We start from the raw sequence: 144,179 nt of genomic DNA, 5'->3' as shown, positions 1-144,179 counted from the left end.
ATGTTGTATTATCCAAAAATTTGTTTTCACTATTGGATCAACAAATCTTGCACCATTAGTTTTGTTATTCAAAAAAGTTAGCGGTGCAGTTTATTGCTATTTTTCTTTTATATTTATGTGTAATTATCCTATAATATATATATATATATTTCTTGGGCTAGGGTTACCTTGACAAAAAAAATTGTGGAACTTATTGATTAAATAGTAAAATAAATTGTGCATGATGCAACCCTATTATATTTCTGAACTATAGAATTAACGGGGATTTACATTATCAAATTATTTTTCCCTTTATTCCATTAAATTTTTTGGAATTATCAATTACCCTCTCTAGTTCGAAATATATAAGAAACAAATAGATCAATAAAAATTGATGTATTTAGCCTAAATTTTTGGATTAAATGCATAAACATTAATTAAACATTTTGAGAGTTTCTTTTCACGCACCCTATCTTTCCAATTTTACCCACTCCTCCACGGGTTAAGTAGTGAGTGTGTAAAAATGTAAAATCTAGAAGAGAAAAAAAACAATTCACTACTTAAAGTGAAAATTAGTTAGCACTTTAACCAGCAAACCTTATAAAAAATGTAATTTTTTGTTCCCCTCGATCACGTGTACACTCTTCTCTCACCCCCACGAAAATATTTCAAATGAAACACCGTTCGCAAGTTAAAATGTGAACCATCCATTCATCCCTGTGAAAATATTTTAAATGAAACATTGTGTATGAGTCTGTGATTGAAAAATGAAAAAAGTGTTTTTTATTCATATAATTTTTTGGTGCGTGTGATTGGGGATACTATGTCACAGCCACTCCAGTGGCCAATCAAAATATGGTTTTAAACGGTGGCAAATTTTGATTGGCCACCAGAGCAGTTGTAACATAACATTGACCAATCACATGCACCCTAGCATTCTATAAATTGAAACATCTATTTTTCATTTTTCAATCACTTACTCATCTATATATATAATTCCTAGATAGTTGTCCAATTGTCTATCTAAACCCTAATCCACAAACCAATCAAAACCTTTCATTTAGCCACATCACTTACATCCATTTAATGTGTGGTACTAATTATAATTATAATAATAATTATTATTATTATTTTTTTGGGTTTTTATCCATTTTAATTTTTTTTTAATTTTATTATTTTGTGTATTTTATTATTTTTTGTTCAAAATAGTTAATGTTCAAAATTTGTCTATTCTTTGTGTATATAAAGAGTTGGTCGATTGTTATGACTACTTCCTAATGTTAGTAAAAAAAATATTACTAATGGTTGGTATGCACCGCATGATTTTTATCATATTCGATTTTGAGTATGAGTTAAGTTGGTTTATCTTTGCTCCAATGAGTTTCAAATTAATATAAATGACAAATTCAATAATAAAATAGTTTATCCAACTCATAATCATGCCTTATTCAACGTCAATTGTTTTTCATGGTCAATTATATGTTGTCATTTCCAAAGTTATTTTAAAGAATGAGTTAAAGATATTGCTAACCAATGTTAACGAAGAAAATACCAAAGTAACTTCAAATGTGATGTATAAATAAATAAATTTTTTAAATGTATAAACACATATTTAACATCTATATCACATTTAGATAACTTTTATTGTTACTATTATTTTGATAATACCAATTATTTCAATTTTAAATTACTACTTATACAAATAATTTTTTAACGTTATAATATAAAATAGAGCATAAGACCTGTGCATCGCACGGGTAAGCGTCTAGTACAATATTTCATTCAAAATATTTTCATGGGGAGTGGGGAAGGGTGAGGAGGACAAAATGATTGGAATTTTGTTTTTATAATGTTCACTAGTTAAAGTGTAAACTGAGTTTACTCTTTAAGTAGTGAATTGTGTTTTTCCAGAATATTTTCATGGGGTGTGTGACAGGTGCAAAGGTTGATGTGTTGAGATAAATAAAAAAAAACTTGCGCTCACTACTTAAGTTGCGAACCATGAGTATGTAACTTAAATAGCGAGTAGAATATTTGGGAAATTTGCTTGCCGCGCGGGTACTTATAGTGGCGCAAAAAAAAATCTCAAGCTTTTTTATCTCTTATATTTAGGGTGGAAGGGTGTATTTGTTTAAACACATTTTATTAAAGTAGGCTTGATCACTCAAGACCTGCTTAATACAAAGAAAATTGCTCTGCTAGTCCCGTATTGCTTCCACGACACTAAAAATCGAATTTTGTCCTATTACATCTATTAAAGATGTAATAGGATAGATATTAAAGATGTTGTTATCCCCATCATTACTATTCTCCTTGTGTTTTCATTTTCCTTTGCTTAACTGTCGATGTCAATTGCAAACTATGCACATAAACAACCTACTACCAAACTCAATTTAATTAAAATGGTTTTCTATACTAAAACCGATAAAATTGAATTTTTATACCCATATATACCATGATTGATGATTCATATATGTACTTGCTTTCAATGATTTATAACATATATGTCCAATAGATTCCAAAACTCAATTCATACACCATGGGAATAAAAACACAAAGGGGAATAGTAATGTTTGGGGAGATTGAATAACAATAAATCAATTTGTTTTCTAGAGCAACAAATTTTATTTTATTTTATTTGAACAATATTTTTTTTTTTGGTAGAACAACAAATCAAATTTTTATGCAACCTAAAAATAAAGAATCTCCTAAATAGATACACACATGAGTTAATATAGGAAACTATTATTAACCTTTGATTAAAAAAAATAGACGGTTGAGATTTGGTGTCAAATTAAAGTTTGACACCTGGTGTCAACGGATCCTAACTCATATATATATATATATATATATATATATAGAGTCAGGATCCGTTGACACCAACTAGACCCTTACCCGTGCGATGCACGGATGTGATGCGTTGTTTTATATTATAACATGGAAAATACAATAGTAACAAAATACAATAGTAACAATTTTATAAATAATTTTACCTTTCTTTACATGGCATGTGCACCGACTTATCCACCAAATCATTAAAATTCCTTCATAAAGAAATGATAAACTAAAGTGTTAAAAACCAATTTCCAAATAAAAGAAAACTACTAAAGTAAAATAGATATAAAATTGCGGCTCACAATAAAAATGAAAATACTTCACATTATCTTTATATGAATCTCTCAAAATAATCTATTCAAAAGTTTGTATAAAATAATCTTAAAATCACTTAAAAAGATGACAAAATATACTTACATGAGCTACCATTTTTCATAAGTAAGGATGTAACAAAAGTGAAAATAGAAGCGTTTATCCTCTTCTCCTAAGTCATATATATATATATATATATATATATAAATATAAGACAATACGTTAAGAATTCACATGAATTTTTATTTTTATATCAGCCTTTAGAGGAACATTGTCGTAGCTACCCGAACCAAAAAGACGGCAATACTTATACGACAAAAATTAAAATAAAGTATTTGTTAGATCAACCAATCTAAATTGGTATATCTACAAAACAAAAGATTTTATAGATATTCAAAGCATATGAATTAAAACCACTGCTATAATATCTTGAATGCAAGTAATTATGGGAGGAAACAAAAATTGTTAAAATGACGAACTATTACCTAATACCATGAGCAAGCACATTAAAAAGGAACAACATGAAAAAATAATAAGGATGAAGAGGTGAATGTGAAAGGAAGATAAAAAAACACATAGGTAAAGAAGAAAATCAATTAATTCCAAATGACTAAGGTGGTGGAAAGAATTGAAAAACAAACAAAGAAATAAAAACGTATTTATAATGTCCACCGAAAAGATAAGTGCTTATATGAAATTAAATTTTTACAACTTTTCATTGCTTAAAAAAACTTTTCATTGGAAACCATTAGATTTCTTGGTAATTAAAATGGGCATATGAAAAGGATAATGGTGTATGAATAGAAATGAAATGAAAAGACATATGAATGCTTCAAATTAAATGTATGTTTCTATATATATAAATCCTAGATAGTTGTGGAATTGTCTATCTAAACCCTAATTCACAAACCAATGAAAACTTTTCATTTAGCCATATCATCCACTTACATTCATTTAATGTGGGGTACTAATTGTAATTATTATTATTATTATTATTATTTTGGGTTATTATTCATTTACATTTTTTTGTTCATTTTATTATTTTTTGTATTTTATTGTTTTTTTTTCAAAAAGGTTAATGTTTTTGCTAATAATCTTTTGTCCAATCTTTGTAAATATAAGGAGTTGGTCGATTGTCAGAACTACTTTCTAATGTTAGTAAAAAAAATAGATAAAATAAAGTTTATTAATGGTTGTTATGTCCTGTATGATTTTTATCATATTCGATATTTGAGTATGAGTTAAGTTGGTTTATTTTTGCTCAAATAAGTTTCAAATTAATATAAATGTCAAATTCGATAATACAGTAGTTTTTTTGTAAGAGATAATAAAGTAGTTTATCCAACTCGGAATCCTCCAATGAGATTTATAATATAAATAAAAACTTATGTTTCAACATCGATTGTTTTCCATGGTCAATTATATTTCCATAGTTATTTTGAAGAATGAGTTAAAGATATTACTAATCAATGTTAATGAAGAAGATACCAAAGTAACTTCAAATCTGTTGTATAAATAAGTTTTTTAAATGTATAAGCATCGATATATATAATTCCTAGATAGTTGTGCAACCACTAATCTAACTACAGTGTATGAGTATGACCATAAATCGTTTTCATAGTGACATGATAATTTATGGATTACCAACTTATTTTGGTAGATGTAATAGGATCCATTGTAATCTTTTCGAAATGTATAAACACATCTTTAATATCTAGTGAACATTATAAAAAAAAAATTCCAATCATTTTGTCCTCCTCACCCTTCCCCACTCCCCATGAAAATATTTTGAATGAAATATTGTACTAGACGCTTACCCGTGCGATGCACAGGTCTTATGCTCTATTTTATATTATAACGTTAAAAAATTATTTGTATAAGTAGTAATTTAAAATTGAAATAATTGGTATTATCAAAATAATAGTAACAATAAAAGTTATCTAAATGTGATATAGATGTTAAATATGTGTTTATACATTTAAAAAATTTATTTATTTATACATCACATTTGAAGTTACTTTGGTATTTTCTTCGTTAACATTGGTTAGCAATATCTTTAACTCATTCTTTAAAATAACTTTGGAAATGACAACATATAATTGACCATGAAAAACAATTGACGTTGAATAAGGCATGATTATGAGTTGGATAAACTATTTTATTATTGAATTTGTCATTTATATTAATTTGAAACTCGTTGGAGCAAAGATAAACCAACTTAACTCATACTCAAAATCGAATATGATAAAAATCATGCGGTGCATACCAACCATTAGTAATATTTTTTTTACTAACATTAGGAAGTAGTCATAACAATCGACCAACTCTTTATATACACAAAGAATAGACAAATTTTGAACATTAACTATTTTGAACAAAAAATAATAAAATACACAAAATAATAAAATTAAAAAAAAATTAAAATGGATAAAAACCCAAAAAAATAATAATAATAATTATTATTATAATTATAATTAGTACCACACATTAAATGGATGTAAGTGATGTGGCTAAATGAAAGGTTTTGATTGGTTTGTGGATTAGGGTTTAGATAGACAATTGGACAACTATCTAGGAATTATATATATAGATCCCGTATTGCTTCCACGACACTAAAAATCGAATTTTACCCTCAGAATGCTTCAGAAGGTAACTTCCGAAATCATTAAGTTTCGGATCCTATCTTCCGAAATGCACCATATGGATAACACATCAACTATTAGGAAAATTTCAGGAAATTCAAGTACCGGTCTGGTTCAAAAATTATTGTCCAATAAACAATATCTTTTTAGAAGTTACATTCCGAGTTTCTTCCGAATTTCTCCTTGATCCGTAACTTCCAAAATCCATAAAAAAATGTGTTTCTCAAAATTTGGTACACTCAATGAGTCAAACACATATTAAAGGGCTAATATATGAAGAGTTTAAAGATGGTAAGCAGTCAGTGTAATGAAAGTTTACACAAACATCCAATGAAAACCCATCACTCTTCCATGTCATATTAGTAGTTTCAAAATAACAATACATGAGTGGGGTGATGTGAAAGAAAGGTAAAACATTATTGGTTGTTTGTGTAACATTATTTTACTCTGTCTGCTTATATACTTTAATCTCGTATATGAATGTAATTTCAAACCCTCATAACGATCAAAGATTATGTGCAATACTTGAAACCTTAGAAGAAGTTATAGTTAATTACTAAGGCTTAAATATCATTTTTATCCCTGCAAATATGTTTCGTTTTGATTTTGATCCCTGTAAAATAAAAAATTTGATTTTAGTTCCTGTAAAATTTCAAAACTTTTAAAACGGTCTATGAACTTGATTTTTTGCAAGTCAAATTTTTGATAATTTGACAGATGCCGAGTAGACTTCAATTGTTGACGTGTATATTTTAATAACATTTTTATTTAAATTCTCTTTTTTAAATTAAATTTTCATTTTTTTCATAAAAATAAAATTAATTAAAAACAATTGAATTTGGTCCGTTTAAAATAGAAAAGGTTAAATAAAAAATTATGGTTTATTGTTTGTTGAAGAAAGAAGTGTGAAGGAAAGCAAATGGAGTCTAATCAGAATCTGTCAAATCATCAAAAATTTGACATGTCAGTAAAAAATTCAGCACAAGGACCATTTTAAAAGTTTTGAGATTTTGAGAAGATTAAAATCAAATTTATTTGTTTACAAGGACCAAAATCAAAACGATCAAGGCATATTTGCAGAGATAAAAATCATATTTAAGTCTAGTTACTAATTATGGCTCCTAGTCAACAATTCAATTATCAATATATATAAAGCTCAATCTAATTTAGATATTTAAATTATTTAATTAATTATAACTTAACTCCCTATCACCTAGTGTCATAATTCATATATTTTTATCAGTTTTTTTTCTTCTAAATAAACAAATAGGGTCCGTTTGACCCGGCTTTTTTTTATAGCTTATGCAATATAAATTAGGTTTTATGTTATTTTATAAGTTCACACTAGTGAAAATTGTAATTTTATAAACTATTTTTATCATAAACTACCTGACAAAGTTATAATAATATATAAAAATTGCATAACCTGTTTGCATAAGCTTTAAAAAAAGTTGGGCCAAACGAGTCCTAAATAAATTTCTTAACTTGTGATCCAAGGCATATAGTATAGACTAAAGAAAAATTCCAATTGATTTTTTTTCTTCTAAAAGCTGCTAATTGCATTGCTTCTCAATTATCACATAGATCAAGAAATACTAGAACAAGGTTAAACATGGAAGTGGCGCAGGGTTCCATAAACAGATTAATCTATTGAACCAATAAAATATTATGCACTGCTTTTCTAAGACTAATGGAAGATGCGGTTGCTTCTGCGGTGTTGCACTTTCTTGTACATAAAATGTAGGTAGATAGTGGGAGGATTTGGGCTTAAAGTTGTCATCTAATTCAAACAATAGAGTAAAAAAAAAAGGTTTAATGTGTTAAAAAATGGGGAATGGTCACGGGCTCGGGTTTGGAGTTTAAATAGGTTATTGGGCGGTTTGATTTGGTTAGAAATAAAATAAAAATCAAAAAATAAAATAAAAATAAAAATAGTAAAAACTCAATCTTTGGAGTTTAGATCTAGAAAATATGCAACAAGAGATGAGAGAATCATGAAACAAATACAAAATGAAAGTGTTAGAAATCCTAAATCAACATAAAAAGTAAGGAAAAAAACAAAAATCTCAAATAAAATTAAAAATATAACTTTTGATTTCAACGAAGTTAGACAAACAAGATGAAAAATGATCAAGTTCTGAGTTTCAAAATGTTCCATGATTGTTTTAGTCTCCATGGATTTGAGGTGAAGTCGTGTGAAGAGGAGGCGGGAGAAGAGCTTAGAGTGTGTTTATCGCAAACCCTAATGCAAAACGCGGCGTTTTGATTTACTCATGCGTACGGATTTCGGGCACCGTTGGTCTAGTTCACTCTACCTGGACTCGCCCATACTAGCTCAGTCCAAACCGAATTTTTCAACCCGTGGCCAATTATAAACCGCCCCAATCTTCTTCTTTTTTTCTAGATTTTTTTGGGTTGAAACGTGCCTCGGTTTTTTGTCCAGCCCTAATCAAATGCGTGTCACAAATTTCACATTAGATGAAAAAGTAAATGTTAAACAATATATGCCAAAATCCTAGAACTTTTGAAACAGAGGAACCGGAATATTCTTGAATTAAGAAATGGGAAACTAAAATCCTGACGTTTTAAGTCTAATATGCGTGTATAACCTCATACCCTTCACCAGGACCCCGATCCTTTTACTCCTTAAATCATTTAGCTCTTAGTTGAGTTAGGTCAAATTAATTGGGCTACCCAAACCCACGAAATTATTGATCATTAAACAAATTAATAATGAATTTCTCTTTTAAGCAATTATATTATTTCACTTAATTTCTACTAAACCTTAGAACTATTTATTTATTCAAATTGTAATCATTAGATTTTCTTGCTCCCTACATAGTGAATATGAAAAAACATGTCTAACTTACAAATGATTGTAGTAATTTGTTCATAGGAAGTGCAGTCTACCTACCCTGAACCAGAAAACAGAACATGTTCAAGGAGCATCACTTTGCATCATGGAGCATTTTACAAGTTTAATTAACTTCACATGTTATATTATGGTCACTTGTAAAATATAATAACCACTATTCAACAAACAACACTATATATAACAATGCCATGCTTAAATGCTATTATGTTGGGTTGGTCTCTTCAACATAAATAAAATAAAATTTTACTTTTTTTCACTAACTTTGAGACACTCAAAAATTGTTTTACTATTCAATAATCTTTAAGGTGAAGAAATTATCTTTATCACAAAACTTATTAGGAAAGCAAAGTATTTAATAGCATTGACTTTGAGCAACTAATTCAACTCATGGTTTATCTTTATCTCAAGACTAATAAATAATTACTAATGTTCATATTGCATAAAATAGTTTTTTTTTTTTTACACTATTGCATAAAATAGTTGTGATTATAAATTATATTATATTTGTGATTTTATAATGATGAATGAAACATTGCATTGCTTCCATAAGATTATGTTAGTTATAATGATTGAATTACTTAATCATATAACATCACCAATGCTAGAAGGAAAAAAAATTAAACTTCAACAACAATAAAAATCATTAAAAATATTTGAAATGACCAAGATTGGAAGAAATAAATTATCTCATAATCTTCATATATAAGTATAAGTAGCACTATTATTGGAGTTTTCAACCCATGCTAGCTTGTTTTGGAGACAATTTTTGCTTATAAACATACCTTTCATGACAAATGCAAGTTGCTAAAGGAACATGTTCAAAATTCAGTGTATTTAGATTATTCTAGGGGACCATAGAAAACACACGAGAAAAAAAACCTAATCCATACTTAGACAAGTTAAGAACAAGCGATGTTTTTTGTATTACTTTTGTATCTTTGCTCAAAAAGAGTACTAGATTACCTATATATATGTTGACAATATATGTACATATATAGACATTCATCCTTAGATTGTTTTCCTTTTTATTGCAAATATGTTGATGAATTATGTAACAAGGCAACTTGGGAAGTCAATTTTAAGTTAGGGTGTCTTTGATAAGCCCAATAAGCTAGCTTATAGCTTATTGGACTAGCTTATAAGCTTGTTTAAAAAAATAAAAGTGTTTGGTAAAAAGTTTTTCTCACGAGCTTATAGTTTTTTTTAGATGCTATTTCAAGTAGCGTTTGAACTTATAGTTTTTTTACAGTTTTTTCCATTTTTAACCTTTAATTTAATTTAATTTTTTTTTATAAAATAAAAAACTACCCACTAAAAAACTAACCACTACATATAAAAAGCTAATTTTACCAAACACTTTAATTTCAATCAGCTAGCTTTTCAGCTATCAGCTATAAGCTAGCTTATAGTTTATTTTTACCAAACAGAACAATTTAAAAATAGCCTATTTTTCTAGTTGAGTCAAAGGGGAAAATGTTTTTCTCTAGGCCATATTGTTTTCTTCTGTTTTTATGTGCATCACAGTAAAAAAATAAATTATATTTGTGATAACCCTCCATAGGTTTACAAGACCACAAAAACTCCAAATTATATTAATGATGATGATAATGATGATTTCAAGCATACGTGATGCTTTTTCCTTTTCTTGTTTGCATTACATTAAGTATCACATGCCTCCATGTGAACAAGATTGTTTTTTCGTCCACACAAATAAAATGTGTAAAACATTGATAGGAAAGAAATTGGATTTTGGGTATATGGATCACTTAATTAATATGAGATAAATGTAGACTATATTTTTATTTTTTAGTGGTCATAACTAATATGTACTGAACACATAATTGACTTCATTATATACATATAACAAAGAAAGGCAACTTGTCCACATGCAACTTTGCCATTTTGACTGAAATTTTCTTTTTTTTCTTACTAAAAATAATGCATAGCAACTTTCATTCACCAAAAAGTATCACATTTATAATGAGACTTTCACTTGCAGATAGTGTTGGGAAAAACTAGAGAAATTAACAATGATATTAAACTCAAGTGATTAATGAATTCTTTCTAAAGTATAATTATTTTAAAAAAAAATTGATCTCTAATAGAAATAATTTTTAATTAGATTTTACTTACCTTGTAACCAAAATCTCTCACCGATATTCCTTTATTTGAGAATCACAGAGTTAATTAAAAAACAAGAAGAATTGGTCTATTAAGTGGAAATTTTTCTCCACCTATTCAATTAAAGGCCCAATTATATTAATTTTTTTAAAAAATAAATTTTAAAGTATACTTTTTTTAAAAAAATATCTTTTACATGTATCAAATGTTTTTTATTTACAATGAGCTGGAAATCGAACCAAAAACCTATAGTATATTACTCAAACCCCTCACCACTTGACCGTGGCTTACATTTATCAAATTTTTGTTTAGTTAGTTTTCAATTCCATCAAGGGCGGCCACTATGGGTGTGCAACATGAGCCACCGCATAAGGTGTAACAGCCCGGACCCCTTTTCTACGTAGTTAGTAGGCAATCCCGGCTGTCACCTCACGATCTTCTCCACCCCCCTCTCTAGTGGAGTTTTTGCCTTCCGTGGGAATCGAACCACGTACCCTGGGTTCAAATACGTGTTCAATCCATTTCCACTACCAATTGAGCTAGTAGTGGGAATGGATTGAACACGTACTTGAACCCCAGGGTACGTGGTTCGATTCCCACGGAAGGCAAAAACTCTACTAGTGAGGGGGGTAGAGAAGATCGTGAGGTGGCAGCTCCGGGATCGCCATGATGGGGCCCGGGGGCTGTTACAAACAAATGCGCCTTTTTTTGTAACAGCCCGGACCCCTTTTCTACGTATTTAGTAGGCAATCCCGGCTTTCACCTCACGATCTTCTCCACCCCCCTCTCTAGTGGAGTTTTTGTCTTCCGTGGGAATCAAACCACGTACCCTGGGGTTCAAATACGTGTTCAATCCATTTCCACGGAAGGCAAAAACTCCACTAGAGAGGGGGGTGGAGAAGATCGTGAGGTGACAGCCAGGATTGGCTACTAAATACGTAGAAAAGGGGCCCATGCTGTTACATAGGGCCTCTAAAATTTGGAAATTTTGGAGGCCTCCAAACTCCAAATTTTCATAGATGAAAGTTGGGATTTTGAAGAAGAAAAATAGAATTTTGTCTCTGTTATTGATCAAATATGTAGTTTTCGTATATAAAGATATGCTTTTTCAGTTAGATTGGCTTATTGCAGTCTCAATATGTCTGAGTTTTAAGCCATCCCTTATGTTTTAGTTCAACTGCAGCAGCGACACTTTAATCATCGGATAGAAGACTATATTTAATCTAGGTTAAATGAAAGGCTATATGGGCCTTATGGCCCAAATTACATAAATAAAAGACACAATACTAAAAAAAAAACACGACACTTTCATTATATTGTACCTACCATACCAGAGTAGTAATAATAATCATAAGGAAAGACTAATACTCATAGAAATATTATTATTACTACTACTACTTCTTAGTAATAGATGACAGAAAATTACTTAGTAATAAAATGAACATAATATTATTTTTTTTATTTTTATAATATACAATATGTAGACTTAGTGAAACTGTACTTGGATCTTATTGATTAAAATACATCTCTTTTTTATGTTATTTATAAGAATGATTTTTTTAATGTTATTTACGATTTAAATACATAATAGTTTTTTTATTTATTATTAGGGCCCATTTTTAATAGTTGAGCGGGTCTCTAAAAAGTCGGAGCCGCCACTAAATTCCATTGAAACAGTCTTCCGGCCTAACTCCACCGCCACCTAAAATCTAACAAAAAGCCTAGCTCCACTGTTCTCCTCCTTCATTTTTCCTCTCTCGTTGTCGCCTAACACTCTCCTCACTCTCCTCCCTTCTTGCTCCTTTTCGCTGGCTTATGATGTAGCTTTGGTGGTGGTGTAAGGAGTGGTGCTCGCCCTCTGCACCATCCGTGTTTCAGAACTCCTGTTGTTTGTTGCTGGTGGTTTTCTGGGCCAGGTTCCTAATCGCCCCCGTGTCATCGTGGGTTGTTTTTTGGGATCCAGTTTCACTTTTGGATCGGATCTTCCGAGTGGTATGTTTGTTTGTTGCAGCTTTTGGGTTGGCTATGTTACAAGCTCGAAAGTGTCTTTAGCCTATTGTGATTCGTTGTAGGGGGTTGCGGGTATGTGAATCGGTCTAATTGGTGGTCAATTCATTCGCCATTTTGAAAGGGACAAGTTTCGGCAGCTTGCTGTTTTACAGGGAGTTGATCGCTCTTGGTTCGCTTCTGTGTTGGTAGATGCTTCTATGGGTTTGGAGGACATTCTCATTTTGTAATTCTCTGACTATTTTTAAATCAGTTGAGATTTGCAGTTTTCGAGTTTTAGGATTGCCTCCAATGTGTATATGGTGCCACTGAATATCTGTATTAATACTTAGGATTAATTTTGGACTGTTTATGATATCCTCGTCATCGCTATCTTTGACGCTAGACATGTTATGATCTAAATAAACTTTTGAAGCATAGAAAGAATACCCAAATTTTTAAATCCGAACAAAAACAAAAAATTATGTATCAATCCACAAATTCAAGTGTCAGTCTAATCCTAAGAACTCCTCCTGTTTGTTTATCTATTCTTAACATATTTTGTGGTATGATCGTATGACTTTATATATGAATGCAATTCTTGAGGTTTTAATAAAAAACAAATTCCACTCAAACTTGAGTTATACTCCAATACTATTAGTAATTTTTTTCAACTTGTAATCCTTAGATTTTCTTGCTCCCTACATAGTGAATATGAAGAAACTTGTTTCACTAACAAATGATTAGTGTAATTGTTAATTGGAAGTGCAGTCTACCTACTCAGAACTACTGTACAAAACAGAACATGTTCAAGAATCCATTAACCTCTTTTTTCTCAATGGTGCATTTATTAGCAACTTTACTTTGCATCATGCATGGAGCATTTTACATCTTCACATGTTATGTTAGGGTCACTTGTGAAATACAACCGCGCTAGTATTAAACAAACAGCACAATTAGGATTATGGCAATATGTTTAAATGTGAAAATTTCATATTTTCACAAACTTTTAGGCACTCATAAATTGTTTTACTACTAACTGAAGAAACGATTTTCATCCCATAACTTATTAGGAAAGCTAAGTATTTAGTAGCGTTGACTTTGAACAAAAAATTCAAATCATGGTTATCTTTTATTTTTAATCAACTCTCTGATTCCAGAGAAAAGGATCAGATAATTCAGAGTTCGTTCACAAGATAATTAAATTCTGATAAAGAATTGATCTTATAAAAAATAGAACTCAAATTCGCTGGAACAATTCATCATAGAGGAGTTCATTAACCACTTGAACTCAATGTTTTGATTTCAATTCATGGTATCTTGTGACTAATTAATATTAATACATGGTTAATAAGTTTGAGTTAAATTCTTGTCACACTTTAGGCTAGAGTATGAGATTATTATAATTAATTAAATAATTTAGATATTTTAATTAGATGTAGAATTTATTTTAATTAGTCATATTTAGTTGAATTTTAGTTGGGCTTTTTTCGCCTTTAGACCCATTTAAGTTATTATACATTTAGTAGTATAAATGTAGTGCCTTGGATACATTTTAACCAAAATGAATGAAATAAAGAATTTATCTTTTCTTTTGTAGAATAGTTTTTATTGTCTTTCCATAATCTTAGTGTAGAAACCCTAGTTCATAGACTTGTGGGATTATAGCCTATCAATTTGGTAAAAAGCTCAATTAGAATTCAAATAAACTAGTCCAATTAAAATAAATTCTACTTCTAATTAAAATATTTAAATTATTTAACTAATTCAAATAATCTCATTATCACTTTACGTACCATTGACCGAACTCTGCATACCACTTCCACAAGAATCAAAGATTAAAACAAAAGAAATGTTCATCTTGGATATACAAATGAAAGATTATAAATTATACTTCCTTCGTTCCCAAAATGATCTACTTGTTCAATTTTTAATACAACATTAATTTAAAATATTCAATTGTGTACCATCTAATTAATACCACCTGCATTACTCTTAATTTAATATTTTCCACTTTGTATATATCGTCACTATCAGAAATCTGCTTATTTCCTGCGGAATTTGCATACACCAATATATGATATAAGGGTATTTTAATAAAAGTAATTATCTCTTTCATTTATAACATATTTTTTAATCGGTATGAATTGATCAACAAGACCGCTCATTTAATTTAGAACAGAGGGAGTATTATATTGTCGTTTCCTAATGATGAATGAAGCACTATATATATGCAGCTAGCCCATGCATCAATTTAAGATTTTGTTATTGTTAAATATTATCCAAATCGAGCATAATTTTATGATATAATGATTGATTATATATGATGATGATTGTAGAAGAATGTGTGTGATCAGCCTTGTTCATTAATAATGTTGATTTGATCACAGCCTATAACCTCTTTGCTTAATCATGAAACATCACCAAGGCTAGAAGATTAACTACAAAAAAATAATTACAATGGCCTAGAAAACATATATTATATATCACCTAGTCTTCTTATGTACTATAAGCAGCAATGTCATTGAAGTTGGTAACCCATGCTAACTTGTGTTGGTGAAATATATAATTTGCATATATGAAAATTCAAGTTGCTAAAGGAACTTGTTCAAAATTCAGTGTATTTAGACTATTCTAGGGGACCATAGAAAACACAGGAGGAAAAAACTTGATCCAGGCTTAGACAAGTTAAGAACAACCCATGTATTTTTTAGTACTAGAGTACCTATATATATGTTGACAATATATGTACATAGACATTCATCTTTAGATTGTTTTCTTTTTTACTGCTAATATATGTTGATGAATTATGTAACATGGCAACAATTTGGGAGTCGATTTTAAGTTAAATGACATAATTTAAAAATAGCTTAATTTCCTAGTTGAGTTAGGCCTCACTACTTATAAATCTGGTTTTTTTTTTTAAATAATTTACTGCCTAGAAATTCCACCCTTAGGTGAATTAGTGGGATGAACGGGATTCGAACTCCAACCCTCTGCATATATTTTAAGACACAATACTTTCTGTCGCCATTGAAATCATATTGAATTTTTTTCCTTTTTATAAAACATTAGCATGCACAGACATCACATGATAACTATGACATCCCAACTATGTTGGCACCCCATAATCATCACCTATCATTTGCAGCACCCTAATAAATTTATTAAAAAGAAAGAAAAAAGAGACAAACTTGGGGGGACTAGACCAAAACCCAAGGAAACAAAAATACAAGGAACCTGTCACTGCCTCATTAAAAACCTTTCCCAGAAAACCTCGAGGGATAAAACCAAGGATAAGGGAAAAAGAGTGCAATGGATTTAATGAAATCTAAACGACGGAAGATCCATTAAATTACTAATATAATCTCCTTGAACACTAGGTGGAACATTATCCCACCAATAAAAACCATCAACATTGATGCCTAAAGCAGCCATTTTATATGCACAACAGTTCCCTTCTCGATAAATGTGAGTCACTCTAAAATGCATGATTTTAGTCAACTCCAAGCAATTGAACCATCTATTACGGAGCTTCCAAGGGACAATGAGGGATGACTTAAAAGCTAAATTAACCAATTGTGAATCGGATTCAAGCCAAAGATAATTCCACCATTTTGAATGAGCGATCTCAATAACATTCATAACACCTATAAGCTCAGCATGGAGGGCGTAAGAATTTCCAATATTAATAGAAAAACCTCCAAGAAAAGTAGCAGTATAGTCTCTAAAAAGACCCCCACAAGAAGCAATATCGGGGTTACCCAGCGCTGAACCATCTGTGTTGCATTTAACTCAATTATAAAGCGGAGGATGCCACCATACTTCTTTGATGACAGGTGCATTGGGATGATGAACATTGACATTAAAAGCTTTCAAAATGTCGAATTCCTACATAAAAATGAAAGAAACTTTTTTAGATAAATTGCCGGATAAAGAAACATTGGAGATAATTGTGTTGACTGCAGATCTCCGATGGATAGATTTTTCCCTCAAACATGTGTTGATTCCTGCACCACCATATAATATTAAAAATATTAATAATTGCAGCAATAACAACAATTTTACATTGAGAGTTCCAATTTTTGTTACAAATATCAAAAATAGAACTAACGGTACTCGTGTCAATTTGCAAAGAAATAACATAGGCAAACCAATGCCAAATAGTCTTAGAAAAAGAACAATCACAAAAAATATACACTAGTGGAAAATACACATTTTAAATCAGGGATTTTAAATCAGGTACAGAAAAGCCGATTTAAACACAAAACGCGGTGGCAGTTTTGTAAATAAGGGACCAATTCTCAATTGATGTAGTCAATTTAAATCGGCCTAAACGATTTAAACTTTAGTTATTAATTTATAATATTTTTTTAATATAATAAAAGAAAAAAACTGTATTGAAATTTGAAACCCTAGCGTGCCTCTTTTCCTTCACACTCCCTCCTCACGATGCTCTACAGCGCCTCCCTCTTCATCTCCGCCACCATAAGCCTCCATCTTCTCCTCCTTGATTAGGCATCAAGACTCTATTTTCCCCTATAGCCTCTTACCATTCATGACCTTTTTCCCTTTTTGCAACAGCCCCGGCGTTCGTTTTTCACATCACAAGTGAGAACCAGTCACCACACACAATCTCTATATCGTCCCTCACCGTTATCTTCTTACAGCCTTCTCTTCCGTTGTGGCATCTCACTTTTCAGGTTCGCTATTTTATCCTCGAACCCTACGAAATTGTGTTATGCTATTTTCTTTTGTTTTTTCCTAAGATCTAAAGTCGATTTTCATCCTTGAAACCTATAATTGCTTCTGTTGTGTTCGGATCTATGGTTTATTTCCCCTTTCTTTCTTGTTAATTTGACAGTTGAAGTTCATTCAGAGAACCTCTAATTCATGTTAAACTGATGCTAATTTGAAAATATGTCTAATGCTTAGTTCAGATTTATTGTTGATTGCTCTCTAATCAAATGATTCAATCTTAAGATTGTATGTGTGAAGAAAAAATGAAACTTGAGAGGTGATTTTATCCAATTTTTGTTGATTCGGGTGGATACTTATTTGACAATTCTTATTGTTTTGTTTATGTTGTTTTGTAGCTACTGAACAAATAAAGGGGACAACAAATGAATGAGGTTTTAACCATTAACAATAGTTATATCCTTTAAGTTGTATGATAAGGTAATTTTCTGCTGAATTGGAACTGGATTTTTCGATAATTTACAGTGTTTTAAGGTTTGCTTAGACCTATTTTGGGTTTAGCTGATGTTGTAGTTCAAGTTTGTTGAACTGGTGCAGGTTTGTGTTTTGTTTTGGTTTGTGGGTTGCTGTTCTGTAGTAGAATTTTCTGGTTTTGGGGTACGGCAGCTGCAGATGAGTCGGATTACTAGCCTCGTATCAGGTGTTTCTCTCATTCCTCCCGATTCATTACTTCGGAGTGGTAGTATTTTAGCTCAAAGTACTGGTTTTTAACTTTTATTATAATTCTTTTGCTCACATATTTTGATTGAACTAGCATCAGAAAACTACTATTTTTTATTTGAGATATGGAATATTGGTTAAGAATGAATCTTTTATGTTCTAATGTTAAATGGTAATCAGTGCATAATTCTTGTTATTTTATACCTTAGGTTGGTTTCAATTCTTTGCTTTTGATCCATACCTTCAACCTCTTCTATGACATCTTTGTCATTGACACACAATCAGACACTACTCAGTTATAATGCTATTGTTTATTTACGATTTATGAAGAACTTGAAAGTACATGAGTATATAGGACAATTGTTTTAGTCCACTTTTTCTAAGGATTCTGCAAAACCTTTCATCTGTCAATGTCCATTAACTGCTATAAAATTGGCTGGCTAGTACTTCCAATTCCTCTATACCTCCATGGGCTATAGGGTAAGTAAGTTATGTTCTTTTTCTTGTGTTGATTTTAATGTTAGAGGTTTTAGTTAAGCATATGTGATAACTTGAATCACTTTAAATTAACGTTAAGAAGCTACATCTAGAGGGAAGATTAAATCAAATAGTAGATAAAGATCTAATTTGAAAGTGACTTAGTTGAATTGGAAGAAATGGTACACGTTGCATTCTTGTGTACACATTTTAGGTGACTTTGTTGATTATGTGGAATTGCATATCCCTGACTCTTAAGCATCAATTGTAAATATTATAGTATGTGACCAAACCTTCTAAATTAGTAATTGTCCTTTTTACCTCTTTTTTTCCCTACAATGTTGAACTGTGTGTTTGATTTTGATGAAGGGTGGTGGAAAGGTACAGTGGTCCTATGAAAACTTCCTAATTTTTCTTATCGTTTATCTTTTGTTTGGTTTGTGGTGTATTATAGGCATGCTTATGCAACAACTTTTCTTCTTTTGTTTAAATGAGAATAGGTTGCAGGTGACAGCATAAACTTACTGAGGATTCAATTGATGTACTTCATGGGATATTTGGTTGGTAGAGGAGTGGAGTTAAAGCCATTACTTTATTATTTATTATTTTCCTCTGCAGGAGTAACTGGACTGATTACCTTTGGTATTTAATTTAGATTTGAATCCCTTGAATAGAGTTGATGCATGTAGAAGTTTATTATCAAATTATACCAACTAATGCTGCTTTATCGATTTGATTAAAATTATGAAATTGAAACAGATCTATGTGAACAGAACTGCAATGTGAAATTAATGGATTAGTTTTTAATGTGTTCATAATTAAAACCTTTACTAGAAAAAACCAGCATAATTTGTATTGGTTAATACACCAATCTACTAAGGATGCTAATAGATTTAACCAACAAAATCAGTTTGGTTAATACACAATCTACTAAGCATAATTCACCAAAATCTGTTTGTTAGTTCACATGCTAATAGATTAATTTTGTGCATACCATTCACATGGTATTAGAATAAAAATCACATGCTTTCACTTGTTATTAGAACTATGTGCTTTTAATTTGTATTACTTGCAGTTTGGTAATAGAATAGAAATCATTTGGTTTCACTTGTTCTTTAAATTATGTGTTTTCACTTGGTATAGTCTGTACTTTGACACGTGCAATGTATGGGCTAGTTAATTGTGTTCTTTAATGATGATACAATATTCTAATATTATTTAATATTTATTTAGGTATTTGGAGATTCAACACCATTTCACGAGGACGAAGTTTCGAATGTTCAAGAAAGTTTAGCAAATTTGATTCTTGAATTTATATGAAGTAGCCTAAGATTGTTTAGATTTAATTTGGTTAGGCGTGTTTTGGTAGTAGTCTAAGATTGTGTAGCTTTGCTTAGGCTTGTTTGTGCTTTTGTTTGGAGCATAAGATTGTTTAGTTTTAGTAGGAGATATTTAGATCCGATGGTACTTTCGGAATAGTATTTCATGAATATTTTGTAACTTAATTTAAGTACAATTTGGTGGTATGATATTTGGTTTTATGATATTTTTTATTGAAGGTAGTGATGAAGTTTCGATTTATTTATAATTTGGTGGTGTGTATATATATATATATATATATATATATATATATATATATGTGTGTGTGTGTGTGTGTGTGCGGGCGCGCAATATTGTAGGAGAATCTGGGATTAAAAAAGAAAGAAATAGTATATGCTTTTAAATCGGTTGAACTGACTTAAAATAAGTTACTGAGTCGGTTAAACCGATTTAAATTTGATATTTTAAATCGGGTACACCCGATTTAAAAAGGTAACAGATTTTTTGAATTTTTTTAAATTGGTCTAACCGATTTAAATAAAACTAAATAAATCGTGCTACCCGATTTAAAAACTTTTTTTAAATCGGATTGACAACTGATTTAAAACAAAAAAACTTACTAAATCGATCGATTTTAAATCGGTTGTTGAACCGATTTAAAAAGCCTCCAGGAACCGATTTAAAAAGTGTTTTTTCCACTAGTGATAATGTATGCAGGTTTCATCATCCTTCCCACAAAGAAATCATATTGAATTAAAAACCAAATTTCTAAACTTCATTATCAATATTTTTTATTTGGCAAACTTTGTGTTGAAGGTACTAATTAGTTTATTATTATTATTATTATTATTATTATTATATATATATATATATATATTTCATTTTGACTCGTCAAAGAAAATGTTTTTTTTTTTGGTACATGTCAAAGAAAATGTTTTTATGTCACTATTTGTCTAATATTGTCTCCTTAATTTTATACATCAAGTGCGAGTGATTTAATATTATTATAAAATACTATAAAAGGTGACCGCATAATTTAATGTATTATGGATATACTTTTTTTTCATTTTCCGTAGACGAGCAGGTGACAAAGAGCACTACAACTCACACATTATCGCAAGGTCTTAAATTTGGGCACGAGTAAAAATATTTCGTCTAACAATTGAGCTAGGTCTTACTACTAACACCCACCAACCACCATCCAGACTTCATCTGTGATGTAACTTGATAATCCAGATTTTATATACCAGAGGTAAGTAAAGTCTTATCAAGAATTATTTTAAATAAAAATTAAACTTGAATTCTTTTAAACAATTTATCCTAGAGAAAATTCATTAATCACTTGATAGTTCTAAAATGTAGAAAGTTGAGATATATCAGTAATGAAGATATATTGGAGGGTCGTAATGGAACTTCAATGCATGTGTTAATTAAGGGAAAGGATCACCTCCCATGACAATTTCACAGGATGGAGTCCAATGGGCTAATCCACCCTTCATTCTTTGTCTTTTTAAATTTTAATATTAAATTTTTCAAATTGAATGGACAGGATCTCACTGGACCTATCTTTTCATGGGAGAAGGGAAAAGAAAAACTAGATTGTGCTTATTCCTTGTGATAATCCCTCAATCGGTTCATAACAACGAAGAAAAATATATATTAATGATTTCGAATATACGTGATTCTTGTCCTTTTCTTTGCTTGTGTTAAATATCACATGCCTCCATGTGAACAAGATTTTATTTTCCTCCTCACAAATAAAATGTGCAAACATTGATAGGAAAGAAGTTGGATTTTGTGTATGAATCAGTGAATTAAATATAAATAGTGTAAGTTATATAGTAAATATGATTCCAAGCAATTTTATATACCCAATCCTGAAGTGGTCAAATGTTTTTTTGTTTACAATAAGTAGTCAAATGTATTAAACAAATAACTTCATTCATATATAAAAAACATATATTGAACAAAAAATACAACTTGGATTAGTCAAAACAAAAACAACAAAAAAAAAGGCAACTTAGTCACATGCTACTTTGCAAATTGAATAGAAATAAAAATTAATTAAAGTAAAAAACCAACCTTTACAAAAATATAGAAAGAAAGAATTATATATAGGCAATTTTTTAAAAAAAAGTAAAATTTATTGGTCATCCGAGTTTACAAAAATTGTGTATTTTGTCAGATTCCTTGCATACGGTTACAAGGGGATGTTTCTATTTTATCACTATGATAATGAGCTAAAAATCATTTGAGATTTTATGCAGAAAAATTGGACAATAATTGTGCGGATGTTCTAAGAAAAATGGGGTTATTAATTTAGATTCTCTAATTGTGCTTTAGGAACTTCCTGCTATAATTTATCATCAGTTTCATTACTTGATACTCTTGTTTATGTTTTGTTTTGTAAAGAAGAATTCCTCTTTTTTATTTTATTTTACTTTATCTTTTTTCTTCTCTTTTTTTCAAGCAACAAAAAAAAAAACCCAGTTTGGTGGGTTTATTGTTTTTAAGTAAATGGACCCTAAGTCTCTTAAAATAGTTGAAAGACTAACGATCATAACTATAAAAAATCTTCATTGAAAGGTGCAACTTTCTTGGTGTTGAAGTCGTTAGAGTTTGTGTTGTGGTGAACCTCGGTCTTTATGGTAATCATGGAGTTGGGGTCTGTTTCTTGCCTCCTTTTATTGGTTTTATTCTCTTTCTCTCCTTTTTGTTGGTGCTTATTTTCTTGGGAGCCTCTTTAGGTGTTTTCTATTTCGGAGCTTTTTATACCCTTTTATTTATTTTGTTTGGGGTTAGTATTTATTGTACCTACCACCCCTTTTTGTAGACTCGTTTGTATCTCGTTTCCGTTCTTTATTATATATATTATATATATATATATATTGCCATTCTAAAAAAAAAATTGCCCTACCTACTTCTCGCGCGTTCTACGCATTTTCATTTTTACCTTTCCGCTACTTAGGTAGCAGACGTTATAAAAATGAAAAAAATTTAAAAAATGTCGTCTGCTACTTAAATAGCAAGCATTATAAAAAATAAATCTTGTAGGACATTTTTATAGATCCATAAGACGTGCGATAAAATGAATAGAATGACCAGAGAAAATCTCTAACTATAATTGTCTTAGCTAAACTATCAAATAAAGGGCTTACCTATATTGTCTTACTATTTGTTCCTTGCTCTCTCAGAGTGCCCATCACAAAAAGTCTTAGCAACACATTTTTGATATTCTTCATTCTATACTGTTTATGATTAGGTGATATGGTCCTACAAAAACATTGAATCTCATGCCAATTTAGTAGGATCAATATATATGTCCAAAATGGTGCGTAGATATAAGTTTTACCTAAGTAAATGTTTACAATATAGCACTAACCTATTTGTCAAAAGAAGATTTAGGTTCTAGTTATTTCTTAATAATTGGTGGCCCCCTATATTCCCATATTCCTTCCTTTTTTTTTCAACCTGTGTCAAAGGTTGGTTCAAAACAAAAAAAAAAACTTGTGTCAAAGGTTAAAAAGAGTGTTGATTTAGCATTAATATAGTGTGACATAAGTGATGAATTCTGTAATTATGTGGTCTAAAATTTAACCTATAAAAATAATTATTGAGAGATGTTAATCGTTTCAACTTTCAACAGATATCAGTAAAGTGATTTATCTTTAGAGTTGCGCACGAAGATAACTTGATATATCCATGTAATAAAAGAAATAAGAATATATTGATTTTCTTGACAAAAAAAAAAAGAATATATTGATTTTATTTTTTTTGCTTTTGTAATTAATTATAGGACTTAACATTTTGGTTTTTTTTTATCAAGTAGCCTAATGGCTAAAAAATTCACCTGAATAAATGGAGTGTCCAAAATTCAAACCCCCTGTTAATTGAGTTATGCTCACATGACTTAACATTTTGGTTTTGCTCATAAGGGTTGGGTTTGAAACGTCCGAAACAATAGCCCACTAGTTGAACCGAAACTGGGCCTCAAGTGTATAAAGTTACTCCTATTATGTTTTCTTTTAACACTTGTTACTTTTTTTTTTTTTACTAAAACACTTGAAGTTGTTACTTAAAGTTACTTAAAACACTCTTTTTATATTCAATAAAAAAATATCATTTTTTATTATGTTTTTTATATATCTGATTTAATTTATATATATTGACAGTGTAATTTTTTAGGAAATACGTTAACAACTAACAAATAAAATTGACACTGTAATGCAGGTGATCTATTTGATTAAATGAATATTTAAAAATATGTGCACTGTTAATTCGTAGTAATATGTAATTGTTTGTTTTAGTAAATATTGAATTGTACGATCTAATCCAAATTGCACTTAATCAGATCATATTGGATTGGATTTTTTAAAAGATAATGTTCAAACAGAACAAATACATGCACACTTTTTTTCTTTTTACTAAGAATACATGCACACTTTTAATTTATGAATCCAGCAAAATTAAATGTTAGAACTCATGAACCTCAATTATATAAGAGAAATGATAGGTGGGAACTATGATGTCCAACTCATTTGTATTGTTGTTTTTAAGTTAAAAAAAAAAAGTTTAATATAGACGATTCTTCAGACCGCCCCCTCATTTGACCCAACAGTGATATCAAAGTCGATGGTTCGACAAAAGGGTTTGACCGGCTCATTGTATCAAAAGTCTTCCTAATAAAGGTGGCCAGACGGCGTATTTTGTTGACTGCGTCCAACGGCGGTGCAAGTGTATGACTAAAAAAAAACTTCTGCTTGAGGGGGTGCTGGTGCATAATGGATTAAATGGCTTACACTTTAGGGAGATATTGTTGTGGCAAGTGTGAGGTGAGTTAAGTAGAAATATTGCTTCAAAAAGTGGAAATTGAATTAATACTTCATAAATGAGAGAACCCATAAATCTAATTGCGTAAGACTTTGGGAAAATATGTAGTGTACTCACTTGTATATATGAATTCTCTTGGCCCAATATGGATGATCCCTAAAACTCCCCTCATGACCCAACAGTGGTATCAGAGTATACGATTCGATTGGCTCTTTGTATCAAAAATCTTCCTAAAAAAGCGCTTTAGCTAGCTAAGTTAAAAGATGTGTCTCGTTGAGCACAGCCACAACGGTACAAGTGTATGGATGGAAGAAAAAAAATCCTCTTGAGGGAGAGAATAATGAATTGTGATGTGAGTTAAATCACACATTGCTTGAAAAGATGGAGGTTTACTACTTTATAACGGAGAGGACCCGTATACCTAATACATTAAGGTTTTGGGTAAAGATGTGGTGTCCAACTAACTTGTGTATGGTTACTCTATGCCCAGTGTGGATGATGCTCCGACTGCACCCTTATGACCTAACAATGGTATCAGAATCGATGGTTAGACAAAAAGTTCAACTAGCTCCTTATATCAAAAGTGTATGGATAAAAAATTGCTTCCGCTTGAACTTGAAACTAGTGAATTAAACGACTCATACCATGAGAAGGAGATTGTTGTGACAAATGTTAGGTGAGTTAAATTTTATATTGTTTGAAAATATGAAGATTAAGTACTTTATAAATATGCATAAAAAAAAAAAGTACTTTATAAATAAGAAAGCTCATAAATCTAATCTGTTAAAAGTTTTGGGTATATTTATATTTATTCATCGTTTTGGAGGGTTACATTACATGAACTAGGTTGATTAATATTCCATATTTGCATTGGTACGTGAAATAAGTTTTTATCCACGTGATTTGTTATTTGTAAGCATATAAATATATTTTAATTTATTTAATTTTGAACGTAATCTAAAATTAATAATTTTATTTTTAATTTATAAATTTAAGTTTTATGAATAATAATAATAATTAAAAAAATGATAAAATTAATATATTATTAATTTTAAATATTAGATAATTAATTCACACTTATTTTCTCATTTTCATTAACAAATTAATATAATATAGTTAGTCATGCATTTCAATAACAAATAACCCAACAATTATATGTTCATCAATATATCTTGTAAAGAAATAATATCTCTCTCATTTTTGTCATTATTAAATATGACTCTTTGAATCATGCATTTTATGTGACATTTAATATTATATATGATTGAAATATAAAGTGATTGCATATTTAACCCCTATTAATTGTTTTATTTTATTTTTACGAGAACCCTATTATATTATGTATCATTGTTTTTTTAAAATATTTATGTATCTATTATTTAATTATCAAATTACTTATTATATTTAAATGTCCACAAATCTTAGCTCAACTAGTAGAAATGTCGAAATTGTTAGGTCGGACGTCATTTCATCTATCTACAAAAAAAAAATTATATTTAAATAATTGCATAGAATTTTGAAATATTATACTCCCTCCGGTCCTTTTTATAAGGAACAATTTGGAAAAAAAAATTGGTCATTTTTATAAGAAACAATCATTAAATTTATTCTTACAATTCCATTTTTACCCTTATTAAATTGTATCCATTCCAAAGTTATGCATTAATTAGAGTGATATATTCCCTAAGGATAAATTAATACACCAAGGTTAGTTTTGGAATAGATTGTAAAATTTTAGAATTTTTATTAAGAAAGATAAGGTTTCTTGGTATGTGTATTTTTTCCAAATTGTTCCTTATAATAAGGACCGGAGGGAGTATTATTTTATCAAAATATAATTACTTATTTTCGGGGGAAAAAAGTTCCAATGTTTTTCCGAAAGAAAAAAAAAATTATTTGTTTTGTCTCTGATAACACCGAAAAATGCACTATTTATTTTATAATATTAGTTTAATATTTTATTATTTTCTTTGCATTTTAGTAGTATTATTATCATTTTTTATTGTGTATTACAGGTATTTCCGGAACTTCTCGAAATAAAAAAAAAGGGTCACAAATTTAATGTCAAAGTGGATCAAAAAACATTGGATCAGATGGAAGAGAAGCCCAAAAGAAATTGGACGAACAAGCCAAGCCCACATGCACTTGGCATGTGCCATGCACATGTGGTTCAAACAAACACATGGCGTTGGTCATGCTTGTGGCACTCACCACACAACAAGCCATGGCGCCGGCCATATGCCTTATGGCACCCGCCACAGGCTTTGTACACATGGCGCCCGCCATGTGCTTTGTAACACCCCGAACTAACTACCCTTAAAAACGTGATCTTAAAAACTTTTTAAAGATAAGTAGCCGGAGCGCTACGGAAAAACATTTTATAAAAAAACGATCGTGCACACGACACGAAACGTCGCAGCGGAAAACATAACATAAAGGATTTTCAAAGCAATGAACAAAATAGTTCAAAAGATAAATCATTTACATAAAACATAAGTTAAGATGTTCGCATCGATATACGACGGAATACAAACGATCCCCGACTCGATGTTACAACATACCAGAGCACTAATATACATCACAACCAAACTAACTTAACAAAACTATACAAAGGTAGCCTACACTAGCTCCTCACCAAAAGTGCTTCACACCAAAACGATCTACAGCTAAAGCTCGATCGAAACCTCGACCTGAATACCTGAACCCCCAAAGGTCCAGCACATAACAAATAGGTAGAGAGTTAGTAAACATAATCACATACATACGAATATAGAAACGCACCTATATTCAACCTATCACGTATTACTAACTCACACACATGCCTCAATAAGCAATACACCAAATAACACATACTCACAAATACACAACCAGATAGTTTCACGTCGTTTCGGACAACACAAAGAACTCACATAACACATAACACATAATTGCACATTTACTCAAATGCGACTAATGCCAAACATTCAATGTCATGCCAACCTAGACACGACTAATGCATGTGGTACCATCTTCTTTATCAAGGAACTTACCATTGATATCCTTCTTTATTGGACAAGTCCAATATCCTTCTTTATCAGACAAGTCTGATATCCCTAAGTAATGCATGAATTTATGAATGCCATGCATTTACCAAACATATGATAATCACTTAGCACGAAGCTACAGCTCACTACATGGATAACATAATCCATTAAACTTCTTTATCAGACAAACTGATATTCTTCTTTATCGGACAACCCGATATACAAAAATACATATACTTCTTTGACATTTTATATAAATGCCATTACACAACACAATTATTAAACATATAATAATTCCAAACCAAAACGAAACCAAATACATGGATACACACACTTTACAAACATTAACAAAATTGCTGTCACAGAGATGTTCGCTAAGCGAATCCGTAGCGAACACGTAGCGAACCCGTAGCGAACCCGTAGCGAACCCGTAGCGAACATGTTCGCTGTAGCGAACAGGTAGCGAACTACATCAGAGGGTTACAGGTACATGGCGAACATGTAGCGAACTCGTAGCGAACTTATTCGCTAAGCGAATCCGTAGCGAATCCGTAGCGAACTTATTCGCTAAGCGAATCCGTAGCGAATCCGTAGCGAACTACACCAGAAAATATCTGTTCTTGAGTTTCTAAGGCGGTTTAACATTGATTCCACTCAAAAATACATCTAAACATGTTATAAATGCATAACAAGTGATCAATCATGTATATACCATACATATATACATGTATTAACATTCACAAACACCAAAACACATCACACATACAAAATCATGTCAATTTCTTGCAAAATAAGCAAAGTTGCATAAACATGCAAAACCATCATCAAACATATACATATTCCCTCCTAGATGTTCATTAAGCATACTAAGATGAAAAGACATGTTTATGATAAAGAAACTTCACCCAAAACCCAAAGAAATTGGATGAGAGAGTTCAGGAATGGAGGCTAGACACCTCCCCTCTCTTGGATCACCCAAGCTTATGCTTAACCACTCTCACCTTAGATTGAACGATGATTCTTGGCCTCTAAACTCTTCTCTTGCTCGAGTTCTTCTCCTTGCTCTCCTAGCCAAAACCCTAGCTTAGCTTTCTCTCTTGCTAACTTCTAACTTCTCATGAAAAGTGAATTGTGATACTATTCCTTAGTTTTGACTTGCTACTTATACTACTCTCCAATGGTCATGAACCAAGCCCAATAGCCTAAGCCCATAAAGCTTCTATCACACGCCCAAGCCCACTAACACGGCAAAGGTTTCGCTCACAACTTATGTTCGCGATAAATAATAATAGGTCGCGTAAATAAATATTTAACACTAACCCAAAATATATGCGAATATATAAAATATCGATTTACTAAAAATCGGGTCGTTACAACTCTACCCCCCCTTAAAAGAATTTCGCCCTCGAAATTTCCTAAGAGATAAAACAGAGAACGAACCCTCAACGCAGCATCTTTGGTTTCTTGCAAACCGGACTCTTGTGACCTTCCTCGCCACAATTGAAACAAAACACTTTCACCCGACAAGCATCGGCCTTGTGCCCAAACTGCCCACAATTGAAACACTTGTCGCTTTTCCTCGGGCAATCATATGACATATGACCCCGCTCTCCACATTTGTAACAACTTCCACTTCCTTGCTTCTTCTTTCCATTTCCATTGCCCTTGTTCTCATACGGCTTACCACGATCCAAACCTTTTCCTTTCCTATCATTCAGAACCTTATAGTAGTTGGTCTTAGCTTTGCTATCTTCATCACAAATCCTTGCCTTGGTCATAAGGGTCGGAAAATCCCTGATTTCAGAAAATCCAATCAAAAGCTTGATATCCGGACGAAGTCCACTCTCAAACTTGACACACTTATCCTCTTCGGCTTCCACCGTATTGTAGTGTGGACTAAACACACACAAAGCTTCAAACTTAGCCGAATACTCGGCGACTGATAAATTTCCTTGCTTGAGCTCCATGAACTCGATCACTTTCTTATTCTTCACATCAGCCGGAAAGTACTTCCTTAAAAATTCCCTTTTGAAAGTTTCCCAAACGATAGCAACACCGTCCACTCCTATCCTGAGTCTCACATTCCTCCACCAAACGATTGCCTCCTCTCTAAGGGCATAAGTTCCCAAAGTAGTCTTGTTCTCCTCAGAACAACCCATTGCTTCAAAGATGATCTCAACCTCATCTAACCACTTGATAGCCCCCTCCGGGTTATAGCCACCGGTAAACAGAGTTGGTTTATGCGACATAAACCTTTCCAATCTTTTCTCACTATCCCTTCCTGGGTCATTATCCCTTACCACCAATGTAGTCAAAGCAGTCAAAGCTTGTGCAATCTGAGCGTTGGTCCTAGCAGCAGCCATGATTCCTGAACGAATCACAACTCGACGTTAGAATGCATTAACAGTGTACCCAACACATGCTTCATACAAGAGAAAGAAAATCCTAATGGCTCACATGAACCGACCTGCTCTGATACCACTATTGTAACACCCTCAGCTAACTACCCTTAAAAACGTGATCTTAAAAACTTTTTAAAGATAAGTAGCCGGAGCGCTACGGAAAAACATTTTATAAAAAAACGATCGTGCACACGACACGAAACGTCGCAGCGGAAAACATAACATAAAGGATTTTCAAAGCAATGAACAAAATAGTTCAAAAGATAAATCATTTACATAAAACATAAGTTAAGATGTTCGCATCGATATACGACGGAATACAAACGATCCCCGACTCGATGTTACAACATACCAGAGCACTAATATACATCACAACCAAACTAACTTAACAAAACTATACAAAGGTAGCCTACACTAGCTCCTCACCAAAAGTGCTTCACACCAAAACGATCTACAGCTAAAGCTCGATCGAAACCTCGACCTGAATACCTGAACCCCCAAAGGTCCAGCACATAACAAATAGGTAGAGAGTTAGTAAACATAATCACATACATACGAATATAGAAACGCACCTATATTCAACCTATCACGTATTACTAACTCACACACATGCCTCAATAAGCAATACACCAAATAACACATACTCACAAATACACAACCAGATAGTTTCACGTCGTTTCGGACAACACAAAGAACTCACATAACACATAACACATAATTGCACATTTACTCAAATGCGACTAATGCCAAACATTCAATGTCATGCCAACCTAGACACGACTAATGCATGTGGTACCATCTTCTTTATCAAGGAACTTACCATTGATATCCTTCTTTATTGGACAAGTCCAATATCCTTCTTTATCAGACAAGTCTGATATCCCTAAGTAATGCATGAATTTATGAATGCCATGCATTTACCAAACATATGATAATCACTTAGCACGAAGCTACAGCTCACTACATGGATAACATAATCCATTAAACTTCTTTATCAGACAAACTGATATTCTTCTTTATCGGACAACCCGATATACAAAAATACATATACTTCTTTGACATTTTATATAAATGCCATTACACAACACAATTATTAAACATATAATAATTCCAAACCAAAACGAAACCAAATACATGGATACACACACTTTACAAACATTAACAAAATTGCTGTCACAGAGATGTTCGCTAAGCGAATCCGTAGCGAACACGTAGCGAACCCGTAGCGAACCCGTAGCGAACCCGTAGCGAACATGTTCGCTGTAGCGAACAGGTAGCGAACTACATCAGAGGGTTACAGGTACATGGCGAACATGTAGCGAACTCGTAGCGAACTTATTCGCTAAGCGAATCCGTAGCGAATCCGTAGCGAACTTATTCGCTAAGCGAATCCGTAGCGAATCCGTAGCGAACTACACCAGAAAATATCTGTTCTTGAGTTTCTAAGGCGGTTTAACATTGATTCCACTCAAAAATACATCTAAACATGTTATAAATGCATAACAAGTGATCAATCATGTATATACCATACATATATACATGTATTAACATTCACAAACACCAAAACACATCACACATACAAAATCATGTCAATTTCTTGCAAAATAAGCAAAGTTGCATAAACATGCAAAACCATCATCAAACATATACATATTCCCTCCTAGATGTTCATTAAGCATACTAAGATGAAAAGACATGTTTATGATAAAGAAACTTCACCCAAAACCCAAAGAAATTGGATGAGAGAGTTCAGGAATGGAGGCTAGACACCTCCCCTCTCTTGGATCACCCAAGCTTATGCTTAACCACTCTCACCTTAGATTGAACGATGATTCTTGGCCTCTAAACTCTTCTCTTGCTCGAGTTCTTCTCCTTGCTCTCCTAGCCAAAACCCTAGCTTAGCTTTCTCTCTTGCTAACTTCTAACTTCTCATGAAAAGTGAATTGTGATACTATTCCTTAGTTTTGACTTGCTACTTATACTACTCTCCAATGGTCATGAACCAAGCCCAATAGCCTAAGCCCATAAAGCTTCTATCACACGCCCAAGCCCACTAACACGGCAAAGGTTTCGCTCACAACTTATGTTCGCGATAAATAATAATAGGTCGCGTAAATAAATATTTAACACTAACCCAAAATATATGCGAATATATAAAATATCGATTTACTAAAAATCGGGTCGTTACATGCTTTATGGCACCCGCCACGTAGTGTTTGTTTTCTATTTTCACGCGCACGTTTCACACCGCTTTATCCTCAACTGCTCCTCAGATTTCGGTGGAAGTTACTACGATTGCGATGCAAGTTTCTTGTAACGGAACAACGAATTCGAAGGAGATATTTTTATCTCATAAAGCTTATAAATAGAGAACACTAGTCAGTGTTTCTCAGCACCTTTTCTACGCAGACTTAGATTTTTAAGAGAAAAATTCAGTTCAAATTTTAGTTGTTAAGTGTTTTAGTTTACGGAATAAAAAGGTGTGGTGTTGCTGCTTACACTTCCCGTTCCAGTTTCAATCAGTTTGCCTTTGATTTCTTTCGTTCCTGTGTACCTGTACTAGTTTCACTAGTATTTGTAAGTTTTAATACAGTACTTTTATCCAGTTTCAATATTCAGATTTATGCTTTAATATAATTACAGATTCAAGTTTAATTTTATTGTATTCCAGTTTGATACTCGTACCGTTTATTCATATGCTCTGTTTAATTTATGATTACTCTGTTTAAATGTTTCGTTTAACTAATAATTATTTAATCAGTATCTTGTCAAATAAAATCATGCGCAACTAAATCTATTTAACTGGAATGTGAACTAGGAAGCTAATCTGGATTTGGTAATTAATTTGTGACTTACGTTTTTTTTCAATCTAGTTTTCTGTTCAGTTTTTATTAATGAAATTAAAGATTTTGCACGAGAGTGAAAATTAATTAAGGTATAAATTAATAGCGCGACAGTGTGAGATTTATATCGGATAGTAAAAACTGAACATTATTTTTAAACACCGCGACAGCTCTTTAAAAATTAATTAAACTACTTTAGTTTTCAGAAAAATATTTTTTTATAAATACGAGAACGAGAGTGAAGTATTTATTTATATTTTATGATATAGTTCAACAGCACGAACTGTGTGAGACGATATCCTTTAAACTAATACTGTTTTGAGAAAACTAGATCTTTTTTAATTAAATTGAATTGATTTTCAAAAAGTATTTTTATAAGTAAGTGCGAGAGCGAAAGTGAAACATTTATTTTATATCTATACGATATTACTGAATAGCGCGAGAGTGTGAGACGCGTATCTTTTAATCAATTTCAGTTTGTTAAAAAGTAACATTATTTCAAAACCCAGTTTAATTACCGAATCCATTGAGGCGACTAAAATCACATTCCGGTTTAGTTTTATCCTTTTAACTAAAAAAGTCAAATTTATTTTAGTTATTAATTAGAATTCCTCTTTTGATTAAAGCCTTGACCTTACGATTATTAAAAACAAGCGAATTATTGAGAAAATAGTCCCTGTGGGATCGATATCTTTTAAAACTACACGATAGATCTGTGCACTTGCAGAGTTTTCGCATCAGTCTCTCATTTGTTTTTATCTATTTTCTTTTTTATATTGTTTTATTTCTTTTTTCTTTTTTTGCACACGTGCATAAAAATATGAGACATTGTTAGGAAGAAAAGAGTACTAAAAATTATTATTTATCTAACTATTAATGTACTCCATCCCCGTTACTTTTTTTAAGCAAAAATTCTCTTATTAGGATCAATTAAAAATTGATGTATTTGGTCTATAATATACATCATATGATCAATTATTCAACAATGAATTTTTGCTTATAAAAAAGAATAGACATAGTATACTATTATAAAAAATAATCACATGTGTAAATAATTGTTACTCCTATAATTATTAACATATACTTATTATAAAACAAATTAAGAGTCTCTCTATATATGATATTGTATTTATTACTAATATATATGATAAAATTGAACTTTTGAATTGACTAAAAAATTAAGTTTTTGAATCGTTAGGTGATGTGATTTTATTGATTTTATAGGAAGTTAAATCGTTTAAAATCGTTTTGAATTTGGATTTTACTCAAAATGATTTAGTTTCGACTTAATACGAAAATCATACCTAACGTAGAATTCATAGAGTTTAATTACGATTTAAAACGAGTTTTTAATAACCTTGGTGCCAAGCCCTCACCAACACCACTTTCAACCATAGCTACCCTATACAACAACATGATTGAACTCCATCAATAGATGATACTGAATATAGAAAGTATTCTTGGAGCCCTTCAATACTTAAACCTCACAAGACCTGACATATCCTTCTCTGTCAAGAAACTCTCACAATTTATGAACAAACCCACCACTCTTTTATCTCCAACATGTTGAGATTAATTCATATTGCCTATGTCATGATTACTTGTACACTAAGATATAAGTGTTTTTTACTAGTTTTAAGTGTTGTAATTGTTTTGTTAAGTTCGTTATGACAGTTACTGATTGGTTAACAGTTTGTTAGTGATGCAGTTACTTGGTTGTTAAGTAATCTAGCATATAGGAACAGTAGTATAAATAAGCTAAGTATTGTAATTGTAACTATTTTACAAGTTTGTGATTAATAAATTACTCTCTGCCTTCTCATTTTCTTCATTCTCTCATAGAAAAGTGTGTGTGTGTGTGTGTGTGAGAGATAGCTGTGTTAGGCGCGCCTTGAGCTTAACCACAGTGTGTGTGCCTGTGTTTGTTCAAGTGGAGTTACGCCAACAATTGGTATCCAGAGCTTCTGGTTCTGATCTTGGGGTGATTCTTGAGTGTATAGTGAAGATGAGTTCTAACCCAAATGGTCATTTTCCGATGAATCTCCCAATCTTGAGTAACAACAACTATGATAATTGGTGCAAGCAGATGAAGGTTGTGTTTCGGTTTCAAGAAATGTGGAATCTTGTGACTGAAGATGTACCAACAATCGACGCACGTGCAACTGATGAAGAAAAGACAACAAATAAGGAATTGAAGAAGAGAGATTTCAAAGCTTTGTTCATAATTCACCAATGTGTGGATGCGACAATTTTGAGAAGGTTGGTGATTAATTGTGAAACCAAATTTATATTCGTTTTCTTTTGTTTATATCCATTCATCAATAACAATTAAAGTTCATCAAAATAAAATGAAATAATTAGGTCTCTCTCAACCATAAAAAACACAAATGACCTAAATTTAAATTTGGAGCAATTTACACTATACTAGACCACACATGTATTTTTTGGTTACAGACCACACATGTATATTTTTGAAGAAAAAAAAAGGATTACACATTTATATATATTTTTGATGTAGGATTTTGGACGGAAATAAATGACCTTTCTTAAAAAAAAAAATACATGACCTTTTTTTTTAAAAAATAATTAATTAAGAAGTTATAAATATTTTTTTAAAAAAATTAAGTGTGATTAAAATATTAATTTGTAAGAACATTATCTATTTTTATTTTTTAAAATTTGTCTGATTCTTTTTTATATTTAACCCTATAGGTTCTTAGGGGAATTGGGGACCTCAAGTAAAGTTTGACCAAAAAATTCGTGTGAATTTTATTTACTAATAATGAGATTTCAAAGCTTTGTTCACAATTCACCAGTGAAATATGTGGGGTACATAAGGTGTGTTCCCTCCTTTCAACCGAATTTTTTTCATATGCATGAGTCACGAATCGAACCCCTGGCCACATGCTTAAAGTGACCAAGACTCTTACCACTTGCACCAATTATTTTAATAAATAAAAATTAAAAATATTTTTACAAAATAAATGGACCCAATATTTGCCTCAAATCATGAAGATGGTGTGATTTCTTTTGGCATGAACACGACTACCTAAAAATTCTTATTCATAGCGTCTGGAACTCAAAATCCTGTTTGAAGAATATATATTTTGTCATGAACAACATCCATAATATGTTTCACATTTTTTAGGCAAAATCAGTTTGCCTTTCAAACTTGATTGAAGTAACGTTTGTTTGCTTTTAAAACCAGTAGAATAATTTACACTAATATCAACTATAAATTGGTTCAAGTGATAAGGGTATTGATTCCTTTCAATATATGGTCAGAGTTTGATTTCTGACTTATGTATATGAAAAAAATTAGATTGAAATGAAAACCCATCTTACATGTCCATAAATTTCCCGACAAACATTAATCATCGTTAATAACGGTTAAAACTTTATACTAATATCATAGTAATATTTACAATAACAAATAATTTCAATGACTCCACCGTCCTCTCTAAACCTAGCAGTCGGGTTCCTCTATTAGTTTTATTTTTGAATTTTTTTTTTTTTAATAAGAGATTATGTTGTCTTATTACAACATTGTTTTGTCAATTGTCATGGTGCGGAGGCGTTTCTTTTATGTCCATATTGTAGTTTTATTTAATTCAGATTGTCATATTAACTTCAATTAAGTCCCATATAAATTCAATCAATAAATTATGCAATAAATTATATCTGAGCATAGTTTAGTTGGTTGAGACATTGCATGTAAAATGTAGGGATCCTGGTATTCCCACTATTTCAACTTAAAAAGTAATATTTTAGCCATTAGATTACTTGTTCAAAAAAAATATTCAATCAATGAATTTTATGTCGTCAATGTTACCAAATATGGAAGCACGAATATTAGTATTTTTTTTCTTTACAAACTTGGCTAAGAATTATGCATAATGGTTTCTCTTTGAGAGTGTGGCAAAGAGTAATGTTGCTTTGAGAAATCAGCTCTTTCATGTCTTGTATCAACATGACATAGACATGAAATTTGATATTTGGACCCTTTATAAGGTTGACACGGTGGAGAGAATGAGAATCAACTCATCAATAACCATATTTTTCGCTAAAATGAGACTCTGGTAGACAGGTGACAACAAATAACTCTGTGAGTAATATGTTCGAGGACCTCGGAATGAAACCTGAGAAACTTGATAAATAGTAGCTTGAGTTATTTCGATTTCTTTCTTTATAATTATTTGTCATCTATAACAATATATAAAAAGGATAAGTGAGTTTGGGATGGACTTTTCAATATACCTATTTTACCCTTGACTTAGTTTCACAACTTCTATTAACTAATCAATTTAAAAAAAATAATAATAATTCAAATCATAAGAATGTGATTAAGTGGCAAATGGGTTGCCTATACATGAATGATTACCAACTTAATACTACATCTATACTATATAAAAAGATAATACAAATATTTTTGGTGTCGATTTTTCATAATACCAACAATATTCTTATTTTTTTAGGATTAAAAATATTTTATTAACAAATTCATCATAACATGCCCGCCAGTTAAAAAATACTCAGAAATAAGAGTTGAGAGAAAAGTAAAAATAGAAGGGTAAAGTAGTAAACTACTAAACCAACCAATCAAAACAAAGTTAGAATTGTTGAAACCCTAGTTGGATGTCGCAGGCCTGTCTGTCAGTACCCTTTGAAAATACTTATATTGAGAACACAAAATACATCATCCAATCCTAAACGCCAACCGCCATCTTCCTCAAAATAGGTATAACTTTTGTTTTTCCAAATCTCACACATCATGTGGTACTATTATTCTCTTCCATCTATGGAATCAGATCTTGCTCAGACAGGTTTTAAGTTTAAGGTTGTTTTTGGTACCTAGGATTACGATGTTTAACTACTAGATCTTAAATCACCAACCAACCAATATCTTCACTTATTACTAACTTCAAAAACACACTCTTTTTTATCTATGTATACACACACACCATTCAACCTTCTTCTCTCATCAACCCCTTCTTCTTTGATTTAAGATTTTCTCATAATTTTTGTTTAGTTTTTTTCCTTTCTAATTACCCTTTGAAGTTTTATGCGATTATTTTCTATCTTTACATGCTTTAGCTTTTAAATTTCTTTGGTAGATTTGAATTAATTATAGAGCTACTAGGGTTAGGGTTCTTGAGTTCTTCTTCTACCTTATCTTTTTCTCTTCAATATTTCCTCTTTTTTTTGTTGATCTTCCTTGATCTTGTATATGTAGCATGGATGGTGTGATTGAACATGAAAATCACAAAGAGATCTGATGAAATGAAACCAGTTGTTATTTGCCGGCGCAACATTATCAAGATTCACATGTTTTTTAGGGGTTTAATTTGTTTAGACCTTTGATATATTTGAGAATCCTGATGATGCTGCATCTGCAATTAATGACTAATAATACCACCAAGATCTTGATATAAGGATTTCCTATACACAGTGATACTATGCTGGCAGCTTGGAGAAAGAAGAAAAGAAAAAAAAAAAAAAAAGGTTAAATCAATTATGTTAAACTTAATTTGTTTTCATAAATATGAATGTTTGGATTTAGGTGAATTCGACAAAATACAACGTGATTTTGGTAACAAAAAAAAATCTACCCTTTAGATCACAACAAAATCATAGTGTTATCATTTTGTCAAATTCACTATAAATCCAAACATTCCACTATATATGGAGAGTGGAATTTGCAAGTTGCAACCTTTTAAACCGTGGTTGCGGTAATGATCATGATTTTTTCATGATCATTCATATTGTGGAGAGTTTATTTGCTTTTATTTTAAAAAAACTCTTTTGTGATAATTTGCATATACATATACATTTGCGATCTGATTGTGTGGTTGCCAGAGAAAACTCGGCAAATAAAACATGAGTAGAGTTTTGACGGAGAGATAAATCTTCTAGAACTGCAACAACCACTTGGAGAGATGAATAATATCTGGAGATTAATAATCTATCTGGAAATGAACTGTAATTCCTGACCTTATGGCATTTGTATGTACTGCAGGACACACACCCTAGTGTGAATCTAATCAGGTATGAGTATGATTGTACCATGGTGGAACTTTTTTGTACTATAATAAATCATTGAAAATGATATGCTTTTTTTTTTTTGGTACAAAAAATGATATCCTTTTACTTCTTGGATATATGAGTTGGACTCACATTATTATTTCTTCTTTATGTTTGTATATTTAGATGGTCATTTGATTCTTGAGTACTGAAGAAAATCTCTATCAGATCATTTTGGACATGACCCTTTTTTAACTTTTTTAACTTTTACATGATGTATGTATTCTGTCATGGTTATGTCACTCACATTGATCATACTGATACTTCTGTGCTGGAAAATATAATATCAACTACTCTTAATTAATCCTTATTCCTTAGAACACATGAAATTGTCTATTAATTAATTTAATGGTGTATGAAGAATATCACTGTTTTATTTTGTGTTATAAACTGAGTAACCCAACTCTCTCTCTCATATGACCACATGGACAGCTTTTTCTCAAGAATTTTATCTGTTGATGCACTTTCAATTTTTTTCTTATACATTCATTTTTTTTAAACGGTAAATTATAGTGTTAAAAAAGAAGGAAAATTACAAAACTATACATACATGCTAGGCCACAATTATTCAGCATTTTGGCATCATACCATGGACATACAATGGACATGCCCTATTTACATATGACCACCACTTAACAGGGACATGTGGATCGTCTGACACTGTTACTCTGTCATCAGATAACACCTGTCACAATCACAGGAAAGCGGAAGAATATTTTAGGTCTTTTCTGACCTAATTCCTTCCTTATATAAAGTTTGCAAAAGGCTACATCATCTATGCAATATGTAACCCTAAATACCTCCTACTTACAACGTTTATGACTTGATCGTCGGAGGATATATAGGTACTCTCCCTCGTTCACGACAGGGTCCAACCACCAACTATAACCAGCTAATCACCAGCACGCCAAAGTCCTTACTCCTGACACAACAAATTCCACCGCGGTATTATAGTATCATTTGTACTTTTTTTACTATATCAACTAATTAGCCATTTAAAAAAATGTATTCTTAATAGTCTTTTTTTTTCCTTTTCTATTTTTTTTACAAAGCTAAGATAAAAAGGAAAAAAAAAACAAAAAGCAAAAGAAAACACTAAATCCTAAGGAACCAGGCTCTGATACCAATTGTAACCGGTAAATAGATTCTAGGGACGAACTGAAAAATCTAATTCTCAAGAGTAGGGATTCTAAGGATTTAGAATAGAATCCGGTACACAAAAGAGAGATTATGCAAAGCATAATATTGAATGAGAGAGTTTTTATAGAGAAGATAATTTGTTGAATATTGATTGATTTTTTCAAAAGAGGGACACAAGGCCTTTAAATACAATGGTCAAGCAGGCTAAAAGAGTAAAATAACATAAAATAAACTATTAAAATATACTAAAATCTTGTCACTAGAAGTTCCGGTAGAGTCTGCAAAAAGAAGATCCTTGATACCCGAAGGTGAGTTAATGTGGATAAGTAGCTCATCATTAGAAGAAGCGTCTAATTTAGCCAAATAATCTGCAGAATTGTTGTCTTCCCGAAGGGTATGAGAAAAATTGAACAAATTTTGGTTGATTAAATCTTTTATATCTTGAATCAACAATACATACTTATCGAACTTAAGAGTTAGCTGATAAAGGATTTTAATAGTTAATGATCTTAACTGTTGATCAGAACAGGTAGAAGGCCAGCTGGAAGTCCGTTGAGCAGGTGGTAGGCGGCAATCCGAGCAGATGATCCACGGAGGGGGGGGGTTGTACCTGCAGGTGCTCCGATGCCAAAGTCAGACAAGGAATAGAGAGCAAAAGAGATACTAGAGAGAAGTTAGAGAGAGAGAGAGAGTAATTGTGATAATGAATAGTGTTCTACCGGCCTTGGCTAGTCCAGCCCACTATGAGGACCTTTGGCCCAGAGCTGGGGGCTATAAATACTCTCCCTCATGGGAGAGCAAGGTAGAACACTATTCATTATCACAATTACTCTCTCTCTCTAACTTCTCTCTAGTATCTCTTTTGCTCTATATTCCTTGTCTGACTTTGGCATCGGAGCACCTGCAGGTACAACCCCCCCCTCCGTGGATCATCTGCTCGGATTGCTGCCTACCACCTGCTCAACGGACTTACAGCTGGCCTTCTACCTGTTCTGATCAACAGTTAAGATCAGTTAACAAAGAGAAGAGAATCTGAAATGAAAAAACAATTGATAGGAGTGCAATTTCTTTTGGGTACACAGGTGTGTAAATTAGTGTACGGATAACATTATTTGAATGCAAAAAATGTACGGGTAACATTATTGGAATGCTAAAGTTTTCCTTTATATTTTTGGCTTCTGTACATCATATTGTTTTTCTATTGAAGCACCATTCAATAATTTCGGTTTTACGAAGATCGTACACAAGAACTTATTTGAAAGGAACAATTAACACATATGTTAGTGTTTTTTAATATTATAATTGTAATTTGATTTAAAAACCTAGGTTGGTTATAATTTTTTATGTTCACATCGCACTTATTCATAAAAAGTCATGATAAGCTCGTGTTTATGCTCTTGTTGATCAAAGTGAATATCCATTTTTCCTAGATTCTAACATGTGATTAATCTCAAGGTTGTCGATCGTTTGTAAGGTTTAAATTTCATAATACCCTTGTGGTTGCATCACTCATTCTCTTGTCATTCTTAGGTGCACATAAGACCATTTACAATGGTGTTGAGCAGTGTTTTAAAAATCGGATCGAACATCGAACCGATGAAGGTATTGGTTTATTGGTTCATTAGTCGAACCACTTAGTCACTGGTCGAACCGCATGATAAACCGGATTAAACCGGATTAAATTGGTGGAATGAACCGGTCTCTATATAGTTATTGAACTGGTCGCTATATAGTTAAAAAAAAATCATTGTTATTTTTTTTTCTTAGATCTTTCATTGTTACTTAGGCCCCGTTTGACCTTACTTATTTTCTACTTTTCTACTTCTTTACTTTATTTCGCTAATTCTTTTAAAGAGAAATATGGCCAAATACAATTTTATACTTCTCTATTTCTTTTAAGGAGAAGTAGAAAAGTAGAAAATAAGTAGGCCAAACGAAGAGTATTATTATTAGAAAGACACACTTTTGTAGATAATAAATAAAATAAAACCAGTGACCTAATATTAAATGAAGTTTTGTGGTGAGAGGTTTAGATATACTCTGTATGAATGAAGTCTTGAGTTCGATCATTAACTTCATTGTAAACAAAAAGTGAGAGTTGAAAAATTAAATCAACACAAGACAAACAATAAACAAAATATGAAGTTTATCTAAAAAATATAAAAATCAAAAAATCAAAAGTAATTGTGTAATTAGAAAAGATCAAAATTTATGTGGAAAGTTGTTTTCATACAATAAGTAGAAGACTATATGTAGTAATATATATAATAAAATATAAACTTAATAACAAGTAACATTTGTAGCATAGTGGCAACCACTTTTTCAATATTTTAACACATTAAATGAAAACACATGTTGTGCCAAAAAAATGGAATAACTTGATTTTTTTTTTAAAAAAACGCGTTCCAAAACAAAAAACATAAAAAAAAAACGAATTTAAAAAAAAATCCAAACGTGAGTTGAACCGGCCGGTTTGAATAAACCGCCGATTCACCAGTTTTCTGCGGTTTATTCCGGTTCATACCGGTTCACTGCGGTTCAATAACTTGGACAATCTGATTGTCGAACCAGACCGGTTAACCTCCGGTCCGACCGGCCGGGCCTGTCCGGTTTTTAAAACACTAGTGTTGAGTTTGGGTGTTGAATGATTAGAGAGGTACGTTGAAAATATGTGTTGAATGATGTGGAGGAGAGATGTGTTGAAAAAATTTAACATAGTTGAATGTTGAAAGGAGGGACATGTGGCGCGTTTTGATTGGCTGTATGAATTTTTATCACATTAATACTTTGTACTCAATTATTTTATTGCAAATTAATTTTTTATTTTTTTTACCAAAATTCATGATTTTTTTTTTGTCTATAAATAGAGACTTTGTTCATTTGATTTGGACACAGAAAAAAAAAAAAAGTTTTTCACTATCTTAATCTTATTACTTATCCTTCTATTAGTGTTTATTTTGAAGTTTTAGTTTTTTTTAGTGAAATGGATCCCAATAATAATTTCAATAACCAAAATTCTTCTAATTATCCCAATAATTATTTAAATAAATTTTGTTTTTATTACAAAAGCTAAAAAATAAATTGTTAAGTGTTTATTATTTTAATTTAATTTTAATCGATAATTGTAATTTTATGTAATCATAAAAACAAAAATTTAAATTTAAATAAAAATATAAAATAAAACTGCTGGGGTAGAGTGTTGAATGAAAAACCATTGGAGAGAATAAATTTTGAATGAGTATTGAATTATTAGGTGGAAGAAAGAGGAAATGATGTGGAGTGTTGAGAATTGAAAAAGTTGGTGTTAAATGTTGAAACCATTGTAAATGGTCTAAGTGGAGAACTACAAATATTCGAACAAACTCACACTTCAAAATGTTAAATGTAGAATTTAAAAAACCTCGGGTAATTTGTGAGGGTAAATGATGTCATTTTAAATTTATTAGCAATTGATATCATTTTTATAGATTTACTGCTTAAGATAGAGAATAAAAAGTGTAAAATAATAAAAAATATACACTAGTAAAGAAATAATTTATGCTTTGCTGTTACAGTAAATCTATAACAATATATAAAGGGGATAAGGGAGTTTGGGCTGGATTTTTTTTGGTCCATTTTGCCCTTAACTTTCTTTATGGTTTTTTAATTATTCCATAATTGCTCTTAACTTCCTCTTTTTTTTTTTATGGTTTTTTCATCTATATCTATTCTATACTATATCTATAACAATATATAAAGGGGATAAGGGAGTTTGGGCTGGATTTTTTTGGTCCATTTTGCCCTTAACTTCCTTTATGGTTTTTAAATTATTCCATAATTGCCCTTAACTTCCTCTCTTTTTTTTTATGGTTTTTTCATCTATATCTATTCTATACTATCTATATCTATACATAATATAAAGGGGATGTCTCAATTTGGTGTGGATTTTTATTATTTCCAATTTTACCCTTCATTTACAATTAACTGATTTTAATTAATTAATCTATACATAATATAAAGGGGATGTCTCAATTTGGTGTGAATTTTTATTATTTCCAATTTTACCCTTCATTTACAATTAACTGATTTTAATTAATTAAAAATAAAAATTGAAACTGCATTATATTGTTACGTGTGTCACCCTCAACTTCACTCCGTTTCTAAAAAAAATTACCAAAACCATTGCATACCAATGATATGCATAATGTTAGCGGTGGAATTTAACCGCATCAAATGTATCTGAGAACAAATACTCCATGCGACCATCTATATTTCTTATCATTTCCTTTTTCTCTAATGTTTTCTACTGCACTGATTCTATTTTTTTTATTTTCTTTTTTGCAGTTTCATTTTTTATTTTTCATTCTTCCACAATAATTGATGGTAGTTTTCTTTCGATCCATTTTTTGTTATGGTTATGGTTTTATTAGGGAGGAAAGAGGAAAACAATAGGCAAAAACATATACCGAATTATATAATTAACCATTACTAATCACAAAAAGAATTAACAAGGAGTGGGGATAAGCCATTCACCAATATTTGAATTCATTTATGAGAGATACATGAGTTTGGTGTGAACTTTTCTATTAACCAAGTTCTATTTTTCAGGTTGGGGTGGTTAAAGGATTAAGCATTAGAGTTTTAAGTTTGGATTTAGCTAATTGTTATAATTAACATATGTTTTACCAAAATAGTTTTTCACCGCAATGATCTTCAATTTTGTAATAAGCTTTTTATAAGTACTATCTGATTAATTTCATTTTCATATGCTCTTGCATGAAATTAACACAAAAGGGTATGTGCTATTTGCCATCAAAAGTAAGTCATAGAATTATAAAGATCATTTCTCTTCATTACTGAAAAATGTCTTAACACTCAATTTACAAAGCATGACTTATTGTATTTCGTATTACTGGTAGATGTGAAACCAAAAGAGTACCATCACAATTCTAAGCATAATGATAAAAAATGTGGAGAGACAGATATGAGATATTCTTCTAATGTATATATCTTAGTTAATAATATGCAAAATAGTCCGTCTGATGAAATGTCCACATTTTCCCTTAATATAAATATATGAAAAATTTAGAATAATCTTCAACATAAGTTTGCATAATAGAAAATATGGATCACACAGACAGGCGCGGAACGCGCCCTGTCTGGCCGCTAGTAATATATAAAAAGAATACATGAGTTTTTGGGTAGAATTTTCATAATACCAACATTACCCTTGCTTTTTTTTAGTAGCAACAAAAATCTTTTATTAACAAACTCACCATAACATAAGGCGTATCTTTTTTTTTGGTACATAAGTTAGACACAGGCAGGCGCGGAACGCGCCTGCCTGGCCCGCTAGTAATAATAATAATAATAATAATAATAATTGATGTCCTCGATGATAAGTGATATCCTCATAATCAAAAATTATGGGTTAGAAAACAACCCATTAATACAGCTCGATAAATTAATCTCTACAACTATACGCAAATAATATATGCTCGATTCAAATAAAAAATAAATCAATCCAATTGAAAAAATAGATGATGATCTATAAAAGGGACAAGAAATGATGTGGATGGTGGAGTGTATTGGCACTATCACTTGAGGTCAAAATGAATAGATTGGAACGAATTTAGATTTAGATGATAATGATGTGTAATATAAAATTTTTAGTGGACAATATAATACTCCTGGTTCTTAATATAAGAAAAAGAGTTCAATTTTTAGATACATTGAAAGATTGATGTATCTAGTCTATAATATGGTATAGATACATCAATCATTCAATGTATCTAAAAAATGAACTTTTTTTCTTATATTAAGGACCGGAGGGAGTATTAACAAACCAAAATTTTAGTCTTAATAAGCAGATTAAATTCTTCAATGTAAGAAATAACTCACTTTTTAATTCATTAAATAGCTTACTTATCCAGTCTATAATATAAGTCAAATACATCAATTATTCAATAAAAATAAAAAGTTAATTGTTTCTCATAAAAAGGATCCAATCAATTTATAAAAACATATTAAAATAAAATTAAATAAAAGATTACTAATTTAATTAAAAGTTAAAAAGTTTCAAAAAGAAACCAGTTTTCTTTATCATAGAGTTCCTTTTAAAAAACTACAGTATTATTTATTTGGCCTAAATAAATTTATATTAATAATGTACCAAAAACATTTATATTAATAACATTCATTAAACATTGAGTCAAAAAAAAAAACATTCATTAAACATTTTGACCAAAAACAAAACCATTTATTAAACATTTATGGTAGTCAACATTAATTATTATTTTGGTCAAAACACATTAAATAAATGTAAATTAATGGCAGAGGCAGTCAACTAACGGTCAACGTTGAAGATCCATCGACCCCATGAGACTCATGACGGAGCTCTTGTGAGCCACAATGGTGTATTACAAATCTTCGGAGGTCAGTGATGTTATTTTGACACATTGTTTTGACACAATACAAACACAAGGGTAAATCTATATTATTGTTTATATAACATACTCTGTGGCTTCAAAATTGGTGGATGAATATATTTTTTCATGAATATTTACATTGATGCTTCTAATGCCGGTGTGTATGGTACTATGGTGCGAATATTACACGCCCACAAGGAAGTGAATTTGCCACAATTACAGTAGAGTGTTGTAACGAATGTGGACCGTCCGATCTATGTTGAATGGTTGAGATTGTTTTCCTTATAAAATTTTATTCAAAATCTGAATCGTTCAATCTTAAATTAACGGCCGAAAATTATATTAACAACTGCGTGCTTATTTCACGACAATGAATCTAGATTCCACGCACAATAGTTCAAATATAATACAACAAAAAATAAATATACATAAGTAATAAATTTCACCAACGTTTCCCACCAGCCTTTTATATTATCAATCAAAAAGAAAATTACAACACAAAATATGAACTATGAACACCAATTTCATACATGGATTACATGAGAGCAACTAAATGATGAGTTAAATTTTGTAAAGTTCTCAAAGCTACAAATTTAAAAATAAAAAGAAAAACATATTTCACAAGTATATGCGTTAGAACAAATTAGAAGAACTAATTAACGCTTTCCCTTGTAGGCACAACTCTAAAAATCAGCTCCAAATCAGGGTGTTTGAAGTAACCATTCTTAGGTGGAGCCCTCTTAGTTGAATTAACCCGCGGCTTCTTTTTCAGTGCCGGAGGACATGCCATCACCGGTATCCGACAACCGCTGTGTTTTGGTGTCCGGCAACCTTCTTCAATGTCCAATCTCATAACCATTTTTGAGAGTGTATTTTCTCTTCTGTGTCTTAAAAAAATGTGATGATAATTGGGTTTTATAGTTACAATTACACGGTTGGTGGGAACTTTTTAATTTACTTGCTGAGGAAGTTTTTTTTTTATTTTTTCTCTTTTGGAAAAAACAAAACGCGTAAGCTTGTGTTGGAATCTAAGCTAAGGAGAATCCACGTGGCAAAAAGACAGTGTGTTTTGAAATTTTGTGGAGTGTGGGACCCAAAGGGTAAAAGACATTGGATTCTATCTGATCTGATTCTAGTTTTTTCCAAATTGAAAGTGTACTAGGAAAGTCTTTGTGTTGTGTTTCAAATTTAGGCCATATGTTTGGTTTTGGCGGGAGTAATTTATATTAATGGCCTTGGGCCCATGGTTGTGTAAAATTGACTCGTGTTGAAATTTGGGTGGTGGAAGTGGAAGGACGATGTACTGGTGTGGATAGTTTTCTTGTGTTTTTTTTTTTTTACAAGAGTTTTCTTGTGTTTTAAAAAGAGATTAGTTTAATTTTTTAATTTCCATTGCGTCTCTTTATCTTTCTTGTTTTATCTTGTGAGGGTGTAAAATTTAGGCTAATTTTTTTGGGTTTTATGTGTAACTATACTCTGTATTTAGTCGACTGACTGACTATTAATCAATGTTGACTTTTCATATTGAAATGTTATCTCTTTCGATCAAAATGAAAAAGACAATGAATTGTTTCAACAAAAAAAAATGATGATTTATTGTAAAATGATAGTTGCTCCTTGTTAAACTAGATTGTTCACACTAAAAAACAAACTATCAAAAAAAAAAAAAATTTAAGTTTACACTACCATAAGATCTCTCTCGATGCAGCCTGTGATCTTGTTCAGACAACTCGTTCTTTTGCTAGTCCCCTGATCTTTGATCATTATCCGCCTTGTATTAAAACTATTATTATGAATGAAATTCACTAAGTTTGTTTTTGTGAAGAAAAAAAAAATCTCTTGATAAGATTTATACTACCAAAAAATATCTTCTCATAAATGAGAGGATATGAAAGATTCTTGATAAAATTTGGGGAGAAGATCATATCATCTTATAAAATTATGTTGTTTTCCTTATGTTTTTGTAATGGATTGGTATCACCGCGGAAATAACCTTAGCTGTGGATGTTCCACCGTCATTTAATAATAGAATTAGAGAAGGAAAAAAAAATATTTGATCTAAATTTGAGTTAAATACATTTTAACTTTTGTTTATATTTAAATATAGAATAGTATTTTAAAATTTGAGTAGGTTTTATGGAATAATAATCATTATTAATATCGGACTTTTAAGAAAAGTGATTTTCTACGTCAAAAAATAGGAGGGATTTTCATTATGGTAAAGAGACATATTATAGCTTACTTTTTAAATAAATAAATCTAAAATATAATCTCTAAATTGTTAAATATTAAAAACACTTTTCCATAAGAATTTTATTTATATACACCGTCAATGTTAAGTTGTTTTACACATGCATTCAATAATATATTGATACATCATGTAATGTGTTTTAAAACACATGATATGTCACATTTATTAAATGATGTGACAACATATTATTAAATGAATGTATAAAATAATTTTACACTGACAGTGCACAATAATTAAACTCTTTTCATAATTCATAACAAAATTATCAAAATTTGAAGTTAAATAGATAAAGGAAAATCATTTTATAAGATGATCATCCTCTCATTTAAAATGATCATCCCCATTCTAAATGATCTAACTTTTTTTTAACATGTGTTCTAAGGATACTTGTTAGTGTACTATAAATAGCAATTTTATATTAAAAATTGTGAATTTCTTTCATTTTAAAGTCAACAATTATTTTTTTTAGGTATAATTATTATTTGAAGAATTCTCTACCCCTACATATTGAGTTATGATCATTTCTTAACATATGTAATATCTATCTCTACCTCTGAATGTGACAGAATGAGTTCGTTGCTTTGTGTGGTTGTTATTATATGACAGGTTACTTAAGAACCGTCGTAAGAGTAGAATGGGTCTTGGACATGCTATGTGTAATCATTGCGGGAATATAGAGGAAACTAGCTTACATGCCTTACGAGATTGTTCCTTAGTGATTCAGTTTTTGGCTACAATTAGTTGTTCCTTTGGAGGAGCGAAACACTTTCTTTATGGAGGACCTTTAACATTGGATTTATTCGAATATGAGTAAAGGTAGAAGAGGAAGAAAGGGTAGTGCTTGTAGTGCTTTAGTGGCAGCTCTGGGGAGTGGCTGAAGGGTTGAGCTATGCTAGAAGTCTGGGTTTTACGGCCTTAGAGCTTAGCGTTGACTCTGTTGTAGTGGTTCAGGTGCTTAAGACCGGTAGATTTAGTAGCCCAGTTGGACTACCATTGGTGAATCACATTCGGCGAATATTAGAATTTGACTGGGAGGTCAAAATAGTGCATGCTTACATAGAATCAAACAAGTGTGCAGACGCGTTAGCAAGTATTGGTTGTCAACTGGACCGTGAAACCATTTTTTATTATTCGTGTCCCTCTCAAATTACGGAGTTATTATTAGCTGATGAATTGGGGATAACCACCCCTCGAATGATTTCCTCGATTCCGGAGAGGGAGCCTGAGAAACGGCTACCACATCCAAGGCACTACAACGTTGAGCAACAGATGAACATCGACAAAATACAACGGGGGCACATTCCATCAACATACCACCGGCCATCTTGTCGACGTCCCGTCATATTGACAACATTGTATCAATTGCAAAAAGATGACGACTTGACTGCTCATTTGAAATCAAATAATTGTGACAACTATTGTTGTTTTTCAATGAAAAAAGGTGCGATAGTTCATGATGGATGATGGTGCATTTCATCGACCTACCACCAACCATCTCGCCGACGTCCCACCATTGATAGTGTTTTGTCAATTGCAAAAAGATGATGACATAACTAGTCATTTAAAGCTGATATTTGTAGCTTCACACTCAATGTGGGCTGTTGCCATGATTCCTTTGATCACCACACACACTGAAATAACCACAAAAAGTATAACTTGGAATATACTTCTCAATGTAATAATTCAGTGACAAGTGACCTGAGCTTGTTATTTTGGCTTTAACACATTCACTTTATGCTTTAAATGAACAAAATTAAGAGCAGCGCCACAAGAAGAAGGAAGAAGCAATGAATGAGGTGATACCTGAATAAGAAATCACGTTAAAATGCAAAAACGAGCTTGAATCGAGAAGCTTAAATGAGATAAGAAACGGTAAAAACAATGTTCCTAAAATTTATAAAGGCAAAAAGAAACAACAATTTCAAGTCATTGTTAACTTAAACTAGCTCAAAGAGCAAAAATTAACAACTTGTAAGTTGTTGACCAATCAGTTTCAAGCACAAATGCAGCAAAAATATAAGCAAGAACACTTGAATCGCAGAGACAAAGGACGATTCGGATTTGATATGCTTTGGAAATGGGACTATGAACTCTAGCTTGTAGAAAAACTATAAGAGAACCACAAATTCACAAGAAACATGCATCATTGTTATTTTCCATCTCATCAGATTTTGAATGAGCAAGAGCAATAAACAATAAAATGTTATTTTCCAACATAAATAAAATAAATAATCTCTTACAGCCCTTAACAAATAAGAAGGCATTGAAGAGTTAAAGTTCAAGAATAATGTTAGCATCAAAACTTGGATATATAAACTCGGGAATTTTCCAATTTCACATTACAGCTGTGTTGTCAATCCTGGATTGCAGAAAATTGTGGTCTATTCAAATTTGTCTACGCTACAGGTGCTATAGCCGCTACACTATAGCACTATAACGCTGTTATATCCACTATTTGACAGCACTGTATTACAGAATAAAAAACCATCGAACTTTGGTTGCAACTTACAGGATTTGTATTCTGCTCACGCCGAACATTCACCAGGACAAGCCTCATGAAACAACTTATATCTTTATTTCTGGCTTTAATCCTTGACATATCAAATAGATCTCTCTCGACGAAGGTCTTGTGGCTTTAGGTCTCAGCCACGACGACTTTGCAAACAATGGTTTACAAATCTGGCTGATTTCTGCAGCAACAATATTCAAATAAAATTCATCAAGTAAAATGCACACAAACAAATTAACCGACATAAGTTTGGTTTGAGAAACAAAATGAATCCACCTTTGGCATCTTCACTCTCCAATAGCTTGATAACAATATGACCTCCAACTCGCAACACTCCCCCATCATCTGAACCTGGCAGATCATTACATTGCTCCTCATCCTGATTATCACCATCAGAATTGCAGACAGAAGCAACCCTGCCAACAGCCAAATCTAATGCTCGCATCCCTAGCTCAAAAGACAAAGCAGCATCTTTAGTTGTGATTCCAGAAACCAAGGGACACATGTCTGAAAGTATTACAGAATATCCTTTTTGCTGCAGAAAGGAAAATCAAAGACACAATGTAATTATCTATTGAGCATTGGGATTTGAGCATTCTTAATGAAAGGAAGAGATAAAACTCGTTAACATTAAGTGAGAAGAAATAATGCATTTGCATTACTGTTTACATGCATATGTTCTACTTATAACATTTGACTATTCTAAAATGGGAATTGACTCTTAGACTAGATGATAAAGTAATCTTTGATGAATAAATCAACCATTTATGTTAAATATACATGAATAATATAACCAAAGATATTAAGGGGTATGTATTGTCGGTGTAAAGTTATTTTAAACTGAAAACCAATCATAACATGCCAAAACATCAAACAAATGCATAACTTATTTTTGGGGGTTTTATTTAAAAAATGTATAATATGAAGTGGCAAATTATAGAGTTATGATTAGATGTCAGTGTAAAAACTGTACACTCGCCAGTGCATATCCTTAATTTAATCTCATAAAAGTAATATATTGAAAAATCAACCTTTGACTTATTCATCAACAACTAAGAACTCACGATTACTACATTTACTCTCTAAAGTGAATTGCTCACTTTCAATAAGTCAAATTTGAGGATTTGGATCCTCTAAAATAAGTATATAGTAACGTGAAAAAATTATGAGTTAATAATATTCATGCTTAGTCATATAGTTATAGTTATTCAACACAATTATGCTTAGTTATGCATCAAAATATAAGACCAATCATTAGTTCATCAATAGTTGATCTTACTCATTTTACACTACAATAAAACGAGTCGCTCACTACAGAAGAGCTTGATTGATTGTCAGATATAATAATGTAATCTATGTAACACCGACACTTCAGGTTGAATGTGTGTTCAATGTTCGACATGTATCAATATCAGATGCCGACATAATACCAAGACAACACATGTTATTACATTTCAATTTCTTCCATTTTCACAAATTATTACCAGCGTCAATATGTCATTGTCATGTCTAACTAACTAACTAACTAACTAACTAATAGCATACAAACCAGATAACTAACTAACTAATAGCTAACAGAACCGGTTAACTAACTAACTAAATTCACTTGCGACCTTGGAGTGTGCTCCTCTCAAGGTCACGGGTTCAATCCTCCCTGGTATCAATTTCAGTGGACTAGTCCATACAAAACTTTAACTGAGGCCCGCAAGTGGACAGTGGACCCATCAGATTAATCCGTTCTTGGGCCGGATACCGAGTGTTAAAAAAAACACTAACTAACCAACTAACTAATAGCTAACAGAACCGGATAACTAACTAACTAACTAAGTGTGACAGTAATAGTAATGAATATAGAATTAACCTTTGGAGAAAGGTCTCTGAGTTGGCGTTTAGGAAGGGTCATAACATCAGCAGAAACAGTTTGAACCCTGGAATCACAGTGCATAGAAGGAACCTTAACTTTCTTGTGATCAATACCGATAACGGAACCACCGTTGTGGAATGGACCCAAACTCTGACAAGCAACTTGAAGCCATGAACCGGGAGCACATCCCAAGTCGAGAATGGAAGAACCGGGTTTGATTAATTTGTGTTGTTTTTGTATCTGAACCAATTTGAACGCCGACCGAGCCACGTAGCCGAGCCGTTGAGCTTCTTTGTAGAAGAAATCAGGCGCTCCTTTCCCGGCCATCTCTCCATTCACTTCTTTCTTTCCACCGCTCCTCCGCCGTGGGCTGTGTCTGCTGTGCTGGGGTTTAAGGTTTTAGAAATGGGAAAAGGAAAAATAAAAAATTGCTTATTCACCAATTTGGTTGGAGCCTTTATAAATAAATAAATTTTTAGTTTATTTATAAGTTTTTAATGACGAAAATTGTATCTTTACGAGACGCTTTTTATAAATTATTTTGACAAACTTATAATAAAATTAATCTATAAAAAATTATTTATGTATCAGTTTTTTTTTTAACAAGTACTTGTGTGTATAAGTTATTTTACATAAATATTTTACAAAAACTTAAAAATAAGTTAATTCAATTATAAAAATAAATAAAATAAGTAAATTCAAATGGATAATAGTATGGTTATGTGATACAATTATTTTTTTTTTTAAGGAAGCTAAAGAAAAAACAATTAAAGAAAAACTATTCATGGAGGAAGAAGGTTCTCATTGCGTCGTTTCTAAGAAAATCACGAACGCCTTCTAGAGGAAAAACATGAGTCAAGAAGTCGGTATTTGAGGAGGCTCCAAGTTTAGCGAAAAAATCTGCACATTGAGAAAGTAGCGCTTTTGTATCTTAGATCAACACAGCATGAATATGATACTTGACATGAAGACATTTGATGAGGTTAACACAATGTAAAGAATCAGAGTAGTAAACAAGTTCATCAATACTCATATCTTTGACCAGCAACATATACTTCGAGCAAAATGTGACACAATTATTTCTAGAGTTTAATTGATATGCACTGACGGTGTAAAATAGTTTTACACCATCGTCCAATAAACAACCATTATTTTGCCATGTCATATCAGGAAAGTGGGGTGAAGTGGGGTGATGTGGCGGAAAACATGGTTGGTATTGGTTGATAGTGTAAAAAAATTTTACACCGTCGGTGCATATCAATTAAATCCTTATTTCTAACATAATAAATTGACATGTTTGTAAAAAATAGTGTAAAATATTTAAGGCTTTCAGTTTTTAGTTTTTTTTTTTTTTTTATCAACAAGACTTTTTTCAAATTTAAATATAATATTAATTAAACTTTCTTTTTTATAATAATTAAACTTTTTTAATTGTGCCATCTAATAAATATTATATACATCACTCTCAAATATATTTTACTTTGTATTTACATTGAAGATAAATACATCAATATATTTTTTACATCTAAATATTTAACTGTGCGTTCATAATAGAAGACTCTTCCAATGAATATGTGTGTGATCGTATTGTGATGGTGAAACATTGGCATAAGAATATGACAAGTGAGCTGTGTCTTCATAGTTTTAGGTAGGCATGACAATAAAAATCATATCTGCGGGTACCCGCCCAAACCATACTCGTTTTGACGGGGAAAACTCGAGTTGATTGAATTTGAGTTCGGGTTTGGGTTTTTCCCGATTTCAAAAGTTGATGTTGGGGCGGGTAATGGGTACATTGATACCCACCCGAACCCGCCTCACTTATACTAAAAATTAGATTTTACCTCTTTTAAATTAGAAACACTTAAACAATCTCTTAAATTACATTCATATATTTATTTTTTATTTTTAATTTGAGTATTAAACAAACTATTTTCTCTATTTTTTTCTTTATTTAAAAAATTTTGTTGAGAGAAAATAATTTTGGACATTTTAAAAAAATTAATAAAAAAAAAATACTAAAATACAATATAAATTCATGTGGAAAGAGGCGTAATCGGGATACCCGATCCCCGTTGGAAATGGGTTTGGGGTTATCCTTTTTATCCCCGCTCGAATTTGGGATGAGTTTGGGAAAATCCGAACTTTATGGGTTTGGGTTTGGCAAAATCCATCCCCGCCCCGCCCCATTGTTATGCCTAGTGTTAGGGAAATATGAATTTTTTCTCAATCATTTTGGCTATAACCTATTTTTTTTCTTCATCTTCTCAACCTATTCCCTTTATTTGTTCCATATTTCCCCATTTTCATTTGCTACTTTAATTCCTAAAATCACTTGGATGTAACCTTATCCCTTATAAAATTAACTAAACCCTTTATAGGGGTTGCCTTGCCCCTTTGTTAATAAAAAGTGAGCTTCTCTTTCACCCTGGTAATCTGAAAAAACCACTCATTTTCACCCCCGTAATTCTTAAAAACCACTCATGCATGAATAAAATAGGCAAAATTACACTGCAAGTCCTTTATCTTATTTTTTTGTAACAGTTTGGTCCTTTATCTTTTTTTTGTAACAATTTGGTCCTTTATCTTTTTTTTTTGTAACACTTTGGTCCTTATCTTATTTATTTATAAAAAATAAAGGACCAACGTGTTACAAATAACAAAAGATAAAGGATCAAACTGTTACAAAAAAGGGGACTAAAGTGTTACAAATTAAAAACATAAAGGACTAAAGTGTTACAAATAAAAGATAAAGGACCAAAGTGTTACAAAAAAAAAGATAAAGGACCAAAATGTTACAAAAAAATAAGATAAAGGACCTGTAGTGTAATTTTGCCAATAAAATACTGTTTGACCAAATTTACCATCTAGACGCGAGAAATATATTTCTCCGTCCGAATTGATAAATTCGGAGGGGTGTGATTTTTAAGAAATTAGTGGAGGTAAAAGTAGTTTTTTGATTTTCCTACTAAAAATGTATGGAGCATGAGAATATTATCCATTTTCTTCATTATGCTGTCATGATATTTTGAAAATTCTACTTACATACATGAAATTGAATGAAAATCACAACAAAACAAAACATAAAAAACAAAAGAACACAAGTTCCTTGTACAACAATCTTATTCCTTATTTAATGTACAAATTGCCACCCTGTTTAAATTTAAGGCCTAGCAAAGAATTTGGTAAGGAAGAATATTACATGAATTTGAACAAAATGTACAAGTTTGTTTTCCACAGTTACACAAGTCAATTACGTTAATGTCTTTCTACATAATCACAAGTGGTTGAACACTATTGGTTTGATGCTTAACATGATGCTTGGATTGGTGGATAGACCAGTAAGCATGTGCAGCCAAAACCCTATCCAATAGCTCCTGAGGGACTGGCTGTCCTCTCCTTTGTTGAGGAGAGATTTTTGCAGTGTGCACTAAAGTTTTCCATTTATCCTGCACGCACCGACACGACACGTCAAGTTATTAGTAATAATTAAACAATGCTACTATTACAACGTAGCTAATAGTTGGTGCGCAGAGTGCACGTGTTGTAAATCTTGAGGTACCGAGTTTGATTTCAACTGATAATAAAAATTACAATGTAGCTAATGATGTGGAAACCAAAAACAACTGCATAAATTATATTTCTTCTAAAAGATGTTCAATGCAAAATGCAACAAACTTTGTAATAATGCACAACTAAGACCAAAATAAGCAAAAATGTTGTGGCCATGATTTGCTCAATCAATAACAACTAGAGTTTTTCACACTAGGTCAGCTGCAAGGATCAAACGAAATCAACCAAAAGTGAATTCCAAATGTCAGTTTCAAGTAAGATTTGAAGGCAAAAGCATTTATGCTTGGGAACAATAATGATCAAAATCAATTGTTTCCAAATCATTTTTACCTGTCACAAAAAAGTGAATCCAAACTTAAACTAAAATGTCCTATCAAAAATCAAATCTAATACAAACCATTTTAAATCCTAATAAGACTTATTAATATTAATATTAATGGTTGACCTATAGTTTTCATTGATCACGGTCTACCTTTAATTAATGGACTACCCTGCATTATATCTAGTATCTACTCTTTTTACTAATGTTTCTATAGATCTTACTCACACACATGCCTAAACCTCTAGAGTCGAGACTCTACCACTTTTCCACTATAGGTGCTCTACCTCATCTTTCTCGTTTTTAAAACTTACAATATAAAGTAACTGTTTCAGTCAAAGAATTCTGATATAATAGAAGGGAGTACCTTCAAGTCTACATAAGTCCTGTGGTCTGCATTCTCAAAACATCGCAACTTTACATCACGCCACCTGCATAATGAAAACAATGTCAGCAACCTATGTTTGCCACCTAAAATGACGGTGAAGCTCATAATCATCAAACCTTCCAGTTCCAACTTCCTCAACTGCATGAACAAGTGCTTCTACTTCAGACACGGTAAACGGTCTCCTGGCTCGACGCTGTACAAGCTCGGAGTGTCCTGTGCTCTGATTCACGGGAACAGCAGCTAATGCTTCTACGCTATTATCCAGAACACTCACTAGTGCTCCAGAAACTTTTGTTAGTTTATCATCAGATATACTGTCGGCAAGGGAAGAAGCTGATTCATGGTTAATTTCAACAAGGTCGCCGCCTGTATTTGCAAGCAAAGAGGAATCCTGTTTGACAACAGAAATCCCTGAATCTATGGAGGGAGTTCCTGGAGACCTACAAAAATCCAATTACGAAATTAGTTATATAGACGAAAGAAACATTCAATTGAATGGAGCTGAACCCTAATCGAAATTACCATTAAATGAAGCATGTCAATATATGACAATTATCACGTCGGACATGTTTCGATTGACTTACTTGAGCTTATCTACTAGCATAAGTACTTGTGAGACTATTTGGAAGAGCGTAAGAAAGCAGCTTATGACATGTCTATAAGCAGTTTTCAGCTTATTTCCATAAGCTCTCGGGATAGCTTATAAAAATAGTTTATAGCTTATATTAAAAACAGTTTGATTTTATTTTATCTTTTGTTGATAGAAATGTCTTATATATATGAACTTATCTGATAGGCGTTTATGTTATAAGCATTTAATTAAGTTGTTTATCCAAAGAGGACTAAGATATGGTGAAGAAAAGAAACTGTTAAACTTTGGCTCACCTGGTAGGCTCGGATGCTTCACAGAGAGAAGGATTACCAGCGCAAACAACTGGAGAAGCTAGAGAAGAGCTTGGCTCCAACACAAAACCGAGTTTATCTATATTTTCTTTACAAGATATACCAGTCTGCCGAAGAGTTCTATTGTCATCTCTAACTTTCTTCCCCTGAACAAGAACACCAACATGCACTCCACCTCGTATTATATTCATCACTGCCTCCATGACTGTCCTCTACAAAAATTTGTAAATAATAAAAATATATTGACAAAATATGCTCCGCAGCCCCTTCAATATGTTAACAAGGCTCGATGAAAGCAGTAATAGATTTAATACTTACCATAATAAGATCAAATTAAAACCATATCTATCCTACCTTTAATGAAGCAACAGTTGCAGTTTCGGGAACCTCGACATAAAGTTCTGGAATCCTGAATGACTCGATGCTAAACTTTACTGTACACAAGGACAAATCATCAACTCTAGGATGCAAAGAACATATGCTAACCAATACTAATGAACGACACGCAATAAATTACCATGAGAATCCTTAGAAACACGAACTTTTGCAGATGAGCTACGGTTATTTCCACGAATTACTTTCTTAGATGAATCAGATACACTCTCGCTGCTGAATCCTCCAACACGAGTTACCATTGAACCCTTGTCTGACAATTTCTTCCTCTTCAAAAGAGTGTGACACTGAGATCTTTCGAAATTGTAGTAGGTCTTCCTCTTACGACTTGAAGACGTAATTCCCTTATCTACAAATTACACATTCCTTCAGTAAAAATGAGATAAGTGTTCAAGACATTGTTTCTACTGTTCTCAACTAAGAAATACTCCAGTAAAATTGTCACCAACGGTGTAAAAAAACACAGCCTCTTGTGAAAGGAACAATAAGAACAGCACTTATGGAACTGCAACTAAGTGTAGTCCAAAAAGAAAAACCAGCCTAACTCATACACATAATATATGAAAGATAATGAAGAACGTGATTACAAAATATTTGTTAAACACATTACCATATCTAGAATGTTCATAATCCTTCAACTTCGGAGCAACCTTCCAGTGTTTGGAAGTCAACCGCTTCCTGATTATTTTGCGTGCAATGCACCGTGAAGGTCTAAATGCCTTCGATTTGGTGCAAACTTTGTTGCACCTGATAAATTTTTCGTCATCATCAATAAAACCTAACTTGATATCATTCCCATTCCTCGAAAAGGAAGCATTGGGAAACAATCCCCCACGAAATGGAGATTTAACATTACTGTTCAAGTTGACTAATGAAGGAGAGTTAACACCTAATTTCAACGGATCCTTCAAACTAAACTTATCATCCACAGATAATCGCTCGAAGCCTGAACGGCCAGCCTCCGGATTGTTCGCCACTTCTATGACTCTATTAGTATCAGAAAGATTTCCAAACTTATTCTCCAATTTGAAAATTTCGGACTTCACATTATTGTTAGCTGAAATGCGTTCTAGTATACAATCAGCCTCAGCAATCTCAAGATGTTTCTCACTGCTTTTTTCTTCACAGCTTCCATTATGAAATCGCTCTTCCGTTAACGGTTTAACTTCAGATGCATTGCTAGAAGCGGAACTTTCACTCTCCTTCAGCAACTCGCCTGCTAAAGATGCAAGTAGTTCAAAAGCACAACTGCGGTCATCCTCGACTGGTTTCTTGAATGGGACCCTCGTCTGAACAATTTCAAACTTTTGAGTAAAATACCGTTTAAGCCAATACACGTAAAAATCAATCGCAATTAACTGCAGCAGTTACTTACTCTTGCAGATCTTGGACATCTAGGGACCTTAGGGACCTGAAAGTCCCTTAGTCCATTGTTTCTATTCTTCTTCAACACCATAGCACGAACATTTATAACTCATCAATTCATCAAAAGCACGAGTATATCAGATCCTATCTCTGTCGTAAAATCGAAGATCCATGTATCAAGTTGATTTTCAAAATTTTGCTAGATTTACAATATTGACAAAATAAATCCATGGAACACATCACAAAGACTTGAATGCAAGCAACATCTTAAGGAAACAAATCATATTCCATCCTAATCAGTACATAATAAACCTATTTTAAACTAAACTCATTAATTAAGATAATTACACACAATTCAACAAGTAGATGAACCATAAAATAGAAAATTGAGAGAAATTAAAAAAAAAAAAAGTCAACACAAGCAAAATCAGAAACAATTATAAAGCTGTATAAAGTTGCTGCACATTAAATTTGCAAGATAAGAAGTACTAAAAACTAAACATCCCAATTATGATCATTGAAGTTAGAAAAATTTCTTATTTAACCATTTAATTTCATGCAAAATCAACAATATGAAGAAAACACCTTAAAATTCAAAACCCCATAAAAATAATATTAAAAAAAAATACCCTTAAAAGAAAAATCAAAACTTTAGAATATATAAAAAAATCAGTTACACAACAAACATGGCTTATCTTCCACGATCGGATCTCAAACTTCAAAACCCTCTTCAATCATGAAAACCCAAATACAAAAAAAAAAACTTAAAATTTAAGAATAACTAAAATTAAAAAATTAAAAATATGAGAGGATGATAAACAGACCAAAAATTAAGAATTGAGAATCATTAATAACAAGCAAATAACTAACCTTTCTATGTTTGTTTGATTAAATTGCGATCAAGTAACAGAATTTGCAGGAAAAAACATTTGGTTTGGAAAATGCAACAAATTGGGAAAGGGGGAAAAAATCAAAACATTGGAAGTAACGAAAAATGCAAAAGAAATGAAATCTAAGAAACTACTACAAATCCCTAGTCACAAAAATTCCCTTCTCTTTCTCTCTCTTTCTTTCTTTCAATTTTTCAATTTTAAATTTAAAAATATTAAACAATATTTTGTTTTTTGTGAGTAAGATTGATAGATAGAAAATTAGAAAACCCTACCAAGATGAATAAAGAACAAAAACTACGCAACAGTTACCTGAAAGCTAAAACCCTTTTTTATTGTTGTTTTGTTTTTTTTTCTCTTTTCTTTTATCTTTCTTTCTAAGTTACTTTTGACCGAACAACGTGAACAGCCAGTTAAAAGACGACAAATGGCATGTACACGTGGAAGATTCTTACTCTTAAATGTCGTATATGAAATTGCCACATTGGAATTTTACTGCTCAGTCCGAAAATATATATATATACAATATACTAGTACTACTCTGTCCCAAAATATAAGGGAAAATTGGTCAAAAAAGTTGATGTATTTGGTTAAAAATTTGGACTAAGGGGGGTGTATTGGATTGGGATTTCATGAGACAATTTTGGCAAAAAAAGTCTTGATGATTTTATGAGATTTTGTTGGACTATATTGATTTTGTGAGATTTTAAAGACTTTTTTACAGAGACTTTTTTACAATCAAGATTTTTAACACATGATTTGAATGGATTTTGAGAGATTTTTTTCAAAAAACTTTTTACAATCAAGATTTCATAATACTTTATATATTAAGAAACTTTTGTATATTAGGCAAATTTTAAAATAATCAATAAATTTTAATAAAAGAAATTATATTTTTTTGGGAATCCAAATTTTTAAACAAAAAAAAAGCCTTACATTTTTTTCACGTATATGTTTCTAATCACAAATAAAAACCATTATCACCATTGATGGGAAAAGAAGCAGATGAAGGTAACGAAAAAAAATTTGCCGTAAAAAGTTGTATTGAATCAAAAGTTTGTAAAAAAGATGTAGAATTTGTTAAAATATTTTTTTGCAAAAAAGAAGAAGAAGAAGAAGAAGAAGAAGAACTGATATAATGATGATGAAAGTAAAAAATCTTGGAGAGTTTGAAAAAGTCTCAAGTCTTTTGGTGAGATTCTTGAACAAGTGAACAAAGAAAAGAAGAAGGAGTGCAGTGATGATGAACTATGAAAAAATAAAGAAAAAAAATTTGATACAGTGATGATGAAAATAAAAAGTCTTGGAGATTTCAAAAAAGTCTCAAGGCTTTTGGTGAGATTGTTGAAAAAGTCTATCAAGTGTATTTTCAACTAAAAAGTCTCTCAAAATCCATTCCATAAAAGAATCCATCAAAATCGGTAGACTTTTGAATACCAGTAGACATTTTAAAAGTAGTACCAAATCTCAATTGAATACCAACGGATTTTATTGCCCTGAAAAAAAAATCATGTTTGTCTTAATTGAATACCACAAAATTTATTTAACTTTTGTAAAAGTCTTGATTGAATACCTCAAGATTTTTTTGTCATAAAAAAGTCTTTTAAAATCCCATGAAATCTCAATCCAATACACCCTCCTAAATACATCAACTTTAGTTGACCAATTTTCCCTTATATTTTGGGACGGAGGGAGTACATTATAAAAATTTAATGGAAAATTTTGTTATTATAAGAATTTTTTCAAAATTTAATGTGCTAATCATTAAATTTTAACAATACTATTTGTCAAAAAAAAAAAATTACAAGAATACTCATAATTAAATGAGTATTATTCTCTTTAAGCTACAACGACCTAACAACAACAAAAAAACAATTCAATCTAAAACACATAAAAACACAAGATTTTCTTTTGGTCATCTTTCAAACTTTTTGTGCACCCCTATCGATTTCCAAAATTATGCTGCTCAAGTTCTAGAACATGTAATTGAAGTTTTGAGTTCTAGAACTCGGACACTGAGGAAGAAGAAGAATAATCACCACCACCATACATAGTCGTCTTCTCCCATTTTCCTTCCCTCGCCTCCCACATTGAACATTTTTGAAAAAACACGCTTGAGTTCTAGAACTCGAACACTTACAAACACGCTTCGAGTTTTATAATTCGAAATGTTTCCATACATACACAACCCTCACTTATTTTTCCTTATTCTTCCAATTGTCTAAACTTCTAAAAAAAACAAAATCCTAAAAACCCTTAATTCATTTTTCTTCAAATCTTTGTTGAATAGTTGTTGAAGTTTCTAACCACCAAACACGAGATTAGTACATATTTTGCTCAATTCTTGAACAACCATCTCTCGGTCGACTCATATGGTTGTGTTAGGTTCACCAACATGAAACCTTGGAATGTCGATGATATGAGAAATTGAGAACCATGTTCTCTATTTTCTGTCACTGATCAGTGCATTTTAATGCACATTCTTCTACTATTGTACTAGTGTATTCCTATGGTTTAATTTACTATTTTCACTATTTTAACGTGTTTTTATATTTAAGTTTATTTCTAACTTTATTTTATTTTCGCACTTAATTTATGAATAAATAGCACTTTGACACCCTTCCAGTCCGCAGGTCATAACTGGAGTTACGAATATCGGATTGAGGCGCGGGAAGATGCGTTGGAAAGCTGAGATCAGGAGCTACAACTTTCATGTTGAGGCCAAAACCCAGTTCGGAGCGCAAGTGTGTCAAATAATTGCGTTTATGTTCCAAACGTGATAACTTAATTTATTTTCGACCCAAACTTATGTTTTCGGCCTGTAACTTTTGAAGCCCATAATATTTAAACTAGAAAACGCAGCTAGGGCTGCTCAGTCTGTATTCACGCACTGTAGAACAGAAAAGCGGCTGCTCCATTTTTATGGAGAACTAAACCTTCTATTGATCCATCGGTGTAGGGAACTTGTTCTTGATTCTTGAGGTTCGGTGGTTTTAATATCAATTCATATGTTTATGCTTATCATATATCAATTTTCGTGTCTCCCTTTTGTGTATGAGTTTGATATGATGCTTAATTATTTTGTTTCATATTCATACCATTGAGACTATTCGAATTAATTCATCGCTTGTTTAAATTAATCTGAATAGGAAACTATTATATGCTTTTTCGCCGTAAAAAGGGCTGCCGAATTATTGTCATGATGTTAACTGTGTTATCGGTGACGCTTGATCATCACCATAGTTAATTGAACACGCTGGTGCTTAATCAACGAATTCTTTATAAAACTGATTTTCGCTTGTTAAATTAGTTCTATAATCAGCCGAAGCATAAACTGAATGAACATTCTTATGAGAACCTATGATAGATGACAAACAAAGTTTCCAAAACCGATGGATTAATTGCTTTCATATTAATTAAATCTGTTATCTCTGTTTCTGTTTAACAAACTGAAACCCCCATAATTTACAGTTTGTACTCGATTCTTATTTTCACTAATTGTCAAATCAGAGGTCCTTGTGAGACGACCAAGGTTAACTACCTTGTACTACTCTTTAATTAAAAATATTTTGATCACGAAACGACCGTGATCAAACTGGCGCCGTTGCCGGGGATCTCTGATTAGAATTAGTAAAATTGTGAATCAACTAACATTACTAACAATTTTTGTTTTGTGAGTTTCTGCTGTGTTACAGGTTCTGACGTTGAATTTTGCATTGAAGCTGAAAAAAATAATTGATTTTCGGCCAACAGCTCCGATTGGTCCGAAATTTGATCAGAAAATCAGAAATAAATCAGAGAATAATACTTTTGTATCAAAGATACAAAATTTCAAGCTGAAAATCCGAAATTCCTTCGTTTAGACCACTTTTTATTTTGTTTTAATTTTCGAAATATTTAAAAAAATCTGGAAAAATTATATTTAGATCTTCTTAAATTTTAGAGATTTTAGGTGGTATATTTATTTTTTTTAGATTTTGTTTGACACGATTTTTTATTTTTCTATTCATTTTTGTTTAGACCCCAAAAAAAAAAACACTTAAAAAAAATGGGTACCTCATTGGATGAATTAGCTTATCTTATTAATTTGTTGGAAGCAAGAGAACAACAAGCATGCTTTCAAAATCATATTCCACTTTTGTTTTGTAATTTTTGTGGATCAAACTATCATAGTATGGATGCATGTCCTATATTGTTCGATACTAATTTTATTGGTATGAACCAATTTGTAGGGGTTGAAGATAATTCGCAATTTCAACAACATATGCAATCTCTTCAAGTTATGAAAGTCCAGGCTGATCATGTTGAACAAATAGTCTCCATCGACCATCAAATTCAAGAGAACAAGATGTCTCATGATAATGTACAACCTGTTGCACCACTGGAGGTAATGCAATGTGATACAAGTCTTAATGACTCTCCAGGTGAGCCCATTAAAACATTGTTTGCTTCATCTCATGAACACAAAGTAAATAGCATGAACTCAAGTGAATGCGTGAAAGAGATTACACCACAAAATGCTTTACAATCTGATTTGGATGAATTACATACTTCGCTTGAAGTAGATAAATCTTTTGAAATTTTTTCTTGTGAATGTGGTGTTTGTAATGTTTGTCTTGAGATCAACGCAGCTATTTTAAGTGAAGATATTTTGATGCCGACAACCACTTGTGCAGAAATTCAAGCAAATTCAATAACTCTTGTAGTTGACAACAAAAATGTGGATTTTAGTCGGAAGAAACCATTGACTATAGAAAAAAAATTGTTGGTGAAACCTTTGATTAAGCCAAGAAACATGCAGTTGTCCTTCACCATTTGTGCATCTCTTCCACCCAATTTATCTGACTCACAAACTAACCGTGGATTGTCTGATTTCCATGCTTTTGTTATTGCAGGTGTACCATATGTGCTGGCTATTCCTCCCAAGCCACCAGATTTTTTACTAATATCTAAGTTCATCTACTATTTGCTTTTTCCCGTTTCATGTATTCGAAGTGCAGAAAGGCCTCCACCAAAACCACCAGACATGGAAGCTCCAGCAGCTACATCTTAACCCCTCGGGTGTGTTCCTTCCGTTTTTTTTCTCACTTTATACTTATTTTTACATTGCGGACAATGTCTAATTTAAGTGTGGGGGGAACATTTTACATTTAGTTGTTTTTTTAAAAAATAGATAAAATAAAAAATAAAAAAAATAGTGTCAGCATGCAAATGTTATGAGTAGTCACATGTTTTAGGACTAGAGCAGTATAGTTGTAGGATTGGTGAAATTTTTGGAAATTTTTGTTTTGATACTTGACATGATAATCTTTGCACCTTAATGCACAACTGCTGAAAACTTGCAACCTTAGTAGTGACTTGATAAATCTTTAAAATACACCATCATTAGCCTAAGTTATCTGAGTATAGAATACAATGAGGAGGTATGATTAGGACTAAGTTTGGGGGAAAAGCTAGATTACTTGATTGTAGAATCATGGCTAGATTAAATGGTGGGACACTGCATATCTTTAAAATAAAAATAAAAAAAAATAAATAAGTTCCTGTGCCTAAAATTGGAGGAACAATAAGACATATGTGGAGTTCCTGTGCCTGAAACTGGAGGAACAAATGCTGTGCAGGGTGCTCTACTCGGAGTAACAGGTTGGACTCATTACAAGTGATGAGATCCCGTCAGGTGAAAAGGTAGAGTAGCACCTAAAGCATAACTAAACGAACTTAAGTAGTGTCCCTGCGTATAAAAGTCAAAAAGTCTGAGAGAACATGAAAAGTGCAGTTTCCCCTCAAGCTGAAATCTGAAACCAAACTCTGAGTTGTAAGAAAGAAAAGGGAGCTTAGTATTCTGAATGTGTATTTTAGAGAAGGATCATGTCATGACTTTGGTTGACAGTAATAGGCAGTTCACACACACACGCATGATTATCATTGATAGTTGACATACAAGAGTTATGCCAATCTTTGAAAAACAATCCAAGGCTTGTAGCTTGAATCTTATAATGTGTTGGTACTTGTGACGTTATAGCATGCTTGTTTGTGTTTTAAATTTTTAGTTTAAGTCTTTAATCCTAAGTTTTGCTCGGAGTGCAAAAGTTCAAGTGTGGGGGAATTTGATCAGTGCATTTTAATGCACATTCTTCTACTATTGTACTAGTGTATTCCTATGGTTTAATTTACTATTTTCACTATTTTAACGTGTTTTTATATTTAAGTTTATTTCTAACTTTATTTTATTTTCGCACTTAATTTATGAATAAATAGCACTTTGACACCCTTCCAGTCCGCAGGTCATAACTGGAGTTACGAATATCGGATTGAGGCGCGGGAAGATGCGTTGGAAAGCTGAGATCAGGAGCTACAACTTTCATGTTGAGGCCAAAACCCAGTTCGGAGCGCAAGTGTGTCAAATAATTGTGTTTATGTTCCAAACGTGATAACTTAATTTATTTTCGACCCAAACTTATGTTTTCGGCCCGTAACTTTTGAAGCCCATAATATTTAAACTAGAAAACGCAGCTAGGGCTGCTCAGTCTGTATTCACGCACTGTAGAACAGAAAAGCGGCTGCTCCATTTTTATGGAGAACTAAACCTTCTATTGATCCATCGGTGTAGGGAACTTGTTCTTGATTCTTGAGGTTCGGTGGTTTTAATATCAATTCATATGTTTATGCTTATCATATATCAATTTTCGTGTCTCCCTTTTGTGTATGAGTTTGATACAATTGATGCTTAATTATTTTGTTTCATATTCATACCATTGAGACTATTCGAATTAATTCATCGCTTGTTTAAATTAATCTGAATAGGAAACTGTTATATGCTTTTTCGCCGTAAAAAGGGCTGCCGAATTATTGTCATGATGTTAACTGTGTTATCGGTGACGCTTGATCATCACCATAGTTAATTGAACACGCTGGTGCTTAATCAACGAATTCTTTATAAAACTGATTTTCGCTTGTTAAATTAGTTCTATAATCAGCCGAAGCATAAACTGAATGAACATTCTTATGAGAACCTATGATAGATGACAAACAAAGTTTCCAAAACCGATGGATTAATTGCTTTCATATTAATTAAATCTGTTATCTCTGTTTCTGTTTAACAAACTGAAACCCCCATAATTTATAGTTTGTACTCGATTCTTATTTTCACTAATTGTCAAATCAGAGGTCCTTGTGAGACGACCAAGGTTATCTACCTTGTACTACTCTTTAATTAAAAATATTTTGATCACGAAATGACCGTGATCAGTCACTGAAGTACCAAAGGATTGATTGAGATAGACATGACTCTAGTTAGATTTGTTCAAGTTTGATTCATCCAAGGACCTTCGATGAAATCGGGGAATGAATGGCTAAATCCGATGAAGTGCCTATATTATAAGTATAAGAATAATAAGTATAAGAATAATACATACTTCTTCCGGTCCTTTTTATAAGGAACACTTTGGAGAAAAAAATTGGTCTTTTTAATAAGAAATTTTGACCAATTTTCAAATGTCTTAAATGTTTAATTTCATTTATGCTCTTATTTTTATAGAGAAAATATTAAAAATAAGTAAATTAATTGGATTAAGAGTAATTAATTAAGGGTATAAATGAAAAAAAAATTATAAGAGTATTAAATGAAAATCACTATGTACAATTTGTTTCCTTGGTATGTGTAATTTTTTCAAAGTGTTCCTTATAAAAAGGACCGGAGGGAGTATATGTCCACAAATCCTAGCTCAACTGACAGAAATGTCAAAATTATTAGTGTCGGACGCTATTGCCAGAGTTCGATCCCCGATCCCTCTACTTTATGTGTGTGTGAATTTTCAATGACTTGTTATTTCATTTATGTACAAAAAAAAATGATACATATATTACGTAAATAAATAAATAAATAATATATAATGAACAATACTGCTAATCCTTCCAAAAAATAAAAACAATAAAACCAAGTAATCCTTTGAAATTTTCTATTGTGTATAAATATATTAGGCACTACTCTGCCCCTCTCTAAAGGAAAAAAACAAAACCTAATTTTCTTGTTTCTTCTCCTTTGTTCATCCATCAGAGAGGGGTGATTTAGGATCAATTTTGATCCAAAATCATCCTTCTTGATCCTTTTTCAATTACGTTTTTATTTAAATAAGTGATTTTCACATATTCTTGAGTTTATTTGAGTCTTTCATCTTTGTGATTTATTTGTCCAGTGTTGTTTAACGTTCCGTCTTTATACGGTGTTTGTTTTGTTCAGATTTGCAGATTTGCTTCGATCCAGATCCAACACATATTCAATGACTTTAACGTCTTCAACGTTGGAGATTCGGAGACATGACTCTAGAAGTTTATTTCTAACACGTTATCAGGCTGAAGCTCTTTACTGGCACTCCGACTATGTTGTTCTTACTTTCTCTCGAAGTTTTTACTATATCAAAATATGGGGTTTGCTTTCTGTTTACGCGCTAAAAGAACCAGGTAAGTGTCTTTAACTAATCTTAATATAATTAGTTGTACTTCTCTCTTAATCTTAACTGTTATTTTAAACCGGTCTAAAAAATAAATGATCTTGTTACTCAGTCTAAAGCCAATACTTGTATGTGAATGAAATAAAAAATAAAAATAAGTTTTTCCATTTGTGATTTATTATTATTTATTAGGAAAATGTTAAATAGTGCACTTGGTGCACTAGTTAAACACATAAATAAGGAAATTTTGTTTTAAAACTCGTGCATTAAATGTATTGAAAGTGTAAAAAGTTGTTTTTATCAATATTAACTATAAATTTTAATTCTATTTTTTGTATGTTTAACAAGTGCACCGGATGTACCATTTAACACGACCCTTGTTATTATTATGTTTCTGATCACTGATCATGACTATATGATCTTGAATTATATTGAGAAGAATACATAATCATCAATTTATTTCTACAAGGGCAACTATCCTAATTATGATATATCATTAATTAGCTGAATTTAATTAGTTATGAGTTTTATTGGTTTAAAAATAAATAAATAAGTAAAAATCAAAGACTTTCTGTATGGTCTTGTTGAACTTCAATTTCTTTGGTATGTATGTTTTCTTTATCAATAAAGTGGAAAATTTTTATAGGCGTGTGGAACATAGAAAATTAATAAGAGGTTTGGATGTGTTATCCCTTTCATTTGTTTAGTCTGAAATACACTGAATTACTAAAATTTTACAAACTACTTTTTTGCGCTTATGATTCAATAACTTTGAAGTGATGTGAATAACTTTGATAATGTAAGAAAGAGTTAATTTGTGAGAAGGTTGCATATATATATATATATATATATATATATATATATATATATATATATATATATATATGTTTGTTTGTGCTCTTCTCTATATCTCTCTCGAACAAATGTTCAAGTAATACTCTTTCATAAATGTTATCTTTTGAAAATATTTCATGTGATGTGTGCTTTAATGTGGAGGTTACATAATGTACAAATTGTGTAAATTAATTTTGAAAAATCTTAAAGAATATTGGGATTAATTATAATTCTATTGAGAAATATTTCATGTGATGCGTTGAACGTCTCTATGCATAAGTGTAAATTTTTGTGTGAGAATGATATGCTAATTGAATTAAATGTATTGAATTTAGATTAGATATTCTTTCCAAAGTTGAAAATTTTGTGAGTATAGTTTATAAATGTGCAATTGTTCAATTTGTGTGAATATCAAGTATATATGCACATGGATAAATAATTAAGTATGATGCAATAAAATTTATGCTTTGTTTTTCTATTCATCGGAATATTAAGTAATTTTATGCTATGTTTTTAAACCGTCAGAATATATTAAATTATAAAAATTATTGTTGTGATCTTACATACTCCCTCCGTCCCAAATTATAAGGGAAAAAAGGCCATTTTTTTTGTCCCAAATTATAAGAGAAAAAATCATTTTCAAGAATGTTTTTTCCTTATTTTCATAAAATTAAATGCAAATTGCATTTAATTTTTTCTCTTTCTCATTTTCTCAATAAACAACAACCAATAAAAATTATTTTTGCATCTTCCTATGCAACTTATTCCAAGGAAAACACACAAAATCATACTTCAAATTCTCATGTTTTACTTTTTCTTAATAAGTGTGATTTTTTTATTTTCCCTTATAATTTGGGACGGAGGGAGTATGTTTGATAAAAGGTAAAAAAGAGAAGGTATGTCTATCGACTAGATGAATTTCTTTTTTGTGAGGCATATAATATGATTGAATATTTCTATGCTTTGAGATTAGCTTGCACTTAATTATAATTCTATGTAGCTAGAAGTCTAAATGTAAGGCTGTGAATAATTATATTTTGAGCTATATATAATGGAGTTAATTGTGAAAACAAGGTGTGTATATCAATGTATATATCTATGTATCTATGAGAGATGAGACAATCAAGTGTTACTTATGGTATAAGATTATAAGGATGTGTGATAGTATAATACAATCACAAGTTTATTGGATGACTAGTCATTATCCATTTGAAAAGTTTATCGTATAAATATTTGTGTGATGATTTCAAATTTATGAAACATTTGAAGAAATTAATAAGATGTTGAATATCTTTATATAATGAGATATGATTTGAATAAAAGAAGTGTAGTGGAAAAATTATCCCTTTTTCCTCTAGATTGTACGACACTTACATAAGTGCAGTTGAAGCACATATGATTGTAAACCAGGAGTTTACAAAAATCATAACAAATTTGTTGTTTGGCAAGATGATCGCGTGTTTATCAACTTAACTGCAAGTATACAGTTGTGTGGCTTAGTTTTAAAAAATTATCGAATCCAAAAGACCAATAATCGACCTATCGTTATCTAGTGTCGCTTTGTAAATCTAAGGCCAATGATTTAAAGAGTTTTGAATAATAGAATAATTAAAATAAGAGAAGTAAATATTTTTTTTAGATTTTTAATATATGAATAAAATACTGCTAGAACATGCTATTAGTTGCTTCACAGGGTTTAATATTTAATTCGTGCTAAACAAACTGTTAAATTTCTAAAACTATATTGATTTAAAAATACTAATCTCAGCTGTCGCAAATCTTGATAAGCATTATATAATATAAAGGTGATGCTTAACTCTCGTTCTCACATCCGCTAATAAAATACTCTTTGAAAAACAATATAATTTAATTAACTCTAATCCCAACTGTCGTTACGAACTAGAACTAATGTTCAGTTTTTACTATCTAGTAGAAATCTCACGCTGTCGCTTTATTGATTTTACTTTAATTAATCCTCACTCTCGTGATGAATTATAATCAACGTTTAATTAAAAACTATTTAAGAAGATAAAACAGTCGTCAGTTTTCAAGAATTATATTTGATTTAAAAACACTAATCTCGGCTGTCGCAAATCTTGACTAGTGTTATACTTAGATAAAATAAATGCTCTGCTCTCACGCGCTCACTTACCTATATAAGTACCTTTGAAAACTAATATAAAACTCATCAACCCTAAACAGCCGTCGCTGACTTTAGAACTAACGGTCAGTTTTAACTATTCGGTCTAAACCTCAACTGTCATAATATTGGTTTATTGCCTTTAAAACAATTCTCACTGTCGTGACAAATTATTTGAAAACGTATTATTTAAAACTGGTGGTTGAAAACTACTCGCACGAATCAACTATTGAACCCTTATTAGTTACTAACTACACATCCTAGCAATGCTAAATTTAGCTAGACATAACTAAAAATAAAGGCATAAAATAAATAAATAAAAATAAAGACATTAAATAAAAACAGAAAAATAAAATAAATAAAATAAAAATAAAGAAAATAAAATAAAATAAAATAAAGAACCTGAATTAAAAAAAGAAATTTTGAGTACGGACACCGACAGCGCAACAGCAGCAAATAAAAATACTAAACTAAGAGAAGAAACCAAGAAATAATCTAAGTCTCAATTCTCTTCCTCAACTGTTACAAGTTGGTGTGTGTTTTAAAGTGTAAGAAATGACACATATTTATACCAAAGTTGTCAGAACCGGACTGGACCGGCCGGTCGGACCGGTCGGACCGGGAACCGGGCTTACATGCGGTTCGGTTTAGACTGAAAAACGGACAGCAAGCGAACCGGTAAAAAAACGTTCGAACCAGAGTCGAACCGGGCGGTGCGGTTTAGCGGTTCGGCCATTTTTTATTTTTTTTCTTCACTTTTCCACTTAATCTCTGTTATTTTCTTCATCTTTCTCGGTTCATAATCATTGGCATAAAAATCAATAATAATAATAAAAAACCTTTCTTTTTCCTTCTCCTTCTATATTCATTTGTTGGATCTGAAAATGCATCTGATTGGTTTGATTTGTGTGTTGTGCTGAATGGATGGGGGCAGTATTAGATCTAGATCTGAAAGAAGAAGAAGAAGAACTACTTGTTCTATGAGAGAGAAAGACAAAGAAAGATAAAAAAAAATTGATAGAGTGAAGAGACATGGGTGTGATGGTGCCATTGTGCATATGAGAGAGAGAAAGAGAGTTGGGTAGTGTGTTTTGTACGTGTGAATCATGACCACTATTTGTATTTGCAAATTTGCAATTAGTTAATCACCGCCGGCCCTAAAACTCTTTTTGATTTTCTTCTTCTTCTCTCACCCATGGAGGGGTGGTTTTAGGTCAATTTTTGGCCTAAAATCACCCGTTTACATTTTTTTCTTCTTGCTTTTTAATACAAATAAGTGATTTTCACATAGTTTAAGTCTTATAGTTTTGTTTTCATCTTTGCGATTTTATCCTTTGTTTTGATTTTCAGTATTGTTGTCCCGTCTTAGTGCGGAGTATTGTTGTCCCGTCTTTGTGCGGTGTTCATTTGTTTCAGGTTTGAAGATTAAGGTTGATCCAGTGCAGATCCAATCAATGACTTTTGTACCATCAACGCTACAGATCCGGCGACATGAATGTTCCGGAAACTTCAATATAGTCAAATATGTAGGCTTTTGCAATATGTCGTTTGATGCTATTAACACGGATGCTGTGAGTTTGTTCGCGGATTCATCCTTTTTGTTTTTAGCGATTTTGATTTGTATTGCATCGATGTACTCTTATCAATTTGAATGAATGAATATCTTTTATTTAGTCAAAAACAAATTCCAAGTTCCAACACATCTAGTCTAGTAAATTGAGTACAAAGGAAGTAGTGTATCATAAATAATGGAGTAGTAGTAAGTGCTAGTGTATTACTGATAAAAAATAATTAGTTATTATGGTGAGCAAAAAGTGTTAAACACAATTAAAAAGTACTAGTAGATTTTATGAAATTTTATTTTTTTAATGTGTAAAACTACCAAATATTAAGCAATTATATATATTTTTATTTATATATTAATTAAAATATATATTTAATTAAAAACGGTCCGACCCGATTGAACCCCGGTTCGACCAATTAAACCTTGAACCGGTAAACTTACCGGTTCGATTACCGGTCCGGTTCTGACAACCTTGAATTTATACTAGTAGCTAGGAGACAAAATATTAATTTTGACCGATGTGGGACTTTGTCAAGTGTGGCGAACGCCACACGATTTGAATCAAATTGGATGGTTGGGATGAGCTGTGTGGCGACCGCCACTAGGGGCAAGCTGGCGAGCGGCATTGTAGGCTGGCTGGCGAGCGGCATTGCCTTTGCGTAAGTGGGCTGGCTTGCTTGTTTTGATGGGCCGCACATGTGTGGCCCTGTGCTGCACGTGTGTGGCCTTTTTTTGTCCATTTTTGCTCCTTTTCAGTCCATTTTAGCTCCTTTCTTCAACTCGTACACTTGTTATCTGTTTATTTAAAATATGAGAAATAAGTAACTATTTATATAGTAAAACTTCGAAATCAAAATAAAAACATATAAAATATAATAATAATTTAACTAAATAAATAGCACATTTTTAGGTGTATCACAAGACTGGTTGGGTTATCCCGGATCTATAATGATGCAAAAAATAATGATTATATTATTGGGTATGTACTGAAGAGTCAAAAGATTCTTCAATCCAATAATTTGTGTGTTATTAGTTCCCAAACGAAGTTGAAAATTGATAAGTATCATATGTCAATCAAAATTGATATTGAATGTCTTGTAGCATATGCTAATTAAAAAAATGGACTTGAAAGATCCATTCTTTAGACGTCTAAAGATAAATATATGATTGATACTATTGAAATTATAACTTAGAAATACTACTTTGGGAACATGTGATAATTTCTATTGAGTTTTTACTTCGCATCAAGCCAATAAGTTAATATATGTAAGTCTTCCCATTAATTTACAATTGAGTTTAGGTTTATAACCTAATATTTTCATATAAGCATTTTTGGATGTGTTGGTATGTTCCAATTGCTCCAATATATTGCACTAAGATGAAGTCTTTAAAGAATATTGGAAAAAATTATTTGATATAAATCTCCGTCTATCATAAAGTATTTTTGAGATAAATATTGGAGACTTATCTACAGCTCAGTAAGCTGATTATCAAGTAATGAATTAATTTTTCCAATATTATGGGGAGAGAAGAAGCAGCTGAAAATATGAACCATAAGTTCAAATGAATCACTTGAAATAGTAATTTATTATTACTATCTCATCCTGATCCTCGTATAAAATAGTTTGAACCATATGTTCAAAAGATAAATCATTTGCAAAGTTTATGAAATCAATTATCAGCTGCTAATGCTCCAATCAACTATTTCAAATGAGTCATAACCACCCTAAAGCGTGAAAGGTCAGTCGGTTCCAAAGATAAAAATCCTCAAATAAGAAAATGAGCTAAAAAGAAATATAACCCAAGTGAGGATATGAAAAGAGTATTTGACATAATTGATTATTCAGTTCAATATGAACTTATCAGGTACCTGAAATTTATGAAATAAAGAGATCTCGATAAATTATGTTATGAATGGAATTGATGGAACCGAAAATAAGGAAGTCAACGTTGACGATATTTTTATATATAATATAGCGCTATATATGATAAGTGATAACGAGGATCATGAATTAAAGTCTATTGAAAATTGTAGACAACACAATGATTGTGTAAATGAAAAGACGCAATTGCAACATAATTAAAGTAATTTTGCAAAGTTAAAAAATTTTGGACCAACAGTCCGTACATATGAAGATGTGAAAATAATGAGATACGAATCAATTTTCTTGCGAAAAGAAAATGATGAAATACAAATATTCAAAGTTTGATTTATTGTCTAAGAGTATTAATAAAAGTTTGCCATTGATATATATATTAAAACAATCAATCTGGGCGCATGTGGTATAATCGCCTCAATGAATATTTGTTAAAAGAGATATGCAAAAATAACTCCATTTGTCCATGTATCTTAAAAAGATTTGGAAAATAATTTACTATAATTGTCGTGTATGTTGAATATTAATTGGAACTCATTAAGAGCTTCCAAAAGCTATAGATTGCTTAAAGAAAGAATTTGAAATGAAGGACTTGGGAAAGACCAAGTTATATCTGGGATTACTTACCAATTGAGTATTTGAATAATGAAATATTTTTGTGCATCAAGAAACATATTTTTCAAAAGTGTTAAAACATGGACAAATCTCATCAATTGTCTACTTCAATGATTGTTCGATCACTATATATGAAGAAAAATCATTTCATACCTCGAGAAGAGGATGAAGAAATACTTAGTGCTGAAGTACCTTGTCTAAGTGACATTAGAGCACTAATTTACCTTGCTAATTATATATACGCGTCATGATATTTTATTTTCTATTAATTTATTATTATCAAAATATAATTTTTTACCTACATGAACACATTGGAACGAAGTCAAACATATACTTCGTTACCTTAGAGGTAAACGGATACGATTTTATTTTATTTAAAAGTACCAAAATTAGAATTAACATATTGTGCAGATGCAGGTTATTTGTCAGATTCTCATAATAGTAGATCACAAACAGGTTACATGTTTTCATGTGGAGGTATAACTATTTCGTGGAGATATGCGAAACAAATCATAATATCAAAGTCATCAAATCATGCGGAACTCTTTAGAGGGAAGTGTTTGTTTGCTTTAATGTGTGTTTTTAATGTTTGCTTGATTACTTGTTTCTCGCTTCATCGATAGAAAACATTTTTTTATTTATTACTATTATTGGGATTATGAATATGGGGAAAAATGTTTGTTTTTTTTATTATTGTGCCCGACAAGATGTTGAATCCTGCTTCTACGTATTCCCAGGTGCAATGGGAAAATCAGGGTTTCGTAGTTCAGGGTAAAAAATGATTGTGGGTTGGTTGTTTTTAGACGTATGACGTCTAAGTCGCATTCTCGTATTTAAACGCTGCTTGTATGCTCGCACTTTGGAGGCTTAAGCGTGGTTTGTATTACGAGGAATGTCGCATTCTCGTATTTAAACGCTGCTTCTATGCTCACACGGTGGAGACTTAAGCGTTGTTTGTGTTACGGAGAAAGGACGAAAACGTCATCCGTTTTGTGAAAAGGGTTCTACTTTTACCGCGCGCGTGGGAAGTGAAAAAGGTTTGAGTGTGTTGAGTTGATTTTAAGAGTTTTTATGAAAATGTCCGAGAATGAGGATAACCCGAGTCACGAGCCATACTTCAGAGCCTCGAATTATCCGGGGAAGAAAGTCATACGTTAGACTAACCATTTTTCATTCTGATTATGCTTAAATTCTTTTATTTGATTTAAGAAAGTCAAAAGAAAATATGAAGCAGATGATGAAGTGTTTTAACGATATTTAGCGATCGAGAATGAGAATGATTCAAGTCACGAGCCATACGTCAGGGCCTTGAATCATTCGGGGAAGAAAGTCATACGTCAGACTAACCCTTTTTCATTCCAATTAAGATTTAATTTGATATGTTTAAGCAAGATAACTTAAAAGCAAACCAAGCAGATATAATATAACATGACAATAAATGTATGTATAAACTGAAGCTTTTGTCAACCGGCCAATTTTACTTAATCATGATTGTTTAGAGACAAAAAATAAGAATGAGAATAATTCGAGTCCCGAGCCATACGTCGGGGTCTCGAATTATTCGGGAAAGAAAGCCATACGTCAGACTAACCTTCTTTCACTCCATTTATTTTAGTTATGGGATTTTTCAAGTAAAGAAGTGCTTTTGAGAAACAAACTTGAGATGAAAGTATTACATCGAGTAAGTAAACCAAACATTAAATATGAACTTATTTAAACAAGCTTGAGAAGTTTTGATTAATTAATCACCTAACTAACAATCACTTATTTAAGTGTTAAACCATTTAACGACTTAGTAATTTAAGCACTTTTTATCAAACAACTTAAATGGTTACTCACTTAATCAAATATTTAATTAATTGACTATATCAATAACTCAAATAATCATTTCCAATGGATAAACACTTATTTAAATAAGCACTTATGTGAATAAGCTCTTATTTGAATAAACACTTATATGAATAAGCACTAAAGAAGCAATAACAATCTGCAACACCGAAGCCCAGCCCAGACTAGTTTTTCGTCCAAACAAAAAATAAACAAGTACAGCGTTAGGATACGGGTGTATGGTAGGCTTCCCAGATCTGGGCCTTTGGATTTGATCAAATGGCTTGGATTTAAAAACCAACTAACAGATCTCGGCTTCACACCAGATCTAACGATTGTTTTAAACTTGGGAGGGAGCGAATGAAGCGCTGACACATCATCGTCTTCAACCTCCCTTCATCTTCTTCACGAAGAACACATGAAGGAAACGCCATGAAAGTTTCAACGAAGCTCACGACCTCAACAACAACATCATCAATTCTTGACAAAAAATTAAAAGTTTATATACCGTTTCGCTCGAAATCTTGCGCAGATTATGAATATCAACTTAGATTTTTCAAAAGGTGTTTGTATCTCAAAAAAAGTTCAAACTTTGAAACCCAAAAAACTTTAAAAAATAGATTTGAACCGATTAACCAAAATCAAGGATAGGAAACGCTTCGGTGGATGTTCATGAGTAAAAAAGGTTTATAAGCATACTGGTTCCGAGCTTTGTTTTGGTGGGTTAACACCTACTCTTTTCTTTGCTATCTTGAACTTCATGTAAGCTTCTCTTGACAGTTTTTGTAACACCCCCTTTTCAGAGACTGAAAAGAAGAGCGTCAGAGTTCTCTACCCAAATTTAAATGCTTAAATACAAGTAAATAAAATTATGCTGGTTTATTTTTGGTAAAAAGAAAGTAATAAGTGAGAAATGTTCTCGAATATAAGTACTATTATTTTTATTTAAGAAATTTTTCAAAATTCTCTTTATATAAATTTAAAGTAAGCCCATAAATAATATGCATCACTTATATCAAACAATCATCTAGTAATTTTGCTCAAAGGATTTTCAAATCTAAAACATTTCCATTTCACATAAGTATCGTACAATTTTTCAATTTAAAATGATAAAAAAATAAATTCCTACAAAAGACTCTAACCCACAAATGATCACAAACTGGTCAAACACTAAAGATACATGTCACCTAGAGAGTACTCCGATGACGTCATCAATACATATCAAAGAGATCATTCTCTTCAGACTCCAAAAATAAAACTAGACCACCAATCAGCACTAACGTTCTTTATTTTAATGTCTCTCACAATGCCATTTTTCTTTTTTCAATGAACTTCAACTTGAGGTCTTAGTATCCTGCACTAACTGTTGTGAGGGGTGAATCACTCGTACACAAGTTACCATCGTGATGATGTCACAAGGCTACAGATAATATTATACAAGTATATACATTTATTTAACTAGTATATATACATACCTGAGTATCTAATCATGTATTTACATCAAATAGAATCAAATAGTCAAATAGTCACGTATTGTCAAATAGTCACAAAAATATGAATTGCACAAAACATTATATCAATATCACAATTCAACAATTAGTCAAAAACAAAGATAATCAAATATATCCAATATATCAATCATCAAATATATCAAACATCGAAATTTAATCATTTAAAATGTATATAAAATCCAATCATAATTCTTCACTCAAAGTTAGTCTTCTAACTTGGTTAGTATTATCTATATTCAACCCACTCCATGGAGACCTCTATTATGAGCGTAAGGCCGTTTCAACTGCCATAACATGGTCGTTTGCAAATCAACATATATCAAATATGTCTCAACCATTCTGGCCCGAGCGCTACACCTTATTATAGATAGTCCTGCACAGTCAGGGTTCACCACGTCGGGTTGTATGATTTCCTCCAGTTAGAGTGGCTATCTCTGACTATTGGTAGGAGTTCAAGACGTCGGTGATCCCCATTAGGTCTTGAGGCGACCCAGACGAACCTATCCTCAGTTTTACATACATTATCGTACTGTAAGAAACACCATGTTTTGCTCTTCACCTATTTATTTAACTCTTCAACATAATTTGTCTTTGTCAATATCTAACTTAGACATATTAATCCTCAAAACTCACCATACAACTTATGAGATCACCTCAAACTTTCACCATAAACACTCAAGCACATAATAAATAACAAACCAAAGACATAGATAATTTATTTATTCTTCTTCACAAAAACAATTTCAAATCGTATCATTGCAGAAGATTTATTCACATAAACTCAAACCAAATCAAATCACTCATCATTTTGCATTTTGCATATACCTTAATGAATTTAAATTACTATAAAGTACACAACACCCCTAATTATAACTAATAATATATATACAAATAACACATTTTTTGTGCTCATCGAAACTTATTATTAGCAATGCCCCTTACCTCGAAGCTTTCAAAAATAACTTGAGCAATCACCTTCATCTAGGACACCTATTAACTCATCAAAACAACTATTTCTTAACTAACTAGAATTATAATTAAATTCTAACAATACTAATGTATTAAAAGAAATTATGCAAGAACAGGAACCTAACATAATTAAGAAAATTGCATGACATCTACTTCTTATTCTCATACGTGTATATGGTTTCATAGTAAATGAAACAAAGACTTTCAACTCATCATATGAATCGAAAGTTTAGAAGTATCTTGTTACCAACTTGTTACATGATTACACTTTACTTGTGATCACTTAAAGAATCAATAAGGGTACTAAACATGAGTTCATTGCTAATATAAAATCAAGTGAAAATAGACAACCTGTTAACTAAAACATTTGAGTAAGTGCTCTGTTTTTAGAAATATTGGAAAAAGACTCTTAGTTTCATAGAGTTGGCTTAAGCTAGAATTTAGAAGAATTGCATAATAAGCACTCTGTTTCCTTCATAAGTAATAGGACTATAGCTACATTAAAGATCTTGGAAGTTATTGAAAATACAAGTGTCTAAAGGTTTTTAGAATGAATGAAAGAGATGAGTTACTTAAAAGAATAAAACAAACAGAATATAGAGTGTTAGCGTAATAGTAGAATGGAAGAAAAGTTAAGAGCTTGACCTTCAGCAAGCAGGTTGCCGAAAGTGATGGTTGTGTGCAAAATAGGAAGGGTTAGTGTCTTATTTATAGTGGTTCCACTCTACCTCTATATGGTGAATTGAACGGCCACATTTTTACTTTCACTAAAGTCCACGTTTTCACTTATACTTGTGGAGGAAAATTAAGCCACGATGATACATGAGGTGTAATTCTTATCTAAACATTCATTCTTATCTCTTAATTTTCCTTTTATTTTTCATTTAATTTTAATAAAATTTTTACCTAGATATTTTTGTGATCTCAAAAATATTTTTCTTTTATTTTTCTGAGATTTAAATTTCTACTGTCGAGTTAACCACTGTTCGAAATTCGGTAGAATTTTAAGCCCAAACTTTTATCATACCCTACTAAAATATTTCATAATTGATATCTAAAATTACTTTTCTTAAATTCACAGTCTAGAGAATATATTAATTATCAGTCTACACAAGGTAAAAATACTATCAAAGCACACCTAAAATAATTCGAAAATATTAGGATATCACAATGTCATATTTTTATAAACTATTTAATGGTGTGTACTTTTATACTGCTAGTTCTAAAATTTCAACCATAGCTTACACTAAATTAATATATTAGATCTATAGGTTTTCTTTATCTAAAGTTCATTTCTAAAAAAATAATTATTTAAACATTCTCACACTTTAGACAAATTAACATGATATTGTATACTCATTGAATATATTATTTTCACAAATTATTATTAAAATATAACTAAATGATCAAATTTATTTTATAAAAATGTTTAAATTAATAATATAATTAAAATACTAGTTTATAAAATTTGGGGTGTTACAGTTTTCCTTCATTTTTTCTTGTGGTTTTTACTACTGAGATGTCTTAGAAGAGTTTTGTGAAAGAAAATTGAAGTTTGAATGATGTTTTGTGTGATTTCGAAAAATGAAAAAAATGGTGAAAAAGATGAGATTTTTTGTGGTTCTAGCTCTTCAGAAAATTCACCCTCTATTCCTCTCTTCACTGCTGCTTATAAAGAGACAATAGGAACATTATAGGCTGAAGGAATTAGGTTATAAAGGGTGAAAAAGGAATTTTCTCATGAGTGACATTTTTGAGAATTTTTGGTGTTATAGTGGTGGTTTTACTTGTTCCAATCATGATCCTTATCCAATGATTAGAGGGGATCACAAAATTTTGATTAGTTGACCACCTTCTAAAGTATTCTAGATGAAAATGAAGATATGCAATGAAATTGTTTTGATATATTTCCTTTTTTTTGTGATTTTTTAAAGGTGAACTGTAGTAACAAAAATGAATATAAAAATAATATTTTTGAAAAAATAATAAAATAATGGAAATAAAATATAAAAAAAATGTAAAAAAAAAATATGATGAAAAATGAGAGTATGACAAAATCAGGGCATGACACTATGTTGTTTCATGTAATGAGTTTTTGTTAAAAAAAACTCCTATACCTTATTTATTTATTTTTATATTTTTAAAGTAATTTCTATTTTTGCTTTAAAATAATTTTAAATAAAATTTAAATTCAGATGAGAATAACAAAAAAGAAGGAAAAGGGGTAGATAAGTAAATGCATATGATATGTTAGATTTTTATTAGTGAAAAGACAAAAATATCCTTTAATTTGATATTATGTCAAAATTAAAAAAAGAAAGAAAAGGGGTAGATAAGTAAATACACATGTATGTTCTTTTAATAGATCTCATAGATTATACCAAGTTTCAACGGTCTCTTTCACATCTAACGATTCTCCTTCATCGACTTTTGGGTGAGTCACTGTTTATCGTTCTTGTTTTCTTTTGTTTGCTCTGAAAATTCTTTGTTGAATTTCATTCTTGTAGTAGTTTAGGGGAAAATTTTATTTTAGGGTTTTTCTTTTCTTGTTGAATTAAACCCTAATTCTCTCCCCCTTCTTAATTATATCTCATTTCATTCTAAAAAAATTCAATGTAGGTTGGTGGCAATTTATCCTCTTTGGAACGACACATTGAAGACCCTATTTCATGGAACGAACTGATTTCAAACTTGCAACTTGTCATCAACGTTGGTAAGTATTGAATTCACACTTGATTTTCTTGTATATATGTTAGTTTAATTCACACTTCTCATCTAATCATATTAAGAGTTGGTTTGCATTACTTTGATTTTAAACATGCATTTATTAATTTTGTATTGTATATAAGAATAATTTTGGTGCCCCTACAAAAATGGGGTCTTGGGCCAGCGTCCGACTCAACCTTGTCTAGCGTTTCCCTTGTGAGGAATCATAGATAGTTGAATACTATTCGAAATAGTGGCGAATCTCAAGAAAAAAGTAGTCATTTGAATGTGTTTTATTTTTTGGCCAGTGTTGTGTTAGAATATGTTTGAATTAATTTAACATTTCTATACTTCTGCTTCTGCTTGTAGACCTTTTACCTTTCGCTATAAAAGGCATGACTCCGTCTAGTTTCAAGTGATCACATCACTATTTCAATTTAGCGTAGAATCTAGTCTTTGTTGCTCATTATTATTTTATTAAAGCCTTGATAATCCTTTGTATATTTGGATATTGATGTAGTTGCACATGGTCATAACTATTTCCTATTAACGAGTTTCCGATGACAACAAGTTCTACAATGATTCTGGTGATCTTATCATACACAAGGTTTGTTCATCTTTTTCAATTTTTCTCCACTTCACTAGTTAATGATTCCATTGATCAATAATGAGAAAATGATAACTACTAATTATTATTTTCTCCTTTGTTTTTAAATTTCAGTTTGGAAAAAAAAGGGTCAAAATTCAACATTATAGAGGGAGAATATTTGTTTTCATTCGGGAGTTTTATACGGAGGATGGCATGAAACTATCTTCTTCTAAAGGTATTTATTCTGCTTTTCTTTGGATACTAATTTACTAATTTTCAATTATACCCATTCTTCTAAAGGTACAAATATAGAAATGTGAAATATTTTACACTGATAAATTAGAAGGATTATATTAAGCCCTGATAACTTTGAATGAAAAATATGATAATTCATGATTTTCATAACTATGGAAAAAGAGTTGGAATTTTATCTAAAATGTGGCTTAGTTTTATTCATATGAAGCTAGTATGATATAAATGACTATTGATGGTTTAAATAATATGAATATTTATTCTTGAAATGTATGAAATGATGACCCTTACTGGAATGAAAATATAAACATGATAAATCGAGATGATGCTATTGAATGCAAAATTTAGTATTTGTGCCAATTTGGTTGTACTGTATTGTGCCTCAATGATTGTTGATTGAAAAATATGATATTTGAACTTATACGGTTCTAAATTCGATAAAATGGAATGATGGTGGTATTGTTCCTGAATAATATTAGATGCAAAATTAGATGGTTGGAGGTATTGTGTCTTAAAATGATAATCGTATGAAATCAAATTGACAATATAATGTCTTAATATTGTGGCTCATATGAAGGTAAATTGATGGTTTATGTCTTAAAATGGTAGTTGATTTCAAATTTAATAGATTATATCGTGTCGGCTCATAAAATTGAATTGATGGTATTGTGTCATGAAATGTCAGTTGATATGTAATTGTGCCTGAATAATATTAGATGCAAAATTAGATGGTTGGAGGTATTGTGTCTTAAAATGATATTCGTATGGAATCAAATTGACAATATCGTGTCTTAAAATTGTGGCTCATATGAACGTAAGTTGATGGTTTATGTCTCAAAATGGTTGTTGATTTCAAATTGAATGGATTATATCGTGTCGGCTCATAAAATTGAATTGATGGTATTGTGTCATGAAATGTGAGTTGATATGTAATTGAATTTACGGTATCATGTTGACTCGAATGAAATTGAATTGACGGTATCATGTTGGCTCGGATGAAATTGAATTGTCAGTAACATGTTGGCTCGGATAAAATTTAATTGACGGTCTCATGTTGTCTCGGATGAAATTAAATTGACGATATTGTTTTTTAAAATAGTGACTGATATGTAATTGAATGGAAGGTATCGTGTTGGCTCGTACGAAATTGAATTGACAATATTGATTCTCGAAATGGTGGCTGTATGTAATTGATTTGACGGTATCGTGTCGGCTCGTATTAAATTGAATTGACGGTACCTTGTTGGCAAAGATGAAATTGAATTGACTGTATCGTGTCGGCTCCCATGAAATTGAATTGACGCTATCATGTTGGCTCAGATGAAATTGACGGTGTCATGTTTTAAAACGATGGCTCATATGAAATGGAATTGACGGTTAAAAAAGGGAGATGAAATTTGAGTAAGAGAAATGAAAGTCTCTTTTACTTGGATATGCTATAAATCTGCAGTCCTCTTAAGGTATGCTCTACAACTATTATGAATAGAATTTACTACAAGATTATCTTATCATTAGTATGAAATTTTGATGCAAAAAATTAATTGGATGGAAAATGAAAAATAGGACCCAAGTTTATCTTATAATTTGAAATTTCATATTTGAGCTTATATGATTAAATTGAGATGATGATATAGAATGCAAAATTTATTCATAAGCTTGCTGGATTAGATTGTATTGTGCCTCAATAATCCTTGGTTGGAAAATGTTATTTGAACCAATACGGTTCTAAATTTGATAAAATGGTAGTATGATTGTATTGTGCCTAAATAATAATCGATGCGAAATTTGATGGTTAGATTTACAAATTGATTTGATAGTATCATGTCTTGAAATTATTGTTAGTTGGTAATTGAATATACGATATCATGTCTTAAAATGATATTCGTATCGAATTGACGGCATCGTGTTTTAAAATGGTCGCTCGTATGAAATTGAATTGACATTTGACAATATTTTTTCTCGAAATGGTTGCTATGAAATTGATTTGATGGTATCGTGTCGGCTCGTATGAAATTGAATTGACGGTATCTCGTCGGCTCGTATGAAATTGAATTGACGGTATCGTGTTGGCTCGGATGAAATTGAATTGACGGTATCATGTTGTCTCGGATGAAATTGAATTGACGGTATCATGGTGGCTCGGCTGAAATTGAATTGACGGTATTGTTTCTTGTAATGGTGGCTAATATGTAATTGAATGGAAGATATCGTGTTGGGTCGTATGAAATTCAATTCACGGTATCGTGTCGGCTCGTGTGAAATTGAATTGACGGTGTCATGTTTTAAAACGATGGCTCCTATGAAATGGAATTGACGGTTAAAAAAGGGAGATGAAGGTTGAGTAACAGAAATGAAAGTCTCCTTTACTTGGATATGCTATAAATCTGCTGTCCTTTTAAGGTATGCTCTGCAACTATTATGAATTTAATTTACTACAAGATTATCTTATCATTAGTATTAAATTTTGATGCAAAAATTTAATTGGATGGAAAACAAAAATTAGGATTCAAGTTTGTCTTATAATTTGAAATTTCATATTTGAGCTTATATGATTAAATTGAGTTGATGATATAGAATGCAAAATTTATTCATAAGCTTGCCGGATTAGATTGTGTTGTGCCTCAATAATCCTTGGTTGGAAAATGTTATTTGAACCTATACGGTTCTAAATTTGATAAAATGGAAGTATTTATTTATTTTTAACTGAATTAAGAGCGTCTAAACATCAAGGAGAAGGATGGATATCCCAACTATGTTGACACCCCCCAGCTCCCCCCATCCCATGTCTATAGCTCATATATAATATATAAATATAAAAAAAAAGATATATACAAGGGGGGACTAGACCTTTACCCCAAAAAAGAGACGGTGAAAGCTAAGAGAATCGATAACAAGGGAGACCTAGCTTATCCCTTAAAAAACTCATCCTTAATACACACGGGGATGTTGTTAAACCACGTAAAGTGTTGGCCTGAATGGACCAGACTTGCCAACTTATCCGCACAAGTATTACCCTCGCGATAGATACGTGAGTAGTAAATATTCAGATCAAGGGATAAACAATTACCCCATCTATTGCGAAGGTTCCAAGGGACTACCTCAATGTCTTTGAAAGCTCCAAGGGCAACTTGCGAGTCACTTTCAATCCATAATTTTGACCAACCTTTATTATGAGCTAAATCCATAGCAAAAATAATGGACATCAACTCCGCATGAAGGACAGACTTGAATGAAAGTTTCGACGTAAATCCACCTAAGAAATTGGCAGTATGATCACGAAACAAAGCACCACACGCAGCAGAATTATTAATAAGTGACCCGTCCGTGTTAGCTTTCACCCAAGAGAAAATTGGAGTCTGCCAAAGCACCATCGTAATAGCAGGGGCATTCATTAGCCGAGGAGGAACATGACGACGCTGCAGCACCGCTTTTTCCTCCATGGAACCTGAGGTGTGTCCACCAGCCGAAGATGAACTAGTAGCTATAGTCGTACGAATCTTCATTTTAGCAGCCTGCAAAATAATTGATGCGCTGTTGAAGCGAATTAAATTACGCGCCATCCAAATTTTATGGAAAGTGTGAATGATCGCTGCAAGAGTGATATGCCGGAGCTGGGAACTCCATGAGGGAACACAACTGTCAAATAGGGAGAGGAAGCTTGTGATGTCGAAGTGCACATTGAATAAATCACCTAGCCAATTCCAAAGTTCCTGCGCAAAAGGGCAGAGAAGAAATAAATGAGCAGTAGTCTCACTTTGCTGCATACAAAGCACACAAACTGATACCACAGTGCAGCCTCGTCGCTGCAAATTTTCATCGGTAGGCATTTGATCATGTAAACACCTCCAGACAACAAAGGAGTGAGACGGAGGAACATAGTTATGCCAATGAAAAGACCATGCCGAAACAGCAACAGCAGGGAACATGAGCTGATATGCTTGCTTAGCAGTGAAATATCCATCTGTCGAGGCCTTCCAAATTAATCTATCCTCCGCCGAAAAATAAGGTATAACCACCTCTTGAATCCGAGTAACCAGAGTTGGATCAAAATCAGCCAGGTCATTAGGGATAATCCACTTGAAATTCGAAATCAGTTCGATCATGTAAACACCTCCGGACAACAAAGGAGTGAGACGGAGGAACATAGTTATGTCAAACAAAAGACCATGCCGAAACAGCAACAGCAGGGAACATGAGCTGATATGCTTGCTTAGCAGTGAAATATCCATCTGTCGAGGCCTTCCAAATTAATCTATCCTCCTCCGAAAAATGAGGTATAACCACCTCTTGAATCCGAGTAACCAGAGATGGATCAAAATCAGCCAGGTCATTAGGGATAATCCACTTGAAATTCGAAATCAGTTCGGAAACGGTTGTGCTCAGACTTTTGTAGACAGCACAAGGAATATTTAGAGTTTCTACTAGAGGTGTACCAAGCCAATTGTCTTATCAATAATCTATCCTCTCACCATTACTAACCAATAACCCAAACGGAATTTTGCAAAACAGTATCATGATAAGGTTTCATACCATGCCACACTGAGGATCGAATCGGAGAGCGAGTCGGGAGACCATCTCTTAGAAAACGAGCGCGACACATAACCGCCCATTGCTCACTGCTTAAAACAAGCTTCCAGCATAGATGTAGCATCAGAGAGGAATTAATATTCGAGAGAGGGTGCAAATCAAGCCCTCCTGCATTGAATGGTACACAAACTTGTTTCCAAACCACCGTACAAATTTTAAGCGTAGAGACATCACCACTCCACACAAAGTTGCGAATCCAAGAATTAAGCTTCCTCAAAATATTTTTGGGCCATAGATAAATATGGAAGGAGTAGATAAGCATGCCATGGATAATAGAACGCACCAGCTGGATGCGACCCATGATGGAGAGGAGTGATCCTTTCGAAGTTGCTAATTTCGTTTTAATCCGATCCGCCAAAGCTTGAAAATGTATTGCTTTAGGGGTTTCCCAACAAAAATAGGACAGCCAAGATATGTGAAAGGAAGGCTTCCCATATTAAAACCAAGCTGTGGGGCAATGTTCACCAGACGAGAGTTCGAGATAGCACCGGCGTAGAACTTGCTCTTCGCATTATTAATAACTTGCCGAGACGCAGCCCCATAAGAATTGAAAATTCGCAAGACACTTCTAATTTTGCGTTTAGTACCCTTGCAGAAAATCATGATGTCATCGACGTAAAGAACATGGGTCGGAATTGTAGTCCCTCTGCAAAGAATCATAAGACAAAGTTGACCGTCCATAGCAGCCTTTGTAATACTACGGCCGAGGACCTCTTCTGCAATGCAAACTAAGAGAGGAGATAGCGGATCACCCTGACGAACTCCACGAGTGCAATTAAAATAGCCAACGACTTTACTGTTAACAAGGATGGATAACTTAGCGGAGTGCAGAATTTCATTAATCCACTTGCAGAACTGATCGTTGAAACCAAATTGTTGCAGCACATTGATTAAAAAAATTCCAATCAAGGGTATCGAAGGCCTTCGTAACATCAATCTTTAAGGCAAGGTTCCCAGCAAAGCTCTTTTTTGATAGAACATTTATAGCTTCTGATGCAATAATCACACAGTCGGAGATGCAACACCAGCAATAACCCCGTTGTTGCGGAGATATAATTTTGAAGTTACAATAGCCAACCTATCAGCAAGGAACTTTGTGATGATTTTAAATTGAAAGTTTGCAAGAGCAATCGGGCGAAACATGTCCACTCTATATGCACCCGGAGTTTTAGGGATAAGGATTAAGAGATTAGAATTTACATTGTTTTGAAGCATATCATTCAAAAAGAAGTGGTGAATTGACTTAACGACATCAGCAGCTATTGTCTCCCAAAAAAATTGGAAAAGATGGCCACTAAAACCGTCCGGACCTGGTGTGCCATCGCAATTCATTGCAAAAACAGTAGCTTTACAAATTGGATAAAATGGAAGTATGATTGTATTGTGCCTAAATAATATTGGATGCGAAATTTGATGGTTAGATTTATAAATTGATTTGATAGTATATGTCTTGAAATTATGGCTAGTTGGTTATTGAATATACGATATAATGTCTTAAAACGATACTCGTATCGAATTTACGGCATCGTGCTTTAAAATGGTCGCTCATATGAAATTAAATTAACGGTTTATGTCTTAAAATGGTTGTTGATTTCAAATTGAATGGATTATATCGTGTCGGCTCATAAAAATGAATTGATGGTATTGTGTCATGAAATGTCAGTTGATATGTAATTGAATTGACGGTATCATGTTGGCTCGGATGAAATCGAATTGACGGTAAAATGTTGGCTCGGATGAAATTGAATTGATGGTATCATGTTGTCTCGGATGAAATTGAATTGACGGTATTGTTTCGTGTAATGATGGCTGATATGTAATTGAATGGAAGATATCGTGTTGGCTCGTATGAAATTCAATTGACGGTGTCGTGTTAGCTCGTATGAAATTGAATTGACGGTATCATGTTGGCTCGGATGAAATTGAATTGACGTCATCATGTTGTCTCGGATGAAATTGAATTGACGGTATCATGTTGGCTGAGATGAAATTGAATTGACGGTATTGTTTCTTGTATTGGTGGCTGATGTGTAATTGAATGGAAGATATCCTGTTGGCTCGTATGAAATTCAATTGACGGTATCGTGTGAAATTGAATTGACGGTATCGTGTGAAATTGAATTGACGGTATCATGTTTTAAAACGATGGCTCATATGAAATGGAATAGACGGTTAAAAAAGGGAGATGAAATTTGAGTAAGAGAAATGAAAGTCTCTTTTACTTGGATATGCTATAAATCTGCAGTCCTCTTAAGGTATGCTCTGCAACTATTATGAATTTAATTTACTACAAGATTATCTTATCATCAGTATGAAATTTTGATGCAAAAAATTAATTGGATGGAAAATGAAAAATAGGACTCAAGTTTATCTTATAATTTGAAATTTCATATTTGAGCTTATATGATTAAATTGAGATGATGATATAGAATGCAAAATTTATTCATAAGTTTGCCGGATTAGATTGTATTGTGCCTCAATAATCCTTGGTTGGAAAATGTTATTTGAACCTATACGGTTATATATTTGATAAAATGGAAGTATGGTTGTATTTTGCCTAAATAATATTGGATGCAAAATTTGATGGTTAGATTTACAAATTGATTTGATAGTATCATGTCTTGAAATGATGGCTAGTTGGTAATTGAATATACGATATCATGTCTTAAAACGATACTCATATCGAATTGACGACATCGTGTCTTAAAATGGTGGTTCGTATAAAATAAAATTGACTGTTTATGTCTTAAAATGGTGGTTGATTTCAAATTGAATAGATTATATCATGTCGGTTCATAAAATTAAATTGATGGTATCATGTTGCCTCGGATGAAATTGAATTGACGATATTGTTTCTCGATATGGTGGTTGTATGTAATTGATTTGACGGTATCGTGGCGGCTCATATGAAATTGAATTGACAGTATCATGTTTTAAAACGATGACTCATATGAAATGGAGTAGACTGTTAAAAAGGGAGATGAAGTTGAGTAAGAGAAATGAAAGTCAATTCATTTTAAGTAAAATATGATCAATTCATTTTAAGTAAAATCTGATAAAAAAAATATTTTAACTAGAAATTAAACTCGAGTTCTTTCGAATAATTCGTTCAAGAAGGAGTTTACACTTGAACACAATATCTTAATTTACATTTAGATCTTTATTTCATACTATTACTCTATATTAGGTGAACCGAACAATTACCATCTTCACATGTACACAACAATTTAAACATCCCTAGCATGGGAAGGAAATAAATGTGACTGATCAGATGATTGTTGCTTTTGTAGGTAGTAGTATAGTTTAATGCTTGCTACTTAATTAATAGTCTCAAAAATAATTGAGAATTTGGGAGCATGAAGTCAAATAATGTTTGATAATATACCGTTATGGATCACATTCTGCATTTGGATTTAGTATGTGATAGTCAATTAAAAATGTTGTGTCTTTAGTTGTTGAACTACACAGCTTCATATTATATTATCACTACGTGGCTGATTTTTTTGGTTTGGTAGATAATATTTGATCTAAAAATTTAAGCAAATCACGTCTAAAGCTTTTTAAAGGGAGAGTGATCATATAGGAGTCAAGTGTCACAAGATTTTATTATTTTATTTAGTTCAGATTACTAGGTTACTATCTGAGTTTAATTAGCGTACTAACTTTAGACAATTATAAAATAAAATGGAAAATGTACACGCCAATAAAATTAAAATTTAAAAATAATGTATACATTCATTTTATCAATATTTAATTTAAGTTTAGTCCCAATAAAATAACAAACTTTTAAGTTTAGTCCTTAAATATATTTTTAGTCCAATATTCATTTTCAGTCTATATTTGCATTTTATAGATTTTCAGTCTATATTTGCATTTTATAGAAACTAATTTAAGGGACTAAAAATAGGTACCGTTGAAACAAACTATAATATCATTTTTTGTCAAATAGCTCAGTGGCTAGAGATTTCATCTTTAAGGTGGATTAGTGAGATGATCGGGGTTCGAACTTGGGCCCTTACATAATGCAATGTCTCTATTAACTGAGCTAAGTTCACGGGACGTAACAAACTATAATATTATTTAGGACTAAATTATCATTAAAATTTAATAAGAATTAAACTTAAAAGAACATGACTTTGAAGGAGCTATTAATTTATTTATTATGTGTAAATCGGATATTTTTTACACGCAATTGAAGAGATTAATACCTCGAGCATTATGGGATTCAAGTGGATGACAAACTCTCTCTTAGAGTTTTGATATTGCTACATACCCAAAACAAAGATCGAACTCAGAATTTTGATTAAACTAAAAAATATTCGCGTTGTCTTATTTAAGTGTTCTTGAGTAAGGAGCTATTAATATTAATCGGAACTAAATTTAAAATTATCATTAAAAAGTTTTTTTTTTGTTTTCATAATCAGTTTAATCTGGTTCGGGGGTCAGTTACACATTAACTAGTTCTAACCTCCTCTCGATCGCAGTTTTGAGAATCGAACCGTGATCCTCCCTACCAAGTCCAGCATCAATCACTACTAAATCAACTATATCATTAAAAAGTTTTTAAAACAAGAGTCTTATTCCAATTTTGGTTAAGGGGTGAAAATAGAGCTTCATTCTAGAAAAGAACCACACTGTGTACGGAAAGACCCAACTCCGTCCCCAAAATGTACGGCAATGATAGGGCGTAATACGTGGAGCGATGAATGCGGTGAAGTTAAGTAGGACCCACTTAACTACATCTACCACAGTTTAATTTATTCATTCCACTTTGGCTGTTCTGTTAAAGTGTTAAACCCACTTGGCAAATTCTTATCTACCCATTTCATGAGAATGGGCTACTCAACCCATCTGATGTGGCATTAGTTTTGAAAATGTCATTTAATTACTACTATTTTAAATATTTGCAAATTAACCCCAAATGAATTAATTGTTTAATATAGGGATTTTACAATTTTTTTCACTCAGTTGTTTGCCTTCTTCTAACCTTCCACCTTCTTCGACACACCCTCCGACGAGGACGGCGAAGACCAACCCGACCACCACATCAGAAGTTTCAACGTAACCACACAATTTTGACCTATCCTTCCATCTCCTTCCTTAATTTTCCTCTTTTGTTCATCCCTCTTTTCCTTCCTCACCGTCGACGGCGACGACCACCGCTACAAAAAATTATTGCACGAGTTCATCTCTTCAAGTAAGTTTATTCTTCTTCTTTTAATTTTTTGATTCATCGTTGAGGTTGACATTGCTACTTGTTGTTGTTAGGGTTCTTTTAATTTTAATACAAATCCTGCGTGTGTGTGTGTATATATTGTGTTTTTGCTGCTGTGTTGTTGTTAATCTTGCGTGTATATTGAGTTAATCCTGTGTGTATATTGTTGTTTTAATACAAATCCTGCGCGTGTGTGTATCCTGCTGTGTTGTTGCATCTTTCCAATAATAAATTTTCAGATTTAGGTCCCTTTATCTGCAGCAAAAGTAACCCTAATAACATTTTGGGAATTTTGGATTTATCAAACAATGAATTAAAGGGTGAGTTGCCTGATTGTTGGAATAATTTAACCTCACTATGATATGTTGACCTAAGCAATAACAAGTTGTCGGGAAAGATTCTGATTCTGCTTCTGGTTGAATTTTGTTCTGTTTTTATGATTATGATGATTTTAATTAGACAGTGATGATGCTAACTATATGTTTGTTAACAAGATGTTTCGCTGGACCTGCATATATCTTTCTAATTTTACTTTTGTTAATTCTACATGGCTCATAGAGCAAACTTTTATTTGTTTAAGGTAAATTCTTAGGAATGCTATTTGGATGTTGTTTGTGTTAATGTAATCAATCTTGAATAATAGGTTGTCACAAATAATTCTAAATGGCTGCAAATGATGGAGATATAAATGGTGAAGAATTGGCTAGTGGTAATAATGTCGTTAATGAAGAAGGAAAAGAGGACATGGGTACTTATAAGGATATTAGTGAATTGACAAATGATGAGATAAGAGGATTGGAATTTGATTCAGAGGAACAAGCTATACAATTTTATCAAAGCTTTGCAGAATTTCATGGGTTTGCAATAAGAAAAGATGATGTAAGACGTGATGATGATGATAAGATAGTTGTTCGTCAATTAGTTTGTAATAGAGCGGGTAAGAATAGCAATAAGGAGGGCCGTGGAAAAGTTCTGAAGCCGAACACTAGAACCGATTGTCCTGCAAGGCTTCGAGTAAATTTAAATGTTGAGACTGATAAGTGGACAGTTTTTGCATTTGAGCCCTGTCATAACCATCCCCTAACGCCGACACGTTATGTTCATCTAATTCCTAAGTATCGTCGATTGAGTGGATCCGATAAAGCCCTTGTTGATGGCTTGCACACACAGGGTGTTAGAACTTGTCATATTTTGGGTTTTATGTTGGCTCAAAAAGGTGGTTATGGAAAAATAAGAGTTCTTATAAATTCTTTTTTCATATCAGTTTCTAGGTGTGTTGGAAGAGGTTGAGCGTTCGGCAAAAATGGCTTCCAAGAGAGGTGTTTAGCCTACTTCAGAATTTGATACAATTTCGAGTTTCCATTGGATCCTAATATGGTATGCTTGGAAAGGAATGCTTGTCAAGGGGTGAAATTGTGAATTTTAAAGTTTGAATTTAGTGAGCTTGAAAGAAAACTTTGATTACCACCATCATGAATTACTTTAATAGAAAACTTTTGATTTGTTATAGTAGTTGTTACTATTGGAGGATGTTTCTTACTAAGTCAATTGTGACTAAGATGCATAACTTGTTTCCTAATTACTTTTGTGCCTGTTAGTTTAAACAGAACAATACGTCTCCATATAAAAAACCAATTTCTCCTCCCAATTTGAAGTGGTTCTTATCTCTTAAAATGAAGAAAATAAAACAAAAAACCAATTTCTCCTTGAGGATAGTAACCACTTGTTGAAGTGGTTCTCATCTCTTAAAATGAAGAAAATAAAACAAAAGTGTTGCAGACACGACTCGAACTCGCGTAACGCATGTGTATTTAAACCAACAAAACCACAACAACCACCGCAATCAGATGTCTTATAATCTCCTCCCAAACTACTTAACCGCTTAATAGTTATCTTAAGTGATACTCTCCGTTTTTTTATAAGTGTCAAGTTAGAGTGGTAACACCAAATTAATATTGAACGGTAATATCGAACGGTATGATTGAAAAAATTCAAATTCCTCGATCGTAGCCAGTTATATCAGCCGAATCCTTCATATAGGAACTAGTTCTCTTAAGTCATCGTGATTTCCACTATGTGAGACCAAATTGTCTGATTTATGAAATTCAAATGTTTTATAGATGTTTAGTTCAATTAGGTAATATCGAACGGTATGATTGAAAAAATTCAAATTCCTCGATCGTAGCCAGTTATATCAGCCGAATCCTTCATATAGGAACTAGTTCTCTTAAGTCACCGCGATTTCCACTATGTGAGACCAAATTGTCTGATTTATGAAATTCAAATGTTTTATAGATGTTTAGTTCAATTAGGTAAAATCGAACGGTATGATTGAAAAAATTCAAATTCCTCGATCGTAGCCAGTTATATCAGCCGAATCCTTCATATAGGAACTAGTTCTCTTAAGTCATCGTGATTTCCACTATGTGAGACCAAATTGTCTGATTTATGAAATTCAAATGTCTTATAGATGTTTAGTTCAATTAGGTAATATCGAACGGTATGATTGAAAAAATTCAAATTCCTCGATCGTAGTCAGTTATATCAGCCGAATCCTTCATATAGGAACTAGTTCTCTTAAGTCATCGTGATTTCCACTATGTGAGACCAAATTGTCTGATTTATGAAATTCAAATGTCTTATAGATGTTTAGTTCAATTAGGTAATATCGAACGGTATGATTGAAAAAATTCAAATTCCTCGATCGTAGTCAGTTATATCAGCCGAATCCTTCATATAGGAACTAGTTCTCTTAAGTCATCGTGATTTCCACTATGTGAGACCAAATTGTCTGATTTATGAAATTCAAATGTCTTATAGATGTTTAGTTCAATTAGGTAAAATCGAACGGTATGATTGAAAAAATTCAAATTCCTCGATCGTAGCCAGTTATATCAGCCGAATCCTTCATATAGGAACTAGTTCTCTTAAGTCACCGCGATTGGACATCATCACCAACAATGCCAATGTCGCTTGCGTCTTCAGTAGTAGTACCTTCATCTGAGTCTGATTGGCACCTAGCAACTAGCAAATAGAAAGAACAATGTTAACTAATCATCATGCACATAACCATAAAAACAAGCTTATACCAAGTTAATTGCAAGATCCAATAGGGCAAATAAAATAATACATAAACCAAATTACAGTTAAAGCTTTCATGAAGAGAACCCTCCCAAATTACAAACCATTCATCCCCTATATCTCATGAGGTAGGCAGCAAGTTCCAAACACATTATAAAGGACAATACATTTCTTTGAGTATAAATCTAAATTGTAATATAATGAGGAAACTATATAAAAGACAACATCAATTAACAATATTCTCAATTAAATTCAATGTTCCTAACAACAACAAATCAACAATAACTCATTTCAATTACAAAGCATCTAATAATAAATCAATTCATAATTCAATTGAAATCTTCTAACCTCAACAAAATTACCCAGTGACTGGAGAAGAGAAGAAATTGTCTTCTTTTTTGTTATAGACTAAATTTGTAAAGATGGGTTCTCGTCATGTTACGAAATTTGGGGTAAACAAAAGTTAGGGTTCTCTCCATATGGTTTTGAATCTGATATTAAGGAATAGGGTTTTCGTTTATAAAAAAAAAATGAATACGGTTTTCAATTTGGATCAAATAAGAGAGAATAGCAATGAAAGGAGGGAGAGAAGGAACAATGGTTTGTAATCTGAACGGAGGGAAAAGCTGAGTCGGAGAAGATAGAAGAAGAAGAAGGTGGAAGGTAGAAGAAGATGGAAAAGAATGACAGAAAATTTGTAAAACGTGGTGGCGGTGGTCTTCGCCGTCGCCGTCGCCGTTGTCGGAGAAGATGGAAGAAGAAGAGGAAGGTGGAAGTAAGAAGATGAATAGCACGAGAAATGAGAAATGCTGTGAAATCTAATATGGGGTCAATCTACAATTATTAAAAGTTGTATTGTCATTATTGAAAATTATTCATATTTTAATTATATTATAAGTGATATTTTTTCAACCAATATATCTAATACATTTAGGATGGGCTACATTACCCATTTCATGAGAATGGGTAGTCAAGTTGTCACCAACCCACTTAGCATCTTCATTGAACTAGTTTCGTGTAAATTAAACACTTTCAAGTGTGAAAGACTTCCTAAATCCTAGATTTAGTGGTAGAATATAGGGACACTTTATTGTTTTTCTTTTATATGAATAGGAATACTTTTGTTTTCTTTCTCGAAATCTCCTTACTATACTCGTACACTCTTAAATATGAATTCATATGAATTGATCTAGTGATAAATGTTTTATTTTTAGAGAGCGTTCCTTAAAGATTTTTTTGTTTAAATTTTCTAATGTTACTTCTTATTTTGAGTTAGTCTATATAGAATAAAACTCTGGTTTAAATGATCTCAGGTAGGGAATAATGGAGTTTGTGTTTGTCGAATTAGTTAGTCCTTAAATCGGATATCGAGTCTTAAGAAAACACTTTTAAGTATAGAAAAATGAAAAATCTCATTCAAACTCAAATATCTACAAATATCTATGGATCAATATCTTTAGGTAACACCCATCAATTAAATTGCACTTATGCATCATGAATTGTAACACTTTATAAAAAAAATATATAATTTGTGTTATGTTTGATTAGTTGATGTGAACTAGACAACTCTAACAAGGATACAATGTGAAGTATAACAATATTTCAAATTCAACATTGGCATCCGGCAATTTTCTATGCATGCCTTTTTTCTTACTTTATTTTAAGTCTTATATGAAAACATTTTAAATCCAAATTTTCACTATGTATAAATTGACTCAACGTATGAATTGATCTAATCATAAAATTTTGATTTTTGGAGAGTAACACGTTAGTTTTAAATAGATTCTTGATAGGGGACAATATATAGAATTTGTGTTTGTCGGGTCGATAGACCAGATATTAAGTCTTAAAAAAAATTAAGTATAGAAAAATAAAAAATTTCATTCAAACTCAAATATCTACCGATCAATATCTTTGACAGCTATCAATTGAATTGCACTTATACATCATGAATTGGAACACTATAAATTAAAAAAATTATAGTTTGTGTTATGTTTGCTTAGTTCATGTGAACTAGACAACTCTAACAAGGATACAATGTGAAGTATAACAACATTTCAAATTCAACATTGGCATTCGGCAATTTTCTCTGCATGCTTTTTTTCTTACTTTATTATAAGTCATATATATGAAAACATTTTAAATCCAAATTTTTTCTTTAGTGATTGTAATTCCACTTGATTTTCACTATTAATTATTCATATTGTTTATATATTTTCATTAGTCTCCCCAACTTTTTGTGTGGATAAACTTTTGAGTTTTGACTATCTACCTGAAAATATTGAAAAATATCCTCATAGTTGATGGGACTTTCCATTTATTAGACTAATCTATTTTTATATTATACCTCCCTCTAGAGATGGCTTATATGTATTTTAGTAGGTTTCTTGAGCATAGGTTAATTATTCAAAAAATGGAGGTAGCTAAAATTATTCTTAAATAATAATTTTACATATTAATATATTATAGTACTATTCTTAGAATGTAACCAAAAAAGTATACTATTCTTAGAAACAACTATGATTCATTTCTTAAAATTTGGTTCAAAGTCAAACTGTCCAGAAAAAACATCAAGTATATGAAAGTACAAATTATTCATTTGGGAAAGAAAACACATCCGTAGATGGTAATCTAATGACAGATAGTACAGCCATTACATTTCACTCCGAATCCCAGTAACTTTTGACCATAGTCCAAGCAAATCTACACTTTGAAATTTGAAACTTGAGAGTCTGAGCAAGAAAAACAAAATACTAGTACTTACTCTGTCTTATATGTGCTCTGTTTGGGATATTTTTTGTATTTCATTGTTACTACATAGCATAGCATAAGCTAGGGCTAGGTATCGGTCGGATTCGGACAGTTTCGAATTTAAAATCATCAAACAGATAAAAATTGTAAAATATAACATTTCTCTTATTTATCAAAGATGAATAAAAACAACAAAGTGAAGAGTATTAGAGAGAAAGAGAGAGAAGAGGCATTCGAAATCGAAGAAAAAAATTAATTTACATCTTAATTGTGTTTGGTCGGTTTCGATTATTAAGATATAACTTTTAAGAGAACAACGGGACCCATCTGTGCAAGCGTTCACGACCGATTTTTCACAACCGTTGACCTGAGACCCGATGCATTCAACCAGATGCTTCTATGTACTAACAGTTATGTCAGTTTTAAGTCGGGTCGTGTTGGATTTCAAATGAGTGGTTAAGTTTCACATCGACTAACCCACTTGGGGTTTGTCTAGTGGTGTTGGCTTGGGTCTTTGGAGTATGCTTCTCTCAAGGTCTCAGGTTCGATTTCTTCTGGTGCCAATTTCGGTGGGCTAAGTCCATACAGAGCAAAAAAAAATGACTTTAAATGTGGCCCCCACAAATGGGTGGTGGGATTAGTCCCCTTGGATTAGTCAGTCCTAGAGCCGGATACCAAATTTTAAAAAAAAAAGTTCTACATCGACTATGAATGACAATAATGTTGAATTTATAAAAGAGATTACACATTAACATAAAGTCTTAAAGTTTTTGGTTGAGATGTCAGATGTGGCATCTCCTCTGTTGTGATCCTGAAGCATTTGACTCGATGTTTCTCCCGAGCTACCATGAACTTCCTAATAAGTGATATCAGAGCCGTGGTTCGGGAGCAAAAGTGGATCCTAGTATTGCAACTATAAGATATCACTATGTGAGAACTTACACTTAGGGGGAGATTGTTGGGTTTCAAGTGCGAGTGATTAAGTTTCATGTCACTTAGGATCCTCCTCAATTTCTTTCTCCATTTTCTTTCTTTATTACCATAAATTTTTTTTAAGCTTGCTATCCAGTCCTATGACCGACTAATCTAAGGAGATCAATCCCTTAGAATCCCCTTAAATTACTATAATTATATTAATGTTATTTGTAAAAAAAAATTCCAAATTCTACAACTTTGCTATCTGCCTATCTCCATCCATAAGAGAACTTTGCATATGAAGCAAAGAGATGTATTTCAGCTTTTGGCCCTCAAGGGTCCTATAACCTCTTTTGTCCCCTACACTCATCCACTTCCACCCCACGCCACAATCCTCTTGGCACCATTTTCACTTTTCACCGTCCTCTCCTTAGTGAAGTTTGTTGGATGCCAGTAATTACTAATTACTTACTAGTACTCCTAAACACAAAAAATAAAGGAATTGACCGAAGACACTACAACAAAAAAGGGCTTTTAATAGCGCTTGTTTTGGCTTTTAATAGCGCTTAAAAGTGCTATTACTGTTACCGCTATTATATGTCTGAGTGGCTATAATAGCGCTTTAAAATGCTATCAAATATGGACATTTAATAGCGCTTATCTAGAAAAACGTTGTCATATGTAAACTGCCGTTGCCAGAGAGTGCTTCAGAAATGGGATTTAATAGCGCTTTATTTTAAAAACGCTATTATTGTCATATCTTTAATAGCGCCCGAGCATAAAGCGCGATTATTAATCTTCATGTAAACAACATTTAATAGCGCCCGTGCTCTAAAATGCTATTATAGGTCTACATTTAATAGCGCTTTTTCAAACAAGCGCTATTAAAGATCCTTTTTGTTTTAAAAAAAAAAACCTTATTTTTGTCCAATCTTTTTTATTTTTTATATAATGCTTATCCAATCGTTTTTAATTAAAAAGAGCTGCACAAATTTTATTAATCAGAAAATAAAACACACTACATAAGTCATTCAAACAATGTACCATACAAAATTTTGGTTAAAATTCTCAAACAATATAAATTAATATATATTACAACACTTGTATGATGACACAAGTTAAGTAGCATGCCACTAATGACAGACATAATCACCACCCTATCAAGCACTTAACATCACAAAAAAAAAAAAAAGAGAAAAAATTGATTGAACACGGTATGGACTTTGCAGCATCACAAATTCATCATATACAAGATCTCTCCTTCTCCTCTATGTTCATGTCTAAACCAGGCGTAATGGTTCTTTAATTTTCTTGTCCATTTGACTATATCATCCCTGGGAGCATCACAAAAACACCTCAAAATATAAACATTTCAATTGATTCAAGCAGAAACTTGCAATAACAGGAACCAAAGAAGAAACAAAGCAAGAATCTTAACATAAGCCTTTCGCCTTACACCTCAAATAAAAAGAAGCTTAAAGATAAAGATTACTTGATACAAAGAACTAGCAACAACCAGGCAAAGCTATGCAAACCATACACAAGATCTCCACCACGGTGCTGAATGAACCTGTAAAAGAAAGATCTAGCGCCTAAAACAGAGGCCAACAACTCAAATACCTATGTCCATTAGACCATGATTTATTATTGACAGCCACAAACTCCATCAAAACACCTGCGAAAATTATAGTCTAACAGAGCAGAAAATTTGCCACAGAGCAAAGAAAAAAGAACAAAATGAAGGGGAGCAACTTCGCTGAGAGGGTTTGAACTGTGAAGGGCGCGGTCTCGCAATCGAGAACAAACTAATCAAAAACAAAAATAATTAACATAATAGAATAAAAAGGAAAGGGGAAAAACATAAAGTAACTAGCAACCGAAAGCTCTAATATCAATTAAGAGACAATGCATAGAGAGAATCTACGGACACTAATTCCTTAAAGTAAATTAAAATCACTTGAAACAACCTATAACATAATTGAAATTAATAGCTTGATTCAAGGAAACTCTATTTTAAGTAAGGAACCATATATATGAATAGAAAATATACCAAAATATTAACAGAAACAAGCTCATATAAGATAACAATGAAAGATTGAGGGTTCATAAAATCAAAATTCAGTTAGTGAGTGCAACTTACATCTTAGAGAAATCGGGTCTGAGATTATCCTTTAACACTTTCTCAATGACTTTAAAAGGAAGAGGAGAAACCTAAATCATCAAGATGTTCTAATTAGAAAGATAACTAGCTAGCCAAAAATAAAAACTAATTAGACCTTGAATAGATGCATTGAGAACCACGCCTAGAAGCAATATAACGAATTCACGTGAGAAAGTAGGAGTCAGCCTCTTTTTGCCATTAAGTTAACATTATTACAACAGCCGATATAATTACATTAAGTTAACTAATATAAGAATTTCTATTATATGTCTAAAAGAAACACAAATTGTTGACTATGACTGCCTAACAATTCCAATAATTACCACAACTCGGCAAATAAAAACTAAAAAACCAAACCTTCTGCAGTCACAAATTATCCAATGCAGAGATAAACACCACCCAAATAGCTATATACCAAGAGGCGACAGAAAGCACATAATTGCATACCAGAGGCACAAAAAAAACAGCAAAAAACAGCTCAAAAGTAAGGAATAGCAGCACAAAAACTCATCAGAAAATCTAGAACTGTTAGAATACACTGCAGAAAGAATTGCAGGCAAACGAAAATACAACAACAATGACAAAAATACCTTGACAAAATATCCCCGGGATCGCACGACCACTCACAGAGAAGGCATGGAGGAATATTCAAGCGGCTAAAGCCCCATTTTCACGACAAGAAAATGCTAAACAATTTCACAATTAAAAAAGAATCTGTTATTTCGTCATTTGCTTTGAGGCCTGCCTACAATTCATTTATTAACAAAATCAATTTAAATAAAATACTTGTAATATAAACTAAATCAAACACTCCATACAACTTCTAAGTAAATCAAAATTCTCATTTGAACTTTGAAAATCAACAATCTGATGACTAATGCCATAAAATAAGCTATATAATATTGCAAAACACATAGCCACTGCACTCTATAACTAGCTTAAGTTATAAAAACAAAATTAAATGACCCAATAATCATCATCTCAAGATCCACGTTAAGTAAGTTGAATTACCTCATTAAATAGAGTATTAAATTGCTTCATGTCCTTGTCAGCCAAGTCTAAGAAGATAGGAGAATCAAGAACTTAAAATTTATCGTAGATACATGGAACCATAAAGACAGTAGGGAAATGGAACTCCAGACAGGAGTTCAGAAGTAAAAGATTGAATACCTGCCATCGGAATGGGTAGATTGGGTGACAAATGGCCTCTAATGCTAGAGTTAGAAGTGAATATCTGCTAAAAGAAAATACAGACTAATAAATCATTTTACAACTCAGTTGAATATACAGTCTAAATGACAAATTACCAAACAACTATAAATATTTTCTACATTTGGAAGCTAGTCATCAACACTAATTCATCCCAAAAATAATCATGCAGGAAATATTGATAGTGGTTAAATAAATAAAAATAAAAATAAAAAAAAAAAACAAGTGAGTAGTGTGTAATACAAATGAAACTTAACATCAGTATGAAGCATAGAGAAAATACTGGTGAAATCATGTAATAAAAAAAAACATGCTTGTACATACCATAAAAATAAAAAATAAAAAGCATTAAAAACTCACCAAGATATTGTAACAGTGTTAACTAAGACAGACTCTCAGAAGCACTTTTTGCGAAGCAATGAACAGTCCAACTTTCACATAAAACCATTTGTACAAATATATTGGTTTTAGGGTTTCAATTTATGGGAAACAAATCAATCAATTTCCGAGTTCTGGGTTCAATTGAGTTTTAGGGTGTTGATACGGATTGAATCGGTAACAGGGTTTCAATTGAATTTTGGAAATTCTGAGTTCTAGGGTTCAAAGAGGGGACGATTGAGAGAAAGAAGGTTTCCGAGTTCGACGGAGAGAAGAATGGAGGGTTGTTTAGGTGAACATGTTGGGGGAAGAAGGTAAAGAAGGAGATTTACGAGATAGTGGTGAGTTCGATGAGGGTAGAAGGTAGTTCGAGATTGACGAGATATTTTGGGCCATATTTTTATTTAACTAGGTAGAAAGTCCTATAATAGCGATTCTACAAAAAGCGTTAACAAAGAGGTAACCATATAATAGCGTTTATACAGAAAGCGCTATTAAACACATCCGTTTATTTTCATTATCACCATATAATAGCGCCCGACAAAGTAACCGCTATTATAAGCCTATGTGTGTCATTTTTAACAGCGTTTTATTAAAAAACGCTATTAAATTAGCGCTATTATATGTCAAAATTGTAGTAGTGAGATTAATCAACACGATGCAAAAACAAAAAACCAAGTCATAAATCAGCGGCAACAATTAATTCGTTCTTACAACAAATCAGTAAATCTTCATTTTCAGTTTTTATAAAATGATTTTGTTTTTATCGTATAATCTAGTGTGTAAAAATTCCAAATAAATTAAACCATAAACAAGTAAATTACGCAAATACTCGTCACAAAATACTTTAATTGGAAATAAGTTTATGCATAAATCGTTGATTAATTCGTTGATTAATTGGAAATAAATTTATGCATAAATCGTTGATTTTGAATTATGTTAAGCAACTTAGTTCTTCTCCTAACTATTTAATTGGTCCTAAATTATAAGTTGTTTTGAGAAGAAAAAAAATTGTCTTATATTATAAGTCATTTTACAATATTATTGAAATATTAAATGTTATTTTTTTCTATTATATTATTAAAAAAAAATTATCTATAAACAAAGTGTAAGCCACTAAGTTTGGTCTGGTGATGAATGGTTTGGATATTATGTTATAGGTCATGGGTTCGATCCCCAACTCTTTCTAAACTAAAAAAGTGTGATTGTCACAATTAAAACTCACATACAACTATAAAATTTCAGATAAAAACAATCAACCTAACATAACATAATAATATTGATTTTATAAAGGTAAACTATAATTTATGAACTAATATACCGATTAATATTTTACCCACAAACTTATGTTAATGTCCCATTTTCTCTTTATTCACATAAGTGGTCCACACAATTTTCTCTATAAATACCAACACTAAATCCATTTCCCTCCTCAAAAACACAAACTCTCCCTTTCCCACACTCAAAAACAGAGCAATGACTATGATCACCATCACCACCATTCTCACCTTCTTAACCCTTCTCCTCTCTTCAACCGAAGCCAGTATCCCCGGCATCTACACCGGTGGAGCATGGCAAACTGCTCACGCCACCTTCTACGGCGGCAGTGACGCCTCCGGAACAATGGGTAAGCACTAAAAAAACCATCACCAATTCTTTCAACAATATTTTCATCTTCTAAAAATACTTTTAACAGCAAAGTTCACACATAAGCATATTGGCTTGGGACCTGGGACAGTGGGACCTGAGAGTGTGCTCCTCTTTAAGATCTCAGGTCTCAATTTGAGTGGGTTAATTTAGCATCTTAAAAAGAAGTCTTTCGTCTACATATCAAATGTCAGCGCAATATTTACCATCTAAATTATACTTACGAAACAACGATATTTTATTTTTTTACAGGTGGCGCATGCGGATACGGAAATTTATATAGTCAAGGATACGGTGTGAACACGGCGGCGTTGAGCACTGCACTTTTTAACAGCGGTTTAAGTTGTGGTGCTTGTTTTGAGCTAAAATGTGCTAATGACCCAACTTGGTGTCACCCTGGTAGTCAGTGGCGGAACCAGAAAAAATAGTGCGGGTGGGCCGAAAAAAATTATAATATATGAATAGTTTAATTGCACTTTTGGTCTCATATTTTATCAAACCCACAAAAATAGTTTCTCTATTTTCATATGTTGTAATTGTGGTTCCAATCCATATTTTTACTCTAAAAATTGTGATTTTTAGTGTCATAAAAAATGATTTATTGTCTCCAACATTGAATTTAAAAATGAAATATCACATTTGAGACCAAGATTCACATTTTTTGGCATTAAAAGTCGCTACTTTTACGGAAAAAAAGGGCAAAAAAAAGTTACAACTAATATTGCAACAAATGTGAAAATATGAGACTTTAAAAAATTATATATTAATTAAACATATTTTTTTTATGTCATTTCATATTTATATATGTTAGTTCAATTACTAATTTTATCCAATACTATAAATTTAATTAGTCATATATCCTCTATTTTTGGCAAACAAAGTTTAAGTTAATTATTATAAATTAAACTGTGTAACTTAAATTAATATTCTAAGTATACTGAGTACTTGAAATCATCAATAATAGACTATAAACTAATATTTGCACTAATACTTGAACTAATATGTGCACCGAGTTACTTACAATCGTAAATAATAAACTCTAAATTAATATTTACATTAATATTTGTACAAATACGTATACTGAATAACTTAAAATTATTAATAATACATTTAAATTAATACTCTACCTATAAAAAAAATTATTTTTTTGGGATGGGGTGGGCCGTGGCCCACCTCAGCCCACCCCTAGGTCCGCCATTGCTGGTAGTCCTTCAATATTAGTAACTGCTACAAATTTTTGTCCACCAAATTATGCACAAGCAAGTGATAATGGAGGATGGTGTAATCCTCCAAGACCACACTTTGATCTTGCTATGCCTATGTTTCTTAAAATTGCTCAGTATCGTGCTGGCATTGTTCCCGTTTCTTACCGCCGGTGAGTACTAGCTTCTCTTCATCCACTCCAAAATTCTTTTTTTTTTAGCAAAGGTCTATTTTGTTTCCTCACAAATTTTATGGGGACAATTGAGTCATTGATAAAAATAAATTTAAATTAATCTCTGATATTGCATAATGAGAATAAATTGTCACTCTGTTATAATAATTCAGGAACTAAGTTATCTTCCGTATAAAAATGTCAAGAAGTAATTTAAATTTTATTTTTGTCAGAAACTAAATTGTAAAATTTGTGAAAGATGAAATGAGTCTTCCTTCTTTATTCTTTTCTTTTCATTGTTTATTTTATTTTTATAAAATTAGTCTCTTGTTTGAGTATTTATAGAATCGGTCATGTTACTAAAGAGTGTTCTCCTGACATTTATTAAGAATACCAAAAAGAAAATAAAAAATAATAACATTAATGTTGACAACATAATTTTTTATATTAAATATATAAATTTCAAGACATAATTTCTGTATTAATATATTTAACTAGTGTTCGGAGCATGAACTATTTATTTTTTTCTTAACATGGAAACTAAAACTATAATGATGCCGATTATGTAAAAGCAAAAACCAACCACGACCGTTGATTTTAAGGCAAGGTGGTAATCATATCCGTGTACATGAACCGTTCATCTAAACCCGGTTCAATTTTTCCGACAAACCAGCGCCTTTTGCCGCGTAATTACACGACTCACGAAACAAACCAAATCTAAAATCAACTTTTCATGTGTTCACTTCTATTCTAAATGCCCTTGTTGTTATATTTTATTATTACGACTTATGCCATCAGTGATAATAATCGAGTACTTTGATGGTGCATGCAGGGTATCATGTAGAAAACAAGGAGGTATAAGATTCACAATCAACGGTTTCCGTTACTTCAACTTAGTTTTAATCACCAACGTGGCAGGTGCAGGAGATATCGTGAAGACTAGTGTTAAAGGTTCAAAAAGTGGTTGGATGAGTATGAGTCGTAACTGGGGGCAAAATTGGCAATCAAATGTTGTTTTGGTTGGTCAGTCACTTTCTTTTAGGGTCACAGCCAGTGATCGACGCACTTCCACTTCTTTGAATATTGTTCCCTCTAATTGGCAATTTGGTCAAACTTTCATTGGCAAGAATTTTCGCGTTTGAAAATAATCACTTTTGGTAATTTTGAATTTCATTGGAATGTGGATACGAGGGAAACAAGTTAGAGGGAAAAAATGAAATGGAAGAAAAAGTAATGTTATGATGATAGTGACTAGTGAAACTTTTTGATTTTTTATATAATTTGTACTTTGTTTGTTATGGTGTGTTTGGTATAATGGGTTTTACTAAGTTTTAGAGAATTTAGCTTTTTTAGAGGGAAATGGAGGGAAAGATTATGTGAAAATGTAAGGAGCTGAAGTGGCTTCAAAGTTCAAATTCACTAGCCCGCAGCTATGCTTATGCTTCTATATATTTCATATATATTATATGTATGAAGATCAAGTGTGTAAAACTATGTTTGCTTCCACCTTTAGTGGAGGTCAAATTGATTATATAGAAATTAATTTTGACATATTTGAATGTTGTTATTAATTGTGACGTATCAATAATGAATTGATTTAAGTAGTAAGAGATTTGTGTCTCTTAAGTAGGTGGTCAAAGTTTCGATCTTAAATTACGTGTATGAAGAAAAATTGATTGGAAGGAAAAAATTCAGTTTGTGTCTTGCAAGTTTTTAGACGGATATCAATCACTATTGAATGTCGGTAAATTTTTTGCACCAATAACATTTTAACTCCAAAAACAAAATTGGCTTAACTTGAAGTTAGAATCTGAAGTTTTTGCCTCCATAGTTGAAATTTAGTGGACATAGTCTAATCCACTTTCATATAAATGTACTCAAATTAATATAAATCAATTTACATTCAAATCAACTTTAGTCTTAATCAATTTTTTATTTTTAGGGATCAAGTGTGTTGGTCTCAATTTATTCTGAAAAATAAGATCAAGTGTGTAGTCTTTTATTCTCTTTTTGTTTTATGTTTTCATTTTTGTCAAGGTGGAGTTTCATGTCAATTTGGTTTAGTTAAGTTGTTTAATAGGAGCGGATTAATTGAATCGTGATTTGCCTATGATCCGTTAGTTTTAGTATGAATTATGGTGATAAGCTATACTAGTAGTTGAAATTTGACAAAAGTGTGTTTGATGCATGCATTTTAAAAGCACTTTTGCTAGCGCCGAAAAGCTAAAGTTGAAAAATAAAAAAGATTATGCAAATGGGAGTTAATCAACTAACTGTATTTGTCTCTTTGTAGTTTGGTATCAAAGTATACCTTGCTTAATGTCTTTTGTAAATTCCCTTCATGTTTAAATAAATTAAAGTAATATTTACAAAGAAATTCTAGCACACATTGTCTCATAGTACTTTTTTTATTTGAATGCATATATTTAATATAGTTTGGTATATATCTAACTCTTAGCTTTAACATATACCTTCATATTCATTGAATATGGTTTGAAGATGTTTTGTTACAATTAACTGATTAGCTCTTTAAAATACTACTTTATAGTGTATAGTATAGTATCGAGTGTCATGGAGACCCCTTAATTAATCGTAAACAACTAAAAGACCTTACGGGAAGGAGAGGTGGTGAGAGATCTTTTAATTATTTATATGTTTGGTTCAAAAGAGAAAAAAGGAGGGGAAAAAAGAAATTTTAATTGCAAGTGTTTTTGGTTTACGAGGGGAGGAGAAGAATGATAAAATTAAATTACTTTTTTATCCTTATAAATATTACAAATTATTTGCTTTAAATAATTAAATATAAAAACACAACAAACTCAAAAACTTCACAATCAAATTATTTATTGATAATAATTTTTTATCATGGTGATTGATCTAAAGTAATATATAAAATTATATTCTACACAAAAATTTAAATTAATTTTTTAATATATATATATATATATATATATATATATATATATATATATATATATAGGGGTTTTCTAACATAGACCCTAGTTAGGTCTAAGTTAGCAAGGTGCACCTTTTCAATTGGACCAAAATACCCATTCTTTTAATTTTTGAAAGAATAGAGCAACAGGGGCATTTCTGTAATTTTACACCAACAGTACACGCGCCCCACCTTCGGAAACCATTAATAGACGCGGATCCAGTGTCGCGCGCGTACCGAAGGACCATGGTTACAGACCGTTGATTTCCATCAGACAGCCAAGATCTGATCTCATCAAGACTGTCTGATCAATCAGACAGCCCAGATCATCCTGATCCATCAGATTCCAGCGCCTGCGCCACACTGGATTACAACCTGGAGAGTGAAAAAATTGTTTTTTTAAAAGTAGGACACGTGTCACACAATGGTTGGCTGGGCGTGATTTTTGTTCATTTAATACTTTGAACTCAATTATTTCGTTGTAAATTAATTTTTTATTTTTTTATTTTTATACCAAAATTCATAATTTTTTTTTGTCTACAAATAGAGACTTGGTTCGTTTGATTTGGACACTGAAAAAAAGACGCAATTTTTCACTACCTTAATCTCATTTTTTGTCTACTAAATACGTTACTTGTGTGTTGTAATTTAACACGCACCACTCAACCAACTCACTGAAACCATTATACCAGGAAAATAGTAGATAATATTCTGGAACTTTTGGTATATTTTATGAAATTTTTGGAGACCTGAAACTATTTTTAGTTAATTAAATGAGATAAAACGGTAATTAAAAACTAATGTTTGCTTCTGAAACCATTTTACTGGTAGAATGGTTGCACATAGTTGTATTCTGAAACCATTTTACTGGTAGAATGGTTTCAATGAGTAATTTATTAATTGTGTTTGCTTCTGAAACCATTTATCTGGTACAATGGTTTCAGAGAGTTGTAATCTGAAACCATTTTGCTGGTAGAATGGTTTCAGTAAGTTGATTATTAGTTATTTGCTTCTGAAACCATTTAGCTTGTAGAATGGTTGCACATAGTTGTATTCTGAAACCATTTTAATGGTAGAATGGTTTCAGTGAGTAATTTATTAATTGTGTTTGCTTCTGAAACCATTTATCTGGTACAATGGTTTCAGAGAGTTGTAATCTGAAACCATTTTGCTGGTAGAATGATTTCAGTAAGTTGATTATTAGTTATTTGCTTCTGAAACCATTTAGCTTGTAGAATGGTTTCAGAGATTTGTACTCTGAAACCATTTTCCTGGTAGAATGGTTTCAGTGAGTTGATGTAAGGTAGTGAAAAATGAGATTAAGGTAGTGAAAAATTGGGTTTCTTTTTCTGTGTCCAAATCAAACGAACCAAGTCTCTATTTGTAGAGAAAAAAAAATTATGAATTTTGGTATAAAAAATAAAAAATAAAAAATTAATTTACGATGAAATAATCGAGTTTAAAGTATTAAATGGAAAAAAATTAACGCAGCCAATCATATGCTGACACGTGGCCTGCCTTTTCAAAAGGCTTTCTCTCTCCGCGTTTGGGCTTCAGCCACGCGCGCCTGTCGGCGCGTGTGATGCACGCGCGTGATTTTTGTCCAATAATAGCGTGACACGTGTCCTGGGGGGTGGGAAAAGAAGGTGGGGGCGCGTGTACTGTTGGGTAAATTACAGAAATGCCCCTGTTGCTCTATTCTTTCAAAAATTAAAAACATGGGTATTTTTGTCCAACTGAAAAGGTGCACCTTGCTAACTTAGACCCAACTGGGTCTAAGTTAGCAGCCCCCATATATATATATATATATAATAGACAAAAAGGAGGAGGTAAGAGTAGGGATGTCAATTTGCATCCGTCAAAGTGGATCTCCGTAGGGATTGTCCCGTTCGAAGCTCCGAAATTAGGGATTTTTTCCCCGTGGGGACGGGGATGGAGGTAAAAACTCCCCCGCGGGCACTTCAGGGCGGGGATCGGGGAAGACACATCCGTCTCCGCGAATTCCCCGAATCTATTAGTAAGGTAGGAAAAAAAAAATACATGTAAGGATAATTTTGATATTTTAAAATAAATATGAGGCTAATTATGTCCATATAATTAAAATTGTAATAACATAGTTTGTCTCCCATTCCATTCCCTCCAAATCCTCTGGGGGGAAAACAAAAATTGAGTTTAGGAGGAATTTTGCTCTGCTCTTCACCCCTCTCCTCCTAAAAATTGAACCAAACATGTTTAATTTTTTTGTTTACTGCAACCAAATTTACCGCAACCAAACATGTTTAATTAAAAATATTCCTTCCCTTCCATTTACTCTGAACCGAACCAAACAGACCTTTAGGATATTTAGGATAAGGGGAGTATTAAATTGCATTTACTCTTGCAACAGAAACCAATTACTCCATAGGAACAATGTCTCATTATTTCAACATAATCATTAAATCGTGCAGTTAAAAAGGAACATTTATCGTCAATTAAATGTTGTGAACTTTTTAACAAGCTCTATTATGATTAAGTACTTAACTACGCTGATATGCTAGTTTCAACTACCACTTTTTTTATGTTTAACTAATAGTAACTATAAAAACTGCTGCTATATTATCACAACTTTAAGCTCATGAAAGAAACACTTCATCTCCATACTATATAAGCTCAAAGCAAGGTACAAACTTAAATAGCAATTAATGTTTGCTTACTTCTTCTACAAGAAACAACTTCACTGCAAAACAGTGATTTAGATACACTGCCTTGTTAAATACAATAAAAGCAAAAGTTGATAGAAATTATGTTTATTAAATAATGATACAACAGTATTTTACACTGAATGTCTTGACTTAGGGGCATAAAACTTCAGGTCTAAATTGGAACTTTACCAAAATAAATAAGCATAAGCACAAAGCCTGTGGTTATGAAAGCAATGACAGTAGAAAGACCTCCTCCACAGAAGCATGAAATGTCAAGTGAAGCCAATATATCCTCCAATTCCTAAATATGTTCAACCGCAAAATTTCCTTCAAGAAAACAACGCGCTAATTCCTGCATCCAACACAACCTTTCAGTAACATAATCCCTAGTAACGTGACAACATAACAAAATTGATTGTCTCATGTCAAATGTCATTTTAGTCAACATGTGTTTGGTTTATGATAGGAAAAATTGAACATTAGTTTGACAAGTAATAAAAAGAAGTTGTTGCATTGAGTTGAAAAATTTGCATCAAACTTGCATTTAGTGTAAAAACATCTAAATTAAATCACTTTACTTCAAACTCAATTATAACCAGTTCAATTTTACAAAATCAATTATAATCAAAAGCTAATCAATTAGGCAAGGGAAAATAAGTCTAAGGATCTATTTGGATCAACTTATTTGAACTTATTTACTGTGGCATAAGCATATATGAATATATGAGACTATTTGGGAGAGTATCTGGAAATAGCTTATGACATATGTCCATATGATGTTTTCAGCTTATTTCCATAAATTTTTCAGGATAGCTTATGAAAACAACTTATAGCCTATATGAAAAAAGTTTGACTTTATTTTATCTATTGTTATATAACTAGCTTGTACATAAGCACTTATATGATAAGATTGAGCTTATCATATAAGCACCTAATGAAATTGTTTATCCAAACAGGCCCAAAAGTTGTGAATACTATAAAATCAGAATTTTGAGAAAGGATGCGGCTTATCATAATCAATAACTATAAGCATATAAGTAAAAAATTTCTAAGCTATAGAGTTCAAAAGCAAAATGCAGTATCATATTCCATTAGAAACATACCAGGTTTCATAACATTCCCATCTTTTGTCTATGTAATTTCCACTGCTTCAATAAAACTTGTACTCCTTCTTGCAAAGTCGCTCTCTTTCCCTCAGCATAATTCCATAATTCCAAGGTTATGTACCGCCCACTTGGATTATATTCATTTATCTCTTTCAATGCTGTCACCACAGCTTTGTAGACTTTTTCGCCCACCTCGTTTTTCAGTCCTTTCAGCTTTTCATCTTCATCATCTATATCTTCCTGAAATTAAAAGAAAGTGCGAAGCAGGTAAGTTTCACACGGAAAATATATAGAGTAAAACAATGCAATGTACTTGTATGTTAAAATAAATATGAAAACCATTGTGTAGACTGTAGAATAGTTTGCTATATCAAAAGATATTTTCTCACACAAGTAGCACGAGTTTGACAACTTGAGGTACGTCAAGATTTATGAATTATGTACTTTTATTTTATATTTTTGGAAAGGTTATTATGTACTTTTATTAAACGATGTTAAACTTGATATTCTTTAGTGGCATATGATATATCAAAACATTTTGCATTTATGTAAAACTTTACATAGATAATCTTTTCAATCCAACAGTTAATTTTGTAACTAAGTATTCGAAGTCCAGTGAGAAGTTATTGAAAGATGTAATAGTACCCCAAGTATTACATCAATATAATTTGATCGCTCATATAAACAAAATATGTCCTACAGTTCTTTAAATTGTTCAAGTATACCAATTATTCATTAAGTTTTTGTCACACCTCCCACGTAGGTTCTTTAAGTCTCATTACGTGTCATTTACCATTTTCACACATCTTATTACAAAATTCATATGTTATTGACATGGCATGAACGCGGTTGGCCACATCCTACCTGTACAACTTCATTAGCCCATCTCGTACGTCTAACTCATGCCCATGCCCTACGATTTGAGACAAATATTGGGCATGATAGAAGAGGAATTGGGAGGATTTCCTTCTAGACTTTTGTACACTGGGCGACAACAAACTTTAGGGCTATGCATCCTAACGACTTAAAACTTAAAAGTGACATCATGTAGGCAGATTACAGGAGATCTATAAGCTCAAGAAAGGCACACCTGATGTTTCCCTTGAATTGTAGCAATTTTAAATGGATGCCAGTCAGGGTCCTTCAGATACTCGTCCCATAACGAACACAATTCTGAAGCTCGATCTTCTGCATCATCCGCATTATATTTTTTCTTCATAGCTTCTAGGAATGGTCTAATATCTAGCTCCCCCATTCTCTTCACACCAATTGCAGCACGACTAGGTATCTCCTTAATGCACTGCAATAGAAAAAAAATCCAAGAGTTTAAAATGTGTGACTAAATTTCAAAACATAAAATCATTAGAAAAATTAGAAAATTACCGTAATCAATTCCTTTCGAGCTTCTTGCAGTTCATCATTGCTCTTGCGCTCTTTAATGATCAGCGTTTGGTTCAACGCGTCCATGTCTCGAAGTGACTGTTCTTTCTCTCTTAAATCTAAATGTAAAGCATCCATCATATCCAGAACATCGAAATCCCCTTCGTCTTCCATGTGCTTCATGACATTTAGTTTTCCTTTTAATTGCTGAATCTCCAACTCCAGTTTTTGTTTCACATTTAGTTGTTTCTCAAGCTGGATGATTTTAGCATGGAATTGTTCTTTTTGCCTCTGGATAAATACATAATCAAGAACCATTAACATCCTGCTACTCTGACGCTGACTAGGATTGTTGGAAGAAAAAAAACAAAAACCGAACCAAAAAGGTAGTTTTGGTTTGGAACCACTGAACCGGTGCAACCAAACCTTCTTCATACCAGTTTGATTCGGGACGAACCATTGATGGTTCAGTTTTGCCAAACTCTTTAACGGTTCGGTTTTTATTCCTGAACCGAACCATGAACAGTAATTCTGACATTGACACTTTTGGACATTAACAAAGCATAAAAACAGGTTACACAAACCTTTTGATCTGCAGCCAGTTTCAAAACATTTTCCCCGGCTTTCTGTTGCTCCAGAGCAGCCATTTGCAGAAAGCGGTCTTTCGTTGCAGTCTAAAAAGGCAACAAACATAAGCATGGAGCAAAACAAAACATTTGAAGGATTTCGTAGACGCGTAAAACAACAAATAATGCCAAACTTTTGGTGTATAGATTCCTCAGCAAGATCCTTGTTTGGAGGAAAACGGAGAAAAGTAAAAATAGGTAAACCTGTGGTCAAATTCTTTGGGATATAGCTCTACACGGATTTATTATTTTCACCCTCTTATACCTAAATTTCATCTCATTAACTCTATAGCATACGAGAAGTATAAACTTGATATTTGTAATTAAAGAAATGTTCATTAACACAAACATAATGTACAGCATTTAATTGCATAATACTCTGATAGATACCTGTTAGATTATATTCCATAAGTTCAACTAAAAATACTTTTTAACCAATCATTGATGATCATCAAACAAAATAAGCGAAAGTAGAAAAATTATTATTGGTTGCCAATCCTTCTTTCTAGTTGCTATCTAAATTGTTGATAATCTTAATTAGTCACAATATGATAGAAGAGATTAAACAAAAAAATTGATAAGTGCATCACCTGGTTCATCTCGTCTTCCAACTTTTTTCTTTCACTTTCATTATGCGCCTCGCGTTTTTCCAGTTCAATTCTTCGCAACTCAAGCTGTTTTTTCTGAGAATCCAGTTGCAACTTGAGCCTTTCATGACCATTCAAAATACTCTGAAAGTGTTGAGTTGCACTTGACTGTATTTTCTTCAACTCTGAAATACAAGCGATGATGACATAAAACAATGTTCTTTGAGTAATTCAACATCATTTAAAAAACAACGAATTAATGCAAATATAACTCAAAAAAGGAAACGGTAACATATATGATTGACAATCATAATCCAAATTAGAGAAATATTAATGAAGTTTCAATAATAAAAGATACCTTGACTGTGCGATAGAGAGAGACTATCTATTTCGCGCATCACAATGTCCATGCGAAGTGTAATTGCATTGCATACTACTTCCATTTCTTTTATCTTGTTGTTCTTTACCTGAACATTGTTATGCATATTCTGAACAAGCATATTGAACCTTCTAGCTTCTGATTCCATGATTTCAGATATTGTTTTGACATCCCCCATCTTCTGTAGTTGTTCCCCGATTATGTTGTTCATGTAGTAGTCATCAGCTCGAGCAACCCATCCATAAAGACCGGACTTTTGTTCGGTAAAAGAAAGCCAGTCCTTTTTCCCATGATGATCTAATTCATATGCCCTTTCAAATGCAACTGCATTATATAACCCTATCCAACTTTTATCGAATTCCACAACTGCGGCTCCAGTGTGACCCCAGTCATTCCAAAGTGTACGGACTCTACGTGGATTAAAACCCCTACTTCGGTATTCATCCCTTAGCTTGGAACCACTTTCACCAAAACATCGTCCATCTTCTGTCTGTATCGTAGGAATGTTAATCACAATCCCAGTCCACGGCCACACGAAATGCTTTTCGGAATTGACAAGAATGCCTTCATTTAATGGTTTCGGTGGATGCTGTTCCACATTCATATGATTATTTTCCAAATATCTATTTGCAGGTTTTGGATGTTCCACATTCATAATCATAAGATCCTTTTCCAAATATTTCACTAAAGCTAGATGATTGGCCTTTTCCAATACACTTCTCTTTTCTGAGTCACTCTGACCAACCCCTAAAGCATGATTAAGGAGTTCACTGTACCTATAATTGTATTTTCTCTTAGGGCAATACGGACATGTGAAAGTTTCTGCTGATGTTTTGACCTTGCGAGTTCCCCTTTTGAGATCTTCATAGGATTTCTTTACAAACAACACATTTATTTGAGATGCCCTTTTATTAGTATCCTTCTCGGACTGATGACCTGTTACAGTTTCTCCTCGGTTCGATGCTATGGTGCCTGAAAGACAAACTAAGGAGTTAGTAATGATTCTTGTTAAGTTTCTTTATAGATTACTAAAAAAAGATAAACAGAAATAGTCATAAATGTTTCATTAAGAGCGAGATCCTGATCACCTCCATTCGTGGATACTGAAGGACCGCCGACATTTATAAGATCCCTTTTCAAATATTTGACCAAAGCCAGATGATTCGCCTTTTCAATGGCACTTCTAGTTTGTGAGATACTCCAACCCACCCCAGAAGCATGTTCCATGATTTCCCTGTACACGTAATCCCGTTTCCTCTTTCTATTAGGGCAGTATGGGCAAATGAAAGTATCGGCTGAGGTTTGCACAGTTTGACTCCCCCTTTTGAGTTGTGCATATGCTTTTTTTAATTGCACTATGTCTATTTGAGATGCACTTTTATCAGAATCTATGTCAGCGCTGCCAGTGGTCAGATTTTCTTCTCGGCTTTGTATTACGCTGCCTGAAAGACAAAAATTTGTATTAGTAGTTTAATAACAATTTTCCATTTTTGATAAATATGTCTCTTTACATGTTACTTCCACTAAATATCATTGTGAATTGAATTGGAAAATTTCAGTATAATCAGTAACTAACGTAAACTTGAACTAATCACCTTCATTCGCAGGTTTTGATGGAGCCGCCACATCTATGATAATATCCTCTTTCAGATATTTCATTAAAGCAAGATGAGTTGCCTTCTCTTTATGACTTCTCTTTTGCGAAGTACTCTGACCGACCCCAGAAGCATGTTCAAGGATTTCCCTGTACACATAGTGCGGTTTTTTCATTTTTGGGCAGTATGGACAAGTGAAAGTATCATCTGAGATTCTCACTTTGAGACTTCCATTCTTGAGTTCTTTATAAAATCTATCTATATACAACCAACTTATTCTAGATTCACTTGAATTATTATTGTTGTTAGAGCATTGAGCCACGACCGCGACAGTCGGCCCTTGGATTATCAATTTTGTACCTGAAAGACAAAAACAAGATTAGCACTGATTGTTGCTATGCTGCTTTACAGAAATCTTCATTATTCTATTTCTAGTGTTCAAACAGGCCCTAACGTAGCTGTCTATCGAATTTTTCATAAAAATAACGGAAGTTACAAATTTTAGCTGATTATTGATAAAAAAATTATTAACTATTTGATTCAGTAAAGAATGGTAAAATAGTAAATAAAATAGTTGAGTATAGACTACACCAAAACGAAAAAAATCTTTTATTTATATATAGTATAAAAAATAATATCATTGTAAATTGGAAAGTTTCTGCATATTCAATAACTCCGAAAAATAAACTAACATGAACGAATTTTTTGCCATAGTGTATCGTAAACAGCAGGATCACCTTTATCGACAGGTTTTGACGGTCCAGGCATACTTGTAATATCCTTTTCCAAATATTTCAACAAAGCGAGATGATTAGCCCTCTCTCTAGCACTTCTCTTATCTGAACTACTCCGACCGACCATAAAAGCATGTTCTAGGAGTTCCCTGTATGCATAATCTTGTTTTCTGTTTGGGCAGTACGGACAGATGAAAGCCTCGTTTGGTGTTCTCACATTGCGAGTTCCATTTGTGAGCTCTTCATAAGCTGAATCTACATACCACCAATTTATATCGGTATCCTTGAAAGCACAGTGAGACATTACAGTTTGTCCTGGAGTTATTGTGTTTGTACCTGAAAGACATATTATCGTTAGCACTTAGCATAGATCGTTGTTCTGCTGATTTACCAAACAAATAATTTTAATAAAAACTAAAAAGGAACCGAAAGAGTAACAAGCAGATCACCTTGATCTACAGGTTTCGAAACACCGTCCTTGCTCCTAAGATCTTGTTCCAAATAATTTACCAAAGCCAGATGACTACCCTTCTCTTTAGCACTTCTCTTATCCGAACTACTCCTACCAATTCCAGTGGCATGATTAAAGAGTTCAATGTACTTATAATCATGTTTCTTCTCGGGGCAGTATGGACAACTAAAAGTATCGGCTGAGGTTTTCACTTTGTGTCTCCCCGCTTGGAGTTCTTCGTAAGATGAAACGACATACCACCAAATCAATTCGGATACCTCTATACCGGTATCCTTGGTATAACAGTGAGCCATTGGAATTTCTCCTAAGCTCAAGTCAATATTATGGCCCCTGAAAGACAAAAATTAATGTTAGTATTGAATGGAGTACAGAATTTCATGAGAGATAAAGCATGAACAAATACTCCAATCAAAATGACAAAAAGCGTAATGAAATTGTTCGTAATAACATGTGATGTTTCCAGATCTGGATTCCCTACATTCACGCAATCACATAATTGTCGATCTGTACTGTCAGATCAACTATTTGATGACTCGTGCTCCTACTTGAATTTTGCGTGAATTACAAAAGTTGAAATGTAGACCACCCACATCACGTGACTGCGTAAAATGTGTCATTTCTTAGCTGCACGATTGCAGATTCAACGCTTACACTATCTGAAAGGGATTGCAATCACCAATCTCAGAAGTTTATCAAAAACAAATTTGTGAGATTTTAATTTCCCTATCTGCGGAAATCACAATCTCAGAAGTTTATTAAAACCAAATTGATGAGATTTTAATTTCGTTACTTGCAGAAGTCACAATGTGAGTCATCTAACCCTCATCCATCCAATGACTTAAATTCAATGAATCGACTACTAGATTCACTGAATTGACTGCTAGATTCACTGATAGAGTGACTATCTGTTTGGATTGACTTATTTTAGCTTATCAACTGACACAAACACTTTGATACGGATTATGACATGCCCATAAGCTGTGCTCAAATTATTTTCATAAGCTCCGCACGATAACTTATATGAAAACAGTTTGACTTAATTTTTTTCATTTTATCACAGAAATAGCTTAGACAAAAGCAATTATATGATAAGCACTTCAATTAAGCTATTTACCCAAACATGACTAGAATCCAGGTCCTTCAAAAGGGAGATTATAAATTCATCATCAATTATGATCAAACAAAGAAATTCACATAACCAATCCAATTTATTTCTATTGATTTACATAAAAAAATCAAAACTTTAACCAACCCCATTTATTTCTATTGATTTACATAAAAAAAAAAATCAAAACTTTAACCATTTCAAGTTCTTAATTCATCAATCATCATCACATAATCAACACAGAAATTCAAGCTAAATAAATAAACCAACAGAGATAAGTTGATAACAAAATTCAGTAAACATAAATGAAGCTAAAAACATAGTAATTATGAGAATTAAAGTAAAAAATAATGAAATGGGGATTTAATAATTATGAATGTGAGAAGCATAATGAAGAGAAATGAATGTAATTAACCTTAAAGAGATTGGAAGCAGTTTGCATGTGAGAAATTGGAACTGAAAATTGAAGAAAAAGAATGAAAATTTTGATAGTAGCTATGGAATTTGGTAAGAACAATGAACGTTGCTACCATTGCAGTTTCATGTTTGAAATTTTTTATTTATTGTGAGAAAACATTTTCGAGTTTACTTTGACCGACAAAACAACGAAACTACTCCACTGTGAGTTATGTCTCAGTAAATTTTCATATTTTTTTTAGTTTCATTTCGATTAACATGTATCTGGCTAATATTATAGATCAAATACATTAAAAATTAAATATATTTAAAATAATATTAAATATAGTAATAATTAAATGAATATCGTTGAAAAAAAGATTCAAAGATATCCTTAACACTTTGTCCTTTTTTAAAAAGAAATAATTTATTTTTTAATTTTCTTAAATAATAACAGATGTATTTAGTCTATATTATAGATTAAATACATAAACTACTTAATGAAATTAAAAAATTAATTTTTATTTATAAAAGAAATAGGAGGGGGGTAATATGGAGTATGATGTCAATTTTATCTGTAAATCGGGATCTCCACGGAGATTGTCCTGTTTGGAGACTCATAGATTGAGAATTTTTTGTCGGGGGATGAGGATGGAAGAAAAAGTCCCTCCGAAAGAGGTTTGAGGATGAAGATGATATTTTATCCTGTTTGGAGACTCATAGATTGAGAATTTTTTGTCGGGGGATGAGGATGGAAGAAAAAGTCCCTCCGAAAGAGGTTTGAGGATGAAGATGATATTTTATCCTCCATATCCCGCGGAGTCTCCGTCCCTAAAACTTTATTAAAATAACATTTATAAATGTATACTATATAAATTAGTTTTAATTATATTTTCACACAATACGTGCATACTTTATATATATATATATAGGGAGGGATCAAATTATACCGATGTAACATTTGAGTAATGTTACACCGCTCAATAACGCTTTAACGAATACAAGTTTTACAAAATCCACCATTGGATTGAAAATTTATATCGTATAGATCATTTATGTTAAATTTTATTAAAATCTAAAATCGTTTGATATGTTATTGGGATCGGTCAAGATTAACGGTATTCAATAAAAACGCATAAACCGTTCATGTTGATTTGTCTCAAAAACATATCAACCGATATTAGATTTTTGTAAAATTTAAGATAGATGATCTATATGATATAAACTTTCAATCCAACAGTGAATTTTGTAAAATTTGTATTCGTTAAAGCGTTATTGAGCGGTGTAACATTACTCAAATGTTATGTTACACCGGATTTGATCTCTCCCCTATATATATATATATATATATATATATATATATATATATATGTCTGATGTTTATTACCGTCACATAACTCACAATAACAATATTCCAAGAAGTGGGCTCCAAATGCATGAATCAATGGTTGCATGGAGCATTAAAAAAAATTAATTAATACTAAGATGCCACGAGTTTTCAAGTTTTCTTGAGAAGTTCAAATGATTATGATTGATAACTAATGAGTTTCTTTGAATAGGAAAAGTGGTGTAAGTCATAGAAACCAAAGTATTGAAATGGTGAAAAATCATGATATAGTCATGTAGATGAAATATTAGAACTTATCATGCAATTAAAGTTGTTACAATTCGTGTGTCAAAAATAAAAGTTGTTATCAATTTCGATAGAATAGGATACGATTTGGTGATTCAAAAAGTATGATATTAACCTGAAGTTCATCATACGTGTAAGCTTGTCATATTCATATGCATTTTGTCGTTGTATGAGATTAATACAACATTTCTATATTTTTTTTGTTATAAAGAGAAAAAAAAAAAAAAAACAAGACACCAAAGAAAACTATTCTCCGGTGATAACTACGAACCAGAGTTATGTACAGTTGAGTAAACAGTGACTGCACTGCAGTCAGGTGAGTAATAACTGTTAGATCAAGATCGTACGATCTAAAAATTAAGCTTAAATTTTCAATTTATGAACAATCAAAATTCATTATAAAATTTGAACCGTCTGATCTTGATCAGACGATGTTCATCACATTTGAGATTAGTTTATTTTAGAGCGGTTTTAGATTAGTTTATTTTTGAGCTTATGCAAACAGCTTATGCAATATAAATTAGGTTTTATGCTATTTTATAAGTTCATATTAATGAAAATTGTATTTTTATAAGCTATTTTATCATAAACAACCTTGACAAAGGTATAATAATACATAAAAATTTCATAAGCTGTTTGCATAATTTCAAAAATAAACTAATATGAACGGACCTTTAAACAACATTCCTTTAATATTACAAAGTCAAGCTATTACTGCTAAGCTACACCTCTAGAATAAAATAAGACTAAAAAAAACAAATTAAAAATATAATATGGTGATTATATAATATGGTACCTTTCAATTATTGTACTTTTGTCTATAATTCTCTCTTATCCAATTTGTACTAGGCGGCTCCCTATATCTTAGTTGGCTCGCCCACCACTTGGGAAAATGGCCCGAGTAGCTGGACTGACCCATACCGGATAAATATCGTCCCTCAGCTACCAAGTCAATAGCCATGTGAGCAGTAAATTCGGGAGGCTTAACTCCCTTCCTGATCTTAAGGACCACGTGAGCTTCCCCCATTACTAGGGTTTGGACCGCCTGTATAAAGAGGCTCAAAACCCTCTCCAAAACACGTTCTACATCAACCTTAGACTAATCTAGCTCTTCACATTTGTGGACTGAATATTCACGTAAATAACCCTAGCAAGAAACCAATTAATTTTATTTAATCACCAATTTCTCTCATAAATACACCAAAACAGGGTTGTCCTTGAGATTTTGGGTGCTCTATGCAAGTTATAATGTTGGTGCCACATTTTTTTACAAATCATTTTTTAACACACGGACGCACGCACTCACACACACCAAGTAAAAAAAAAATGGGTGCCCTTAAAATTTTGGTGCCTTGTACGGTCGCTCTCCTTCCATTTGGGAGATCCTCTTTCGCACCACAAGCTCCTCCTCTAAGAGTATGGAGAGATTGTTCGACGTCATCTTCGCATCTTCCCTAACTAGGGAGCTTTGGTCATTTAGAGTTGAAGCAAGGTTGTGGATCCTCCTGCTAGTGTCTTGTATGGAGTTGATAAAGGGACCATGAACCTCCAAAGATTGTCGCACCTCTTGGGCCAAGTCTAGCAATTTTTCCTGGGCCTTAGATAGGTGATGTGACAAAGACTTTAAGTTCATCGAGAGTCTCGAAGAACGGAGATGCGGCATCAAGATCCTCTAGGATGTACGATAAATCATCATCAACATACTCTTTCACCTTGTTCACTAGAGTCTGGATTCTTGGAAGGATCTCTGAGGCAGAAATAGCATTGGCCATCAAGATTAGTTTGCAACAAGCAACAACTCAGAAACTTGAAATACAAGATGAAGAGGTAGACAAAAAACGAGGGCTACAATAATCTCGTATTTATAGCCCCATATCCACGGAAAATCAAAGGACCAAAGAAGTAATCATGATCCTGTCAGCGAAAAACGAAAACGCGGGAAAGTCGAAAAGACTGTTGCTTGGAGCACACGAAACAAGAACTGACGTCAGCAACAAGCATACGAAAAGACTGAGGCCTCGATGGGTTCTCCAATCATACAAGCGCTACACCACTCTTTGCAGATGGCTACCGCTTGGGGGGTTGTGTGCTGGGCGGCTCCCTAGATCTTAGTGGGCTCGCCCACCACTTGGGAAAACGGCCCAAGTAGCTGGACTAGCCCATATCGGATAAATATCGCCCCTCAGCTACCAAGTCAATAGCCATGTGAGCAGTAAATCCGAGAGGCTCAACTCACTTCCTGATCTTAAGGACCACGTGAGCTTCCCCCATTACTAGGGTTTGAACTGCCTATATATAGAGGCTTCAAACCCTTTCCAAAACACGTTCTACATCAACCTTAGATTAATCTAGCTCTACACATCTGTGGACTGGATATTCACTACAAGAAAATTGTCACTTTGCGACACTTGCATTGCGACGATTTGGCTAGAACCGTCGCAATGTGCTTATTTTTGAAATTTTGCAACAACTTATGCGACAGTTAGGTAACCGTTGCAATGTTTTGAATTAATTTTGAAATTTTGCGACAGTTATATCAACCATTGCATTATTTTGGCTGTTGCCGCGTAGTCAAAATTTTGGCTCTTTCTCTAAACAATCAAAACTTCACTCAATCTTATATTAAAAAAAAAAAATACACTCCCCTGTGTTTATCAAAAAAACTCACACTAAATCCCTAAATCCCAAAAACCACATCTCTGCTGTCTTCTTCGATCTCTTCGCCTTGAATCCCTAAATTACTATCTCAATCTCGTTCTCTCCAACATCTTCATCGATGTCTGCAAAGAGAAATCGTTGCCGTCCTGTTCTCTTCAATGTCTTCACCTCAAATCCCTAAATTTCTCTTTCATTATTGTTCCAACTGTAGAAATCGTTGCCGTCATGTTACACGTTCAGGTTTGTTTTCCCCTTCTTCCTCCTTCCCTTTGAGCATGTTTTCAAATCGTTGTTGGAACTGTTTAATCATGGTCCTCTGTTGTGGTATTTATGCTACTCTATTGGTGTTTTTTTTGGATTTTTTCTGCTTCTCAGGAACAATTTTGTTGTAGTTCTGCTGTATCGATGGTAGTTCCGCACTGGTGTGGTTTTGTGTCCATGTTGGTGTGTTCTAGGTGGCTGTTTTGTGGTTTGGTGTTTTTCGTTTTTGTTTAGTTATTTTAATTTGGTGGCGACCTTCTGTATCTATTTTTGTTTCAATGTTTTTTCTTTCTATTGTGAAGATATTAAACTCTATCTCAGTGACCTAAACTTTCACGTTTTATGGAAGATCTGAATATCAGAAATTTGTTATTCAATTTTGTGGTTCCATTGCTCAGGGTTCCATTTTTGTAGATCTCCTTTTTGAATGATGAGTTGTTTCCTTTACTTGTCAATGCATCTACTTCATCTTCTGTGTGCAAGGATTGTGCGTTTATTGATAAGTAATTTGTTTATGTACTGACAGCTTGAAAAGTGCTTTTGGTTGATCTATGATGATGAGGTTTCTATTCTGAACTTATTTTATAGATCTACTTTATGATCCTATTTTTGTTGATATCAGCAAGGAAAATTTGGAATTGAGTTTGTATTTTTGTTGATATCAGCAAGGAAGCTAACATATGCTAAAATATCATGTGATGAGAATGCGGTGAAAAAGATGGAAAACAAGCCATGCATCTAGATCACGAGAAGCAATTTTTAAGGTTATTGTTATGATGTTGAGTTTGTTTTTAGTTGTTAGCTTTAGTATCGGTAGCTGTAATTTCCTTGTTTCTAGATTTTAGTTGTTATTTTCCCTTATTGTACTTTAGGATGCTTAAATAGGTATATTTATCTTCTGCATATTTTTTGTTCTTCGCTTAAATAAGGCGGAACCCTTTCTTTGCGTGTAGTTTAAACAAATCCTAGGGTCTTGATTCTACTTCTGCCAAGTCCTGAGATTCACTGAGAGATAACAATATATTTCTAATAGATAACAATATGGTAGCAAGGAATTGTATCTTTATGTATGAATATCACTTCTCAAATCTATTTGAGAAATTATCTCAAATTTCTTAATTGCTTCAAGATGGATCTTTTGTAAGTTACTTGTACAATTGTACTTAATGTGATTTCTATTTTCCGATTTGTTAATTGAGTGTGGTTATATATGTGATCTTATGTCGGTGTTTCTGAATGAGACGAAGACTGAGAGAATAATGCTAGCTCAACATCTGACCTTACCAGAACCATATTGCTACTGATTATGCCAAGCGAATCACAACTTCTGATTTCATAAATGTAAACTGAAATGGTTTATAATTTGTTCATTTGCAGGTAGAAGGATTGCTTTCATCGGAAGTCTTGGCTGCATTTAAGGTATATAAAATTTATTGATTTTGAGTAGTAGCTTTCTTTCTTACTTACAACATCACAACCATTGGTTATGTGACAGTGAAAGTTAGTACTGGAGAGTTCATCAAGGGATGCTATAACATTATACTTTGCAGCTTGTTATCACATGGGGAGATTATTATAGCTCATTATTTATCAATATTTCAGGTTTGCACTACTTAATTGAAACTTTAAATTATTGGTTAGGTGATTCTATAAGAAAACTCATTGTTTTTTTTTTTGTAAGTAGAAAACTTGTTATTATTCTCTTTTTTTTTTTTATCTTATCAGTTTAGAGAAGCCTATGAGGTTCTAAGAGTTATTGAGATTTGTGTGCTTAAGAGTAAACCTAACATAAGCACAACCACTTGCTAAATGGATAAATTGGGGACCTTCAATTTTAGTGATTATTTTCTCTTTTGATATTAATGTCCAATTAAATGTTAAAAATTTGGCAGAGCATTGTGCATTGGATTCGACACTGAATTGGTTCTATGATTTATGTAGAATAGAGATGTTAAATGCAAAATGCAGATTTGTAAAATTTGGCAAAGTAGCTAATGCAGTTTGGCATGTGTGGAGTAAGTGATAGTGAGTATGGGTTATACAGGTCGCTGCAAATGTAAGAGGTTGCAGGTATTTGTAATTTGCTTCAAAATGGATTATGCAGGTTTGATATGGGTGGATGCATTCATATTTAATTTTACCACTGACTCTCATTCACTTTGATAATACTATAAGGAACTTTTTCGAGCATGTGAGGATTTAGTGAAAGAATTATCGAGACATGACTCTGGGGAGAAACAGTTGAGTTTATACAAAAAGTTTGTCCAATAGGAGCTAAGTTTACATGACACAATGCAAAGAAGAGGTAATTGTTTTCCTATTACAAACAAACCTTATGCTATTGAATCTAAAAGTTGTTACTTTTCTTTCTCTTAACTGCTGTAAAAATAGAGGCAGAGTAAGCATGTTTCTTAAGAACTTTTATGTTTTCAATTTCATGTTGCAAGTCTTCATGTTTCTTAATTAAAATTCTATTGATCTTTTGGTATGAAATCTGTGTAATTTGTATTTTAAAGTGGTAGTGACTTGGTTAATGTGCTTGTGAATTAAAACTTATGTGTACTCTGATCCAAACAAATGCATTATATTTTATTGATTAATACTATATGATGGTATTTGTGTATGCCTATATATGTTGTTATTTGATACATGAGAACCTGAAAAAAGCACATACCTTAAACAGTTCTATATGATGCTACAACACAACTATATTGAGAAAAAGAACTATAGCCAATATTTTAGCTTGATGCTTACTGCTATGCTATTGGTTAACACTTGTATGTTGCTGCTATGTCAACTCTGCCATTGTGAGAGATCTTTAGAAGAATATTTCATTGCTTATGAGTGATTATTTTGCAAAGCAATATTTTTCTAGTTTGATATGGCAGGATGTGATCTTATTTTTAACTCTTATACCATTTTGACGGCATGTTATTAGTCATTAGTGATTATATTGCTTATTTTTTCGTAATTAGTGGTTCTTATATAATCTGTTTTATTTTTAGGTGGAAGACTTAGAATTACCAAACTGAGTACGACATTCTTTTGATTCTAGTCATTTACCTCGGGATGATCAAGCAACTTTCTTGTGATGGACCATATAGATAATTGATTAAATTTTCATGGAACTCAAGAAACCTTTTTGTATGATTGTTATATGTTTTATTTATATGAATGTGAAACATATTTGTTTCTGGATTAGTTCATATTTTAATAATAGTATTTATATATTTATGTATTTTAATTTTCTTACTATTGCATGAATATTTTTTTGTTTTAATTGTTTTTTAATAAGCCATCAAAATGAAGATAAAATGTTTTAAATTAATTTTTTTTATTTAAAAAAACACAGTTGCGACGGTTTTGAAACCGTTGCAGCCCCTCCTACTAATTTCAGTGCTAGGCGTGAAAAGGATATAAGGACGGTTTGTAACTGTTGCAAAATAACTTGCAACAGTTGTAACGACGGTTTTCAAAACCGTTGCAAAGTGTTGTTGCGACACCGAAATCATCGACGGTTCACAAACCGTCGCAATTGTCACATTGCAACAGTTTCGACCGTCGCAAACTGTAAATTTAACTGTCGCAAAGGCCCAATTTTCTTGTAGTGATATTCACGTAAATAAGCCTAGCAAGAACACAATTAATTTTATTTAATCATCAATTTCTCTCATAAATACACCAAAACAGGGTCGTCCCTGATATTTTGGGTACCCTATGCAAGTTATAATGTTGGTGCCACATTTTTTTACAAATCATTTTTTAACACATGGACGCACACACGTATACGGGATTGCACGCACGCACATACACACTAAGTAAAAAAAAAAAGGGTGCCCCTAAAATTTTGGTGCCCTGTGTGGTTGCTCCTCTCGGACACCCTCTGGAACCCTCCTGCACCAAAATTAAAAGGCCGGGAATTCATTCCAAACCCTAACACCCAACACTTACATCCATCATCCATGCCTATGAATTAATTTTTTTAAAAAAGGATTTATGAATTAAATTTATATTTGTATTTTATTCAATTCTATTAGAAATGAAAGTGCAGTACAATTCATGTGACCAAAGTCTTTCGACAATTTGTATTTTTTTTCTTTAAAGGATGTCTTTATTTAATCAATGAAAGCAAATCTAAGAAAGTGCCAAATGCAACAATTTAAGAAATATTCTTTAAAAAAACACAATTTAAGAAATATAGAAAAATCCACCTAACTTGTGTTTGTTTGAATTGAATATAGTAAGAAAAATGAATGTCCTTGCTTCCATGACTCACTCAATCACTCCCGGTTAAAACCAGGGTTAGTAAAAGAATAACTCCAAACAGATAATTATCAAAGAATTAAAACTAATTAAATTGAGAAAGTGAAATGGTAGGAAAATATCTATGAAGCACAGACACTCCTCATATTACGCGTGTTCACTGTCGAACACGTGTCGGATACCGACACTTATGATTATACTAAATTGGGACATTTTCTCAAATTATTATCGATTTCGACGTGTCAGTGTCAGTGTCGTGTCCGGTGTCCGTACAAACATATAATAAATAAATAATAAAAAAAGAAAAGGCAGAGTCAAGAGAAGGTGAATGTGAATAAGTGTGAACTCAAGTCTTAAGCTCAGCTGCTATAGTATTTAATGAGTAATAACCAAACAAACATCAGCAAACACCACCACTTCATATTAACAACTTTGCTTGCAACACACACATGATGAGAATGAGACTACTACTTGCTTCCTTGTGCCTTCTCTTCTTATTCTTGCATTTGTATTCTGTTTCTTCACTCAACTCAGATGGGTTGGCACTCTTATCATTCATGTCTCACTGGACATATGTTCCTTCTCCCATAAACTCCACATGGATTCCATCTCATTCCACACCATGTTCATGGAAAGGTGTCCAATGCGACACTGCAACTCACCGTGTAGTCTCTCTCAACCTTTCGTATTATAACATTCCCGGTCAACTAAGACCGGAGATTGCTAATTGCACACAACTCAAATACTTAGACCTTTCTTATAACTACTTTACCGGCCAAATACCACACTCATTCTATAATCTTCACAAACTCACATCTTTCGATCTCTCTGTTAATCTTCTCACTGGTTCCATTCCAACTAGTATTGGCAACATGACTCAACTTCGCTACTTGTATCTCCAAAATAACACCTTGTCTGGTACAATTCCTTCAACCATTGGGAACTGCACTCAACTGCAAGACTTGTTTTTGAACTCTAATCAATTCCATGGTGTCATTCCCCACACTCTCAATACCAATCTTCTTCGTTTCGATGTTGCTGATAATAAACTAACAGGTACCATTCCATTTGGTGGCTCTTCTAGTTGTCAAAATTTACTGTTTTTGGATATCTCATTCAATTTCTTCAGTGGAGGCATTCCCACAGCCCTTGGGAATTGTACTTCTTTATCACAATTTGCTGCTGTCGGATGTAACTTGGTTGGAACTATTCCATCCTCTATCGGTCTTCTAACCAAGCTTTCAATTCTACACCTTCCTGAGAATCATTTGTCCGGAAAAATACCTCCCGAAATAGGTAACTGCAAGTCTTTGAATCAGTTGCATTTGTATTCCAATCAACTTGATGGAAACATTCCAACTGAATTGGCGAAGCTGAGTGAACTTAAGAACCTCGAACTGTTTTCCAATCAATTGCGCGGTGAAATTCCACTTGGCATATGGAAGATTCAAACTCTTGAGCATCTACTTGTGTATAATAATAGCCTTTCTGGTGAACTTCCTGTGGAGATGACAGAGCTCAAGAATCTCAAAAAAATCTCATTGTTTAACAACATGTTCTCTGGAGTCATACCTCAAAGCTTAGGAATTAATAGCACTTTGTTGCTGTTGGACTTTACAAATAACAGGTTCACTGGCAACCTCCCACCAAATCTTTGTTTTGGCAGAAAGTTAAGCCTTTTGCTTATGGGGATCAATCAACTACAAGGTACTATACCTTCTGATGTCGGAAGATGCACAACTCTAACAAGGGTCATTTTTAAACAAAACAACTTTACTGGGCCTCTACCTGATTTTGAAACCAATACCAATCTCTTATACATGGATATCACCAACAACAAAATCAACGGTTCGATTCCATCAGGTTTAGGAAACTGCAAAAATCTCACAGATTTAATTTTGTCCGTGAACAAATTTAGTGGTCCAATACCATCAGAGATAGGAAACCTTGTTAACCTTAGGACTTTGGTTCTTGCTCACAATAACTTAGAAGGTCCTTTGCCATTTCAGCTGTCAAACTGTACCAAAATGGACAAGTTTGATGTGGGATTTAATTTCTTAAATGGTTCTTTGCCATCAAGTTTGCAGAGATGGACAAGGCTTAATACACTAATTTTGAGTGAGAATCGTTTTAGTGGCGGCATTCCAACTTTCTTTTCGGTATTTAACGATCTTTTAGAACTACAGCTTGGCGGCAATATGTTTGGAGGGCGGATTCCTAGATCGGTTGGGGCATTGCAGAATTTGATCTATGGGTTAAATCTAAGTTCTAATGGACTGATAGGAGACATACCTGTGGAAATTGGAAAACTGAAAACTTTGCAAATGATGGATCTGTCTCAGAACAATTTGACAGGAAGCATACAAGTTCTTGATGAACTCCCTTCATTGGTTCAAATCAATATTTCATATAATTCTTTTCAGGGTCTCATACCAAAGAGTCTAATGAAGAAGCTAGCATTTTTGGGGAATCCTGGGCTATGTATCAGTTGTTCGCTATCCGATGGTTTGGTTTGCACCAAAAGCAGCAGCCATCTAAAACCATGTGATAACAATACTGTGAAACACAAAGTCCTCGGCAAAACTGCAATTGTGATGATAGCTTTAGGATCCTCAATATTTGTTGTATTTCTGTTGATGGGATTAGTATATATCTTTGTTTATGGCAGAAAATCTCAACAAGTCCATATTACTGATAATGGTGGTCCTTCGTCCCTTTTTAACGAAGTCCTGAAGGCTACATCGAACCTAAGTGATGAGTATATTATTGGCAGGGGAGTGCATGGAGTTGTTTATAAAGCCGTTGTAAGTCAAGACAAAGCTTTTGCTGTAAAGAAGCTAGCATTTTCTGCTGCCAGCAAAGGTAAGAAAATGAGCATGATCAGAGAAATTCAAACCCTGGGACATGTTAAGCATCGAAATCTAGTCAAATTGGAAGAGTTTTGGTTCAGACAAGATTATGGTCTAATTCTATATCGATACATGCGAAATGGAAGCCTTTATGATGTATTGCATGAAAAGAAACCAGCACCATCCTTAGAGTGGAATGTCCGGTATAGAATAGCTGTTGGAATTGCTCATGGGTTGGCTTATCTCCATTATGACTGTGATCCTCCGATAGTTCACCGAGATATCAAACCAAACAACATACTTTTAGACTCTGATATGGATCCTCACATTGCTGACTTTGGTATTGCCAAACTTTTGGACGAGTCTTCTACATCAAATTCTTCCTTATCTGTGCTGGGCACAATTGGTTATATCGCGCCAGGTAACTAACTCACTAACTAACTAACTAACTAACAATTGGATTTTTCTTTTCTTTGCAATATTCTTATATGGACGATTAATATGACAGAGAATGCTTATACAACAAGAAGTCGTAGGGAGTGTGACGTGTACAGTTATGGAGTAGTTTTGCTTGAGCTGATAACAAGAAAGAAGGTAGCAGATCCATTATTTATGGAGGGTACTACTACTGATATAGTGGGTTGGGTTAGATTGTTGTGGAGTGAAACAGGAGAAATTAAAGAAATTGTTGATTCAAGCCTTGCAAATGAATGTGTAGATAGCAATATAATGGAAAATGTTACCAAAGTGCTTATGCTGGCTTTGAGATGTAGTGACAAGGATCCACACAAGAGGCCTACAATGAGAGATGTTACCAAGCAATTATCTGATTCTAATCCACAGAAAATAAGTAGAAACTGTAGATATGTAAATCCATATCAGCATTACACGTCAAAGTGATATTAAATTTGTACAGTGAGTTGGAACTCAATAAATTTCTGAATATTTGTATATCATGTCTCAATCTAGTGTTTGGTGAGACAACAAAATATGATAAGTTAATCCTAAAACATATTATGTCTCTCTGGTGGATCCCATTGTCAAAAAAAGAGGTTTAGCTGGATCCCACCCGCATCGTTTATCATCGATCCATCATCATCCATGTATAGAATATTCACCTTTGGCTCCAGCCATGTAAAATGAATAATTAAAATTAATAATATCAATTGTTAAATTGTTTTGAATAATATCAATTGTTAATAATAATTTAAGTTTTTGTAACTTGCATCACGTCCGTCATTGTTAAGCTCAGGCCGACCACATTTTAATCAACTTTACTAATTTAAGTGATTTGTTGGTTTAACCATGGCATAGTTGATTCAATTATAATTTCCTTAACTTTTTTATCAAAATATCCAACATAAGTAATTCGAATATTTGCCACACATTACATTGGTATCATCTCAAATCTCAAAGACATAACTTGCTATTACAAAAAGGCTAAATATTTGTTACATTATAAATTAGACCAAAAATCTTGAAATAACTCAAGGAAGGCTCACAAGAAGTTCTGTAACAACCAAGTGTCAAAATTCATTTCAGAACAAAATTATGATTGGTACCATTTTCTAAGCTGTTGAGGTTTTTTCTCACCATCATTTCCTTGGGAACCCTTTTGTGAGAACTTGGATTTATATTGTTCTATAAGCATGTCAAGCTTATCTACTGTGTCCTTCCCTATTGAATCTTTATTCTTCTTTGCCCTTTTCCTAGAAACCTTTTCCCCTGCTTGTTCTTGGTTTTGCATCTTCCTCTTTCCATATACCGCGTCATCTTTCTTTCCTGATATTTTCCTACTATTACTGTCAATGGCAGTATTTTTACCTTCGTGTAATTTAGCACCGTGATTCTGGCCATCTTGGTTATTCTTTAACTTACTCACTGAAGCTTTTGGACTTTCTTTCGATGATAACACATCGGTGTTTGTACTCTTATGGTTGCCTTTCTGTCTTTTGGATTTGTCTCCATGAGGAGGTTTTCCATTTGCCACTTTACTGCCTTGTTCATTATTTGAATTCAATCCCAAGTCTTTTGTTGGTTTGTCATGCTCTTGAGATTTTCGTTTTCTGTCGGCTCCATGTGTGTAAACTCCTGCATTGTCGGGTTTATCATTTTCGTTTCTGTTGTCATCACGAGGAGCCTGCTGCTGATATTGTAGCTTTGCATTACGTAGTTTCAACGTTTGAACATTATCAAGCGCAAACTCCACAATCGGCCGATGTTCAGGACCAAAAGTTTCTGTGGTCAATGAAAGACAACATTAGATTACAAGGAAAACACGGTGCACAGCACATAAAATGCTAGCAATACACCTTTTTTAACACACTTCTCGGGACATATTTTGTGATTGATTCATTTTATATTTAGTTTTTTGACGATATTCCTTTTTTTAAAAAGTGATAACTTACAAACTAATAATGAAGCTAGTATTATCACTATTGAAGAAATGGATGTTATTGTTACCAGGATTATTGTTAAGAACTCTCAAAGCAACAAGGGCATGTTGATGCTCTGAAAATTCAAGAAAGGCAACTCCACGGGAAAACTGTTTTTCTTGAGTAGCCTTTCCTTTCCTTCCATCTTTTAAAATCTTTATCTGCAAAGTACATTTGTAACATTAAAAATGTAACATAAATCCTAAAGCTATAGAGAAACAATAATTGACAACTTCAAGTCATGACCTATTTAACCAACCTGTCGAATTACAGGTTTTTGCTTGGTAGCTCTAGAGATGACTGCATCAATGCAAAGCTTCTTTAGTTGTTTTTCAGTCATGGACTTCGGTAAGTTGTAGATAACAAGTCTAGTTTTTGAAACATGGAAATTTGGAGATTGAAGCTTCGTCTTCTTTTTCCTTTCCAAACTATGATTTTTTCACAAAATAGTAATGTGAGATCACTAAAATCAGTTACACAAATTACAATCAGCGGTAAAATAATATCTTTACCACCCAAATATGAAACATCAAATACAACATAGAAATCAGAATAGTAGTGTGGAAGTATAAATGATACATACACGAAAAATATACTCCCACTCCCTCAGTCCCTAATTATAAGCATCCTTTGGAGAAAAAATTTGTCCTTGAATATAGCCCTATTTCAAATTACTAGATGCATTTAATATATTTTTTCCCAAACATAACCCTAATAGTACTAATTTGTCAGGGAAGATGCACTCTCGAGATTGGATACATCTATACACAGACAAATTTGGTAATAGTAATAGCTATACACAAAATGTATACATTAATTACACTACCAACTTTTCTTAATGTATAAGAAAAGTTGGAAATGGGATTATAAAAAGGGATGGAGGTAATAATTTGAATATCTCTCAACCATTTCATTATAACCATATATTAAAAAAATATTATTAAAAAAACATTTAAATTTTCATTTACCCAGCTTGTTCACTCGCATGACTCGTATTTTTTGTTTGTTGATCTGAGCACATAATGGTCTATGCAAGAACCCCTTCTGTGTTAGAAATTATATTTTGTTAGCTTTTCAAGCGACTGAGTTTTATTGCCCCTTGTTATTTTTCTCAACAACTACCTGAGCTAAAAAGAAAAGAAAATCAAGGAGGAAAACTAGTCCTTTTATTTTCCTCCAGCATTCAAGGACCAACAGTGGATAATCCCAATATTAAGTGAATTACTAATAAGAAAGGTGAACCCATTAAACTGTCCCCCAAATGCAGCACAGCGCAGACAAGCCATAGCCATATATAATTAAAACCAAAGTGGCACTTGTGAGTTAAAAATTAAAATTATAAATGACATTTGCACTCAACCATAAAATACTCACTCTTTACGTTTTGCCATATCACTGGCTGAAACCCCTTCAGCAGCTGGAGTCCCGGCAAGAATAAGTCCCTCCTATTACAATTTTTTAAAGAATACAAATGTTACTCCTATTGCATATCAGCTACCACAGCCTGCAACACAAGAGATAGAGAGAAGACAAACCTTTGCCAAGTAAAGATTGCGGTGGTCATGAACCTCATTTTTTTCTTTCTCCAGTTCTTTCTCATGAGCTGATTTCTTGTCCAGAGCCTTAAAAACTTTTAATGGTCTACCCTTCACTAAAATACCCATCCCAGAAGCAGCATTGGCAGTTGAAATTGCATTATCAGCTGCTTCCACAGTTTTAAACTTAAGAAAACCAGTCCCTCGTGGACGCCTGCATTGAGTAAAAGGGGAGTATGAATAATTAAAGACGAAGTAATCTGTGAAACAGACACAGAAAAAGAGTTCTAGCCTTCTAGAGGACATACTTGGTCAATTGGTGGAGAACAGGAGCAAAATATTCTACTACTCCAAATGCAGAAAACCGTTGCTTCACTTCTTCAGTATCGCATTCAAAGGGAATATTGCTTATAAAAACTGTTCTTTGCAAATCATCTTCTGTTTCCTTAGGATTAGATAACTTGCTGGAAGTCCCGGGCTTAGAAATAGCAAAAACCTTGTCAGACTCTTTAGATGCTTTACTATCTGCGCCCTTAACAGTTTCGTTAGATTTTGGCTCCTTATTTTCTTCAGAACATGTAGAATCGTTATTTGCAGACACGTCTTTGGCAGAGGAGGACGCAATCAAGTTGTTAAGAACCTTTCTTGCAATGTCTGCTTCCTTGTCAAAATCATCTTCAGAAGGAACATCTTCCTCCACAACACCATCAACATCACTATCATCTCCATGATCAGATTGTTCGTCACTATGCTCAACATCATCCTCAGTAGTAGTACTATCATCTTCATCTGTCACCTTTTGTTGTCCTAAAGAATTCATAAAGGATGGCTTATTTAAATAGTTTGAAACAAAGTTAAGAAGGAGGAACTGTAGTCTGGAACAATAGTGAAAAGCCTATCAACAAATAACATGTATAGCATAACTAAAAGAATGACCCAATGCTTCAAATGTTATGTTAAATATATCACTCGCCCATGAAGAAAAAAGCTCAAACTGCTACAAAAAAGCAATTAAATAGTAGTCGCAAAATCCATTGGAGTTAAAATTTGAAACTCGGCTTTGTCATATTATGTTCTCCAAAAATTTATAACTACTGTAAGTTAGTCAAAACTCAACAGCTTGGCTCCAATTGATTTTGCTACTTTGTCATATATTCAGTAACTTTACATATAAGCGAGCTATAAACAGGAACTAACTGGTCTATTTCACAAACTTACTTACCCGCAATATAACAGTGAAGATAAAATTAAACTCAAACCTACCCAAACATGTGAACAGTGACGATGAGATTACCCAAACTTGGGCTTTTTTGGGTTTCTCATCTTCTGTAAGTTTCTTATCTTCTGTAAATCTATTTCCCAGACTTTCATAAATAGGATTTTTGACTCTTAATTAACTCTGTTTCTTCATATATCAAAAAAATACAATGCTTTTGACGCTTGTAAGTGAAGATAAGTTGCAAATTCATTCCAAAAACAATAACAATATGTCTGTCGTCTACATCTAAAGTATGGAAATGTCACAACTCACAAAAACTATGTTTTAGCAGATTCTACTAGTTTAAAAAAAAATTGACAAATAAACATTTCTAGCAAATATTCAATATCCAAATAATAATACTACTCTCTCATAAAACTAAGAAATAATTAATCGCAAAGGATAGCATTAAAAATGAGTTTGTTTCTTTTTGCTTTCAAAATTCAAGAGCAGTTTAAAGCACTTCATTCCCTTCAATTGAATATGCAATATCACTTCCACTTAAGAAACAAATTACCTTCCTCTGAAGCAGGAGCATCATTGGTATCACTACTAAATATCTTTTTTGGAACAGCCCAGTCAACAGCTATGAGACGACTCCCAAACTTTGATCCATTGAGTTTTTTAATGGCCTGAAACAGCAGCAGGAAACTTATATACAAGTTATTTTAGAATACAAACAGTATGTAAAGTAAAACCTTTGAAACAGTTCATACATTTTCAGCATCTTGCTTGCAGGTGAATTTTACAAATGCAAAACCCTTTGAAAGACTGCACAAAGGAAATGAGGGGAAAACAGCTTAAGAAAACATAATGTATAATACTTTATCAAAACACTTTATGTCAGGAAAAGAAAACGAATATATACCCTGTGTCGGACTTCTGTGGAATGAATACCTCCCATACAGACCCCGCAGATGAAAATGCATCTCTTATTTCATTTTCTTTGGCCTGTATCCATATTTAGTCAAGTAATTAGAAAACAAGGTCACCAAACAAAACATTATTTAATGTTCTGTAACTCTACAGATCAAACCTTGAAAGGAAGGTTTCTGACAATAAGCTTCCATTTCTGAGTCTTGGCGCCCTAGCCCACATACAACAACAAAAATGTTAACAAAATAAAATTTCATATAGATCGGTAAAGCCTCTCTAATCGGCTAGCAGTTATTATCCCTCTATATAAAAGATTCTATCTGGTGCATGATGATACTATCCTCTGATGTGTTCTATGACAAGCACTTTACCTCACCGCCAAGCTGTCGTGCCCAAACAGTTCCACCTCCTATCTCTTTTTTATGCAATTTTGCAACGGAACCACGAGCTGATTTTACACTTGTATATAGTACAGCTGAAGCATCTGAAGTACACCCATCTTGCAGCAGACCTGGGAAAAAATTCATAATGACCTTAGCTATCCTAAGCAGTAAAAGAATCTTTATAAACATAATACATGATTCAATCTTGTTGATCTACATCCTGACTGGAAAACCATATCACTAGAAAATTTAGTGAAAGAACGAAAGCCTATGTCCTCATCAGCATACTCAACATGATCGGTCATAAGGGATACAATGCTACTAGATGTTTAATTATAAAGGGGAAGGGCTAAGCATTAAAATTTAAAACAAGATTGACAACTTCCAAAGCACTTAGAAAATCTACATTAGAACTTGCTTCATACATTAACCATGAGAGCTTGTTATAGTTATTAAACAAGTAAAAAGAATCTATTTTTTACATCTAACATTAACATATCAGACCAATAAATAAACATAAAACCTATCTTGTATGTCATCTGAAAAGATAAAATCAGCAGTTACCATGTTGCTGAAGATCATTCCTTGAAAGGGGATACTTGATAGAACACACAGTTCCAATATCTCTGGCTTGGCGGTGAACATCTTCAGCCATAGCAGAATTAATGAGACCACCAAATATAACAGTCCTAGCAACCCTGCCAAAAGAAGAAGAAATAGAACAAGGAACAGCATTTTAGAAATGAGATATACATCCATGATTAAGAAGAGAAACATCCATAATGTAAGTATCAGATCATCTTCTCATTATCTCTTAATCTCAACCGAAACAAAAATCATCTTTCATGGCTCAAGTACAACTATGAAAAGGGAGTTAGAGTAAATACTTCTGCTTTTCTGAGCCACCCCCCTCATCTGCTGCGTCATTACAAAGAGCTGCTTTTTTTATTTCCACGGGCTTCCTTGAATTTTTCGGTTTATTCAAAACTTTCACTTCTAAAAGAAATGAAAATATGATATTAAGAAAAAGCAATAAATATATAAATGAGCAGCTTGTAAAGCTAATCAAATGCACATTAACAAAATCATAACCTTCTTCCTTTGGAACTGATTCTTCCTTTGGAACTGAAACAGACTTCTCTACTGCAGATAATCCATTGTCTTTATCATCATTTTTTGACTCTGTGAGATCATCTATCTTGCCCTCTATTGCATTGTAAAAGAAAGAATGAGAAAAGAAAACAGGGGAAGATCAATAATAAGTTCAAAATTCAAATCATTTCTACATCATTTGAAAAGTATGTATAACATCAAAGCATCACAGCATGCTCTATCTGAAGAGAATTAGAGGCTAGCATCAATCGACCTTGATCTGGTTTTGATTTTTTTTCACGGGGTGGACGAGGAATCGCGTGCTTCACTGAAATTTTTCGGCCACCAACTAATGAACCATTCTTCAGCTCAACAGCAGTGTTAGCGTCTTTCTCAACAGCACTGAAGATGACAGCAATTAATAACAAACCAGAAAAAGTCATGTTACAAATTATAATTCTAATTCTAATATGTGCAAAAGAAAGTACAAAATAAGTCAATTGACATACTGTGATTTCAGATTAGTTTACCACAAACTACCAAAACAACGTGCAAAGTGAACATCAAAATAAGACTAGCCTGATATTGTTGAAGCAAGCACTATAAAACTGATAAATCTATAATAAAGTTCAAAAACTGTCTCCCTCCTCATGACATCAATATTATACTCTCTTAAGTTTAGTAAACCGATAGCATGTTGAGGGATATATTACTGCGATTATACAGCATCCATACAATACATACAATCTTTTTACGTTTACCAATCAGATTACATATTCCAGTGTGGTCAATTGCAGATTGCAAAAAATAGTTGTGTTTTCAATTCTACTACACAACAATGCTATAGCGCCGTTATAACTTACTATTTGAAAACACTTTGTGCTAACTACTAAATAGTGTCACAGAACAATAGCATCTTTTTCAAATTCTGGAACACTATAGTCATCATCGCTATTTAACAACCCTGATTCATTCACTCATTCATATACACACTAACTTAGCTGCACTTCAATTGATAGATTGGCTCATTTGAGCTAGGAGCCTAGTTGGATTGGCTCATTTGAGCTTATAACCGCTTAATTAAGTTGTATATCCGAACACAACCAAGTAACATAAAACAAGCACAAATGAGTTGAACTGAACTTACAAGTGAACATAACCGAAACCGCGATGTTGGTCAGACCCTGAGAATAATCAAGCATAAATGTCAGATAAAGAATTACTTTTCTTAATAAACTTATCTTAATCCTTAGTTACTTACCCTTTTGTGCAACCATGAAACAACGTCTAATAGGTCCAACTTCACTGAAAGTTTCTTCAAGCTGAATTAATTCAACAACAAATTAGCATTAAAAAAACAATAGTAAATAACAAAACAAATATAATCAATGCATAAAAAAAATACCTGATCTTTTGTAAAAGAATAGGGTAAATTTGAAACGAAAAGAGTTAAGGGGCTTTGTTTTATAGTGCCGTCGCTATTTTCTCTCATCGCTTTGTTTTTCTTTCCCATCTCTCTGTAACAATGATTACATGTGTGAATTTAGGGGCCAAATAACAATATATACAATGTGTAAGAGTATCACAGTAAAGCATCATACCTTTCAACTCTGATGAAGTTGCGTGCGTCTGAGTTGCGTTTCCGGTGGGGTTGCGGCGGAGATTATGCGTGCGGCGGAGAAGAAAAAGAAGAAGAGTTTGGTTTATGCGTGTTTGTGTTTTTGCCTGAAGATGATGCTGTGACTGTGAATGCGTTGTGAAAGAAAATTGAAACCCTGATTCTACTCGTACAATGATGGGTCGGGTCACCCGTTTGGGTTAACTCGGACCGGTGTTCGCTTCAAACTGCTATTGCTAATAACGTATTGTTTGGGTTTTTTTAAGTTTAGAAGCTATTTTAATTATAAAGCTAAAATTAATAATTTTAAAACTAAAATTAAGGTTGTTTGATAAATGCTTATCAAAAAAAAAAAAAAGAGGTTGTTTGATAAATCTTATTTTTTTTATTAAGAAAAATTAAAAGTTGTTTGTTTGTTTTTTTGTTATTATTATTATAATATGATTGAAAGATATGTTTAATAATATATTATAATTTTTCTTAAAATATTGAAGCTGTTTTTCTTTTACTAGAGCTTTTAAAAATTATTGTTTGGCCTACCTTCTTACTTCTAAGAAAAATAAAAAGGAAAAAAAGTTAAGCCAAACTGTAGCTAAAGGGGTGTATTGGATTGAGATTTTATGAGACAATTTTGGCAAAAAAAACTCTCGATGATTTTATGAGATTTTGTTGGACTATATTGATTTTGTGAGATTTTAAAGACTTTTTTTCAAGACTTTTTTACGATCGATATTTTTAACACATGATTTGAATGGATTTTGAGAGATTTTTTTCAAAAGACTTTTTATAAAGATTTCATAATATTTTATATATTAGGAAAGTTTTGTATATTAGGAAAATTTTAAAAGAATCAATAAATTTTAATAAAAGATTATATTTTTTGGGGAATCCAAATATTTAAACAAAAAAAAACTCTTAAGTTTTTTTTTATGTATGTTTTTAATCACCAATAAAAAGGTTACCATCACTTGTACAAAAAAAAAATTACAACCACCATTGATGGAAAACATAAGCAGATGAATGTGACGAAAAAATTCGTTTGATGTAAAAAGTTGTAATGAAACAAAAGTTTGTAAAAAAAATGTAGAATTTGTTAAAATATTTTTTGCAAAAAAAACATATTTGATATGTAAAGAAGAAGAAGAAGAAGAAGAAGAAGAAGAAGAAGAAGAAGAAGAAGAAGAAGAAGAAGAAGAAGAAGAAGAAGAAGAAGAAGAAGAAGAAGAAGAAGAAGAAGAAGAAGAAGAAGAAGAAGAAGAAGAAGAAGGAAAGAAAAAAAAACTAGTATAATGATGATGAAAGTAAAAAGTCTAAGAATGTGTTTGGATGAGGGAATTTTTTGAGGTAAAGTAATGTTTTGAGGGAATTCAAATGATTTGAGATAAATTCCATTGTTTGGATGAAAATTTGAAGAATTTTCAAAATGATGGAAATTTATGAAGTATTTTGTTCAAGTTTGAAATCTGGCACGCAGTGAACACAATGCTGCACAAGATGCTATAGCACACGTTGCAGCAAGACAG

The 144,179-nt window shown here is 32.4% G+C and overlaps 7 protein-coding genes and 5 long non-coding RNA genes across 23 annotated transcripts; 7 read left to right on the top strand and 5 right to left on the bottom strand.

Moving 5' to 3' along the window:
• The first annotated feature begins 17,118 nt into the window (after positions 1 to 17,118).
• LOC123924650 lies at positions 17,119 to 20,226 on the top strand. Of its 3 annotated transcripts, none has more exons than XR_006814796.1 (3): positions 17,119 to 17,453; positions 17,847 to 17,928; positions 18,046 to 20,226. It is a non-coding gene; the product is annotated as an uncharacterized LOC123924650 (long non-coding RNA). The 3 variants fall into 3 exon arrangements; XR_006814798.1 differs by lacking the exon at positions 17,119 to 17,453 and adding an exon at positions 17,460 to 17,736; XR_006814797.1 differs by lacking the exon at positions 17,119 to 17,453 and adding an exon at positions 17,460 to 17,767.
• Positions 20,227 to 37,655: 17,429 nt separating this feature from the next.
• Positions 37,656 to 39,178, top strand: LOC123923549. The gene is made up of 2 exons (XR_006814420.1): positions 37,656 to 37,900; positions 38,297 to 39,178. It is a non-coding gene; the product is annotated as an uncharacterized LOC123923549 (long non-coding RNA).
• Positions 39,179 to 51,068: 11,890 nt separating this feature from the next.
• Positions 51,069 to 53,749, bottom strand: LOC123921929 (ribosomal RNA large subunit methyltransferase E). Its single transcript, XM_045974662.1, has 3 exons — positions 53,313 to 53,749; positions 51,728 to 51,986; positions 51,069 to 51,632 (listed from the first exon to the last, which is right to left on the bottom strand). Exons 1-3 carry the CDS (start codon positions 53,640 to 53,642, stop codon positions 51,508 to 51,510), a joined length of 714 nt encoding a protein of 237 aa, XP_045830618.1. The 5' UTR covers positions 53,643 to 53,749; the 3' UTR covers positions 51,069 to 51,507.
• Positions 53,750 to 56,381: 2,632 nt separating this feature from the next.
• On the bottom strand, positions 56,382 to 61,504 carry LOC123919656 (telomere repeat-binding protein 4-like). 3 transcript variants are annotated; one of them, XM_045971631.1, is made up of 9 exons: positions 61,459 to 61,504; positions 60,267 to 60,406; positions 59,502 to 60,180; positions 59,016 to 59,240; positions 58,853 to 58,932; positions 58,481 to 58,710; positions 57,712 to 58,035; positions 57,575 to 57,638; positions 56,382 to 56,764 (listed from the first exon to the last, which is right to left on the bottom strand). In XM_045971631.1, the coding sequence occupies exons 2-9, from the start codon at positions 60,345 to 60,347 to the stop codon at positions 56,585 to 56,587; spliced, it is 1,863 nt and encodes a 620-aa protein (XP_045827587.1). In that variant the 5' UTR covers positions 60,348 to 60,406; positions 61,459 to 61,504; the 3' UTR covers positions 56,382 to 56,584. The 3 variants fall into 3 exon arrangements, with proteins under 3 accessions (XP_045827587.1, XP_045827586.1, XP_045827585.1); XM_045971630.1 differs by having other exon boundaries at positions 61,422 to 61,497; XM_045971629.1 differs by having other exon boundaries at positions 61,127 to 61,474.
• A 17,997-nt stretch (positions 61,505 to 79,501) lies between these two features.
• Positions 79,502 to 81,596, bottom strand: LOC123923289. The gene is made up of 2 exons (XR_006814338.1): positions 80,907 to 81,596; positions 79,502 to 79,816 (listed from the first exon to the last, which is right to left on the bottom strand). It is a non-coding gene; the product is annotated as an uncharacterized LOC123923289 (long non-coding RNA).
• Positions 81,597 to 83,365: 1,769 nt separating this feature from the next.
• On the top strand, positions 83,366 to 91,544 carry LOC123924034. The gene is made up of 4 exons (XR_006814566.1): positions 83,366 to 83,646; positions 84,160 to 84,246; positions 84,361 to 86,880; positions 90,731 to 91,544. It is a non-coding gene; the product is annotated as an uncharacterized LOC123924034 (long non-coding RNA).
• Positions 91,545 to 93,854: 2,310 nt separating this feature from the next.
• LOC123924033 (protein FAR1-RELATED SEQUENCE 5-like) lies at positions 93,855 to 95,830 on the top strand. Its single transcript, XM_045976799.1, has 2 exons — positions 93,855 to 94,264; positions 94,926 to 95,830. The coding sequence occupies exon 2, from the start codon at positions 94,946 to 94,948 to the stop codon at positions 95,570 to 95,572; it is 627 nt and encodes a 208-aa protein (XP_045832755.1). The 5' UTR covers positions 93,855 to 94,264; positions 94,926 to 94,945; the 3' UTR covers positions 95,573 to 95,830.
• Positions 95,831 to 106,188: 10,358 nt separating this feature from the next.
• Positions 106,189 to 109,352, top strand: LOC123881667 (expansin-A4-like). The gene is made up of 4 exons (XM_045930390.1): positions 106,189 to 106,404; positions 106,677 to 106,823; positions 107,628 to 107,799; positions 108,632 to 109,352. Exons 1-4 carry the CDS (start codon positions 106,254 to 106,256, stop codon positions 108,939 to 108,941), a joined length of 780 nt encoding a protein of 259 aa, XP_045786346.1. The 5' UTR covers positions 106,189 to 106,253; the 3' UTR covers positions 108,942 to 109,352.
• A 3,994-nt stretch (positions 109,353 to 113,346) lies between these two features.
• LOC123920634 (protein INVOLVED IN DE NOVO 2-like) lies at positions 113,347 to 122,007 on the bottom strand. The gene is made up of 12 exons (XM_045972927.1): positions 121,815 to 122,007; positions 120,272 to 120,624; positions 119,826 to 120,158; positions 119,089 to 119,448; positions 118,582 to 118,935; positions 117,473 to 118,465; positions 117,118 to 117,299; positions 116,486 to 116,575; positions 115,905 to 116,192; positions 115,612 to 115,821; positions 114,519 to 114,761; positions 113,347 to 113,767 (listed from the first exon to the last, which is right to left on the bottom strand). Exons 2-11 carry the CDS (start codon positions 120,585 to 120,587, stop codon positions 114,525 to 114,527), a joined length of 3,363 nt encoding a protein of 1,120 aa, XP_045828883.1. The 5' UTR covers positions 120,588 to 120,624; positions 121,815 to 122,007; the 3' UTR covers positions 113,347 to 113,767; positions 114,519 to 114,524.
• A 4,033-nt stretch (positions 122,008 to 126,040) lies between these two features.
• LOC123881504 lies at positions 126,041 to 129,591 on the top strand. 7 transcript variants are annotated; one of them, XR_006799486.1, is made up of 7 exons: positions 126,041 to 126,326; positions 126,462 to 126,541; positions 126,874 to 126,909; positions 127,013 to 127,111; positions 127,725 to 127,766; positions 127,843 to 128,652; positions 129,353 to 129,591. It is a non-coding gene; the product is annotated as an uncharacterized LOC123881504 (long non-coding RNA). The 7 variants fall into 7 exon arrangements; XR_006799484.1 differs by lacking the exon at positions 126,462 to 126,541 and having other exon boundaries at positions 126,043 to 126,326; positions 127,843 to 127,949; positions 128,289 to 128,652; XR_006799483.1 differs by lacking the exon at positions 126,462 to 126,541.
• Positions 129,592 to 131,014: 1,423 nt separating this feature from the next.
• LOC123882155 (receptor-like protein kinase) lies at positions 131,015 to 134,643 on the top strand. The gene is made up of 2 exons (XM_045930964.1): positions 131,015 to 133,880; positions 133,968 to 134,643. Exons 1-2 carry the CDS (start codon positions 131,060 to 131,062, stop codon positions 134,357 to 134,359), a joined length of 3,213 nt encoding a protein of 1,070 aa, XP_045786920.1. The 5' UTR covers positions 131,015 to 131,059; the 3' UTR covers positions 134,360 to 134,643.
• Positions 134,644 to 134,820: 177 nt separating this feature from the next.
• LOC123882011 (RNA-binding protein 28) lies at positions 134,821 to 142,970 on the bottom strand. Of its 2 annotated transcripts, XM_045930789.1 has the most exons (19): positions 142,640 to 142,970; positions 142,444 to 142,555; positions 142,300 to 142,360; positions 142,186 to 142,222; positions 141,313 to 141,440; positions 141,039 to 141,152; positions 140,834 to 140,942; positions 140,511 to 140,644; positions 139,935 to 140,074; positions 139,724 to 139,774; positions 139,556 to 139,638; positions 139,404 to 139,458; positions 139,205 to 139,319; positions 137,738 to 138,236; positions 137,430 to 137,643; positions 137,269 to 137,339; positions 136,154 to 136,322; positions 135,923 to 136,055; positions 134,821 to 135,697 (listed from the first exon to the last, which is right to left on the bottom strand). In XM_045930789.1, exons 2-19 carry the CDS (start codon positions 142,549 to 142,551, stop codon positions 135,009 to 135,011), a joined length of 2,910 nt encoding a protein of 969 aa, XP_045786745.1. In that variant the 5' UTR covers positions 142,552 to 142,555; positions 142,640 to 142,970; the 3' UTR covers positions 134,821 to 135,008. The 2 variants fall into 2 exon arrangements, with proteins under 2 accessions (XP_045786745.1, XP_045786744.1); XM_045930788.1 differs by having other exon boundaries at positions 140,834 to 141,152; positions 142,640 to 142,891.
• Between the last annotated feature and the right edge of the window lie 1,209 nt (positions 142,971 to 144,179).

Source organism: Trifolium pratense, linkage group LG4, assembly GCF_020283565.1.
Source record: "Trifolium pratense cultivar HEN17-A07 linkage group LG4, ARS_RC_1.1, whole genome shotgun sequence".
Lineage (NCBI taxonomy): Eukaryota > Viridiplantae > Streptophyta > Magnoliopsida > Fabales > Fabaceae > Trifolium > Trifolium pratense.
This window is presented reverse-complemented; position numbering and strand designations above follow the sequence as displayed.

Coding starts and splice junctions, on each gene's coding strand:
- LOC123920634 (XM_045972927.1), bottom strand. CDS start 120,587: ATGGCTCACTGTTATACCAAGGATACCGGTATAGAGGTATCCGAATTG. Junction 119,449..119,825: donor GTCAAAACCTGTCGATAAAG/GTGATCCTGCTG, acceptor TTTGTCTTTCAG/GTACAAAATTGATAATCCAA. Junction 116,576..117,117: donor TGGAAGACGAGATGAACCAG/GTGATGCACTTA, acceptor TTGCCTTTTTAG/ACTGCAACGAAAGACCGCTT.
- LOC123881667 (XM_045930390.1), top strand. CDS start 106,254: ATGACTATGATCACCATCACCACCATTCTCACCTTCTTAACCCTTCTC. Junction 106,405..106,676: donor TGACGCCTCCGGAACAATGG/GTAAGCACTAAA, acceptor ATTTTTTTACAG/GTGGCGCATGCGGATACGGA. Junction 106,824..107,627: donor CCCAACTTGGTGTCACCCTG/GTAGTCAGTGGC, acceptor CCGCCATTGCTG/GTAGTCCTTCAATATTAGTA.
- LOC123882011 (XM_045930788.1), bottom strand. CDS start 142,551: ATGGGAAAGAAAAACAAAGCGATGAGAGAAAATAGCGACGGCACTATA. Junction 136,323..137,268: donor GATATGGCAAAACGTAAAGA/GTGAGTATTTTA, acceptor AAAAAATCATAG/TTTGGAAAGGAAAAAGAAGA. Junction 135,698..135,922: donor AGTTCTTAACAATAATCCTG/GTAACAATAACA, acceptor CATTGACCACAG/AAACTTTTGGTCCTGAACAT.
- LOC123924033 (XM_045976799.1), top strand. CDS start 94,946: ATGGCTGCAAATGATGGAGATATAAATGGTGAAGAATTGGCTAGTGGT.
- LOC123921929 (XM_045974662.1), bottom strand. CDS start 53,642: ATGGCCGGGAAAGGAGCGCCTGATTTCTTCTACAAAGAAGCTCAACGG. Junction 51,987..53,312: donor TCAGAGACCTTTCTCCAAAG/GTTAATTCTATA, acceptor TCCTTTCTGCAG/CAAAAAGGATATTCTGTAAT. Junction 51,633..51,727: donor GGAGAGTGAAGATGCCAAAG/GTGGATTCATTT, acceptor TTGTTGCTGCAG/AAATCAGCCAGATTTGTAAA.
- LOC123882155 (XM_045930964.1), top strand. CDS start 131,060: ATGATGAGAATGAGACTACTACTTGCTTCCTTGTGCCTTCTCTTCTTA. Junction 133,881..133,967: donor AATTGGTTATATCGCGCCAG/GTAACTAACTCA, acceptor TTAATATGACAG/AGAATGCTTATACAACAAGA.
- LOC123919656 (XM_045971631.1), bottom strand. CDS start 60,347: ATGGTGTTGAAGAAGAATAGAAACAATGGACTAAGGGACTTTCAGGTC. Junction 60,181..60,266: donor GATGTCCAAGATCTGCAAGA/GTAAGTAACTGC, acceptor GAAATTGTTCAG/ACGAGGGTCCCATTCAAGAA. Junction 57,639..57,711: donor GAGGAAGTTGGAACTGGAAG/GTTTGATGATTA, acceptor TTCATTATGCAG/GTGGCGTGATGTAAAGTTGC.